The sequence below is a fragment of the Camellia sinensis genome, chromosome 6 (assembly GCF_055761805.1).
Source record: "Camellia sinensis isolate YWXY chromosome 6, ASM5576180v1, whole genome shotgun sequence".
Classification (NCBI taxonomy): Eukaryota; Viridiplantae; Streptophyta; class Magnoliopsida; order Ericales; family Theaceae; genus Camellia; species Camellia sinensis.
Genome location: NC_138966.1, coordinates 67,568,184 through 67,712,362, shown reverse-complemented (window position 1 = coordinate 67,712,362; position 144,179 = coordinate 67,568,184).

Here is a 144,179-nt window from a genome sequence, read left to right as displayed (position 1 = left end):
AGCTAAACTAAGATCGTTAAGCTTATATTATATTGAAAATTCTCCTTGTTAGAGTGTAAAGATGGTTAGTTTATTCACCCCCAAAAAAAAAAAGATGGTTAGTTTGAGCTAAACTTGGCCACTTAAGCTAATGAAACCATTAGTGACCTATGCTAATTAGTTCCTAGAATAAAATAGAGAAGGATGTAGAAGGACGAAGAAAGTAAGGGAGAAACTTTCTTCTTCAGAGCTAAAAAAGACAGTTATAGAAATAAAAGAGAATTATGAATAAAATCGAAGGGAATTCAAATTCATGCTTGCGGACTTAAGAATTCAACACTTTTTTGGGCGAATAAGAATTCAACAGTTAGGTGATTAAGAAACCTTGAATCTGGTTCATAAGTTAAACTCAAATTGTTAAGCTACAACTACACAGAAAATTCTCTTTCCTAGAGGCTGTTCAAGGTTAGTTTGAGTTAAACTTCCCACTTAAACTAATGAATCAGTTGGTGACCACCTAAGTTAATTAGTTCCTTGTACAAAATAGAGAAGGATGGAGAATGACGGAGAAGGTTAGAGAGAAACATTCTTCATGAGAGCTAGAAGAGAAAGTTAGATAAAAGAAAGAGAAATTGGAAGAAAATCAAAAGGAATTCAAATAATTCACCCTTTTGCACTTGAGAATTGAACACTTAGGTGACTTAGAAAACCTTAAATGAGGTGCTTAAGTTAAAACTAATATCTTTAAGCCCCAATTAATCCAGAAATTCTCGTTCTTAGAGGCTAAAGAAGGTTAGTTTGAGTTAAACAATGCCACTTAAGCTTACTACAGAAGCAATTAGTTGTCTAAGTTAATTAGTGCCTAAGACAAAATGGAGGAGGGAGAAGGATGGAAAAAGTTAGATAGAAACTTTCTTCTTGAGAGCTAGAAGAGAAAGCTACAAAAAAGTATAAAATAAATAAATAAAGAGTAGAAAATCAAATGGAATTCAAATTCATCCTTATGGAGTTGAGAGTTCAACACTTAGGTGAGTGAGAAACCTTGAATGAGGTGCTTAAGTTAAACTAACATCGTTAAGCTACAATTACTCAGAAAATTCTCTTTCCTAGAAGCTATTATTTGAGTTAAACTTCCCAACTAAGCTAATGAATCAGTTGGTGAGCTAATCTAGTTAGTTCCTAGAACAAAATAGAGAAGTACGGGCATGGACGAAGAAGGTCAGATAGAAACATTCTTCATGAGAGCTAGAAGAGAAAGTTAGAGAAAAGAAAGAGAAATAGGAAGAAAATCAAAGGGAATTCAAGTTCATCCGTTTGGACTTGAGAATTGAACACTTTGGTGATTTAGAAAACCTTAAATGGTGTGGTTATATTAAACAGAGAAAGATGTAGAAGGACAGAGAAAGCTAGAGAGAAACGTTCTTCTTGAGATCTTGAAGAGAAAGTTAGAGAAAAGAAGGAGAAATAGGAAGGAAATCAAAGGGAATTCAAATTCATCCTTTTGTGCCTGAGATTTGAACACTTAAGTAATTTAGAAAACCTTAAATGAGGTGCTTATGTTAAACTAATATCGTTAAGCTACAGTTACTGAGAAAATTATTTTTCCTAAACGCTGAGCAAGGGTAGTTTGAGTTAAACTTCCCACTTAAGCTAATGAATCATTTAGTGGCCTAAGCTAATTACTTCATAGAACCAAATAGAGAAGGATGGACAAGGACAGAGAAGGTTATCGTGAAACATTCTTCATGAGAGCTAGAAAAGAAAGTTCGAGAAAAGAAAGAGAAATGGGATGAAAATCAAAGGGAATTCAAATTCGTCATTTTTGACTTGAGAATTGAACACTTTGGTGATTTAGAACACATCAAACAATGTGCTTAAGTTAAACTAATGTCATTGAGCTCCAGTTAATCCGAAAATTCTCGTTCTACGAGGAAAAGCAAGGTTGTTTTGAGTTAAACTTGGCCACCTAAGCTAATTAGTTCCTAGAACAAAATAGGGAAGGATTGAGAAGTATGGAGAAAGTTAGAGAGAAACATTCTTCTCGAGAGCAAGAAGAGAAACTTGGGGAAAGGAAAGAGATATAGGAAAAAAATCAAAGGGAATTGAAGTTCATACTTTTGGAATTTAGAATTGAACACTTGGGTGTTTAAGAAGACCTTAAATAAGGTGCTTAGGTTAAACTATTATCATTAAGCTACAATTGCTCATAAAATTCTCGTTCCTAGTGGCTATGCAAGGCTAGCTTAAGTTAAACTTTGCCACTTAAGCTAATGAAACAATTAGTGGCCTAGGCTAATTACTTCCTACAACAAAATAGAGAACGATGAAGAAGGACGAAGAAAGTTAGAGAGAAACATTCTTCTTGAGAGCAACAAGAGAAAGTTAGAGAAACAAAAGAGAAATATGAAGAAAATTAAAGGGAAATCAAATTCATTCGTCCAACTTGAGAATTGAACACTTGGTGGTTTCGAAAAACTTAAATAAGGTGTTTAAGCTAAACTAAGATCGTTAAGCTTATATTATATTGAAAATTCTCCTTGTTAGAGTGTAAAGATGGTTAGTTTATTCACCCCCAAAAAAAAAAAGATGGTTAGTTTGAGCTAAACTTGGCCACTTAAGCTAATGAAACCATTAGTGACCTATGCTAATTAGTTCCTAGAATAAAATAGAGAAGGATGTAGAAGGACGAAGAAAGTAAGGGAGAAACTTTCTTCTTCAGAGCTAAAAAAGACAGTTATAGAAATAAAAGAGAATTATGAATAAAATCGAAGGGAATTCAAATTCATGCTTGCGGACTTAAGAATTCAACACTTTTTTGGGCGAATAAGAATTCAACAGTTAGGTGATTAAGAAACCTTGAATCTGGTTCATAAGTTAAACTCAAATTGTTAAGCTACAACTACACAGAAAATTCTCTTTCCTAGAGGCTGTTCAAGGTTAGTTTGAGTTAAACTTCCCACTTAAGCTAATGAATCAGTTGGTGACCACCTAAGTTAATTAGTTCCTTGTACAAAATAGAGAAGGATGGAGAATGACGGAGAAGGTTCTAAACATTCTTCATGAGAGCTAGAAGAGAAAGTTAGATAAAAGAAAGAGAAATTGGAAGAAAATCAAAAGGAATTCAAATAATTCACCCTTTTGCACTTGAGAATTGAACACTTAGGTGACTTAGAAAACCTTAAATGAGGTGCTTAAGTTAAAACTAATATCTTTAAGCCCCAATTAATCCAGAAATTCTCGTTCTTAGAGGCTAAAGAAGGTTAGTTTGAGTTAAACAATGCCACTTAAGCTTACTACAGAAGCAATTAGTTGTCTAAGTTAATTAGTGCCTAAGACAAAATGGAGGAGGGAGAAGGATGGAAAAAGTTAGATAGAAACTTTCTTCTTGAGAGCTAGAAGAGAAAGCTACAAAAAAGTATAAAATAAATAAATAAAGAGTAGAAAATCAAATGGAATTCAAATTCATCCTTATGGAGTTGAGAGTTCAACACTTAGGTGAGTGAGAAACCTTGAATGAGGTGCTTAAGTTAAACTAACATCGTTAAGCTACAATTACTCAGAAAATTCTCTTTCCTAGAAGCTATTATTTGAGTTAAACTTCCCAACTAAGCTAATGAATCAGTTGGTGAGCTAATCTAGTTAGTTCCTAGAACAAAATAGAGAAGTACGGGCATGGACGAAGAAGGTCAGATAGAAACATTCTTCATGAGAGCTAGAAGAGAAAGTTAGAGAAAAGAAAGAGAAATAGGAAGAAAATCAAAGGGAATTCAAGTTCATCCGTTTGGACTTGAGAATTGAACACTTTGGTGATTTAGAAAACCTTAAATGGTGTGGTTATATTAAACAGAGAAAGATGTAGAAGGACAGAGAAAGCTAGAGAGAAACGTTCTTCTTGAGATCTTGAAGAGAAAGTTAGAGAAAAGAAGGAGAAATAGGAAGGAAATCAAAGGGAATTCAAATTCATCCTTTTGTGCCTGAGATTTGAACACTTAAGTAATTTAGAAAACCTTAAATGAGGTGCTTATGTTAAACTAATATCGTTAAGCTACAGTTACTGAGAAAATTATTTTTCCTAAACGCTGAGCAAGGGTAGTTTGAGTTAAACTTCCCACTTAAGCTAATGAATCATTTAGTGGCCTAAGCTAATTACTTCATAGAACCAAATAGAGAAGGATGGACAAGGACAGAGAAGGTTATCGTGAAACATTCTTCATGAGAGCTAGAAAAGAAAGTTCGAGAAAAGAAAGAGAAATGGGATGAAAATCAAAGGGAATTCAAATTCGTCATTTTTGACTTGAGAATTGAACACTTTGGTGATTTAGAACACATCAAACAATGTGCTTAAGTTAAACTAATGTCATTGAGCTCCAGTTAATCCGAAAATTCTCGTTCTACGAGGAAAAGCAAGGTTGTTTTGAGTTAAACTTGGCCACCTAAGCTAATTAGTTCCTAGAACAAAATAGGGAAGGATTGAGAAGTATGGAGAAAGTTAGAGAGAAACATTCTTCTCGAGAGCAAGAAGAGAAACTTGGGGAAAGGAAAGAGATATAGGAAAAAAATCAAAGGGAATTGAAGTTCATACTTTTGGAATTTAGAATTGAACACTTGGGTGTTTAAGAAGACCTTAAATAAGGTGCTTAGGTTAAACTATTATCATTAAGCTACAATTGCTCATAAAATTCTCGTTCCTAGTGGCTATGCAAGGCTAGCTTAAGTTAAACTTTGCCACTTAAGCTAATGAAACAATTAGTGGCCTAGGCTAATTACTTCCTACAACAAAATAGAGAACGATGAAGAAGGACGAAGAAAGTTAGAGAGAAACATTCTTCTTGAGAGCAACAAGAGAAAGTTAGAGAAACAAAAGAGAAATATGAAGAAAATTAAAGGGAAATCAAATTCATTCGTCCAACTTGAGAATTGAACACTTGGTGGTTTCGAAAAACTTAAATAAGGTGTTTAAGCTAAACTAAGATCGTTAAGCTTATATTATATTGAAAATTCTCCTTGTTAGAGTGTAAAGATGGTTAGTTTATTCACCCCCAAAAAAAAAAAGATGGTTAGTTTGAGCTAAACTTGGCCACTTAAGCTAATGAAACCATTAGTGACCTATGCTAATTAGTTCCTAGAATAAAATAGAGAAGGATGTAGAAGGACGAAGAAAGTAAGGGAGAAACTTTCTTCTTCAGAGCTAAAAAAGACAGTTATAGAAATAAAAGAGAATTATGAATAAAATCGAAGGGAATTCAAATTCATGCTTGCGGACTTAAGAATTCAACACTTTTTTGGGCGAATAAGAATTCAACAGTTAGGTGATTAAGAAACCTTGAATCTGGTTCATAAGTTAAACTCAAATTGTTAAGCTACAACTACACAGAAAATTCTCTTTCCTAGAGGCTGTTCAAGGTTAGTTTGAGTTAAACTTCCCACTTAAGCTAATGAATCAGTTGGTGACCACCTAAGTTAATTAGTTCCTTGTACAAAATAGAGAAGGATGGAGAATGACGGAGAAGGTTAGAGAGAAACATTCTTCATGAGAGCTAGAAGAGAAAGTTAGATAAAAGAAAGAGAAATTGGAAGAAAATCAAAAGGAATTCAAATAATTCACCCTTTTGCACTTGAGAATTGAACACTTAGGTGACTTAGAAAACCTTAAATGAGGTGCTTAAGTTAAAACTAATATCTTTAAGCCCCAATTAATCCAGAAATTCTCGTTCTTAGAGGCTAAAGAAGGTTAGTTTGAGTTAAACAATGCCACTTAAGCTTACTACAGAAGCAATTAGTTGTCTAAGTTAATTAGTGCCTAAGACAAAATGGAGGAGGGAGAAGGATGGAAAAAGTTAGATAGAAACTTTCTTCTTGAGAGCTAGAAGAGAAAGCTACAAAAAAGTATAAAATAAATAAATAAAGAGTAGAAAATCAAATGGAATTCAAATTCATCCTTATGGAGTTGAGAGTTCAACACTTAGGTGAGTGAGAAACCTTGAATGAGGTGCTTAAGTTAAACTAACATCGTTAAGCTACAATTACTCAGAAAATTCTCTTTCCTAGAAGCTATTATTTGAGTTAAACTTCCCAACTAAGCTAATGAATCAGTTGGTGAGCTAATCTAGTTAGTTCCTAGAACAAAATAGAGAAGTACGGGCATGGACGAAGAAGGTCAGATAGAAACATTCTTCATGAGAGCTAGAAGAGAAAGTTAGAGAAAAGAAAGAGAAATAGGAAGAAAATCAAAGGGAATTCAAGTTCATCCGTTTGGACTTGAGAATTGAACACTTTGGTGATTTAGAAAACCTTAAATGGTGTGGTTATATTAAACAGAGAAAGATGTAGAAGGACAGAGAAAGCTAGAGAGAAACGTTCTTCTTGAGATCTTGAAGAGAAAGTTAGAGAAAAGAAGGAGAAATAGGAAGGAAATCAAAGGGAATTCAAATTCATCCTTTTGTGCCTGAGATTTGAACACTTAAGTAATTTAGAAAACCTTAAATGAGGTGCTTATGTTAAACTAATATCGTTAAGCTACAGTTACTGAGAAAATTATTTTTCCTAAACGCTGAGCAAGGGTAGTTTGAGTTAAACTTCCCACTTAAGCTAATGAATCATTTAGTGGCCTAAGCTAATTACTTCATAGAACCAAATAGAGAAGGATGGACAAGGACAGAGAAGGTTATCGTGAAACATTCTTCATGAGAGCTAGAAAAGAAAGTTCGAGAAAAGAAAGAGAAATGGGATGAAAATCAAAGGGAATTCAAATTCGTCATTTTTGACTTGAGAATTGAACACTTTGGTGATTTAGAACACATCAAACAATGTGCTTAAGTTAAACTAATGTCATTGAGCTCCAGTTAATCCGAAAATTCTCGTTCTACGAGGAAAAGCAAGGTTGTTTTGAGTTAAACTTGGCCACCTAAGCTAATTAGTTCCTAGAACAAAATAGGGAAGGATTGAGAAGTATGGAGAAAGTTAGAGAGAAACATTCTTCTCGAGAGCAAGAAGAGAAACTTGGGGAAAGGAAAGAGATATAGGAAAAAAATCAAAGGGAATTGAAGTTCATACTTTTGGAATTTAGAATTGAACACTTGGGTGTTTAAGAAGACCTTAAATAAGGTGCTTAGGTTAAACTATTATCATTAAGCTACAATTGCTCATAAAATTCTCGTTCCTAGTGGCTATGCAAGGCTAGCTTAAGTTAAACTTTGCCACTTAAGCTAATGAAACAATTAGTGGCCTAGGCTAATTAGTTCCTAGAACAAAATAGAGAACGATGAAGAAGGACGAAGAAAGTTAGAGAGAAACATTCTTCTTGAGAGCAACAAGAGAAAGTTAGAGAAACAAAAGAGAAATATGAAGAAAATTAAAGGGAAATCAAATTCATTCGTCCAACTTGAGAATTGAACACTTGGTGGTTTCGAAAAACTTAAATAAGGTGTTTAAGCTAAACTAAGATCGTTAAGCTTATATTATATTGAAAATTCTCCTTGTTAGAGTGTAAAGATGGTTAGTTTATTCACCCCCAAAAAAAAAAAGATGGTTAGTTTGAGCTAAACTTGGCCACTTAAGCTAATGAAACCATTAGTGACCTATGCTAATTAGTTCCTAGAATAAAATCGAGAAGGATGTAGAAGGACGAAGAAAGTAAGGGAGAAACTTTCTTCTTCAGAGCTAAAAAAGACAGTTATAGAAATAAAAGAGAATTATGAATAAAATCGAAGGGAATTCAAATTCATGCTTGCGGACTTAAGAATTCAACACTTTTTTGGGCGAATAAGAATTCAACAGTTAGGTGATTAAGAAACCTTGAATCTGGTTCATAAGTTAAACTCAAATTGTTAAGCTACAACTACACAGAAAATTCTCTTTCCTAGAGGCTGTTCAAGGTTAGTTTGAGTTAAACTTCCCACTTAAGCTAATGAATCAGTTGGTGACCACCTAAGTTAATTAGTTCCTTGTACAAAATAGAGAAGGATGGAGAATGACGGAGAAGGTTAGAGAGAAACATTCTTCATGAGAGCTAGAAGAGAAAGTTAGATAAAAGAAAGAGAAATTGGAAGAAAATCAAAAGGAATTCAAATAATTCACCCTTTTGCACTTGAGAATTGAACACTTAGGTGACTTAGAAAACCTTAAATGAGGTGCTTAAGTTAAAACTAATATCTTTAAGCCCCAATTAATCCAGAAATTCTCGTTCTTAGAGGCTAAAGAAGGTTAGTTTGAGTTAAACAATGCCACTTAAGCTTACTACAGAAGCAATTAGTTGTCTAAGTTAATTAGTGCCTAAGACAAAATGGAGGAGGGAGAAGGATGGAAAAAGTTAGATAGAAACTTTCTTCTTGAGAGCTAGAAGAGAAAGCTACAAAAAAGTATAAAATAAATAAATAAAGAGTAGAAAATCAAATGGAATTCAAATTCATCCTTATGGAGTTGAGAGTTCAACACTTAGGTGAGTGAGAAACCTTGAATGAGGTGCTTAAGTTAAACTAACATCGTTAAGCTACAATTACTCAGAAAATTCTCTTTCCTAGAAGCTATTATTTGAGTTAAACTTCCCAACTAAGCTAATGAATCAGTTGGTGAGCTAATCTAGTTAGTTCCTAGAACAAAATAGAGAAGTACGGGCATGGACGAAGAAGGTCAGATAGAAACATTCTTCATGAGAGCTAGAAGAGAAAGTTAGAGAAAAGAAAGAGAAATAGGAAGAAAATCAAAGGGAATTCAAGTTCATCCGTTTGGACTTGAGAATTGAACACTTTGGTGATTTAGAAAACCTTAAATGGTGTGGTTATATTAAACAGAGAAAGATGTAGAAGGACAGAGAAAGCTAGAGAGAAACGTTCTTCTTGAGATCTTGAAGAGAAAGTTAGAGAAAAGAAGGAGAAATAGGAAGGAAATCAAAGGGAATTCAAATTCATCCTTTTGTGCCTGAGATTTGAACACTTAAGTAATTTAGAAAACCTTAAATGAGGTGCTTATGTTAAACTAATATCGTTAAGCTACAGTTACTGAGAAAATTATTTTTCCTAAACGCTGAGCAAGGGTAGTTTGAGTTAAACTTCCCACTTAAGCTAATGAATCATTTAGTGGCCTAAGCTAATTACTTCATAGAACCAAATAGAGAAGGATGGACAAGGACAGAGAAGGTTATCGTGAAACATTCTTCATGAGAGCTAGAAAAGAAAGTTCGAGAAAAGAAAGAGAAATGGGATGAAAATCAAAGGGAATTCAAATTCGTCATTTTTGACTTGAGAATTGAACACTTTGGTGATTTAGAACACATCAAACAATGTGCTTAAGTTAAACTAATGTCATTGAGCTCCAGTTAATCCGAAAATTCTCGTTCTACGAGGAAAAGCAAGGTTGTTTTGAGTTAAACTTGGCCACCTAAGCTAATGAAACAATTAGTGGCCTAAGCTAATTAGTTCCTAGAACAAAATAGGGAAGGATTGAGAAGTATGGAGAAAGTTAGAGAGAAACATTCTTCTCGAGAGCAAGAAGAGAAACTTGGGGAAAGGAAAGAGATATAGGAAAAAAATCAAAGGGAATTGAAGTTCATACTTTTGGAATTTAGAATTGAACACTTGGGTGTTTAAGAAGACCTTAAATAAGGTGCTTAGGTTAAACTATTATCATTAAGCTACAATTGCTCATAAAATTCTCGTTCCTAGTGGCTATGCAAGGCTAGCTTAAGTTAAACTTTGCCACTTAAGCTAATGAAACAATTAGTGGCCTAGGCTAATTAGTTCCTAGAACAAAATAGAGAACGATGAAGAAGGACGAAGAAAGTTAGAGAGAAACATTCTTCTTGAGAGCAACAAGAGAAAGTTAGAGAAACAAAAGAGAAATATGAAGAAAATTAAAGGGAAATCAAATTCATTCGTCCAACTTGAGAATTGAACACTTGGTGGTTTCGAAAAACTTAAATAAGGTGTTTAAGCTAAACTAAGATCGTTAAGCTTATATTATATTGAAAATTCTCCTTGTTAGAGTGTAAAGATGGTTAGTTTATTCACCCCAAAAAAAAAAAAAGATGGTTAGTTTGAGCTAAACTTGGCCACTTAAGCTAATGAAACCATTAGTGACCTATGCTAATTAGTTCCTAGAATAAAATAGAGAAGGATGTAGAAGGACGAAGAAAGTAAGGGAGAAACTTTCTTCTTCAGAGCTAAAAAAGACAGTTATAGAAATAAAAGAGAATTATGAATAAAATCGAAGGGAATTCAAATTCATGCTTGCGGACTTAAGAATTCAACACTTTTTGGGGCGAATAAGAATTCAACAGTTAGGTGATTAAGAAACCTTGAATCTGGTTCATAAGTTAAACTCAAATTGTTAAGCTACAACTACACAGAAAATTCTCTTTCCTAGAGGCTGTTCAAGGTTAGTTTGAGTTAAACTTCCCACTTAAGCTAATGAATCAGTTGGTGACCACCTAAGTTAATTAGTTCCTTGTACAAAATAGAGAAGGATGGAGAATGACGGAGAAGGTTAGAGAGAAACATTCTTCATGAGAGCTAGAAGAGAAAGTTAGATAAAAGAAAGAGAAATTGGAAGAAAATCAAAAGGAATTCAAATAATTCACCCTTTTGCACTTGAGAATTGAACACTTAGGTGACTTAGAAAACCTTAAATGAGGTGCTTAAGTTAAAACTAATATCTTTAAGCCCCAATTAATCCAGAAATTCTCGTTCTTAGAGGCTAAAGAAGGTTAGTTTGAGTTAAACAATGCCACTTAAGATTACTACAGAAGCAATTAGTTGTCTAAGTTAATTAGTGCCTAAGACAAAATGGAGGAGGGAGAAGGATGGAAAAAGTTAGATAGAAACTTTCTTCTTGAGAGCTAGAAGAGAAAGCTACAAAAAAGTATAAAATAAATAAATAAAGAGTAGAAAATCAAATGGAATTCAAATTCATCCTTATGGAGTTGAGAGTTCAACACTTAGGTGAGTGAGAAACCTTGAATGAGGTGCTTAAGTTAAACTAACATCGTTAAGCTACAATTACTCAGAAAATTCTCTTTCCTAGAAGCTATTATTTGAGTTAAACTTCCCAACTAAGCTAATGAATCAGTTGGTGAGCTAATCTAGTTAGTTCCTAGAACAAAATAGAGAAGTACGGGCATGGACGAAGAAGGTCAGATAGAAACATTCTTCATGAGAGCTAGAAGAGAAAGTTAGAGAAAAGAAAGAGAAATAGGAAGAAAATCAAAGGGAATTCAAGTTCATCCGTTTGGACTTGAGAATTGAACACTTTGGTGATTTAGAAAACCTTAAATGGTGTGGTTATATTAAACAGAGAAAGATGTAGAAGGACAGAGAAAGCTAGAGAGAAACGTTCTTCTTGAGATCTTGAAGAGAAAGTTAGAGAAAAGAAGGAGAAATAGGAAGGAAATCAAAGGGAATTCAAATTCATCCTTTTGTGCCTGAGATTTGAACACTTAAGTAATTTAGAAAACCTTAAATGAGGTGCTTATGTTAAACTAATATCGTTAAGCTACAGTTACTGAGAAAATTATTTTTCCTAAACGCTGAGCAAGGGTAGTTTGAGTTAAACTTCCCACTTAAGCTAATGAATCATTTAGTGGCCTAAGCTAATTACTTCATAGAACCAAATAGAGAAGGATGGACAAGGACAGAGAAGGTTATCGTGAAACATTCTTCATGAGAGCTAGAAAAGAAAGTTCGAGAAAAGAAAGAGAAATGGGATGAAAATCAAAGGGAATTCAAATTCGTCATTTTTGACTTGAGAATTGAACACTTTGGTGATTTAGAACACATCAAACAATGTGCTTAAGTTAAACTAATGTCATTGAGCTCCAGTTAATCCGAAAATTCTCGTTCTACGAGGAAAAGCAAGGTTGTTTTGAGTTAAACTTGGCCACCTAAGCTAATGAAACAATTAGCGGCCTAAGCTAATTAGTTCCTAGAACAAAATAGGGAAGGATTGAGAAGTATGGAGAAAGTTAGAGAGAAACATTCTTCTCAAGAGCAAGAAGAGAAACTTGGGGAAAGGAAAGAGATATAGGAAAAAAATCAAAGGGAATTGAAGTTCATACTTTTGGAATTTAGAATTGAACACTTGGGTGTTTAAGAAGACCTTAAATAAGGTGCTTAGGTTAAACTATTATCATTTTTTTTTTTTTTGGGTGAATAAGAAATAATATAAAACAGAAGATTTACAAAAATACAAGGGGCATACCCCAGGCCCTAACCAACAGAAGACAACACAAGCCACAGCCCACAAGCACCGAGGCCCAAAGAAACACTAACAAAAAAACAAAATCAAACCTAAGAGCTACATCCGAAAATAGAGCCAAAAGAAAAAACGTTGCCAGGCAGATTTGTACAAAGGCCATGTCCTATGATGGATAGGGACCTTGTACAAGGACAAACCAGCAACCAAAAAGCACCATTACAATAGTTCAAAAACTCCCTACACAATCCGTAGGGATGGGCACCAATACACCCACACGCCTCCCTACACAGCCCGTAGGGATAGGCACCTGTAACCAATATATGTAATACAAAATTGTAACTCAAACAAGCCGAAGAGATATACCAAGAGGGGCTCCTCCTACCGAGTTGCTCAAGAAACCTGTTACACAAGATACCCAAGTACACATAAAACCTTCTACTCAGCCCGTAGAAATAGGCAAGCTGCAAATTACAACTGTGACCAAATAAAAATAAAAGTAAAGACCACTGATTTGCTCTCCTTTGTAGCATAGCAAGGCGCTTGAAGCAGCCATCGCTATGGAACTTACACACCCTGCCAACTGCCATCCAAATCTGAATAACAATCAGCCACCACTCCTTCACAGCAGGAAGGAGATAAAAGAAATGAAGATAGCTAATAAACCCATTGAAATGCCTAGGCAAGGCGCTGCTAGCAGCCATCACCGAAGGGTAAATCCACATAGCATATAGGCCCAAAGATGTGCGCTGATTGCAACCATCTTCGCACCACCAGACAAACCCCAACACAGTTAGCTGCCAGAGCACAATAACCAGCGGCAGACAACTTGCATCCAACGTCCAAATCCAATGACCATCCGAGATAAGCTGCCAGAAGCAATCCCACCTAACAAGCTGCTGCTTAACCTGTGCAGCATATAAGTCATACAGGAGAAGAAACAACAACCATACAATATAGGACCTCCCCTCACTCGACCCACAATAAAATAGAACTCTCCACTCAATGTAAGGGCTCCCATCACTCGACCCACATATTCTGTGCTCTCTCATTCCAGCCAGCTGGACAACGAACTTGAGATACCATAAACCTGCACAAAGGATTATATAATATATAGTACATGTTAGCAAAAGAAATATATACTTCCTCCCAACACTCAACCCACATTTACAAGATGAATTGTGCTGGCTCACATCACTCAACCCTCCCTTCATAAGCTCCAGAATTTGTGAATGTTTGGGATCCATAACAGCTGATAGAATCTAATAATAACACCATCTGCAAGACAACACAAATTATTAGTCAAAAACTCTCCATATCTGCTCACCATCACTCAACCCTCAATGTAGTGAAGCTCACACCACTCGAATTACTTTCAGCTGCAGCAGTTTGGGACTGTAACAGGATTGTAGAAGGAATATTCCATTGTTCCATATACCAGTTGTCACCTGCAAAAGCTTTCACATTTTCCATAGAAAGGAGTCTACCCCTAACCATTTGGATGATAGAGTTAGTAACAACCTCTTCAGGTTTGAAGACCTTACTAAAGATTCTACTATTTCTCTCCATCCAAATATGGTAGACAGTGCAGAGAAAGGAGAGTTTCATAATCATAGATTTCAGAGATTTACCAGTGATGGATTTAGTAACAAACTCAACAAGTTCCAACCAGGGCAAAGGAGGCCAGTGGGAATTACACTTATCTTGGATAACAGCCCAAATCCTAGAGGAGTAGTGACACCTAAAGAACAGGTGGGAATGGTTTTCCTCAGGGGCACAGCATAAAGGGCAGCAAGGGCTGGTAAGAAGACCAAAGATTTGGAGTCTATCCCCAGTGTTAAGTCTCTCATGGATGGCTAGCCATACAATGAAACTAACCCTAGGAATGACAGGAGGACCCCAAACAAGATTAGACCAAGTAACCTTAGGGCCCTTGTCCCTCCAACAATCCCAAGCAGAGTGAATAGAAAAGGAACCATCAGAAGTCAAACTCCACACAGGAACATCGGGGGAACCAATGGAAGGATTAAGAGAAGAAGGGGTGGCTGTGATCCATTCCTGTATCTCCCATGAGTTAGGAAAAGGCCAGTTCCAAGAATCATTTGAGATGATTGAACTAACCTTAGAATTGTCAGGAAGGTTGGTATCATACATAATTCTAGGCCCATACCGAAGCAAGAGCGAACCAAAGGGATGCCAATTATCATGCCAGAGGAACACATTTTCACCATTGCCAAGTTTGAATTTAATAATAGGGAAAATTAAATCCCTAAGCGATAAAAGTTTCCTCCAAACCCAAGAAGGATCACTGGGCATCTTAATACCCCAGAAACTCTTACCCTTAAGCAAGTAGGACTTAACCCATTGACACCACATTGAACACTCCCCACCCGAAAAAAGATACCAAACATGTTTGGCTATAGCCGCTCTATTCCAAACCTCCATATCCTTAAAACCAAGCCCACCCTCATTTTTTTTTTTGCAAACATGCTTCCAAGCAATTTTAGCACTATGCTTTTTCAGATCCGTCCCAGACCAAAGGAAAGATCTGAGCAGATTTTCAATGTCGCGGATAACCCTCTTAGGAAGAATAAAAATAGAAGACCAATAAACTTGCATCGAGAAGAGAATAGACTGAATGAGTTGGGCTCTACCAGCATAAGATAGCAATTTATTGGTCCAACTTTTAATCCTTTTAGTCATCCTATCAACCAAAATTTGGCAGTCAGACGCTTTGAGCTTAGTGGTGATCAAAGGCACACCCAAATATTTCACAGGGAGGGAGCCCTCAGTGAATTTGGCAATTTGTAAGATGTCAGCTCTAAGCTCATTACTACAACCAGAGAAGTAAATGTTACTCTTATTAGGATTAGGAGTGAGACCGGACAAGTTCCTAAATTCCTCCAAACCTTGCATGATGAGATTGACAGTCCCCGGATCCCCTCTACAGAAGATCATAAGGTCATCAGCAAAACACAAATTTACAATTTTAGTCTTCTCACATCTCCAATGGAACTTAAATAGGGGGTTTCTGGATTTTTCAGCAAAGATTCTAGCCAAAACCTCCATAGCCAACACAAAAAGATAAGGGGACATAGGGTCACCTTGCCTAAGGCCCCTAGCCCCTTTAAAGTACCCATGAAGACTACCATTGATGCAAATAGAGAATGAAGGGCTAGTCATACAAGCATTGATCCAATTTATCATGCAAGGAGGAAAGTCCATAGCTGTGAGGATGTCAATAATAAACTCCCATCTCACAGTATCATAGGCTTTCATGATGTCCACTTTCATAGCGCACTTCGGAGTTTTGGAACTCCGGTGGTAACCTCTCATAATCTCTTGGGACAGAAAGATGTTGTCCGAGATTCTTCTACCCTGGACAAAAGCAGATTGCACAGGATCAATGAGGTCAGGAAGCACCAATTTGACTCTATTGGCTATTATCTTGGCAATGCATTTATAGATGGTGTTGCAGCAAGAAATAGGCCTATAGTCACCAACATTCATAGGATTAGGAATTTTGGGAATAAGGGCAATGATGGTGCTATTGATCTCCGAGAGGAGTTTACCAGAGTCAAAAAATGACTTAATGGCAAGGGTAACCTCCTTCCCAACAATATCCCACGAGCTTTTGAAGAAACCAGCTGAATACCCATCAGGGCCAGGAGCTTTATTGGCTTTGAGAGACCAAAAAACCTCCTTGATTTCAGCCTCCGAAATAGGTTTAGCCAAAAGAGCCGATTGAGAAATAGAAACCTTATTTTTCACCAACGATTTAATGCGCTCAAGACCATTGTAATCCCCCGAGATAGGGGTACCAAACAACTTGGTATAGAACTGGACAAAAGTATCATGAATATCCGTTATCTTAGAGGACTTAGTACCATCTTCCATAACCACACTCATGATTTTACCTCTATTAATGTTACTCTTAACAGACCTAAAAAAGAAGCTGCTATTCCTATCCCCAAGACCAAGCCATTGGACTCTGGATTTTTGACGAGCAAGACACTCTTCCAAATTGCTAAGGTCAATGTATCTTTTCAGCTCCTCTCTCTCCTTAGATTGAAGCTCACAGTTCAAAGGATCCTTATCAAGGTTAATTTGAGCAAGATCCAAACTAGCCTTAGAGATGAGGACACGAGTGGACAGATCACTGAAATCTTTTTTATTAAGAAGCTTAAGGCTGGCTTTGAGTTGTCTTAACTTCTGACAAACTCTGAACATAGGGACACCACGAATATATTGAGACCAAGTAACTGAAACAGTGCTAAGAAAATCTGGGTGATGGGACCAGAGGTCAAAATATTTGAAAGGTTTCTTAAAGGAGCTACTGTCATCACTGATGTTGACCACAACAGATGAGTGATCAGAAATACCAGCCGGGAGAAAAGTAGCTGTAGACTCAGGAAACTTATCCAGCCAGGCCTCATTAACCAGAACTCTGTCAATCTTGGTGGCTATAAAAGCTCCCTCACTTCTTTTATTAGCCCATGTGAATTGGCATCCACCATAAGATAGATCAGCCAATTCAGATGCGTTAATATAAGTGTTAAACTCCTCATTTTCAGAAGTCCAGGAAGGAGAATCCTTTGAACTGTGAGCTTCAATTGCTCATAAAATTCTCGTTCCTAGTGGCTATGCAAGGCTAGCTTAAGTTAAACTTTGCCACTTAAGCTAATGAAACAATTAGTGGCCTAGGCTAATTAGTTCCTAGAACAAAATAGAGAACGATGAAGAAGGACGAAGAAAGTTAGAGAGAAACATTCTTCTTGAGAGCAACAAGAGAAAGTTAGAGAAACAAAAGAGAAATATGAAGAAAATTAAAGGGAAATCAAATTCATTCGTCCAACTTGAGAATTGAACACTTGGTGGTTTCGAAAAACTTAAATAAGGTGTTTAAGCTAAACTAAGATCGTTAAGCTTATATTATATTGAAAATTCTCCTTGTTAGAGTGTAAAGATGGTTAGTTTATTCACCCCCAAAAAAAAAAAGATGGTTAGTTTGAGCTAAACTTGGCCACTTAAGCTAATGAAACCATTAGTGACCTATGCTAATTAGTTCCTAGAATAAAATAGAGAAGGATGTAGAAGGACGAAGAAAGTAAGGGAGAAACTTTCTTCTTCAGAGCTAAAAAAGACAGTTATAGAAATAAAAGAGAATTATGAATAAAATCGAAGGGAATTCAAATTCATGCTTGCGGACTTAAGAATTCAACACTTTTTTGGGCGAATAAGAATTCAACAGTTAGGTGATTAAGAAACCTTGAATCTGGTTCATAAGTTAAACTCAAATTGTTAAGCTACAACTACACAGAAAATTCTCTTTCCTAGAGGCTGTTCAAGGTTAGTTTGAGTTAAACTTCCCACTTAAGCTAATGAATCAGTTGGTGACCACCTAAGTTAATTAGTTCCTTGTACAAAATAGAGAAGGATGGAGAATGACGGAGAAGGTTAGAGAGAAACATTCTTCATGAGAGCTAGAAGAGAAAGTTAGATAAAAGAAAGAGAAATTGGAAGAAAATCAAAAGGAATTCAAATAATTCACCCTTTTGCACTTGAGAATTGAACACTTAGGTGACTTAGAAAACCTTAAATGAGGTGCTTAAGTTAAAACTAATATCTTTAAGCCCCAATTAATCCAGAAATTCTCGTTCTTAGAGGCTAAAGAAGGTTAGTTTGAGTTAAACAATGCCACTTAAGCTTACTACAGAAGCAATTAGTTGTCTAAGTTAATTAGTGCCTAAGACAAAATGGAGGAGGGAGAAGGATGGAAAAAGTTAGATAGAAACTTTCTTCTTGAGAGCTAGAAGAGAAAGCTACAAAAAAGTATAAAATAAATAAATAAAGAGTAGAAAATCAAATGGAATTCAAATTCATCCTTATGGAGTTGAGAGTTCAACACTTAGGTGAGTGAGAAACCTTGAATGAGGTGCTTAAGTTAAACTAACATCGTTAAGCTACAATTACTCAGAAAATTCTCTTTCCTAGAAGCTATTATTTGAGTTAAACTTCCCAACTAAGCTAATGAATCAGTTGGTGAGCTAATCTAGTTAGTTCCTAGAACAAAATAGAGAAGTACGGGCATGGACGAAGAAGGTCAGATAGAAACATTCTTCATGAGAGCTAGAAGAGAAAGTTAGAGAAAAGAAAGAGAAATAGGAAGAAAATCAAAGGGAATTCAAGTTCATCCGTTTGGACTTGAGAATTGAACACTTTGGTGATTTAGAAAACCTTAAATGGTGTGGTTATATTAAACAAAGAAAGATGTAGAAGGACAGAGAAAGCTAGAGAGAAACGTTCTTCTTGAGATCTTGAAGAGAAAGTTAGAGAAAAGAAGGAGAAATAGGAAGGAAATCAAAGGGAATTCAAATTCATCCTTTTGTGCCTGAGATTTGAACACTTAAGTGATTTAGAAAACCTTAAATGAGGTGCTTATGTTAAACTAATATCGTTAAGCTACAGTTACTGAGAAAATTATTTTTCCTAAACGCTGAGCAAGGGTAGTTTGAGTTAAACTTCCCACTTAAGCTAATGAATCATTTAGTGGCCTAAGCTAATTACTTCATAGAACCAAATAGAGAAGGATGGACAAGGACAGAGAAGGTTATCGTGAAACATTCTTCATGAGAGAGCTAGAAAAGAAAGTTCGAGAAAAGAAAGAGAAATGGGATGAAAATCAAAGGGAATTCAAATTCGTCATTTTTGACTTGAGAATTGAACACTTTGGTGATTTAGAACACATCAAACAATGTGCTTAAGTTAAACTAATGTCATTGAGCTCCAGTTAATCCGAAAATTCTCGTTCTACGAGGAAAAGCAAGGTTGTTTTGAGTTAAACTTGGCCACCTAAGCTAATGAAACAATTAGTGGCCTAAGCTAATTAGTTCCTAGAACAAAATAGGGAAGGATTGAGAAGTATGGAGAAAGTTAGAGAGAAACATTCTTCTCGAGAGCAAGAAGAGAAACTTGGGGAAAGGAAAGAGATATAGGAAAAAAATCAAAGGGAATTGAAGTTCATACTTTTGGAATTTAGAATTGAACACTTGGGTGTTTAAGAAGACCTTAAATAAGGTGCTTAGGTTAAACTATTATCATTAAGCTACAATTGCTCATAAAATTCTCGTTCCTAGTGGCTATGCAAGGCTAGCTTAAGTTAAACTTTGCCACTTAAGCTAATGAAACAATTAGTGGCCTAGGCTAATTAGTTCCTAGAACAAAATAGAGAACGATGAAGAAGGACGAAGAAAGTTAGAGAGAAACATTCTTCTTGAGAGCAACAAGAGAAAGTTAGAGAAACAAAAGAGAAATATGAAGAAAATTAAAGGGAAATCAAATTCATTCGTCCAACTTGAGAATTGAACACTTGGTGGTTTCGAAAAACTTAAATAAGGTGTTTAAGCTAAACTAAGATCGTTAAGCTTATATTATATTGAAAATTCTCCTTGTTAGAGTGTAAAGATGGTTAGTTTATTCACCCCAAAAAAAAAAAAGATGGTTAGTTTGAGCTAAACTTGGCCACTTAAGCTAATGAAACCATTAGTGACCTATGCTAATTAGTTCCTAGAATAAAATAGAGAAGGATGTAGAAGGACGAAGAAAGTAAGGGAGAAACTTTCTTCTTCAGAGCTAAAAAAGATAGTTATAGAAATAAAAGAGAATTATGAATAAAATCGAAGGGAATTCAAATTCATGCTTGCGGACTTAAGAATTCAACACTTTTTGGGGCGAATAAGAATTCAACAGTTAGGTGATTAAGAAACCTTGAATCTGGTTCATAAGTTAAACTCAAATTGTTAAGCTACAACTACACAGAAAATTCTCTTTCCTAGAGGCTGTTCAAGGTTAGTTTGAGTTAAACTTCCCACTTAAGCTAATGAATCAGTTGGTGACCACCTAAGTTAATTAGTTCCTTGTACAAAATAGAGAAGGATGGAGAATGACGGAGAAGGTTAGAGAGAAACATTCTTCATGAGAGCTAGAAGAGAAAGTTAGATAAAAGAAAGAGAAATTGGAAGAAAATCAAAAGGAATTCAAATAATTCACCCTTTTGCACTTGAGAATTGAACACTTAGGTGACTTAGAAAACCTTAAATGAGGTGCTTAAGTTAAAACTAATATCTTTAAGCCCCAATTAATCCAGAAATTCTCGTTCTTAGAGGCTAAAGAAGGTTAGTTTGAGTTAAACAATGCCACTTAAGCTTACTACAGAAGCAATTAGTTGTCTAAGTTAATTAGTGCCTAAGACAAAATGGAGGAGGGAGAAGGATGGAAAAAGTTAGATAGAAACTTTCTTCTTGAGAGCTAGAAGAGAAAGCTACAAAAAAGTATAAAATAAATAAATAAAGAGTAGAAAATCAAATGGAATTCAAATTCATCCTTATGGAGTTGAGAGTTCAACACTTAGGTGAGTGAGAAACCTTGAATGAGGTGCTTAAGTTAAACTAACATCGTTAAGCTACAATTACTCAGAAAATTCTCTTTCCTAGAAGCTATTATTTGAGTTAAACTTCCCAACTAAGCTAATGAATCAGTTGGTGAGCTAATCTAGTTAGTTCCTAGAACAAAATAGAGAAGTACGGGCATGGACGAAGAAGGTCAGATAGAAACATTCTTCATGAGAGCTAGAAGAGAAAGTTAGAGAAAAGAAAGAGAAATAGGAAGAAAATCAAAGGGAATTCAAGTTCATCCGTTTGGACTTGAGAATTGAACACTTTGGTGATTTAGAAAACCTTAAATGGTGTGGTTATATTAAACAGAGAAAGATGTAGAAGGACAGAGAAAGCTAGAGAGAAACGTTCTTCTTGAGATCTTGAAGAGAAAGTTAGAGAAAAGAAGGAGAAATAGGAAGGAAATCAAAGGGAATTCAAATTCATCCTTTTGTGCCTGAGATTTGAACACTTAAGTAATTTAGAAAACCTTAAATGAGGTGCTTATGTTAAACTAATATCGTTAAGCTACAGTTACTGAGAAAATTATTTTTCCTAAACGCTGAGCAAGGGTAGTTTGAGTTAAACTTCCCACTTAAGCTAATGAATCATTTAGTGGCCTAAGCTAATTACTTCATAGAACCAAATAGAGAAGGATGGACAAGGACAGAGAAGGTTATCGTGAAACATTCTTCATGAGAGAGCTAGAAAAGAAAGTTCGAGAAAAGAAAGAGAAATGGGATGAAAATCAAAGGGAATTCAAATTCGTCATTTTTGACTTGAGAATTGAACACTTTGGTGATTTAGAACACATCAAACAATGTGCTTAAGTTAAACTAATGTCATTGAGCTCCAGTTAATCCGAAAATTCTCGTTCTACGAGGAAAAGCAAGGTTGTTTTGAGTTAAACTTGGCCACCTAAGCTAATGAAACAATTAGTGGCCTAAGCTAATTAGTTCCTAGAACAAAATAGGGAAGGATTGAGAAGTATGGAGAAAGTTAGAGAGAAACATTCTTCTCGAGAGCAAGAAGAGAAACTTGGGGAAAGGAAAGAGATATAGGAAAAAAATCAAAGGGAATTGAAGTTCATACTTTTGGAATTTAGAATTGAACACTTGGGTGTTTAAGAAGACCTTAAATAAGGTGCTTAGGTTAAAATATTATCATTAAGCTACAATTGCTCATAAAATTCTCGTTCCTAGTGGCTATGCAAGGCTAGCTTAAGTTAAACTTTGCCACTTAAGCTAATGAAACAATTAGTGGCCTAGGCTAATTAGTTCCTAGAACAAAATAGAGAACGATGAAGAAGGACGAAGAAAGTTAGAGAGAAACATTCTTCTTGAGAGCAACAAGAGAAAGTTAGAGAAACAAAAGAGAAATATGAAGAAAATTAAAGGGAAATCAAATTCATTCGTCCAACTTGAGAATTGAACACTTGGTGGTTTCGAAAAACTTAAATAAGGTGTTTAAGCTAAACTAAGATCGTTAAGCTTATATTATATTGAAAATTCTCCTTGTTAGAGTGTAAAGATGGTTAGTTTATTCACCCCAAAAAAAAAAAAGATGGTTAGTTTGAGCTAAACTTGGCCACTTAAGCTAATGAAACCATTAGTGACCTATGCTAATTAGTTCCTAGAATAAAATAGAGAAGGATGTAGAAGGACGAAGAAAGTAAGGGAGAAACTTTCTTCTTCAGAGCTAAAAAAGACAGTTATAGAAATAAAAGAGAATTATGAATAAAATCGAAGGGAATTCAAATTCATGCTTGCGGACTTAAGAATTCAACACTTTTTTGGGCGAATAAGAATTCAACAGTTAGGTGATTAAGAAACCTTGAATCTGGTTCATAAGTTAAACTCAAATTGTTAAGCTACAACTACACAGAAAATTCTCTTTCCTAGAGGCTGTTCAAGGTTAGTTTGAGTTAAACTTCCCACTTAAGCTAATGAATCAGTTGGTGACCACCTAAGTTAATTAGTTCCTTGTACAAAATAGAGAAGGATGGAGAATGACGGAGAAGGTTAGAGAGAAACATTCTTCATGAGAGCTAGAAGAGAAAGTTAGATAAAAGAAAGAGAAATTGGAAGAAAATCAAAAGGAATTCAAATAATTCACCCTTTTGCACTTGAGAATTGAACACTTAGGTGACTTAGAAAACCTTAAATGAGGTGCTTAAGTTAAAACTAATATCTTTAAGCCCCAATTAATCCAGAAATTCTCGTTCTTAGAGGCTAAAGAAGGTTAGTTTGAGTTAAACAATGCCACTTAAGCTTACTACAGAAGCAATTAGTTGTCTAAGTTAATTAGTGCCTAAGACAAAATGGAGGAGGGAGAAGGATGGAAAAAGTTAGATAGAAACTTTCTTCTTGAGAGCTAGAAGAGAAAGCTACAAAAAAGTATAAAATAAATAAATAAAGAGTAGAAAATCAAATGGAATTCAAATTCATCCTTATGGAGTTGAGAGTTCAACACTTAGGTGAGTGAGAAACCTTGAATGAGGTGCTTAAGTTAAACTAACATCGTTAAGCTACAATTACTCAGAAAATTCTCTTTCCTAGAAGCTATTATTTGAGTTAAACTTCCCAACTAAGCTAATGAATCAGTTGGTGAGCTAATCTAGTTAGTTCCTAGAACAAAATAGAGAAGTACGGGCATGGACGAAGAAGGTCAGATAGAAACATTCTTCATGAGAGCTAGAAGAGAAAGTTAGAGAAAAGAAAGAGAAATAGGAAGAAAATCAAAGGGAATTCAAGTTCATCCGTTTGGACTTGAGAATTGAACACTTTGGTGATTTAGAAAACCTTAAATGGTGTGGTTATATTAAACAGAGAAAGATGTAGAAGGACAGAGAAAGCTAGAGAGAAACGTTCTTCTTGAGATCTTGAAGAGAAAGTTAGAGAAAAGAAGGAGAAATAGGAAGGAAATCAAAGGGAATTCAAATTCATCCTTTTGTGCCTGAGATTTGAACACTTAAGTAATTTAGAAAACCTTAAATGAGGTGCTTATGTTAAACTAATATCGTTAAGCTACAGTTACTGAGAAAATTATTTTTCCTAAACGCTGAGCAAGGGTAGTTTGAGTTAAACTTCCCACTTAAGCTAATGAATCATTTAGTGGCCTAAGCTAATTACTTCATAGAACCAAATAGAGAAGGATGGACAAGGACAGAGAAGGTTATCGTGAAACATTCTTCATGAGAGAGCTAGAAAAGAAAGTTCGAGAAAAGAAAGAGAAATGGGATGAAAATCAAAGGGAATTCAAATTCGTCATTTTTGACTTGAGAATTGAACACTTTGGTGATTTAGAACACATCAAACAATGTGCTTAAGTTAAACTAATGTCATTGAGCTCCAGTTAATCCGAAAATTCTCGTTCTACGAGGAAAAGCAAGGTTGTTTTGAGTTAAACTTGGCCACCTAAGCTAATGAAACAATTAGTGGCCTAAGCTAATTAGTTCCTAGAACAAAATAGGGAAGGATTGAGAAGTATGGAGAAAGTTAGAGAGAAACATTCTTCTCGAGAGCAAGAAGAGAAACTTGGGGAAAGGAAAGAGATATAGGAAAAAAATCAAAGGGAATTGAAGTTCATACTTTTGGAATTTAGAATTGAACACTTGGGTGTTTAAGAAGACCTTAAATAAGGTGCTTAGGTTAAACTATTATCATTAAGCTACAATTGCTCATAAAATTCTCGTTCCTAGTGGCTATGCAAGGCTAGCTTAAGTTAAACTTTGCCACTTAAGCTAATGAAACAATTAGTGGCCTAGGCTAATTAGTTCCTAGAACAAAATAGAGAACGATGAAGAAGGACGAAGAAAGTTAGAGAGAAACATTCTTCTTGAGAGCAACAAGAGAAAGTTAGAGAAACAAAAGAGAAATATGAAGAAAATTAAAGGGAAATCAAATTCATTCGTCCAACTTGAGAATTGAACACTTGGTGGTTTCGAAAAACTTAAATAAGGTGTTTAAGCTAAACTAAGATCGTTAAGCTTTATATTATATTGAAAATTCTCCTTGTTAGAGTGTAAAGATGGTTAGTTTATTCACCCCAAAAAAAAAAAAGATGGTTAGTTTGAGCTAAACTTGGCCACTTAAGCTAATGAAACCATTAGTGACCTATGCTAATTAGTTCCTAGAATAAAATAGAGAAGGATGTAGAAGGACGAAGAAAGTAAGGGAGAAACTTTCTTCTTCAGAGCTAAAAAAGACAGTTATAGAAATAAAAGAGAATTATGAATAAAATCGAAGGGAATTCAAATTCATGCTTGCGGACTTAAGAATTCAACACTTTTTGGGGCGAATAAGAATTCAACAGTTAGGTGATTAAGAAACCTTGAATCTGGTTCATAAGTTAAACTCAAATTGTTAAGCTACAACTACACAGAAAATTCTCTTTCCTAGAGGCTGTTCAAGGTTAGTTTGAGTTAAACTTCCCACTTAAGCTAATGAATCAGTTGGTGACCACCTAAGTTAATTAGTTCCTTGTACAAAATAGAGAAGGATGGAGAATGACGGAGAAGGTTAGAGAGAAACATTCTTCATGAGAGCTAGAAGAGAAAGTTAGATAAAAGAAAGAGAAATTGGAAGAAAATCAAAAGGAATTCAAATAATTCACCCTTTTGCACTTGAGAATTGAACACTTAGGTGACTTAGAAAACCTTAAATGAGGTGCTTAAGTTAAAACTAATATCTTTAAGCCCCAATTAATCCAGAAATTCTCGTTCTTAGAGGCTAAAGAAGGTTAGTTTGAGTTAAACAATGCCACTTAAGCTTACTACAGAAGCAATTAGTTGTCTAAGTTAATTAGTGCCTAAGACAAAATGGAGGAGGGAGAAGGATGGAAAAAGTTAGATAGAAACTTTCTTCTTGAGAGCTAGAAGAGAAAGCTACAAAAAAGTATAAAATAAATAAATAAAGAGTAGAAAATCAAATGGAATTCAAATTCATCCTTATGGAGTTGAGAGTTCAACACTTAGGTGAGTGAGAAACCTTGAATGAGGTGCTTAAGTTAAACTAACATCGTTAAGCTACAATTACTCAGAAAATTCTCTTTCCTAGAAGCTATTATTTGAGTTAAACTTCCCAACTAAGCTAATGAATCAGTTGGTGAGCTAATCTAGTTAGTTCCTAGAACAAAATAGAGAAGTACGGGCATGGACGAAGAAGGTCAGATAGAAACATTCTTCATGAGAGCTAGAAGAGAAAGTTAGAGAAAAGAAAGAGAAATAGGAAGAAAATCAAAGGGAATTCAAGTTCATCCGTTTGGACTTGAGAATTGAACACTTTGGTGATTTAGAAAACCTTAAATGGTGTGGTTATATTAAACAGAGAAAGATGTAGAAGGACAGAGAAAGCTAGAGAGAAACGTTCTTCTTGAGATCTTGAAGAGAAAGTTAGAGAAAAGAAGGAGAAATAGGAAGGAAATCAAAGGGAATTCAAATTCATCCTTTTGTGCCTGAGATTTGAACACTTAAGTAATTTAGAAAACCTTAAATGAGGTGCTTATGTTAAACTAATATCGTTAAGCTACAGTTACTGAGAAAATTATTTTTCCTAAACGCTGAGCAAGGGTAGTTTGAGTTAAACTTCCCACTTAAGCTAATGAATCATTTAGTGGCCTAAGCTAATTACTTCATAGAACCAAATAGAGAAGGATGGACAAGGACAGAGAAGGTTATCGTGAAACATTCTTCATGAGAGAGCTAGAAAAGAAAGTTCGAGAAAAGAAAGAGAAATGGGATGAAAATCAAAGGGAATTCAAATTCGTCATTTTTGACTTGAGAATTGAACACTTTGGTGATTTAGAACACATCAAACAATGTGCTTAAGTTAAACTAATGTCATTGAGCTCCAGTTAATCCGAAAATTCTCGTTCTACGAGGAAAAGCAAGGTTGTTTTGAGTTAAACTTGGCCACCTAAGCTAATGAAACAATTAGTGGCCTAAGCTAATTAGTTCCTAGAACAAAATAGGGAAGGATTGAGAAGTATGGAGAAAGTTAGAGAGAAACATTCTTCTCGAGAGCAAGAAGAGAAACTTGGGGAAAGGAAAGAGATATAGGAAAAAAATCAAAGGGAATTGAAGTTCATACTTTTGGAATTTAGAATTGAACACTTGGGTGTTTAAGAAGACCTTAAATAAGGTGCTTAGGTTAAACTATTATCATTAAGCTACAATTGCTCATAAAATTCTCGTTCCTAGTGGCTATGCAAGGCTAGCTTAAGTTAAACTTTGCCACTTAAGCTAATGAAACAATTAGTGGCCTAGGCTAATTAGTTCCTAGAACAAAATAGAGAACGATGAAGAAGGACGAAGAAAGTTAGAGAGAAACATTCTTCTTGAGAGCAACAAGAGAAAGTTAGAGAAACAAAAGAGAAATATGAAGAAAATTAAAGGGAAATCAAATTCATTCGTCCAACTTGAGAATTGAACACTTGGTGGTTTCGAAAAACTTAAATAAGGTGTTTAAGCTAAACTAAGATCGTTAAGCTTTATATTATATTGAAAATTCTCCTTGTTAGAGTGTAAAGATGGTTAGTTTATTCACCCCAAAAAAAAAAAAGATGGTTAGTTTGAGCTAAACTTGGCCACTTAAGCTAATGAAACCATTAGTGACCTATGCTAATTAGTTCCTAGAATAAAATAGAGAAGGATGTAGAAGGACGAAGAAAGTAAGGGAGAAACTTTCTTCTTCAGAGCTAAAAAAGACAGTTATAGAAATAAAAGAGAATTATGAATAAAATCGAAGGGAATTCAAATTCATGCTTGCGGACTTAAGAATTCAACACTTTTTGGGGCGAATAAGAATTCAACAGTTAGGTGATTAAGAAACCTTGAATCTGGTTCATAAGTTAAACTCAAATTGTTAAGCTACAACTACACAGAAAATTCTCTTTCCTAGAGGCTGTTCAAGGTTAGTTTGAGTTAAACTTCCCACTTAAGCTAATGAATCAGTTGGTGACCACCTAAGTTAATTAGTTCCTTGTACAAAATAGAGAAGGATGGAGAATGACGGAGAAGGTTAGAGAGAAACATTCTTCATGAGAGCTAGAAGAGAAAGTTAGATAAAAGAAAGAGAAATTGGAAGAAAATCAAAAGGAATTCAAATAATTCACCCTTTTGCACTTGAGAATTGAACACTTAGGTGACTTAGAAAACCTTAAATGAGGTGCTTAAGTTAAAACTAATATCTTTAAGCCCCAATTAATCCAGAAATTCTCGTTCTTAGAGGCTAAAGAAGGTTAGTTTGAGTTAAACAATGCCACTTAAGCTTACTACAGAAGCAATTAGTTGTCTAAGTTAATTAGTGCCTAAGACAAAATGGAGGAGGGAGAAGGATGGAAAAAGTTAGATAGAAACTTTCTTCTTGAGAGCTAGAAGAGAAAGCTACAAAAAAGTATAAAATAAATAAATAAAGAGTAGAAAATCAAATGGAATTCAAATTCATCCTTATGGAGTTGAGAGTTCAACACTTAGGTGAGTGAGAAACCTTGAATGAGGTGCTTAAGTTAAACTAACATCGTTAAGCTACAATTACTCAGAAAATTCTCTTTCCTAGAAGCTATTATTTGAGTTAAACTTCCCAACTAAGCTAATGAATCAGTTGGTGAGCTAATCTAGTTAGTTCCTAGAACAAAATAGAGAAGTACGGGCATGGACGAAGAAGGTCAGATAGAAACATTCTTCATGAGAGCTAGAAGAGAAAGTTAGAGAAAAGAAAGAGAAATAGGAAGAAAATCAAAGGGAATTCAAGTTCATCCGTTTGGACTTGAGAATTGAACACTTTGGTGATTTAGAAAACCTTAAATGGTGTGGTTATATTAAACAGAGAAAGATGTAGAAGGACAGAGAAAGCTAGAGAGAAACGTTCTTCTTGAGATCTTGAAGAGAAAGTTAGAGAAAAGAAGGAGAAATAGGAAGGAAATCAAAGGGAATTCAAATTCATCCTTTTGTGCCTGAGATTTGAACACTTAAGTAATTTAGAAAACCTTAAATGAGGTGCTTATGTTAAACTAATATCGTTAAGCTACAGTTACTGAGAAAATTATTTTTCCTAAACGCTGAGCAAGGGTAGTTTGAGTTAAACTTCCCACTTAAGCTAATGAATCATTTAGTGGCCTAAGCTAATTACTTCATAGAACCAAATAGAGAAGGATGGACAAGGACAGAGAAGGTTATCGTGAAACATTCTTCATGAGAGAGCTAGAAAAGAAAGTTCGAGAAAAGAAAGAGAAATGGGATGAAAATCAAAGGGAATTCAAATTCGTCATTTTTGACTTGAGAATTGAACACTTTGGTGATTTAGAACACATCAAACAATGTGCTTAAGTTAAACTAATGTCATTGAGCTCCAGTTAATCCGAAAATTCTCGTTCTACGAGGAAAAGCAAGGTTGTTTTGAGTTAAACTTGGCCACCTAAGCTAATGAAACAATTAGTGGCCTAAGCTAATTAGTTCCTAGAACAAAATAGGGAAGGATTGAGAAGTATGGAGAAAGTTAGAGAGAAACATTCTTCTCGAGAGCAAGAAGAGAAACTTGGGGAAAGGAAAGAGATATAGGAAAAAAATCAAAGGGAATTGAAGTTCATACTTTTGGAATTTAGAATTGAACACTTGGGTGTTTAAGAAGACCTTAAATAAGGTGCTTAGGTTAAACTATTATCATTAAGCTACAATTGCTCATAAAATTCTCGTTCCTAGTGGCTATGCAAGGCTAGCTTAAGTTAAACTTTGCCACTTAAGCTAATGAAACAATTAGTGGCCTAGGCTAATTAGTTCCTAGAACAAAATAGAGAACGATGAAGAAGGACGAAGAAAGTTAGAGAGAAACATTCTTCTTGAGAGCAACAAGAGAAAGTTAGAGAAACAAAAGAGAAATATGAAGAAAATTAAAGGGAAATCAAATTCATTCGTCCAACTTGAGAATTGAACACTTGGTGGTTTCGAAAAACTTAAATAAGGTGTTTAAGCTAAACTAAGATCGTTAAGCTTATATTATATTGAAAATTCTCCTTGTTAGAGTGTAAAGATGGTTAGTTTATTCACCCCAAAAAAAAAAAAGATGGTTAGTTTGAGCTAAACTTGGCCACTTAAGCTAATGAAACCATTAGTGACCTATGCTAATTAGTTCCTAGAATAAAATAGAGAAGGATGTAGAAGGACGAAGAAAGTAAGGGAGAAACTGTAATACCCCTGTTCCGTAATATGTTAATTGGTCCTTAACATAATGTGATTACGTATTTTGATATGATTTGGTGTTCTACTATGTGAAAATATGTGGTTTGAAATTTTATCTGTTCGAATAATCAGCTTGGGAAATTCAATCGAGGGCCTTATCGGCCACAGAACCCGAAATTTATTACGCCATTGTGTTTGGCATAATTTTTAGAGCCTACGGTGAAATTTAATTGAAAATTTATTCGGGCCAGATTAAATTGAATTATTTAATGACATTGTGCTCCAATTGTTTAATATCTTAATTGTGGCTAGTGGGGCTTCTTGCATTTGAGCACTACACATCTCATTCTCTCATATACCTTCATTTTGGCTGATATTCACTCTAAGGAGAGGAGAGGGCCGACCATTAGAGAGAGAGAAGAGAGAAAAATCTGTGTTTGATCTTGAGGGCTTGGAATCTTGGAGTCCAACTCAAATTGGACCATAGATTGAAGAATTGGACTTCTAGGTAAGCCATTGACTCTTGAAATTATGAATTGAACTTGTAATCTTGTGAGTTCAAGAGTTGTTTGTAATCAAGAGCATGTAATAAGTTGATTTTTGTTGAGTTTGAAGTCTTAGAACTCATGCATGTAAGAGATTACCTTGAATTTGCATGTTTGAGCTTGAAACACATGATCCATGTAGAGTTTTGGTTAAAGCTCATGTTGTAATCGCCATTTGTACCATCTGAGTTGGGAATGATGAGCATCTCCCACATGCATGTACAAATCATGGAAGTATAAGTCTTGAATGTTTGAGTTTGAGCATGTAGATGATGGGTTTGAGATGTTTTGGGACATGCATGTAGATAAATCATGAAATTGAGCTTCCTAATGTTGTAATCTTGTATTAGTAGCATGTTAGCATGTGTAAATGTGTAATTTGAGCCATTGCATGCAAGAAATGTAGATGGAAAACCGTATTGGAGCTCAAGAACACGATCTGGGAAACCCAGATTTTTGAGGTCCGCTCGAGCGGGGTAATGGCCGCTCGAGCGGGAAAATCGTGCTCCCAGCATTTTTGCAGAGTTGGATGTCCGCTCGAGCGGGACACCTCACGCTCGAGCGTGGAGTCTTGTAGACAGGCCTTCAGCTCGAGCGCATCTTTCGTGTAACCAGTACTTTAGCAGGCCTTAAGGGTCCGCTCGAGCGGAGAAGTTTACGCTCGAGCGGGGACCCTGTTTCCTGGAATTTTGTTCATGCATTCTGTGATTCGTTTTCCGTTCTCTTTCACTTGTAAGCACTCTTAGGCATATGTTAAGCATTGTAAATGAGTTAATGAGATACGAACAAAGCCTAAAGAGGAATATGTGAATTAAAGAACGGATTGAACTGTTAGTGACCCTTTTGTATTCATGAAATGTGTAGGGTCAAGCTCCAGGGCGCATCCACAAGCCGATCACTGTGAGTAATATCAATATTTGAAAACTTGTCAATGTCCAATTGTTATTCCCCTATAAATATTATAAGTTGTTAATCGGGATTGTGGACAAAAGTCTGACAAGAATAAATGAATGAGTGGGCCAAAGGCCGTTTTGACATGAAAGAGTGGGCCGAAGGCCGTTTTGATAAGAATGAATGGGCCAAAGGCCGTTTTGACATGAAGGAATGGGCCAAAGGCCGTTTTGACATGAATGAATGGGCCGAAGGCCGTTTTGATAAGAATGAATGGGCCGAAGGCCGTTTTGATAAGAATGAATGGGCCGAAGGCTGTTTGATAAGAGTGAATGGGCCGAAGGCCGTTTTGATAAGAATGAATGGGCCGAAGGCCGTTTTGATAAGAATGAATGGGCCGAAGGCCGTTTCGACATGAATGGAAATCTGAATGGGCCAAAGGCCAGAATGTTTGGAACTACAGTTACTTGACTTGCATTTCGTATAGTTATATATATATATATTTTGTTGTTAAACAGAAGTATGAATTGGGCCCAAGGCCGTTTGGAGCATGTTGTTCTACATATTGTTATGTAACTGTTATATTTGATATTATTCACTGGGCTATCGCTCACGCTCATTCATGTATTTGTAGGTGAGCCAAGGGAAGTCCAAACCCAGCCCCAGTGAAGTCTGCTAGAAACAACAGGAGTTTTGGGAGAGTCAGCCTTGTGCCTCGCGCATGAGACCATCCTTGCCCTTTTACTATGTACCTATGTTTTGTCTTGTTGGCAAGGACCTAGTGCATGTCTGTACGTACATAGTCTGTTATAGGTTGACTCGCTTTGGACGATCCTGTCTGTAATGAATTTTCGTGAGACCGTACTTTTGATGTGAGTTATTAACGTATCTGAGTATGGTTTGTTTGATGTGCATGTAAGCACGGCTCTATGGACAAAGTTTTTAATTTTGCTTCCGTTTGGCCCCCATTAACTCTGTTAAAATACATTTGGTTTGGTTTGAGGCCGTAGGTAATCTCATGGTTACTGGCCGGTTGCGTCCCTAACCCATGGGGGCGGGTTCGGGTCGTGACAGAGTGGTATCAGAGCACGAGTTAATAACTCACACACTTGTCCAAAAAGAGCAATAAGCGTCTAGATAAGATCTAGGATGCATTCATGTGATAAGTGCGAGTTTGGAAGCATTGATTATATGCTTAAATGTTTTGTTATGAATAATTATATGTGTAAGTTGTGAACTACTTGCATTACAAATTATCTGGAAATGTGTGCTCCTTAGTGTATGTGTACTTGTGTACCTGTGGTATGGAATATAATGCAAGTTTAATCAGATGGTGAGAACCAGAGGTGATGAGTTAGAGGAATCCTCTGCTGCCAGACTGGACAGAATGGAAAGACTGATTCAGGAAATGGCAGAAGCTTTGAGACAGCAACAGGAGTGGCAACAACAGTGGCAGCAACCACATCCGCCACCCCCACCTCCGGCACCACCTGTGCCAGATAATCAAAATGATGATCGGATAATCGCTCTCACCAAGGAGTTCAAAAAAATGAAACCACCACAGTTTCATGGTGGATTGGATCCTTTGAAAGCGGAAGCTTGGGTTCTTGGGATCGAAAAACTGTTTGAAGTATTTCCGTGCTCGGATACACAGAAAGTGCTTCTAGCCACTTTTATGCTAGAAGACGAAGCGAGAAGATGGTGGATGTTAATGCGAGAAAACCACCGGGGTGTTGACTGGGTGAGATTTTTGGAAATCTTCTATGACAAGTACTTCCCACAGTGTGTCCGGGATAGGAAAGTGGCAGAATTCATGGAACTCAAGCAAGACAGCATGACTGTAGCTGAGTATGAGGCCAAATTTACTGAATTGGCCAGGTTTGCACCACACGTAATTGACACTGATTATAAGAAGGCAAGGCATTTTGAAGGTGGGCTCCGAAGTGACATCCTAGAGCGAGTGAATGTCCTGAAGTTGGAGACCTACATCGGGGTGCTTGACCGGGCCATCATATCAGAGGCTAACATAGCTAGGCAAGCTAAGCCAACAATCGAATGGAAAAGCAACAAAAGACAAGGCTTCTTTTCGAAGAAGAAATTCTTGAAAAAGCAAAACACGGGCTCCTCAACTACTTCCAGTTCTTCCCGAGACACAGCTCCCATGTGCAACACTTGTGGCAAAAAGCACCGTGGAGTCTGTTACCGTACATCAGGAGCCTGTTTTAAGTGTGGGAAACAAGGGCATATAGCCCGAGATTGTAATCAGAATAGTGGGAAGATAGCTGCTAGCTCCACTGCATCGATCCCGAAGCCGGGAAACACTTTGAGATCTGCTACTACTGGGGATGCAGTGAGACAAGGGAGAGTCTTTGCACTCGTTCCGGGTGATACACGGAATGCCAATGCCGTTGTCTCAGGTACTATCTCGATATGTAATCAGGATGCTTTTGTGTTAATTGATTCTGGATCAACGCATTCATTTGTGACATATGCATTTGCATCTAGGCTGGAAAGACCCCTAGAATTGTTGCCATATTTGTTATGTGTGTCTGCTCCATCGGGGGAATCTGTGTTATGTGACTATATATATCGGTTTTGTGACATGCATATTGAGGATGCTACCCTATATGTAGATTTGTTGCCCTTAAACTTTAGACACTTCGATGTAATTTTGGGCATGGATTGGTTGACCAAATATTGTGCTACTATAGATTGTGTGACAAAGAGAGTTGTGTTTAAACCACCAGAACAGGAAGAAATTGTGTTTGTGGGAAATGGGGTAGTACCTCCACCATATTTGATATCTGCAATGAAAGCATGTAAATTGATCAGGAAGGGATGCCAGGGTTATTTGTGTTATGTATTGACTGAACAATCCGTGAATGTTGAATTGAATGGTATTCCCATTGTTAGAGAATTCCCAGATGTGTTTCCAAATGAATTACCAGGGGAATTGGTAGACAGGGAGATAGAGTTTACTATTGAAACCGTGCCAGGCACCCAGCCTATTTCTAAAACTCCCTACAGGATGGCTACAGCCGAAATGAAAGAATTAAAAGAACAGTTGCAAGACCTTCTTGATAAAGGGTTTATTCGGCCCAGTACTTCGCCTTGGGGCGCACCAGTGTTATTTGTAAAGAAAAAGGATGGTACCTTACGCCTGTGCATTGATTACCGGGAATTGAACAAGGTAACGATAAAGAACAAATATCCCTTACCCCGTATTGATGACTTATTTGATCAGTTGCAGGGATCACGGGTGTTTTCTAAGATTGATTTGAGATCTGGGTATCATCAGCTGAAGGTTAAAGCAGAGGATGTTGAGAAAACCGCGTTCAGAACGAGGTATGGTCATTTTGAATTTCTTGTTATGCCATTTGGAGTGACTAATGCTCCGGCAGCATTTATGGACCTAATGAATAGAATTTTTAAAACCTACCTTGATGAGTTTGTTGTAGTCTTCATCGATGATATTTTGATTTACTCTAAAGATAAGCTTGAACATGAACATCATTTGAGGATTGTTTTACAAATACTTCGGGAAAGAAAACTATTTGCTAAGTTAAAGAAATGTGAGTTTTGGTTGGATGAGGTTATCTTCTTAGGGCACGTGGTCAACAAGGAAGGAATTTCAGTGGACTCGCAGAAAATAGAAGCAATTGTGAATTGGCCTACACCAACTAATGTGACAGAAGTTCGCAGTTTCATGGGCTTAGCTGGGTACTACAGAAGGTTTGTAAAGGACTTTTCGAAATTAGCTGTGCCTCTTACCCAATTGACACGTAAAGGACAACCATTTGAGTGGAATAGTGAAAGAGAATCAGCCTTTCATGAATTGAAGACAAGATTGACCACTGCACCAATTTTGACACTACCTTCAGGTACGGAAAATTTTGTGATTTTCAGTGACGCATCTTATAAGGGTTTGGGTTGTGTGTTAATGCAGAACGGAAAGGTTATTGCTTACGCCTCCCGACAGTTGAGGCCACATGAGAAGAATTATCCAACACATGACCTAGAATTGGCCGCAGTTGTTTTTGCTTTGAAAATCTGGCGGCACTATTTGTATGGGGCAAAGTGTGAAGTCTACACAGATCATAAAAGCCTAAAATACTTCTTCACGCAGAAAGAGTTGAATATGCGTCAGAGAAGATGGCTGGAATTGATAAAAGATTACGACCTAGAAATTCAGTATCACCCCGGAAAAGCTAATACAGTGGCTGATACCTTGAGCAGGAAATCAACAGGGAGTATGGCTTGTTTGCTTACTGAACAAAGGGAGATCTTGCAAGACTTTGAAAAGTCTGAAATTGAAGTGGTAGTGTGTGAACAGGGCGGATTGATAGCCGCTATTACAGCCGAGCCGGCAATTGTTGATGAAATCAAGCAAAAACAGAAAGAGGATGAGTTCCTCAGAAAGGTAATTGATGAATTTGAGGTAAGCCCAAAAGCGGAGTTCGGCGTCGAGAATGGAATGTTGAAATTTCGAAACCGAATATGTGTCCCAGATATCACGGAACTAAAGAAGAGGGTCTTAGATGAAGCCCACAGATCCGTATTTACTATGCATCCGGGTAACAATAAAATGTATCAGGATTTGAAACAAACCTATTGGTGGCCTAAAATGAAGAAAGAGATTGCAGAATATGTGTCCAAGTGCCTTCAGTGTCAGCAGGTTAAGGCTGAACATCAGAAACCAGGCGGTCTACTTCAACCTCTCCCTATTCCTGAGTGGAAGTGGGAACATGTGACTATGGATTTCGTTGTTGGCCTACCTCGGACTTCCCGAGGTATGGATTCTGTTTGGGTTGTAGTTGATAGACTGACTAAATCTGCACATTTTCTGCCTGTCAAAACTACGTTTACCGCTTATAGGTTGGCTACTATTTATGTTGATGAAATTGTCCGTTTACACGGAGTTCCAGTGTCCATTGTGTCGGATAGAGATCCAAAGTTTGTATCTAGATTGTGGAAGAGTTTGCAGGAAGCTATGGGAACAGAACTAAGGTTCAGCACTGCATTCCACCCACAGACAGATGGGCAGTCAGAACGAACAATACAGACTTTGGAAGATATGCTTCGCATGTGTGCTTTGGATTTTCAGGGGAGTTGGGAAGATTACTTGCCACTTGCAGAATTTGCCTATAATAATAGCTTCCACTCCAGCATCGGTATGGCACCATACGAGGCTTTGTATGGTAGGAGGTGTAGATCACCTATTTGTTGGACAGAGGTCGGAGACAGAGCTTTGCTTGGGCCCGAAATTGTACAAGACACCTCTGAAAAGATCAAAACTATTCGGCAAAGGCTCAAAACAGCTCAAGACCGACAGAAGAGTTATGCAGATGTCCGGAGAAGACCTCTTGAGTATGAGGTCGGCGACCATGTGTTCATCCGTGTTTCTCCAATGAAAGGCCAAGTCAGGTTTGGGAAAAAGGGCAAGTTGACGCCCCGTTATATTGGGCCGTTTCAAATTTTGGAGAAACTTGGTCCAGTTGCTTATAGAGTTGCTTTGCCACCGGGATTTGAGCAAATCCACAATGTGTTTCATGTGTCAATGTTGAGGGGTTACCTCCGAGACCCGTTGCATGTGATTGATTATCACCGGATTGCTATCGATGAAAATATGGAATATGCTGAATGGCCGGAAAGAATTGTTGACCGACAAGTAAAAGAATTGAGAAACAGATCCATTCCAATGGTGAAAGTGGAATGGAAGGAACACTATGGGACAGATGCTACATGGGAAAAAGAGGAGGAAATGCGTCTACGCTATCCACATTTGTTTCCTGACGAAGGTAAATTAAGTTTGGAGGACCAAACTTCCTAAAGGGGGGAAGACTGTAATACCCCTGTTCCGTAATATGTTAATTGGTCCTTAACATAATGTGATTACGTATTTTGATATGATTTGGTGTTCTACTATGTGAAAATATGTGGTTTGAAATTTTATCTGTTCGAATAATCAGCTTGGGAAATTCAATCGAGGGCCTTATCGGCCACAGAACCCGAAATTTATTACGCCATTGTGTTTGGCATAATTTTTAGAGCCTACGGTGAAATTTAATTGAAAATTTATTCGGGCCAGATTAAATTGAATTATTTAATGACATTGTGCTCCAATTGTTTAATATCTTAATTGTGGCTAGTGGGGCTTCTTGCATTTGAGCACTACACATCTCATTCTCTCATATACCTTCATTTTGGCTGATATTCACTCTAAGGAGAGGAGAGGGCCGACCATTAGAGAGAGAGAAGAGAGAAAAATCTGTGTTTGATCTTGAGGGCTTGGAATCTTGGAGTCCAACTCAAATTGGACCATAGATTGAAGAATTGGACTTCTAGGTAAGCCATTGACTCTTGAAATTATGAATTGAACTTGTAATCTTGTGAGTTCAAGAGTTGTTTGTAATCAAGAGCATGTAATAAGTTGATTTTTGTTGAGTTTGAAGTCTTAGAACTCATGCATGTAAGAGATTACCTTGAATTTGCATGTTTGAGCTTGAAACACATGATCCATGTAGAGTTTTGGTTAAAGCTCATGTTGTAATCGCCATTTGTACCATCTGAGTTGGGAATGATGAGCATCTCCCACATGCATGTACAAATCATGGAAGTATAAGTCTTGAATGTTTGAGTTTGAGCATGTAGATGATGGGTTTGAGATGTTTTGGGACATGCATGTAGATAAATCATGAAATTGAGCTTCCTAATGTTGTAATCTTGTATTAGTAGCATGTTAGCATGTGTAAATGTGTAATTTGAGCCATTGCATGCAAGAAATGTAGATGGAAAACCGTATTGGAGCTCAAGAACACGATCTGGGAAACCCAGATTTTTGAGGTCCGCTCGAGCGGGGTAATGGCCGCTCGAGCGGGAAAATCGTGCTCCCAGCATTTTTGCAGAGTTGGATGTCCGCTCGAGCGGGACACCTCACGCTCGAGCGTGGAGTCTTGTAGACAGGCCTTCAGCTCGAGCGCATCTTTCGTGTAACCAGTACTTTAGCAGGCCTTAAGGGTCCGCTCGAGCGGAGAAGTTTACGCTCGAGCGGGGACCCTGTTTCCTGGAATTTTGTTCATGCATTCTGTGATTCGTTTTCCGTTCTCTTTCACTTGTAAGCACTCTTAGGCATATGTTAAGCATTGTAAATGAGTTAATGAGATACGAACAAAGCCTAAAGAGGAATATGTGAATTAAAGAACGGATTGAACTGTTAGTGACCCTTTTGTATTCATGAAATGTGTAGGGTCAAGCTCCAGGGCGCATCCACAAGCCGATCACTGTGAGTAATATCAATATTTGAAAACTTGTCAATGTCCAATTGTTATTCCCCTATAAATATTATAAGTTGTTAATCGGGATTGTGGACAAAAGTCTGACAAGAATAAATGAATGAGTGGGCCAAAGGCCGTTTTGACATGAAAGAGTGGGCCGAAGGCCGTTTTGATAAGAATGAATGGGCCAAAGGCCGTTTTGACATGAAGGAATGGGCCAAAGGCCGTTTTGACATGAATGAATGGGCCGAAGGCCGTTTTGATAAGAATGAATGGGCCGAAGGCCGTTTTGATAAGAATGAATGGGCCGAAGGCTGTTTGATAAGAATGAATGGGCCGAAGGCCGTTTTGATAAGAATGAATGGGCCGAAGGCCGTTTTGATAAGAATGAATGGGCCGAAGGCCGTTTCGACATGAATGGAAATCTGAATGGGCCAAAGGCCAGAATGTTTGGAACTACAGTTACTTGACTTGCATTTCGTATAGTTATATATATATATATATTTTGTTGTTAAACAGAAGTATGAATTGGGCCCAAGGCCGTTTGGAGCATGTTGTTCTACATATTGTTATGTAACTGTTATATTTGATATTATTCACTGGGCTATCGCTCACGCTCATTCATGTATTTGTAGGTGAGCCAAGGGAAGTCCAAACCCAGCCCCAGTGAAGTCTGCTAGAAACAACAGGAGTTTTGGGAGAGTCAGCCTTGTGCCTCGCGCATGAGACCATCCTTGCCCTTTTACTATGTACCTATGTTTTGTCTTGTTGGCAAGGACCTAGTGCATGTCTGTACGTACATAGTCTGTTATAGGTTGACTCGCTTTGGACGATCCTGTCTGTAATGAATTTTCGTGAGACCGTACTTTTGATGTGAGTTATTAACGTATCTGAGTATGGTTTGTTTGATGTGCATGTAAGCACGGCTCTATGGACAAAGTTTTTAATTTTGCTTCCGTTTGGCCCCCATTAACTCTGTTAAAATACATTTGGTTTGGTTTGAGGCCGTAGGTAATCTCATGGTTACTGGCCGGTTGCGTCCCTAACCCATGGGGGCGGGTTCGGGTCGTGACAGAAACTTTCTTCTTCAGAGCTAAAAAAGACAGTTATAGAAATAAAAGAGAATTATGAATAAAATCGAAGGGAATTCAAATTCATGCTTGCGGACTTAAGAATTCAACACTTTTTGGGGCGAATAAGAATTCAACAGTTAGGTGATTAAGAAACCTTGAATCTGGTTCATAAGTTAAACTCAAATTGTTAAGCTACAACTACACAGAAAATTCTCTTTCCTAGAGGCTGTTCAAGGTTAGTTTGAGTTAAACTTCCCACTTAAGCTAATGAATCAGTTGGTGACCACCTAAGTTAATTAGTTCCTTGTACAAAATAGAGAAGGATGGAGAATGACGGAGAAGGTTAGAGAGAAACATTCTTCATGAGAGCTAGAAGAGAAAGTTAGATAAAAGAAAGAGAAATTGGAAGAAAATCAAAAGGAATTCAAATAATTCACCCTTTTGCACTTGAGAATTGAACACTTAGGTGACTTAGAAAACCTTAAATGAGGTGCTTAAGTTAAAACTAATATCTTTAAGCCCCAATTAATCCAGAAATTCTCGTTCTTAGAGGCTAAAGAAGGTTAGTTTGAGTTAAACAATGCCACTTAAGCTTACTACAGAAGCAATTAGTTGTCTAAGTTAATTAGTGCCTAAGACAAAATGGAGGAGGGAGAAGGATGGAAAAAGTTAGATAGAAACTTTCTTCTTGAGAGCTAGAAGAGAAAGCTACAAAAAAGTATAAAATAAATAAATAAAGAGTAGAAAATCAAATGGAATTCAAATTCATCCTTATGGAGTTGAGAGTTCAACACTTAGGTGAGTGAGAAACCTTGAATGAGGTGCTTAAGTTAAACTAACATCGTTAAGCTACAATTACTCAGAAAATTCTCTTTCCTAGAAGCTATTATTTGAGTTAAACTTCCCAACTAAGCTAATGAATCAGTTGGTGAGCTAATCTAGTTAGTTCCTAGAACAAAATAGAGAAGTACGGGCATGGACGAAGAAGGTCAGATAGAAACATTCTTCATGAGAGCTAGAAGAGAAAGTTAGAGAAAAGAAAGAGAAATAGGAAGAAAATCAAAGGGAATTCAAGTTCATCCGTTTGGACTTGAGAATTGAACACTTTGGTGATTTAGAAAACCTTAAATGGTGTGGTTATATTAAACAGAGAAAGATGTAGAAGGACAGAGAAAGCTAGAGAGAAACGTTCTTCTTGAGATCTTGAAGAGAAAGTTAGAGAAAAGAAGGAGAAATAGGAAGGAAATCAAAGGGAATTCAAATTCATCCTTTTGTGCCTGAGATTTGAACACTTAAGTAATTTAGAAAACCTTAAATGAGGTGCTTATGTTAAACTAATATCGTTAAGCTACAGTTACTGAGAAAATTATTTTTCCTAAACGCTGAGCAAGGGTAGTTTGAGTTAAACTTCCCACTTAAGCTAATGAATCATTTAGTGGCCTAAGCTAATTACTTCATAGAACCAAATAGAGAAGGATGGACAAGGACAGAGAAGGTTATCGTGAAACATTCTTCATGAGAGAGCTAGAAAAGAAAGTTCGAGAAAAGAAAGAGAAATGGGATGAAAATCAAAGGGAATTCAAATTCGTCATTTTTGACTTGAGAATTGAACACTTTGGTGATTTAGAACACATCAAACAATGTGCTTAAGTTAAACTAATGTCATTGAGCTCCAGTTAATCCGAAAATTCTCGTTCTACGAGGAAAAGCAAGGTTGTTTTGAGTTAAACTTGGCCACCTAAGCTAATGAAACAATTAGTGGCCTAAGCTAATTAGTTCCTAGAACAAAATAGGGAAGGATTGAGAAGTATGGAGAAAGTTAGAGAGAAACATTCTTCTCGAGAGCAAGAAGAGAAACTTGGGGAAAGGAAAGAGATATAGGAAAAAAATCAAAGGGAATTGAAGTTCATACTTTTGGAATTTAGAATTGAACACTTGGGTGTTTAAGAAGACCTTAAATAAGGTGCTTAGGTTAAACTATTATCATTAAGCTACAATTGCTCATAAAATTCTCGTTCCTAGTGGCTATGCAAGGCTAGCTTAAGTTAAACTTTGCCACTTAAGCTAATGAAACAATTAGTGGCCTAGGCTAATTAGTTCCTAGAACAAAATAGAGAACGATGAAGAAGGACGAAGAAAGTTAGAGAGAAACATTCTTCTTGAGAGCAACAAGAGAAAGTTAGAGAAACAAAAGAGAAATATGAAGAAAATTAAAGGGAAATCAAATTCATTCGTCCAACTTGAGAATTGAACACTTGGTGGTTTCGAAAAACTTAAATAAGGTGTTTAAGCTAAACTAAGATCGTTAAGCTTATATTATATTGAAAATTCTCCTTGTTAGAGTGTAAAGATGGTTAGTTTATTCACCCCAAAAAAAAAAAAGATGGTTAGTTTGAGCTAAACTTGGCCACTTAAGCTAATGAAACCATTAGTGACAGTTAGTTCCTAGAATAAAATAGAGAAGGATGTAGAAGGACGAAGAAAGTAAGGGAGAAACTTCTTCAGAGCTAAAAAAGACAGTTATAGAAATAAAAGAGAATTATGAATAAAATCGAAGGGAATTCAAATTCATGCTTGCGGACTTAAGAATTCAACACTTTTTTGGGCGAATAAGAATTCAACAGTTAGGTGATTAAGAAACCTTGAATCTGGTTCATAAGTTAAACTCAAATTGTTAAGCTACAACTACACAGAAAATTCTCTTTCCTAGAGGCTGTTCAAGGTTAGTTTGAGTTAAACTTCCCACTTAAGCTAATGAATCAGTTGGTGACCACCTAAGTTAATTAGTTCCTTGTACAAAATAGAGAAGGATGGAGAATGACGGAGAAGGTTAGAGAGAAACATTCTTCATGAGAGCTAGAAGAGAAAGTTAGATAAAAGAAAGAGAAATTGGAAGAAAATCAAAAGGAATTCAAATAATTCACCCTTTTGCACTTGAGAATTGAACACTTAGGTGACTTAGAAAACCTTAAATGAGGTGCTTAAGTTAAAACTAATATCTTTAAGCCCCAATTAATCCAGAAATTCTCGTTCTTAGAGGCTAAAAAAGGTTAGTTTGAGTTAAACAATGCCACTTAAGCTTACTACAGAAGCAATTAGTTGTCTAAGTTAATTAGTGCCTAAGACAAAATGGAGGAGGGAGAAGGATGGAAAAAGTTAGATAGAAACTTTCTTCTTGAGAGCTAGAAGAGAAAGCTACAAAAAAGTATAAAATAAATAAATAAAGAGTAGAAAATCAAATGGAATTCAAATTCATCCTTATGGAGTTGAGAGTTCAACACTTAGGTGAGTGAGAAACCTTGAATGAGGTGCTTAAGTTAAACTAACATCGTTAAGCTACAATTACTCAGAAAATTCTCTTTCCTAGAAGCTATTATTTGAGTTAAACTTCCCAACTAAGCTAATGAATCAGTTGGTGAGCTAATCTAGTTAGTTCCTAGAACAAAATAGAGAAGTACGGGCATGGACGAAGAAGGTCAGATAGAAACATTCTTCATGAGAGCTAGAAGAGAAAGTTAGAGAAAAGAAAGAGAAATAGGAAGAAAATCAAAGGGAATTCAAGTTCATCCGTTTGGACTTGAGAATTGAACACTTTGGTGATTTAGAAAACCTTAAATGGTGTGGTTATATTAAACAGAGAAAGATGTAGAAGGACAGAGAAAGCTAGAGAGAAACGTTCTTCTTGAGATCTTGAAGAGAAAGTTAGAGAAAAGAAGGAGAAATAGGAAGGAAATCAAAGGGAATTCAAATTCATCCTTTTGTGCCTGAGATTTGAACACTTAAGTGATTTAGAAAACCTTAAATGAGGTGCTTATGTTAAACTAATATCGTTAAGCTACAGTTACTGAGAAAATTATTTTTCCTAAACGCTGAGCAAGGGTAGTTTGAGTTAAACTTCCCACTTAAGCTAATGAATCATTTAGTGGCCTAAGCTAATTACTTCATAGAACCAAATAGAGAAGGATGGACAAGGACAGAGAAGGTTATCGTGAAACATTCTTCATGAGAGAGCTAGAAAAGAAAGTTCGAGAAAAGAAAGAGAAATGGGATGAAAATCAAAGGGAATTCAAATTCGTCATTTTTGACTTGAGAATTGAACACTTTGGTGATTTAGAACACATCAAACAATGTGCTTAAGTTAAACTAATGTCATTGAGCTCCAGTTAATCCGAAAATTCTCGTTCTACGAGGAAAAGCAAGGTTGTTTTGAGTTAAACTTGGCCACCTAAGCTAATGAAACAATTAGTGGCCTAAGCTAATTAGTTCCTAGAACAAAATAGGGAAGGATTGAGAAGTATGGAGAAAGTTAGAGAGAAACATTCTTCTCGAGAGCAAGAAGAGAAACTTGGGGAAAGGAAAGAGATATAGGAAAAAAATCAAAGGGAATTGAAGTTCATACTTTTGGAATTTAGAATTGAACACTTGGGTGTTTAAGAAGACCTTAAATAAGGTGCTTAGGTTAAACTATTATCATTAAGCTACAATTGCTCATAAAATTCTCGTTCCTAGTGGCTATGCAAGGCTAGCTTAAGTTAAACTTTGCCACTTAAGCTAATGAAACAATTAGTGGCCTAGGCTAATTAGTTCCTAGAACAAAATAGAGAACGATGAAGAAGGACGAAGAAAGTAAGAGAGAAACATTCTTCTTGAGAGCAACAAGAGAAAGTTAGAGAAACAAAAGAGAAATATGAAGAAAATTAAAGGGAAATCAAATTCATTCGTCCAACTTGAGAATTGAACACTTGGTGGTTTCGAAAAACTTAAATAAGGTGTTTAAGCTAAACTAAGATCGTTAAGCTTATATTATATTGAAAATTCTCCTTGTTAGAGTGTAAAGATGGTTAGTTTATTCACCCCAAAAAAAAAAAAGATGGTTAGTTTGAGCTAAACTTGGCCACTTAAGCTAATGAAACCATTAGTGACCTATGCTAATTAGTTCCTAGAATAAAATAGAGAAGGATGTAGAAGGACGAAGAAAGTAAGGGAGAAACTTTCTTCTTCAGAGCTAAAAAAGACAGTTATAGAAATAAAAGAGAATTATGAATAAAATCGAAGGGAATTCAAATTCATGCTTGCGGACTTAAGAATTCAACACTTTTTGGGGCGAATAAGAATTCAACAGTTAGGTGATTAAGAAACCTTGAATCTGGTTCATAAGTTAAACTCAAATTGTTAAGCTACAACTACACAGAAAATTCTCTTTCCTAGAGGCTGTTCAAGGTTAGTTTGAGTTAAACTTCCCACTTAAGCTAATGAATCAGTTGGTGACCACCTAAGTTAATTAGTTCCTTGTACAAAATAGAGAAGGATGGAGAATGACGGAGAAGGTTAGAGAGAAACATTCTTCATGAGAGCTAGAAGAGAAAGTTAGATAAAAGAAAGAGAAATTGGAAGAAAATCAAAAGGAATTCAAATAATTCACCCTTTTGCACTTGAGAATTGAACACTTAGGTGACTTAGAAAACCTTAAATGAGGTGCTTAAGTTAAAACTAATATCTTTAAGCCCCAATTAATCCAGAAATTCTCGTTCTTAGAGGCTAAAGAAGGTTAGTTTGAGTTAAACAATGCCACTTAAGCTTACTACAGAAGCAATTAGTTGTCTAAGTTAATTAGTGCCTAAGACAAAATGGAGGAGGGAGAAGGATGGAAAAAGTTAGATAGAAACTTTCTTCTTGAGAGCTAGAAGAGAAAGCTACAAAAAAGTATAAAATAAATAAATAAAGAGTAGAAAATCAAATGGAATTCAAATTCATCCTTATGGAGTTGAGAGTTCAACACTTAGGTGAGTGAGAAACCTTGAATGAGGTGCTTAAGTTAAACTAACATCGTTAAGCTACAATTACTCAGAAAATTCTCTTTCCTAGAAGCTATTATTTGAGTTAAACTTCCCAACTAAGCTAATGAATCAGTTGGTGAGCTAATCTAGTTAGTTCCTAGAACAAAATAGAGAAGTACGGGCATGGACGAAGAAGGTCAGATAGAAACATTCTTCATGAGAGCTAGAAGAGAAAGTTAGAGAAAAGAAAGAGAAATAGGAAGAAAATCAAAGGGAATTCAAGTTCATCCGTTTGGACTTGAGAATTGAACACTTTGGTGATTTAGAAAACCTTAAATGGTGTGGTTATATTAAACAGAGAAAGATGTAGAAGGACAGAGAAAGCTAGAGAGAAACGTTCTTCTTGAGATCTTGAAGAGAAAGTTAGAGAAAAGAAGGAGAAATAGGAAGGAAATCAAAGGGAATTCAAATTCATCCTTTTGTGCCTGAGATTTGAACACTTAAGTGATTTAGAAAACCTTAAATGAGGTGCTTATGTTAAACTAATATCGTTAAGCTACAGTTACTGAGAAAATTATTTTTCCTAAACGCTGAGCAAGGGTAGTTTGAGTTAAACTTCCCACTTAAGCTAATGAATCATTTAGTGGCCTAAGCTAATTACTTCATAGAACCAAATAGAGAAGGATGGACAAGGACAGAGAAGGTTATCGTGAAACATTCTTCATGAGAGAGCTAGAAAAGAAAGTTCGAGAAAAGAAAGAGAAATGGGATGAAAATCAAAGGGAATTCAAATTCGTCATTTTTGACTTGAGAATTGAACACTTTGGTGATTTAGAACACATCAAACAATGTGCTTAAGTTAAACTAATGTCATTGAGCTCCAGTTAATCCGAAAATTCTCGTTCTACGAGGAAAAGCAAGGTTGTTTTGAGTTAAACTTGGCCACCTAAGCTAATGAAACAATTAGTGGCCTAAGCTAATTAGTTCCTAGAACAAAATAGGGAAGGATTGAGAAGTATGGAGAAAGTTAGAGAGAAACATTCTTCTCGAGAGCAAGAAGAGAAACTTGGGGAAAGGAAAGAGATATAGGAAAAAAATCAAAGGGAATTGAAGTTCATACTTTTGGAATTTAGAATTGAACACTTGGGTGTTTAAGAAGACCTTAAATAAGGTGCTTAGGTTAAACTATTATCATTAAGCTACAATTGCTCATAAAATTCTCGTTCCTAGTGGCTATGCAAGGCTAGCTTAAGTTAAACTTTGCCACTTAAGCTAATGAAACAATTAGTGGCCTAGGCTAATTAGTTCCTAGAACAAAATAGAGAACGATGAAGAAGGACGAAGAAAGTAAGAGAGAAACATTCTTCTTGAGAGCAACAAGAGAAAGTTAGAGAAACAAAAGAGAAATATGAAGAAAATTAAAGGGAAATCAAATTCATTCGTCCAACTTGAGAATTGAACACTTGGTGGTTTCGAAAAACTTAAATAAGGTGTTTAAGCTAAACTAAGATCGTTAAGCTTATATTATATTGAAAATTCTCCTTGTTAGAGTGTAAAGATGGTTAGTTTATTCACCCCAAAAAAAAAAAAGATGGTTAGTTTGAGCTAAACTTGGCCACTTAAGCTAATGAAACCATTAGTGACCTATGCTAATTAGTTCCTAGAATAAAATAGAGAAGGATGTAGAAGGACGAAGAAAGTAAGGGAGAAACTTTCTTCTTCAGAGCTAAAAAAGACAGTTATAGAAATAAAAGAGAATTATGAATAAAATCGAAGGGAATTCAAATTCATGCTTGCGGACTTAAGAATTCAACACTTTTTGGGGCGAATAAGAATTCAACAGTTAGGTGATTAAGAAACCTTGAATCTGGTTCATAAGTTAAACTCAAATTGTTAAGCTACAACTACACAGAAAATTCTCTTTCCTAGAGGCTGTTCAAGGTTAGTTTGAGTTAAACTTCCCACTTAAGCTAATGAATCAGTTGGTGACCACCTAAGTTAATTAGTTCCTTGTACAAAATAGAGAAGGATGGAGAATGACGGAGAAGGTTAGAGAGAAACATTCTTCATGAGAGCTAGAAGAGAAAGTTAGATAAAAGAAAGAGAAATTGGAAGAAAATCAAAAGGAATTCAAATAATTCACCCTTTTGCACTTGAGAATTGAACACTTAGGTGACTTAGAAAACCTTAAATGAGGTGCTTAAGTTAAAACTAATATCTTTAAGCCCCAATTAATCCAGAAATTCTCGTTCTTAGAGGCTAAAGAAGGTTAGTTTGAGTTAAACAATGCCACTTAAGCTTACTACAGAAGCAATTAGTTGTCTAAGTTAATTAGTGCCTAAGACAAAATGGAGGAGGGAGAAGGATGGAAAAAGTTAGATAGAAACTTTCTTCTTGAGAGCTAGAAGAGAAAGCTACAAAAAAGTATAAAATAAATAAATAAAGAGTAGAAAATCAAATGGAATTCAAATTCATCCTTATGGAGTTGAGAGTTCAACACTTAAGTGAGTGAGAAACCTTGAATGAGGTGCTTAAGTTAAACTAACATCGTTAAGCTACAATTACTCAGAAAATTCTCTTTCCTAGAAGCTATTATTTGAGTTAAACTTCCCAACTAAGCTAATGAATCAGTTGGTGAGCTAATCTAGTTAGTTCCTAGAACAAAATAGAGAAGTACGGGCATGGACGAAGAAGGTCAGATAGAAACATTCTTCATGAGAGCTAGAAGAGAAAGTTAGAGAAAAGAAAGAGAAATAGGAAGAAAATCAAAGGGAATTCAAGTTCATCCGTTTGGACTTGAGAATTGAACACTTTGGTGATTTAGAAAACCTTAAATGGTGTGGTTATATTAAACAGAGAAAGATGTAGAAGGACAGAGAAAGCTAGAGAGAAACGTTCTTCTTGAGATCTTGAAGAGAAAGTTAGAGAAAAGAAGGAGAAATAGGAAGGAAATCAAAGGGAATTCAAATTCATCCTTTTGTGCCTGAGATTTGAACACTTAAGTGATTTAGAAAACCTTAAATGAGGTGCTTATGTTAAACTAATATCGTTAAGCTACAGTTACTGAGAAAATTATTTTTCCTAAACGCTGAGCAAGGGTAGTTTGAGTTAAACTTCCCACTTAAGCTAATGAATCATTTAGTGGCCTAAGCTAATTACTTCATAGAACCAAATAGAGAAGGATGGACAAGGACAGAGAAGGTTATCGTGAAACATTCTTCATGAGAGAGCTAGAAAAGAAAGTTCGAGAAAAGAAAGAGAAATGGGATGAAAATCAAAGGGAATTCAAATTCGTCATTTTTGACTTGAGAATTGAACACTTTGGTGATTTAGAACACATCAAACAATGTGCTTAAGTTAAACTAATGTCATTGAGCTCCAGTTAATCCGAAAATTCTCGTTCTACGAGGAAAAGCAAGGTTGTTTTGAGTTAAACTTGGCCACCTAAGCTAATGAAACAATTAGTGGCCTAAGCTAATTAGTTCCTAGAACAAAATAGGGAAGGATTGAGAAGTATGGAGAAAGTTAGAGAGAAACATTCTTCTCGAGAGCAAGAAGAGAAACTTGGGGAAAGGAAAGAGATATAGGAAAAAAATCAAAGGGAATTGAAGTTCATACTTTTGGAATTTAGAATTGAACACTTGGGTGTTTAAGAAGACCTTAAATAAGGTGCTTAGGTTAAACTATTATCATTAAGCTACAATTGCTCATAAAATTCTCGTTCCTAGTGGCTATGCAAGGCTAGCTTAAGTTAAACTTTGCCACTTAAGCTAATGAAACAATTAGTGGCCTAGGCTAATTAGTTCCTAGAACAAAATAGAGAACGATGAAGAAGGACGAAGAAAGTTAGAGAGAAACATTCTTCTTGAGAGCAACAAGAGAAAGTTAGAGAAACAAAAGAGAAATATGAAGAAAATTAAAGGGAAATCAAATTCATTCGTCCCACTTGAGAATTGAACACTTGGTGGTTTCGAAAAACTTAAATAAGGTGTTTAAGCTAAACTAAGATCGTTAAGCTTATATTATATTGAAAATTCTCCTTGTTAGAGTGTAAAGATGGTTAGTTTATTCACCCCAAAAAAAAAAAAGATGGTTAGTTTGAGCTAAACTTGGCCACTTAAGCTAATGAAACCATTAGTGACCTATGCTAATTAGTTCCTAGAATAAAATAGAGAAGGATGTAGAAGGACGAAGAAAGTAAGGGAGAAACTTTCTTCTTCAGAGCTAAAAAAGACAGTTATAGAAATAAAAGAGAATTATGAATAAAATCGAAGGGAATTCAAATTCATGCTTGCGGACTTAAGAATTCAACACTTTTTTGGGCGAATAAGAATTCAACAGTTAGGTGATTAAGAAACCTTGAATCTGGTTCATAAGTTAAACTCAAATTGTTAAGCTACAACTACACAGAAAATTCTCTTTCCTAGAGGCTGTTCAAGGTTAGTTTGAGTTAAACTTCCACTTAAGCTAGTGAATCAGTTGGTGACCACCTAAGTTAATTAGTTCCTTGTACAAAATAGAGAAGGATGGAGAATGACGGAGAAGGTTAGAGAGAAACATTCTTCATGAGAGCTAGAAGAGAAAGTTAGATAAAAGAAAGAGAAATTGGAAGAAAATCAAAAGGAATTCAAATAATTCACCCTTTTGCACTTGAGAATTGAACACTTAGGTGACTTAGAAAACCTTAAATGAGGTGCTTAAGTTAAAACTAATATCTTTAAGCCCCAATTAATCCAGAAATTCTCGTTCTTAGAGGCTAAAGAAGGTTAGTTTGAGTTAAACAATGCCACTTAAGCTTACTACAGAAGCAATTAGTTGTCTAAGTTAATTAGTGCCTAAGACAAAATGGAGGAGGGAGAAGGATGGAAAAAGTTAGATAGAAACTTTCTTCTTGAGAGCTAGAAGAGAAAGCTACAAAAAAGTATAAAATAAATAAATAAAGAGTAGAAAATCAAATGGAATTCAAATTCATCCTTATGGAGTTGAGAGTTCAACACTTAGGTGAGTGAGAAACCTTGAATGAGGTGCTTAAGTTAAACTAACATCGTTAAGCTACAATTACTCAGAAAATTCTCTTTCCTAGAAGCTATTATTCGAGTTAAACTTCCCAACTAAGATAATGAATCAGTTGGTGAGCTAATCTAGTTAGTTCCTAGAACAAAATAGAGAAGTACGGGCATGGACGAAGAAGGTCAGATAGAAACATTCTTCATGAGAGCTAGAAGAGAAAGTTAGAGAAAAGAAAGAGAAATAGGAAGAAAATCAAAGGGAATTCAAGTTCATCCGTTTGGACTTGAGAATTGAACACTTTGGTGATTTAGAAAACCTTAAATGGTGTGGTTATATTAAACAGAGAAAGATGTAGAAGGACAGAGAAAGCTAGAGAGAAACGTTCTTCTTGAGATCTTGAAGAGAAAGTTAGAGAAAAGAAGGAGAAATAGGAAGGAAATCAAAGGGAATTCAAATTCATCCTTTTGTGCCTGAGATTTGAACACTTAAGTAATTTAGAAAACCTTAAATGAGGTGCTTATGTTAAACTAATATCGTTAAGCTACAGTTACTGAGAAAATTATTTTTCCTAAACGCTGAGTAAGGGTAGTTTGAGTTAAACTTCCCACTTAAGCTAATGAATCATTTAGTGGCCTAAGCTAATTACTTCATAGAACCAAATAGAGAAGGATGGACAAGGACAGAGAAGGTTATCGTGAAACATTCTTCATGAGAGAGCTAGAAAAGAAAGTTCGAGAAAAGAAAGAGAAATGGGATGAAAATCAAAGGGAATTCAAATTCGTCATTTTTGACTTGAGAATTGAACACTTTGGTGATTTAGAACACATCAAACAATGTGCTTAAGTTAAACTAATGTCATTGAGCTCCAGTTAATCCGAAAATTCTCGTTCTACGAGGAAAAGCAAGGTTGTTTTGAGTTAAACTTGGCCACCTAAGCTAATGAAACAATTAGTGGCCTAAGCTAATTAGTTCCTAGAACAAAATAGGGAAGGATTGAGAAGTATGGAGAAAGTTAGAGAGAAACATTCTTCTCGAGAGCAAGAAGAGAAACTTGGGGAAAGGAAAGAGATATAGGAAAAAAATCAAAGGGAATTGAAGTTCATACTTTTGGAATTTAGAATTGAACACTTGGGTGTTTAAGAAGACCTTAAATAAGGTGCTTAGGTTAAACTATTATCATTAAGCTACAATTGCTCATAAAATTCTCGTTCCTAGTGGCTATGCAAGGCTAGCTTAAGTTAAACTTTGCCACTTAAGCTAATGAAACAATTAGTGGCCTAGGCTAATTAGTTCCTAGAACAAAATAGAGAACGATGAAGAAGGACGAAGAAAGTTAGAGAGAAACATTCTTCTTGAGAGCAACAAGAGAAAGTTAGAGAAACAAAAGAGAAATATGAAGAAAATTAAAGGGAAATCAAATTCATTCGTCCAACTTGAGAATTGAACACTTGGTGGTTTCGAAAAACTTAAATAAGGTGTTTAAGCTAAACTAAGATCGTTAAGCTTATATTATATTGAAAATTCTCCTTGTTAGAGTGTAAAGATGGTTAGTTTATTCACCCCAAAAAAAAAAAAAGATGGTTAGTTTGAGCTAAACTTGGCCACTTAAGCTAATGAAACCATTAGTGACAGTTAGTTCCTAGAATAAAATAGAGAAGGATGTAGAAGGACGAAGAAAGTAAGGGAGAAACTTTCTTCTTCAGAGCTAAAAAAGACAGTTATAGAAATAAAAGAGAATTATGAATAAAATCGAAGGGAATTCAAATTCATGCTTGCGGACTTAAGAATTCAACACTTTTTTGGGCGAATAAGAATTCAACAGTTAGGTGATTAAGAAACCTTGAATCTGGTTCATAAGTTAAACTCAAATTGTTAAGCTACAACTACACAGAAAATTCTCTTTCCTAGAGGCTGTTCAAGGTTAGTTTGAGTTAAACTTCCCACTTAAGCTAGTGAATCAGTTGGTGACCACCTAAGTTAATTAGTTCCTTGTACAAAATAGAGAAGGATGGAGAATGACGGAGAAGGTTAGAGAGAAACATTCTTCATGAGAGCTAGAAGAGAAAGTTAGATAAAAGAAAGAGAAATTGGAAGAAAATCAAAAGGAATTCAAATAATTCACCCTTTTGCACTTGAGAATTGAACACTTAGGTGACTTAGAAAACCTTAAATGAGGTGCTTAAGTTAAAACTAATATCTTTAAGCCCCAATTAATCCAGAAATTCTCGTTCTTAGAGGCTAAAGAAGGTTAGTTTGAGTTAAACAATGCCACTTAAGCTTACTACAGAAGCAATTAGTTGTCTAAGTTAATTAGTGCCTAAGACAAAATGGAGGAGGGAGAAGGATGGAAAAAGTTAGATAGAAACTTTCTTCTTGAGAGCTAGAAGAGAAAGCTACAAAAAAGTATAAAATAAATAAATAAAGAGTAGAAAATCAAATGGAATTCAAATTCATCCTTATGGAGTTGAGAGTTCAACACTTAGGTGAGTGAGAAACCTTGAATGAGGTGCTTAAGTTAAACTAACATCGTTAAGCTACAATTACTCAGAAAATTCTCTTTCCTAGAAGCTATTATTTGAGTTAAACTTCCCAACTAAGATAATGAATCAGTTGGTGAGCTAATCTAGTTAGTTCCTAGAACAAAATAGAGAAGTACGGGCATGGACGAAGAAGGTCAGATAGAAACATTCTTCATGAGAGCTAGAAGAGAAAGTTAGAGAAAAGAAAGAGAAATAGGAAGAAAATCAAAGGGAATTCAAGTTCATCCGTTTGGACTTGAGAATTGAACACTTTGGTGATTTAGAAAACCTTAAATGGTGTGGTTATATTAAACAGAGAAAGATGTAGAAGGACAGAGAAAGCTAGAGAGAAACGTTCTTCTTGAGATCTTGAAGAGAAAGTTAGAGAAAAGAAGGAGAAATAGGAAGGAAATCAAAGGGAATTCAAATTCATCCTTTTGTGCCTGAGATTTGAACACTTAAGTGATTTAGAAAACCTTAAATGAGGTGCTTATGTTAAACTAATATCGTTAAGCTACAGTTACTGAGAAAATTATTTTTCCTAAACGCTGAGCAAGGGTAGTTTGAGTTAAACTTCCCACTTAAGCTAATGAATCATTTAGTGGCCTAAGCTAATTACTTCATAGAACCAAATAGAGAAGGATGGACAAGGACAGAGAAGGTTATCGTGAAACATTCTTCATGAGAGAGCTAGAAAAGAAAGTTCGAGAAAAGAAAGAGAAATGGGATGAAAATCAAAGGGAATTCAAATTCGTCATTTTTGACTTGAGAATTGAACACTTTGGTGATTTAGAACACATCAAACAATGTGCTTAAGTTAAACTAATGTCATTGAGCTCCAGTTAATCCGAAAATTCTCGTTCTACGAGGAAAAGCAAGGTTGTTTTGAGTTAAACTTGGCCACCTAAGCTAATGAAACAATTAGTGGCCTAAGCTAATTAGTTCCTAGAACAAAATAGGGAAGGATTGAGAAGTATGGAGAAAGTTAGAGAGAAACATTCTTCTCGAGAGCAAGAAGAGAAACTTGGGGAAAGGAAAGAGATATAGGAAAAAAATCAAAGGGAATTGAAGTTCATACTTTTGGAATTTAGAATTGAACACTTGGGTGTTTAAGAAGACCTTAAATAAGGTGCTTAGGTTAAACTATTATCATTAAGCTACAATTGCTCATAAAATTCTCGTTCCTAGTGGCTATGCAAGGCTAGCTTAAGTTAAACTTTGCCACTTAAGCTAATGAAACAATTAGTGGCCTAGGCTAATTAGTTCCTAGAACAAAATAGAGAACGATGAAGAAGGACGAAGAAAGTTAGAGAGAAACATTCTTCTTGAGAGCAACAAGAGAAAGTTAGAGAAACAAAAGAGAAATATGAAGAAAATTAAAGGGAAATCAAATTCATTCGTCCAACTTGAGAATTGAACACTTGGTGGTTTCGAAAAACTTAAATAAGGTGTTTAAGCTAAACTAAGATCGTTAAGCTTATATTATATTGAAAATTCTCCTTGTTAGAGTGTAAAGATGGTTAGTTTATTCACCCCAAAAAAAAAAAAAGATGGTTAGTTTGAGCTAAACTTGGCCACTTAAGCTAATGAAACCATTAGTGACAGTTAGTTCCTAGAATAAAATAGAGAAGGATGTAGAAGGACGAAGAAAGTAAGGGAGAAACTTTCTTCTTCAGAGCTAAAAAAGACAGTTATAGAAATAAAAGAGAATTATGAATAAAATCGAAGGGAATTCAAATTCATGCTTGCGGACTTAAGAATTCAACACTTTTTTGGGCGAATAAGAATTCAACAGTTAGGTGATTAAGAAACCTTGAATCTGGTTCATAAGTTAAACTCAAATTGTTAAGCTACAACTACACAGAAAATTCTCTTTCCTAGAGGCTGTTCAAGGTTAGTTTGAGTTAAACTTCCCACTTAAGCTAGTGAATCAGTTGGTGACCACCTAAGTTAATTAGTTCCTTGTACAAAATAGAGAAGGATGGAGAATGACGGAGAAGGTTAGAGAGAAACATTCTTCATGAGAGCTAGAAGAGAAAGTTAGATAAAAGAAAGAGAAATTGGAAGAAAATCAAAAGGAATTCAAATAATTCACCCTTTTGCACTTGAGAATTGAACACTTAGGTGACTTAGAAAACCTTAAATGAGGTGCTTAAGTTAAAACTAATATCTTTAAGCCCCAATTAATCCAGAAATTCTCGTTCTTAGAGGCTAAAGAAGGTTAGTTTGAGTTAAACAATGCCACTTAAGCTTACTACAGAAGCAATTAGTTGTCTAAGTTAATTAGTGCCTAAGACAAAATGGAGGAGGGAGAAGGATGGAAAAAGTTAGATAGAAACTTTCTTCTTGAGAGCTAGAAGAGAAAGCTACAAAAAAGTATAAAATAAATAAATAAAGAGTAGAAAATCAAATGGAATTCAAATTCATCCTTATGGAGTTGAGAGTTCAACACTTAGGTGAGTGAGAAACCTTGAATGAGGTGCTTAAGTTAAACTAACATCGTTAAGCTACAATTACTCAGAAAATTCTCTTTCCTAGAAGCTATTATTTGAGTTAAACTTCCCAACTAAGATAATGAATCAGTTGGTGAGCTAATCTAGTTAGTTCCTAGAACAAAATAGAGAAGTACGGGCATGGACGAAGAAGGTCAGATAGAAACATTCTTCATGAGAGCTAGAAGAGAAAGTTAGAGAAAAGAAAGAGAAATAGGAAGAAAATCAAAGGGAATTCAAGTTCATCCGTTTGGACTTGAGAATTGAACACTTTGGTGATTTAGAAAACCTTAAATGGTGTGGTTATATTAAACAGAGAAAGATGTAGAAGGACAGAGAAAGCTAGAGAGAAACGTTCTTCTTGAGATCTTGAAGAGAAAGTTAGAGAAAAGAAGGAGAAATAGGAAGGAAATCAAAGGGAATTCAAATTCATCCTTTTGTGCCTGAGATTTGAACACTTAAGTAATTTAGAAAACCTTAAATGAGGTGCTTATGTTAAACTAATATCGTTAAGCTACAGTTACTGAGAAAATTATTTTTCCTAAACGCTGAGCAAGGGTAGTTTGAGTTAAACTTCCCACTTAAGCTAATGAATCATTTAGTGGCCTAAGCTAATTACTTCATAGAACCAAATAGAGAAGGATGGACAAGGACAGAGAAGGTTATCGTGAAACATTCTTCATGAGAGAGCTAGAAAAGAAAGTTCGAGAAAAGAAAGAGAAATGGGATGAAAATCAAAGGGAATTCAAATTCGTCATTTTTGACTTGAGAATTGAACACTTTGGTGATTTAGAACACATCAAACAATGTGCTTAAGTTAAACTAATGTCATTGAGCTCCAGTTAATCCGAAAATTCTCGTTCTACGAGGAAAAGCAAGGTTGTTTTGAGTTAAACTTGGCCACCTAAGCTAATGAAACAATTAGTGGCCTAAGCTAATTAGTTCCTAGAACAAAATAGGGAAGGATTGAGAAGTATGGAGAAAGTTAGAGAGAAACATTCTTCTCGAGAGCAAGAAGAGAAACTTGGGGAAAGGAAAGAGATATAGGAAAAAAATCAAAGGGAATTGAAGTTCATACTTTTGGAATTTAGAATTGAACACTTGGGTGTTTAAGAAGACCTTAAATAAGGTGCTTAGGTTAAACTATTATCATTAAGCTACAATTGCTCATAAAATTCTCGTTCCTAGTGGCTATGCAAGGCTAGCTTAAGTTAAACTTTGCCACTTAAGCTAATGAAACAATTAGTGGCCTAGGCTAATTAGTTCCTAGAACAAAATAGAGAACGATGAAGAAGGACGAAGAAAGTTAGAGAGAAACATTCTTCTTGAGAGCAACAAGAGAAAGTTAGAGAAACAAAAGAGAAATATGAAGAAAATTAAAGGGAAATCAAATTCATTCGTCCAACTTGAGAATTGAACACTTGGTGGTTTCGAAAAACTTAAATAAGGTGTTTAAGCTAAACTAAGATCGTTAAGCTTATATTATATTGAAAATTCTCCTTGTTAGAGTGTAAAGATGGTTAGTTTATTCACCCCCAAAAAAAAAAAGATGGTTAGTTTGAGCTAAACTTGGCCACTTAAGCTAATGAAACCATTAGTGACAGTTAGTTCCTAGAATAAAATAGAGAAGGATGTAGAAGGACGAAGAAAGTAAGGGAGAAACTTTCTTCTTCAGAGCTAAAAAAGACAGTTATAGAAATAAAAGAGAATTATGAATAAAATCGAAGGGAATTCAAATTCATGCTTGCGGACTTAAGAATTCAACACTTTTTTGGGCGAATAAGAATTCAACAGTTAGGTGATTAAGAAACCTTGAATCTGGTTCATAAGTTAAACTCAAATTGTTAAGCTACAACTACACAGAAAATTCTCTTTCCTAGAGGCTGTTCAAGGTTAGTTTGAGTTAAACTTCCCACTTAAGCTAGTGAATCAGTTGGTGACCACCTAAGTTAATTAGTTCCTTGTACAAAATAGAGAAGGATGGAGAATGACGGAGAAGGTTAGAGAGAAACATTCTTCATGAGAGCTAGAAGAGAAAGTTAGATAAAAGAAAGAGAAATTGGAAGAAAATCAAAAGGAATTCAAATAATTCACCCTTTTGCACTTGAGAATTGAACACTTAGGTGACTTAGAAAACCTTAAATGAGGTGCTTAAGTTAAAACTAATATCTTTAAGCCCCAATTAATCCAGAAATTCTCGTTCTTAGAGGCTAAAGAAGGTTAGTTTGAGTTAAACAATGCCACTTAAGCTTACTACAGAAGCAATTAGTTGTCTAAGTTAATTAGTGCCTAAGACAAAATGGAGGAGGGAGAAGGATGGAAAAAGTTAGATAGAAACTTTCTTCTTGAGAGCTAGAAGAGAAAGCTACAAAAAAGTATAAAATAAATAAATAAAGAGTAGAAAATCAAATGGAATTCAAATTCATCCTTATGGAGTTGAGAGTTCAACACTTAGGTGAGTGAGAAACCTTGAATGAGGTGCTTAAGTTAAACTAACATCGTTAAGCTACAATTACTCAGAAAATTCTCTTTCCTAGAAGCTATTATTTGAGTTAAACTTCCCAACTAAGATAATGAATCAGTTGGTGAGCTAATCTAGTTAGTTCCTAGAACAAAATAGAGAAGTACGGGCATGGACGAAGAAGGTCAGATAGAAACATTCTTCATGAGAGCTAGAAGAGAAAGTTAGAGAAAAGAAAGAGAAATAGGAAGAAAATCAAAGGGAATTCAAGTTCATCCGTTTGGACTTGAGAATTGAACACTTTGGTGATTTAGAAAACCTTAAATGGTGTGGTTATATTAAACAGAGAAAGATGTAGAAGGACAGAGAAAGCTAGAGAGAAACGTTCTTCTCGAGATCTTGAAGAGAAAGTTAGAGAAAAGAAGGAGAAATAGGAAGGAAATCAAAGGGAATTCAAATTCATCCTTTTGTGCCTGAGATTTGAACACTTAAGTAATTTAGAAAACCTTAAATGAGGTGCTTATGTTAAACTAATATCGTTAAGCTACAGTTACTGAGAAAATTATTTTTCCTAAACGCTGAGCAAGGGTAGTTTGAGTTAAACTTCCCACTTAAGCTAATGAATCATTTAGTGGCCTAAGCTAATTACTTCATAGAACCAAATAGAGAAGGATGGACAAGGACAGAGAAGGTTATCGTGAAACATTCTTCATGAGAGCTAGAAAAGAAAGTTCGAGAAAAGAAAGAGAAATGGGATGAAAATCAAAGGGAATTCAAATTCGTCATTTTTGACTTGAGAATTGAACACTTTGGTGATTTAGAACACATCAAACAATGTGCTTAAGTTAAACTAATGTCATTGAGCTCCAGTTAATCCGAAAATTCTCGTTCTACGAGGAAAAGCAAGGTTGTTTTGAGTTAAACTTGGCCACCTAAGCTAATGAAACAATTAGTGGCCTAAGCTAATTAGTTCCTAGAACAAAATAGGGAAGGATTGAGAAGTATGGAGAAAGTTAGAGAGAAACATTCTTCTCGAGAGCAAGAAGAGAAACTTGGGGAAAGGAAAGAGATATAGGAAAAAAATCAAAGGGAATTGAAGTTCATACTTTTGGAATTTAGAATTGAACACTTGGGTGTTTAAGAAGACCTTAAATAAGGTGCTTAGGTTAAACTATTATCATTAAGCTACAATTGCTCATAAAATTCTCGTTCCTAGTGGCTATGCAAGGCTAGCTTAAGTTAAACTTTGCCACTTAAGCTAATGAAACAATTAGTGGCCTAGGCTAATTAGTTCCTAGAACAAAATAGAGAACGATGAAGAAGGACGAAGAAAGTTAGAGAGAAACATTCTTCTTGAGAGCAACAAGAGAAAGTTAGAGAAACAAAAGAGAAATATGAAGAAAATTAAAGGGAAATCAAATTCATTCGTCCAACTTGAGAATTGAACACTTGGTGGTTTCGAAAAACTTAAATAAGGTGTTTAAGCTAAACTAAGATCGTTAAGCTTATATTATATTGAAAATTCTCCTTGTTAGAGTGTAAAGATGGTTAGTTTATTCACCCCAAAAAAAAAAAAGATGGTTAGTTTGAGCTAAACTTGGCCACTTAAGCTAATGAAACCATTAGTGACCTATGCTAATTAGTTCCTAGAATAAAATAGAGAAGGATGTAGAAGGACGAAGAAAGTAAGGGAGAAACTTTCTTCTTCAGAGCTAAAAAAGACAGTTATAGAAATAAAAGAGAATTATGAATAAAATCGAAGGGAATTCAAATTCATGCTTGCGGACTTAAGAATTCAACACTTTTTTGGGCGAATAAGAATTCAACAGTTAGGTGATTAAGAAACCTTGAATCTGGTTCATAAGTTAAACTCAAATTGTTAAGCTACAACTACACAGAAAATTCTCTTTCCTAGAGGCTGTTCAAGGTTAGTTTGAGTTAAACTTCCCACTTAAGCTAATGAATCAGTTGGTGACCACCTAAGTTAATTAGTTCCTTGTACAAAATAGAGAAGGATGGAGAATGACGGAGAAGGTTAGAGAGAAACATTCTTCATGAGAGCTAGAAGAGAAAGTTAGATAAAAGAAAGAGAAATTGGAAGAAAATCAAAAGGAATTCAAATAATTCACCCTTTTGCACTTGAGAATTGAACACTTAGGTGACTTAGAAAACCTTAAATGAGGTGCTTAAGTTAAAACTAATATCTTTAAGCCCCAATTAATCCAGAAATTCTCGTTCTTAGAGGCTAAAGAAGGTTAGTTTGAGTTAAACAATGCCACTTAAGCTTACTACAGAAGCAATTAGTTGTCTAAGTTAATTAGTGCCTAAGACAAAATGGAGGAGGGAGAAGGATGGAAAAAGTTAGATAGAAACTTTCTTCTTGAGAGCTAGAAGAGAAAGCTACAAAAAAGTATAAAATAAATAAATAAAGAGTAGAAAATCAAATGGAATTCAAATTCATCCTTATGGAGTTGAGAGTTCAACACTTAGGTGAGTGAGAAACCTTGAATGAGGTGCTTAAGTTAAACTAACATCGTTAAGCTACAATTACTCAGAAAATTCTCTTTCCTAGAAGCTATTATTTGAGTTAAACTTCCCAACTAAGCTAATGAATCAGTTGGTGAGCTAATCTAGTTAGTTCCTAGAACAAAATAGAGAAGTACGGGCATGGACGAAGAAGGTCAGATAGAAACATTCTTCATGAGAGCTAGAAGAGAAAGTTAGAGAAAAGAAAGAGAAATAGGAAGAAAATCAAAGGGAATTCAAGTTCATCCGTTTGGACTTGAGAATTGAACACTTTGGTGATTTAGAAAACCTAAAATGGTGTGGTTATATTAAACAGAGAAAGATGTAGAAGGACAGAGAAAGCTAGAGAGAAACGTTCTTCTTGAGATCTTGAAGAGAAAGTTAGAGAAAAGAAGGAGAAATAGGAAGGAAATCAAAGGGAATTCAAATTCATCCTTTTGTGCCTGAGATTTGAACACTTAAGTAATTTAGAAAACCTTAAATGAGGTGCTTATGTTAAACTAATATCGTTAAGCTACAGTTACTGAGAAAATTATTTTTCCTAAACGCTGAGCAAGGGTAGTTTGAGTTAAACTTCCCACTTAAGCTAATGAATCATTTAGTGGCCTAAGCTAATTACTTCATAGAACCAAATAGAGAAGGATGGACAAGGACAGAGAAGGTTATCGTGAAACATTCTTCATGAGAGCTAGAAAAGAAAGTTCGAGAAAAGAAAGAGAAATGGGATGAAAATCAAAGGGAATTCAAATTCGTCATTTTTGACTTGAGAATTGAACACTTTGGTGATTTAGAACACATCAAACAATGTGCTTAAGTTAAACTAATGTCATTGAGCTCCAGTTAATCCGAAAATTCTCGTTCTACGAGGAAAAGCAAGGTTGTTTTGAGTTAAACTTGGCCACCTAAGCTAATGAAACAATTAGTGGCCTAAGCTAATTAGTTCCTAGAACAAAATAGGGAAGGATTGAGAAGTATGGAGAAAGTTAGAGAGAAACATTCTTCTCGAGAGCAAGAAGAGAAACTTGGGGAAAGGAAAGAGATATAGGAAAAAAATCAAAGGGAATTGAAGTTCATACTTTTGGAATTTAGAATTGAACACTTGGGTGTTTAAGAAGACCTTAAATAAGGTGCTTAGGTTAAACTATTATCATTAAGCTACAATTGCTCATAAAATTCTCGTTCCTAGTGGCTATGCAAGGCTAGCTTAAGTTAAACTTTGCCACTTAAGCTAATGAAACAATTAGTGGCCTAGGCTAATTAGTTCCTAGAACAAAATAGAGAACGATGAAGAAGGACGAAGAAAGTTAGAGAGAAACATTCTTCTTGAGAGCAACAAGAGAAAGTTAGAGAAACAAAAGAGAAATATGAAGAAAATTAAAGGGAAATCAAATTCATTCGTCCAACTTGAGAATTGAACACTTGGTGGTTTCGAAAAACTTAAATAAGGTGTTTAAGCTAAACTAAGATCGTTAAGCTTATATTATATTGAAAATTCTCCTTGTTAGAGTGTAAAGATGGTTAGTTTATTCACCCCAAAAAAAAAAAAGATGGTTAGTTTGAGCTAAACTTGGCCACTTAAGCTAATGAAACCATTAGTGACCTATGCTAATTAGTTCCTAGAATAAAATAGAGAAGGATGTAGAAGGACGAAGAAAGTAAGGGAGAAACTTTCTTCTTCAGAGCTAAAAAAGACAGTTATAGAAATAAAAGAGAATTATGAATAAAATCGAAGGGAATTCAAATTCATGCTTGCGGACTTAAGAATTCAACACTTTTTTGGGCGAATAAGAATTCAACAGTTAGGTGATTAAGAAACCTTGAATCTGGTTCATAAGTTAAACTCAAATTGTTAAGCTACAACTACACAGAAAATTCTCTTTCCTAGAGGCTGTTCAAGGTTAGTTTGAGTTAAACTTCCCACTTAAGCTAATGAATCAGTTGGTGACCACCTAAGTTAATTAGTTCCTTGTACAAAATAGAGAAGGATGGAGAATGACGGAGAAGGTTAGAGAGAAACATTCTTCATGAGAGCTAGAAGAGAAAGTTAGATAAAAGAAAGAGAAATTGGAAGAAAATCAAAAGGAATTCAAATAATTCACCCTTTTGCACTTGAGAATTGAACACTTAGGTGACTTAGAAAACCTTAAATGAGGTGCTTAAGTTAAAACTAATATCTTTAAGCCCCAATTAATCCAGAAATTCTCGTTCTTAGAGGCTAAAGAAGGTTAGTTTGAGTTAAACAATGCCACTTAAGCTTACTACAGAAGCAATTAGTTGTCTAAGTTAATTAGTGCCTAAGACAAAATGGAGGAGGGAGAAGGATGGAAAAAGTTAGATAGAAACTTTCTTCTTGAGAGCTAGAAGAGAAAGCTACAAAAAAGTATAAAATAAATAAATAAAGAGTAGAAAATCAAATGGAATTCAAATTCATCCTTATGGAGTTGAGAGTTCAACACTTAGGTGAGTGAGAAACCTTGAATGAGGTGCTTAAGTTAAACTAACATCGTTAAGCTACAATTACTCAGAAAATTCTCTTTCCTAGAAGCTATTATTTGAGTTAAACTTCCCAACTAAGCTAATGAATCAGTTGGTGAGCTAATCTAGTTAGTTCCTAGAACAAAATAGAGAAGTACGGGCATGGACGAAGAAGGTCAGATAGAAACATTCTTCATGAGAGCTAGAAGAGAAAGTTAGAGAAAAGAAAGAGAAATAGGAAGAAAATCAAAGGGAATTCAAGTTCATCCGTTTGGACTTGAGAATTGAACACTTTGGTGATTTAGAAAACCTTAAATGGTGTGGTTATATTAAACAGAGAAAGATGTAGAAGGACAGAGAAAGCTAGAGAGAAACGTTCTTCTTGAGATCTTGAAGAGAAAGTTAGAGAAAAGAAGGAGAAATAGGAAGGAAATCAAAGGGAATTCAAATTCATCCTTTTGTGCCTGAGATTTGAACACTTAAGTAATTTAGAAAACCTTAAATGAGGTGCTTATGTTAAACTAATATCGTTAAGCTACAGTTACTGAGAAAATTATTTTTCCTAAACGCTGAGCAAGGGTAGTTTGAGTTAAACTTCCCACTTAAGCTAATGAATCATTTAGTGGCCTAAGCTAATTACTTCATAGAACCAAATAGAGAAGGATGGACAAGGACAGAGAAGGTTATCGTGAAACATTCTTCATGAGAGCTAGAAAAGAAAGTTCGAGAAAAGAAAGAGAAATGGGATGAAAATCAAAGGGAATTCAAATTCGTCATTTTTGACTTGAGAATTGAACACTTTGGTGATTTAGAACACATCAAACAATGTGCTTAAGTTAAACTAATGTCATTGAGCTCCAGTTAATCCGAAAATTCTCGTTCTACGAGGAAAAGCAAGGTTGTTTTGAGTTAAACTTGGCCACCTAAGCTAATGAAACAATTAGTGGCCTAAGCTAATTAGTTCCTAGAACAAAATAGGGAAGGATTGAGAAGTATGGAGAAAGTTAGAGAGAAACATTCTTCTCGAGAGCAAGAAGAGAAACTTGGGGAAAGGAAAGAGATATAGGAAAAAAATCAAAGGGAATTGAAGTTCATACTTTTGGAATTTAGAATTGAACACTTGGGTGTTTAAGAAGACCTTAAATAAGGTGCTTAGGTTAAACTATTATCATTAAGCTACAATTGCTCATAAAATTCTCGTTCCTAGTGGCTATGCAAGGCTAGCTTAAGTTAAACTTTGCCACTTAAGCTAATGAAACAATTAGTGGCCTAGGCTAATTAGTTCCTAGAACAAAATAGAGAACGATGAAGAAGGACGAAGAAAGTTAGAGAGAAACATTCTTCTTGAGAGCAACAAGAGAAAGTTAGAGAAACAAAAGAGAAATATGAAGAAAATTAAAGGGAAATCAAATTCATTCGTCCAACTTGAGAATTGAACACTTGGTGGTTTCGAAAAACTTAAATAAGGTGTTTAAGCTAAACTAAGATCGTTAAGCTTATATTATATTGAAAATTCTCCTTGTTAGAGTGTAAAGATGGTTAGTTTATTCACCCCAAAAAAAAAAAAGATGGTTAGTTTGAGCTAAACTTGGCCACTTAAGCTAATGAAACCATTAGTGACCTATGCTAATTAGTTCCTAGAATAAAATAGAGAAGGATGTAGAAGGACGAAGAAAGTAAGGGAGAAACTTTCTTCTTCAGAGCTAAAAAAGACAGTTATAGAAATAAAAGAGAATTATGAATAAAATCGAAGGGAATTCAAATTCATGCTTGCGGACTTAAGAATTCAACACTTTTTTGGGCGAATAAGAATTCAACAGTTAGGTGATTAAGAAACCTTGAATCTGGTTCATAAGTTAAACTCAAATTGTTAAGCTACAACTACACAGAAAATTCTCTTTCCTAGAGGCTGTTCAAGGTTAGTTTGAGTTAAACTTCCCACTTAAGCTAATGAATCAGTTGGTGACCACCTAAGTTAATTAGTTCCTTGTACAAAATAGAGAAGGATGGAGAATGACGGAGAAGGTTAGAGAGAAACATTCTTCATGAGAGCTAGAAGAGAAAGTTAGATAAAAGAAAGAGAAATTGGAAGAAAATCAAAAGGAATTCAAATAATTCACCCTTTTGCACTTGAGAATTGAACACTTAGGTGACTTAGAAAACCTTAAATGAGGTGCTTAAGTTAAAACTAATATCTTTAAGCCCCAATTAATCCAGAAATTCTCGTTCTTAGAGGCTAAAGAAGGTTAGTTTGAGTTAAACAATGCCACTTAAGCTTACTACAGAAGCAATTAGTTGTCTAAGTTAATTAGTGCCTAAGACAAAATGGAGGAGGGAGAAGGATGGAAAAAGTTAGATAGAAACTTTCTTCTTGAGAGCTAGAAGAGAAAGCTACAAAAAAGTATAAAATAAATAAATAAAGAGTAGAAAATCAAATGGAATTCAAATTCATCCTTATGGAGTTGAGAGTTCAACACTTAGGTGAGTGAGAAACCTTGAATGAGGTGCTTAAGTTAAACTAACATCGTTAAGCTACAATTACTCAGAAAATTCTCTTTCCTAGAAGCTATTATTTGAGTTAAACTTCCCAACTAAGCTAATGAATCAGTTGGTGAGCTAATCTAGTTAGTTCCTAGAACAAAATAGAGAAGTACGGGCATGGACGAAGAAGGTCAGATAGAAACATTCTTCATGAGAGCTAGAAGAGAAAGTTAGAGAAAAGAAAGAGAAATAGGAAGAAAATCAAAGGGAATTCAAGTTCATCCGTTTGGACTTGAGAATTGAACACTTTGGTGATTTAGAAAACCTTAAATGGTGTGGTTATATTAAACAGAGAAAGATGTAGAAGGACAGAGAAAGCTAGAGAGAAACGTTCTTCTTGAGATCTTGAAGAGAAAGTTAGAGAAAAGAAGGAGAAATAGGAAGGAAATCAAAGGGAATTCAAATTCATCCTTTTGTGCCTGAGATTTGAACACTTAAGTAATTTAGAAAACCTTAAATGAGGTGCTTATGTTAAACTAATATCGTTAAGCTACAGTTACTGAGAAAATTATTTTTCCTAAACGCTGAGCAAGGGTAGTTTGAGTTAAACTTCCCACTTAAGCTAATGAATCATTTAGTGGCCTAAGCTAATTACTTCATAGAACCAAATAGAGAAGGATGGACAAGGACAGAGAAGGTTATCGTGAAACATTCTTCATGAGAGCTAGAAAAGAAAGTTCGAGAAAAGAAAGAGAAATGGGATGAAAATCAAAGGGAATTCAAATTCGTCATTTTTGACTTGAGAATTGAACACTTTGGTGATTTAGAACACATCAAACAATGTGCTTAAGTTAAACTAATGTCATTGAGCTCCAGTTAATCCGAAAATTCTCGTTCTACGAGGAAAAGCAAGGTTGTTTTGAGTTAAACTTGGCCACCTAAGCTAATGAAACAATTAGTGGCCTAAGCTAATTAGTTCCTAGAACAAAATAGGGAAGGATTGAGAAGTATGGAGAAAGTTAGAGAGAAACATTCTTCTCGAGAGCAAGAAGAGAAACTTGGGGAAAGGAAAGAGATATAGGAAAAAAATCAAAGGGAATTGAAGTTCATACTTTTGGAATTTAGAATTGAACACTTGGGTGTTTAAGAAGACCTTAAATAAGGTGCTTAGGTTAAACTATTATCATTAAGCTACAATTGCTCATAAAATTCTCGTTCCTAGTGGCTATGCAAGGCTAGCTTAAGTTAAACTTTGCCACTTAAGCTAATGAAACAATTAGTGGCCTAGGCTAATTAGTTCCTAGAACAAAATAGAGAACGATGAAGAAGGACGAAGAAAGTTAGAGAGAAACATTCTTCTTGAGAGCAACAAGAGAAAGTTAGAGAAACAAAAGAGAAATATGAAGAAAATTAAAGGGAAATCAAATTCATTCGTCCAACTTGAGAATTGAACACTTGGTGGTTTCGAAAAACTTAAATAAGGTGTTTAAGCTAAACTAAGATCGTTAAGCTTATATTATATTGAAAATTCTCCTTGTTAGAGTGTAAAGATGGTTAGTTTATTCACCCCAAAAAAAAAAAAGATGGTTAGTTTGAGCTAAACTTGGCCACTTAAGCTAATGAAACCATTAGTGACCTATGCTAATTAGTTCCTAGAATAAAATAGAGAAGGATGTAGAAGGACGAAGAAAGTAAGGGAGAAACTTTCTTCTTCAGAGCTAAAAAAGACAGTTATAGAAATAAAAGAGAATTATGAATAAAATCGAAGGGAATTCAAATTCATGCTTGCAGACTTAAGAATTCAACACTTTTTTGGGCGAATAAGAATTCAACAGTTAGGTGATTAAGAAACCTTGAATCTGGTTCATAAGTTAAACTCAAATTGTTAAGCTACAACTACACAGAAAATTCTCTTTCCTAGAGGCTGTTCAAGGTTAGTTTGAGTTAAACTTCCCACTTAAGCTAATGAATCAGTTGGTGACCACCTAAGTTAATTAGTTCCTTGTACAAAATAGAGAAGGATGGAGAATGACGGAGAAGGTTAGAGAGAAACATTCTTCATGAGAGCTAGAAGAGAAAGTTAGATAAAAGAAAGAGAAATTGGAAGAAAATCAAAAGGAATTCAAATAATTCACCCTTTTGCACTTGAGAATTGAACACTTAGGTGACTTAGAAAACCTTAAATGAGGTGCTTAAGTTAAAACTAATATCTTTAAGCCCCAATTAATCCAGAAATTCTCGTTCTTAGAGGCTAAAGAAGGTTAGTTTGAGTTAAACAATGCCACTTAAGCTTACTACAGAAGCAATTAGTTGTCTAAGTTAATTAGTGCCTAAGACAAAATGGAGGAGGGAGAAGGATGGAAAAAGTTAGATAGAAACTTTCTTCTTGAGAGCTAGAAGAGAAAGCTACAAAAAAGTATAAAATAAATAAATAAAGAGTAGAAAATCAAATGGAATTCAAATTCATCCTTATGGAGTTGAGAGTTCAACACTTAGGTGAGTGAGAAACCTTGAATGAGGTGCTTAAGTTAAACTAACATCGTTAAGCTACAATTACTCAGAAAATTCTCTTTCCTAGAAGCTATTATTTGAGTTAAACTTCCCAACTAAGCTAATGAATCAGTTGGTGAGCTAATCTAGTTAGTTCCTAGAACAAAATAGAGAAGTACGGGCATGGACGAAGAAGGTCAGATAGAAACATTCTTCATGAGAGCTAGAAGAGAAAGTTAGAGAAAAGAAAGAGAAATAGGAAGAAAATCAAAGGGAATTCAAGTTCATCCGTTTGGACTTGAGAATTGAACACTTTGGTGATTTAGAAAACCTTAAATGGTGTGGTTATATTAAACAGAGAAAGATGTAGAAGGACAGAGAAAGCTAGAGAGAAACGTTCTTCTTGAGATCTTGAAGAGAAAGTTAGAGAAAAGAAGGAGAAATAGGAAGGAAATCAAAGGGAATTCAAATTCATCCTTTTGTGCCTGAGATTTGAACACTTAAGTAATTTAGAAAACCTTAAATGAGGTGCTTATGTTAAACTAATATCGTTAAGCTACAGTTACTGAGAAAATTATTTTTCCTAAACGCTGAGCAAGGGTAGTTTGAGTTAAACTTCCCACTTAAGCTAATGAATCATTTAGTGGCCTAAGCTAATTACTTCATAGAACCAAATAGAGAAGGATGGACAAGGACAGAGAAGGTTATCGTGAAACATTCTTCATGAGAGAGCTAGAAAAGAAAGTTCGAGAAAAGAAAGAGAAATGGGATGAAAATCAAAGGGAATTCAAATTCGTCATTTTTGACTTGAGAATTGAACACTTTGGTGATTTAGAACACATCAAACAATGTGCTTAAGTTAAACTAATGTCATTGAGCTCCAGTTAATCCGAAAATTCTCGTTCTACGAGGAAAAGCAAGGTTGTTTTGAGTTAAACTTGGCCACCTAAGCTAATGAAACAATTAGTGGCCTAAGCTAATTAGTTCCTAGAACAAAATAGGGAAGGATTGAGAAGTATGGAGAAAGTTAGAGAGAAACATTCTTCTCGAGAGCAAGAAGAGAAACTTGGGGAACGGAAAGAGATATAGGAAAAAAATCAAAGGGAATTGAAGTTCATACTTTTGGAATTTAGAATTGAACACTTGGGTGTTTAAGAAGACCTTAAATAAGGTGATTAGGTTAAACTATTATCATTAAGCTACAATTGCTCATAAAATTCTCGTTCCTAGTGGCTATGCAAGGCTAGCTTAAGTTAAACTTTGCCACTTAAGCTAATGAAACAATTAGTGGCCTAGGCTAATTAGTTCCTAGAACAAAATAGAGAACGATGAAGAAGGACGAAGAAAGTTAGAGAGAAACATTCTTCTTGAGAGCAACAAGAGAAAGTTAGAGAAACAAAAGAGAAATATGAAGAAAATTAAAGGGAAATCAAATTCATTCGTCCAACTTGAGAATTGAACACTTGGTGGTTTCGAAAAACTTAAATAAGGTGTTTAAGCTAAACTAAGATCGTTAAGCTTATATTATATTGAAAATTCTCCTTGTTAGAGTGTAAAGATGGTTAGTTTATTCACCCCAAAAAAAAAAAAGATGGTTAGTTTGAGCTAAACTTGGCCACTTAAGCTAATGAAACCATTAGTGACCTATGCTAATTAGTTCCTAGAATAAAATAGAGAAGGATGTAGAAGGACGAAGAAAGTAAGGGAGAAACTTTCTTCTTCAGAGCTAAAAAAGACAGTTATAGAAATAAAAGAGAATTATGAATAAAATCGAAGGGAATTCAAATTCATGCTTACGGACTTAAGAATTCAACACTTTTTTGGGCGAATAAGAATTCAACAGTTAGGTGATTAAGAAACCTTGAATCTGGTTCATAAGTTAAACTCAAATTGTTAAGCTACAACTACACAGAAAATTCTCTTTCCTAGAGGCTGTTCAAGGTTAGTTTGAGTTAAACTTCCCACTTAAGCTAATGAATCAGTTGGTGACCACCTAAGTTAATTAGTTCCTTGTACAAAATAGAGAAGGATGGAGAATGACGGAGAAGGTTAGAGAGAAACATTCTTCATGAGAGCTAGAAGAGAAAGTTAGATAAAAGAAAGAGAAATTGGAAGAAAATCAAAAGGAATTCAAATAATTCACCCTTTTGCACTTGAGAATTGAACACTTAGGTGACTTAGAAAACCTTAAATGAGGTGCTTAAGTTAAAACTAATATCTTTAAGCCCCAATTAATCCAGAAATTCTCGTTCTTAGAGGCTAAAGAAGGTTAGTTTGAGTTAAACAATGCCACTTAAGCTTACTATAGAAGCAATTAGTTGTCTAAGTTAATTAGTGCCTAAGACAAAATGGAGGAGGGAGAAGGATGGAAAAAGTTAGATAGAAACTTTCTTCTTGAGAGCTAGAAGAGAAAGCTACAAAAAAGTATAAAATAAATAAATAAAGAGTAGAAAATCAAATGGAATTCAAATTCATCCTTATGGAGTTGAGAGTTCAACACTTAGGTGAGTGAGAAACCTTGAATGAGGTGCTTAAGTTAAACTAACATCGTTAAGCTACAATTACTCAGAAAATTCTCTTTCCTAGAAGCTATTATTTGAGTTAAACTTCCCAACTAAGCTAATGAATCAGTTGGTGAGCTAATCTAGTTAGTTCCTAGAACAAAATAGAGAAGTACGGGCATGGACGAAGAAGGTCAGATAGAAACATTCTTCATGAGAGCTAGAAGAGAAAGTTAGAGAAAAGAAAGAGAAATAGGAAGAAAATCAAAGGGAATTCAAGTTCATCCGTTTGGACTTGAGAATTGAACACTTTGGTGATTTAGAAAACCTTAAATGGTGTGGTTATATTAAACAGAGAAAGATGTAGAAGGACAGAGAAAGCTAGAGAGAAACGTTCTTCTTGAGATCTTGAAGAGAAAGTTAGAGAAAAGAAGGAGAAATAGGAAGGAAATCAAAGGGAATTCAAATTCATCCTTTTGTGCCTGAGATTTGAACACTTAAGTAATTTAGAAAACCTTAAATGAGGTGCTTATGTTAAACTAATATCGTTAAGCTACAGTTACTGAGAAAATTATTTTTCCTAAACGCTGAGCAAGGGTAGTTTGAGTTAAACTTCCCACTTAAGCTAATGAATCATTTAGTGGCCTAAGCTAATTACTTCATAGAACCAAATAGAGAAGGATGGACAAGGACAGAGAAGGTTATCGTGAAACATTCTTCATGAGAGAGCTAGAAAAGAAAGTTCGAGAAAAGAAAGAGAAATGGGATGAAAATCAAAGGGAATTCAAATTCGTCATTTTTGACTTGAGAATTGAACACTTTGGTGATTTAGAACACATCAAACAATGTGCTTAAGTTAAACTAATGTCATTGAGCTCCAGTTAATCCGAAAATTCTCGTTCTACGAGGAAAAGCAAGGTTGTTTTGAGTTAAACTTGGCCACCTAAGCTAATGAAACAATTAGTGGCCTAAGCTAATTAGTTCCTAGAACAAAATAGGGAAGGATTGAGAAGTATGGAGAAAGTTAGAGAGAAACATTCTTCTCGAGAGCAAGAAGAGAAACTTGGGGAAAGGAAAGAGATATAGGAAAAAAATCAAAGGGAATTGAAGTTCATACTTTTGGAATTTAGAATTGAACACTTGGGTGTTTAAGAAGACCTTAAATAAGGTGCTTAGGTTAAACTATTATCATTAAGCTACAATTGCTCATAAAATTCTCGTTCCTAGTGGCTATGCAAGGCTAGCTTAAGTTAAACTTTGCCACTTAAGCTAATGAAACAATTAGTGGCCTAGGCTAATTAGTTCCTAGAACAAAATAGAGAACGATGAAGAAGGACGAAGAAAGTTAGAGAGAAACATTCTTCTTGAGAGCAACAAGAGAAAGTTAGAGAAACAAAAGAGAAATATGAAGAAAATTAAAGGGAAATCAAATTCATTCGTCCAACTTGAGAATTGAACACTTGGTGGTTTCGAAAAACTTAAATAAGGTGTTTAAGCTAAACTAAGATCGTTAAGCTTATATTATATTGAAAATTCTCCTTGTTAGAGTGTAAAGATGGTTAGTTTATTCACCCCCAAAAAAAAAAAGATGGTTAGTTTGAGCTAAACTTGGCCACTTAAGCTAATGAAACCATTAGTGACCTATGCTAATTAGTTCCTAGAATAAAATAGAGAAGGATGTAGAAGGACGAAGAAAGTAAGGGAGAAACTTTCTTCTTCAGAGCTAAAAAAGACAGTTATAGAAATAAAAGAGAATTATGAATAAAATCGAAGGGAATTCAAATTCATGCTTGCGGACTTAAGAATTCAACACTTTTTTGGGCGAATAAGAATTCAACAGTTAGGTGATTAAGAAACCTTGAATCTGGTTCATAAGTTAAACTCAAATTGTTAAGCTACAACTACACAGAAAATTCTCTTTCCTAGAGGCTGTTCAAGGTTAGTTTGAGTTAAACTTCCCACTTAAGCTAATGAATCAGTTGGTGACCACCTAAGTTAATTAGTTCCTTGTACAAAATAGAGAAGGATGGAGAATGACGGAGAAGGTTAGAGAGAAACATTCTTCATGAGAGCTAGAAGAGAAAGTTAGATAAAAGAAAGAGAAATTGGAAGAAAATCAAAAGGAATTCAAATAATTCACCCTTTTGCACTTGAGAATTGAACACTTAGGTGACTTAGAAAACCTTAAATGAGGTGCTTAAGTTAAAACTAATATCTTTAAGCCCCAATTAATCCAGAAATTCTCGTTCTTAGAGGCTAAAGAAGGTTAGTTTGAGTTAAACAATGCCACTTAAGCTTACTACAGAAGCAATTAGTTGTCTAAGTTAATTAGTGCCTAAGACAAAATGGAGGAGGGAGAAGGATGGAAAAAGTTAGATAGAAACTTTCTTCTTGAGAGCTAGAAGAGAAAGCTACAAAAAAGTATAAAATAAATAAATAAAGAGTAGAAAATCAAATGGAATTCAAATTCATCCTTATGGAGTTGAGAGTTCAACACTTAGGTGAGTGAGAAACCTTGAATGAGGTGCTTAAGTTAAACTAACATCGTTAAGCTACAATTACTCAGAAAATTCTCTTTCCTAGAAGCTATTATTTGAGTTAAACTTCCCAACTAAGCTAATGAATCAGTTGGTGAGCTAATCTAGTTAGTTCCTAGAACAAAATAGAGAAGTACGGGCATGGACGAAGAAGGTCAGATAGAAACATTCTTCATGAGAGCTAGAAGAGAAAGTTAGAGAAAAGAAAGAGAAATAGGAAGAAAATCAAAGGGAATTCAAGTTCATCCGTTTGGACTTGAGAATTGAACACTTTGGTGATTTAGAAAACCTAAAATGGTGTGGTTATATTAAACAGAGAAAGATGTAGAAGGACAGAGAAAGCTAGAGAGAAACGTTCTTCTTGAGATCTTGAAGAGAAAGTTAGAGAAAAGAAGGAGAAATAGGAAGGAAATCAAAGGGAATTCAAATTCATCCTTTTGTGCCTGAGATTTGAACACTTAAGTAATTTAGAAAACCTTAAATGAGGTGCTTATGTTAAACTAATATCGTTAAGCTACAGTTACTGAGAAAATTATTTTTCCTAAACGCTGAGCAAGGGTAGTTTGAGTTAAACTTCCCACTTAAGCTAATGAATCATTTAGTGGCCTAAGCTAATTACTTCATAGAACCAAATAGAGAAGGATGGACAAGGACAGAGAAGGTTATCGTGAAACATTCTTCATGAGAGCTAGAAAAGAAAGTTCGAGAAAAGAAAGAGAAATGGGATGAAAATCAAAGGGAATTCAAATTCGTCATTTTTGACTTGAGAATTGAACACTTTGGTGATTTAGAACACATCAAACAATGTGCTTAAGTTAAACTAATGTCATTGAGCTCCAGTTAATCCGAAAATTCTCGTTCTACGAGGAAAAGCAAGGTTGTTTTGAGTTAAACTTGGCCACCTAAGCTAATGAAACAATTAGTGGCCTAAGCTAATTAGTTCCTAGAACAAAATAGGGAAGGATTGAGAAGTATGGAGAAAGTTAGAGAGAAACATTCTTCTCGAGAGCAAGAAGAGAAACTTGGGGAAAGGAAAGAGATATAGGAAAAAAATCAAAGGGAATTGAAGTTCATACTTTTGGAATTTAGAATTGAACACTTGGGTGTTTAAGAAGACCTTAAATAAGGTGCTTAGGTTAAACTATTATCATTAAGCTACAATTGCTCATAAAATTCTCGTTCCTAGTGGCTATGCAAGGCTAGCTTAAGTTAAACTTTGCCACTTAAGCTAATGAAACAATTAGTGGCCTAGGCTAATTAGTTCCTAGAACAAAATAGAGAACGATGAAGAAGGACGAAGAAAGTTAGAGAGAAACATTCTTCTTGAGAGCAACAAGAGAAAGTTAGAGAAACAAAAGAGAAATATGAAGAAAATTAAAGGGAAATCAAATTCATTCGTCCAACTTGAGAATTGAACACTTGGTGGTTTCGAAAAACTTAAATAAGGTGTTTAAGCTAAACTAAGATCGTTAAGCTTATATTATATTGAAAATTCTCCTTGTTAGAGTGTAAAGATGGTTAGTTTATTCACCCCAAAAAAAAAAAAGATGGTTAGTTTGAGCTAAACTTGGCCACTTAAGCTAATGAAACCATTAGTGACCTATGCTAATTAGTTCCTAGAATAAAATAGAGAAGGATGTAGAAGGACGAAGAAAGTAAGGGAGAAACTTTCTTCTTCAGAGCTAAAAAAGACAGTTATAGAAATAAAAGAGAATTATGAATAAAATCGAAGGGAATTCAAATTCATGCTTGCGGACTTAAGAATTCAACACTTTTTGGGGCGAATAAGAATTCAACAGTTAGGTGATTAAGAAACCTTGAATCTGGTTCATAAGTTAAACTCAAATTGTTAAGCTACAACTACACAGAAAATTCTCTTTCCTAGAGGCTGTTCAAGGTTAGTTTGAGTTAAACTTCCCACTTAAGCTAATGAATCAGTTGGTGACCACCTAAGTTAATTAGTTCCTTGTACAAAATAGAGAAGGATGGAGAATGACGGAGAAGGTTAGAGAGAAACATTCTTCATGAGAGCTAGAAGAGAAAGTTAGATAAAAGAAAGAGAAATTGGAAGAAAATCAAAAGGAATTCAAATAATTCACCCTTTTGCACTTGAGAATTGAACACTTAGGTGACTTAGAAAACCTTAAATGAGGTGCTTAAGTTAAAACTAATATCTTTAAGCCCCAATTAATCCAGAAATTCTCGTTCTTAGAGGCTAAAGAAGGTTAGTTTGAGTTAAACAATGCCACTTAAGCTTACTACAGAAGCAATTAGTTGTCTAAGTTAATTAGTGCCTAAGACAAAATGGAGGAGGGAGAAGGATGGAAAAAGTTAGATAGAAACTTTCTTCTTGAGAGCTAGAAGAGAAAGCTACAAAAAAGTATAAAATAAATAAATAAAGAGTAGAAAATCAAATGGAATTCAAATTCATCCTTATGGAGTTGAGAGTTCAACACTTAGGTGAGTGAGAAACCTTGAATGAGGTGCTTAAGTTAAACTAACATCGTTAAGCTACAATTACTCAGAAAATTCTCTTTCCTAGAAGCTATTATTTGAGTTAAACTTCCCAACTAAGCTAATGAATCAGTTGGTGAGCTAATCTAGTTAGTTCCTAGAACAAAATAGAGAAGTACGGGCATGGACGAAGAAGGTCAGATAGAAACATTCTTCATGAGAGCTAGAAGAGAAAGTTAGAGAAAAGAAAGAGAAATAGGAAGAAAATCAAAGGGAATTCAAGTTCATCCGTTTGGACTTGAGAATTGAACACTTTGGTGATTTAGAAAACCTTAAATGGTGTGGTTATATTAAACAGAGAAAGATGTAGAAGGACAGAGAAAGCTAGAGAGAAACGTTCTTCTTGAGATCTTGAAGAGAAAGTTAGAGAAAAGAAGGAGAAATAGGAAGGAAATCAAAGGGAATTCAAATTCATCCTTTTGTGCCTGAGATTTGAACACTTAAGTAATTTAGAAAACCTTAAATGAGGTGCTTATGTTAAACTAATATCGTTAAGCTACAGTTACTCAGAAAATTATTTTTCCTAAACGCTGAGCAAGGGTAGTTTGAGTTAAACTTCCCACTTAAGCTAATGAATCATTTAGTGGCCTAAGCTAATTACTTCATAGAACCAAATAGAGAAGGATGGACAAGGACAGAGAAGGTTATCGTGAAACATTCTTCATGAGAGCTAGAAAAGAAAGTTCGAGAAAAGAAAGAGAAATGGGATGAAAATCAAAGGGAATTCAAATTCGTCATTTTTGACTTGAGAATTGAACACTTTGGTGATTTAGAACACATCAAACAATGTGCTTAAGTTAAACTAATGTCATTGAGCTCCAGTTAATCCGAAAATTCTCGTTCTACGAGGAAAAGCAAGGTTATTTTGAGTTAAACTTGGTCACCTAAGCTAATGAAACAATTAGTGGCCTAAGCTAATTAGTTCCTAGACCAAAATAGGGAAGGATTGAGAAGTATGGAGAAAGTTAGAGAGAAACATTCTTCTCGAGAGCAAGAAGAGAAACTTGGGGAAAGGAAAGAGATATAGGAAAAAAATCAAAGGGAATTGAAGTTCATACTTTTGGAATTTAGAATTGAACACTTGGGTGTTTAAGAAGACCTTAAATAAGGTGCTTAGGTTAAACTATTATCATTAAGCTACAATTGCTCATAAAATTCTCGTTCCTAGTGGCTATGCAAGGCTAGCTTAAGTTAAACTTTGCCACTTAAGCTAATGAAACAATTAGTGGCCTAGGCTAATTAGTTCCTAGAACAAAATAGAGAACGATGAAGAAGGACGAAGAAAGTTAGAGAGAAACATTCTTCTTGAGAGCAACAAGAGAAAGTTAGAGAAACAAAAGAGAAATATGAAGAAAATTAAAGGGAAATCAAATTCATTCGTCCAACTTGAGAATTGAACACTTGGTGGTTTCGAAAAACTTAAATAAGGTGTTTAAGCTAAACTAAGATCGTTAAGCTTATATTATATTGAAAATTGTCCTTGTTAGAGTGTAAAGATGGTTAGTTTATTCACCCCAAAAAAAAAAAGATGGTTAGTTTGAGCTAAACTTGGCCACTTAAGCTAATGAAACCATTAGTGACCTATGCTAATTAGTTCCTAGAATAAAATAGAGAAGGATGTAGAAGGACGAAGAAAGTAAGGGAGAAACTTTCTTCTTCAGAGCTAAAAAAGACAGTTATAGAAATAAAAGAGAATTATGAATAAAATCGAAGGGAATTCAAATTCATGCTTGCGGACTTAAGAATTCAACACTTTTTTGGGCGAATAAGAATTCAACAGTTAGGTGATTAAGAAACCTTGAATCTGGTTCATAAGTTAAACTCAAATTGTTAAGCTACAACTACACAGAAAATTCTCTTTCCTAGAGGCTGTTCAAGGTTAGTTTGAGTTAAACTTCCCACTTAAGCTAATGAATCAGTTGGTGACCACCTAAGTTAATTAGTTCCTTGTACAAAATAGAGAAGGATGGAGAATGACGGAGAAGGTTAGAGAGAAACATTCTTCATGAGAGCTAGAAGAGAAAGTTAGATGAAAGAAAGAGAAATTGGAAGAAAATCAAAAGGAATTCAAATAATTCACCCTTTTGCACTTGAGAATTGAACACTTAGGTGACTTAGAAAACCTTAAATGAGGTGCTTAAGTTAAAACTAATATCTTTAAGCCCCAATTAATCCAGAAATTCTCGTTCTTAGAGGCTAAAGAAGGTTAGTTTGAGTTAAACAATGCCACTTAAGCTTACTACAGAAGCAATTAGTTGTCTAAGTTAATTAGTGCCTAAGACAAAATGGAGGAGGGAGAAGGATGGAAAAAGTTAGATAGAAACTTTCTTCTTGTGAGCTAGAAGAGAAAGCTACAAAAAAGTATAAAATAAATAAATAAAGAGTAGAAAATCAAATGGAATTCAAATTCATCCTTATGGAGTTGAGAGTTCAACACTTAGGTGAGTGAGAAACCTTGAATGAGGTGCTTAAGTTAAACTAACATCGTTAAGCTACAATTACTCAGAAAATTCTCTTTCCTAGAAGCTATTATTTGAGTTAAACTTCCCAACTAAGCTAATGAATCAGTTGGTGAGCTAATCTAGTTAGTTCCTAGAACAAAATAGAGAAGTACGGGCATGGACGAAGAAGGTCAGATAGAAACATTCTTCATGAGAGCTAGAAGAGAAAGTTAGAGAAAAGAAAGAGAAATAGGAAGAAAATCAAAGGGAATTCAAGTTCATCTGTTTGGACTTGAGAATTGAACACTTTGGTTATTTAGAAAACCTTAAATGGTGTGGTTATATTAAACAGAGAAAGATGTAGAAGGACAGAGAAAGCTAGAGAGAAACGTTCTTCTTGAGATCTTGAAGAGAAAGTTAGAGAAAAGAAGGAGAAATAGGAAGGAAATCAAAGGGAATTCAAATTCATCCTTTTGTGCCTGAGATTTGAACACTTAAGTAATTTAGAAAACCTTAAATGAGGTGCTTATGTTAAACTAATATCGTTAAGCTACAGTTACTGAGAAAATTACTTTTCCTAAACGCTGAGCAAGGGTAGTTTGAGTTAAACTTCCCACTTAAGCTAATGAATCATTTAGTGGCCTAAGCTAATTACTTCATAGAACCAAATAGAGAAGGATGGACAAGGACAAAGAAGGTTATCGTGAAACATTCTTCATGAGAGCTAGAAAAGAAAGTTCGAGAAAAGAAGGAGAAATGGGATGAAAATCAAAGGGAATTCAAATTCGTCATTTTTGACTTGAGAATTGAACACTTTGGTGATTTAGAACACATCAAACAATGTGCTTAAGTTAAACTAATGTCATTGAGCTCCAGTTAATCCGAAAATTCTCGTTCTACGAGGAAAAGCAAGGTTGTTTTGAGTTAAACTTGGCCACCTAAGCTAATGAAACAATTAGTGGCCTAAGCTAATTAGTTCCTAGACCAAAATAGGGAAGGATTGAGAAGTATGGAGAAAGTTAGAGAGAAACATTCTTCTCGAGAGCAAGAAGAGAAACTTGGGGAAAGGAAAGAGATATAGGAAAAAAATCAAAGGGAATTGAAGTTCATACTTTTGGAATTTAGAATTGAACACTTGGGTGTTTAAGAAGACCTTAAATAAGGTGCTTAGGTTAAACTATTATCATTAAGCTACAATTGCTCAAAAAATTCTCGTTCCTAGTGGCTATGCAAGGCTAGCTTAAGTTAAACTTTGCCACTTAAGCTAATGAAACAATTAGTGGCCTAGGCTAATTAGTTCCTAGAACAAAATAGAGAACGATGAAGAAGGACGAAGAAAGTTAGAGAGAAACATTCTTCTTGAGAGCAACAAGAGAAAGTTAGAGAAACAAAAGAGAAATATGAAGAAAATTAAAGGGAAATCAAATTCATTCGTCCAACTTGAGAATTGAACACTTGGTGGTTTCGAAAAACTTAAATAAGGTGTTTAAGCTAAACTAAGATCGTTAAGCTTATATTATATTGAAAATTCTCCTTGTTAGAGTGTAAAGATGGTTAGTTTATTCACCCAAAAAAAAAAAAGATGGTTAGTTTGAGCTAAACTTGGCCACTTAAGCTAATGAAACCATTAGTGACCTATGCTAATTAGTTCCTAGAATAAAATAGAGAAGGATGTAGAAGGACGAAGAAAGTAAGGGAGAAACTTTCTTCTTCAGAGCTAAAAAAGACAGTTATAGAAATAAAAGAGAATTATGAATAAAATCGAAGGGAATTCAAATTCATGCTTGCGGACTTAAGAATTCAACACTTTTTTGGGCGAATAAGAATTCAACAGTTAGGTGATTAAGAAACCTTGAATCTGGTTCATAAGTTAAACTCAAATTGTTAAGCTACAACTACACAGAAAATTCTCTTTCCTAGAGGCTGTTCAAGGTTAGTTTGAGTTAAACTTCCCACTTAAGCTAATGAATCAGTTGGTGACCACCTAAGTTAATTAGTTCCTTGTACAAAATAGAGAAGGATGGAGAATGACGGAGAAGGTTAGAGAGAAACATTCTTCATGAGAGCTAGAAGAGAAAGTTAGATGAAAGAAAGAGAAATTGGAAGAAAATCAAAAGGAATTCAAATAATTCACCCTTTTGCACTTGAGAATTGAACACTTAGGTGACTTAGAAAACCTTAAATGAGGTGCTTAAGTTAAAACTAATATCTTTAAGCCCCAATTAATCCAGAAATTCTCGTTCTTAGAGGCTAAAGAAGGTTAGTTTGAGTTAAACAATGCCACTTAAGCTTACTACAGAAGCAATTAGTTGTCTAAGTTAATTAGTGCCTAAGACAAAATGGAGGAGGGAGAAGGATGGAAAAAGTTAGATAGAAACTTTCTTCTTGTGAGCTAGAAGAGAAAGCTACAAAAAAGTATAAAATAAATAAATAAAGAGTAGAAAATCAAATGGAATTCAAATTCATCCTTATGGAGTTGAGAGTTCAACACTTAGGTGAGTGAGAAACCTTGAATGAGGTGCTTAAGTTAAACTAACATCGTTAAGCTACAATTACTCAGAAAATTCTCTTTCCTAGAAGCTATTATTTGAGTTAAACTTCCCAACTAAGCTAATGAATCAGTTGGTGAGCTAATCTAGTTAGTTCCTAGAACAAAATAGAGAAGTACGGGCATGGACGAAGAAGGTCAGATAGAGACATTCTTCATGAGAGCTAGAAGAGAAAGTTAGAGAAAAGAAAGAGAAATAGGAAGAAAATCAAAGGGAATTCAAGTTCATCCGTTTGGACTTGAGAATTGAACACTTTGGTTATTTAGAAAACCATAAATGGTGTGGTTATATTAAACAGAGAAAGATGTAGAAGGATAGAGAAAGCTAGAGAGAAGGGTTCTTCTTGAGATCTTGAAGAGAAAGTTAGAGAAAAGAAGGAGAAATAGGAAGGAAATCAAAGGGAATTCAAATTCATCCTTTTGTGCCTGAGATTTGAACACTTAAGTAATTTAGAAAACCTTAAATGAGGTGCTTATGTTAAACTAATATCGTTAAGCTACAGTTACTGAGAAAATTACTTTTCCTAAACGCTGAGCAAGGGTAGTTTGAGTTAAACTTCCCACTTAAGCTAATGAATCATTTAGTGGCCTAAGCTAATTACTTCATAGAACCAAATAGAGAAGGATGGACAAGGACAGAGAAGGTTATCGTGAAACATTCTTCATGAGAGCTAGAAAAGAAAGTTCGAGAAAAGAAAGAGAAATGGGATGAAAATCAAAGGGAATTCAAATTCATAATTTTTTACTTGAGAATTGAACACTTTGGTGATTTAGAACACATCAAACAATGTGCTTAAGTTAAACTAATGTCATTAAGCTCCAGTTAATCCGAAAATTCTCGTTCTAAGAGGGAAAGCAAGGTTGTTTTGAGTTAAACTTGGCCACCTAAGCTAATGAAACAATTAGTGGCCTAAGCTAATTAGTTCCTAGAACAGGAGAGGGGAAGAAAGTAGAGCCTCTCTCTCTAGAATCTAGAGAGAGAAAGCTCCCCCCGGAGGTGATTCTGGTGCAGTTCTGGCCAGCTTGGTTAGCTCCTCCACCCACTTATATGAGTGTGAGTGAGCATGTCTTCTGCATGATTTTTGTGAGGTTACAGTTTATTTAGATTATGGTGTTTAGTGGAGGTGGGCTCTCCATGTTTTCACCATCCATGGAGATGGATTTCATCCATCGGATATGGGGTAGTGACTTTTGGTGTTTGAGTGTGGATCCAGCTAGATTCCAATAACCGACGCTGGGGTCTGACTCTTGTCCGGCGTTCCACTACGGCGAGAGTTTACTCTGCTTTGGTAATGGTTTTGCGTGCGTGTTCGTTTGTCGGAGGGTTGAGTGTGCCTCTCCCTCTAGTTCTGGTTGTTTGCCGGCGGAAATGATGCTTGTTTGGTGTTCTGTCCACTGTTTGGCGTTCCGGTCATGGGTTCACCATTATTGGGTTGTCCAGCTTTGGCAATGGAACACAAGCAAAACTTGGTACTGGTCTTCCGGTGCCATTGTTACAGTGAGCAGATACTGGCGGGCTTATCGCTGTTCCGAGGTGCATAGCTGCTGGTTGGATATATTTTCTTTTCTGCGTCCGTATTGCATCATGGATGATTCTGCAGAACGAAATGGTTATACTCCGGCGGTGATGGGTCAAGTTACCGGCGGTGGTTGTTGCCTTTGGTGTCGGTTACACCTTCTCCAGATGTTACTAGGTTCGTAATGGGTTTGGTGCTCCGGGGAGGGCTAATCCGCCACTGGTATGGTCTGGTGTTGTTGGGCGTGTACTTCACGGATTGGTATATGCGTGAGCTCAAAAAGGTGAGCTTCCCGCCTAGTCTACTGAGGTTTGAGGTTTGAACAGGTTTGTGTGCTGCTGTCGGTTGTACATGGGGATAGTATTGCACGTGGGTTTGCTTGGCCCATGGTTTTTGGCAGCTGTAAAGCAAGTTTTTGGGTGTACGTGTAGAGCATGGTGGGGCTCTTTTGATGCTGACAAACAAGAGATATTATGGCTGGTTTGTCTTTTATATATATATATAAATTTATATTTATATATTATATATGCATAGTCAAATACGTGGGCCCTTTTTTGTGGGTTTGCTGGTATTTGGTTTTGATAGGTCCCACGTGAGAGCATTAGCATTGCTATGGTGTTACCATGTTACAATAGTGCTTCGTGGATATTGTATTTATTTTTCCAACGTGGTGGTGGCTGTTTTTTGAGTTGGTATTGGGCTGTGGGTCCCGCTGAGCCTATGTTTATATTATTTTGGGGTGGCAGTTTGTTAATTTGTGTTAATTTGTTAAGTGGTGGGCCTTCTTATTGGGTTAGTGGTTGTCCCACGGATTTGTTGCTGATTTGGGCTCATTGATTTTTTGGGGCATATTGCATATATTTATATGATTGGTGAGCCCATGAATTCCTGTTTAGCCTCAAGGTAGCGGACCATTTACAGTTAATTTTCTCATGTTGATTGCTCATGTGATCCTCATGTGACTCGATATGAGGGTGGTTTTGAGCCATCTCCGCCAAGAGTGATTGGGGAGTCACTGCTTTGGGGAATAGTGGTTCGATAACTAACCGAGTTAGAGACTGGGAGATGAGCGGGAGGATAGCTACCGGTTTTCCGGTCGCTTCTTGTCTTCATGTGACCCGTCCTAATTGATCGTATTACCACGCCTGACATGGAGTGAAGGGCACACTGCCATGGGGCTTGAGGTTTGTGATCTACCAAGGAAGGGACTGGGGGATGTGATGTTTGATCTCATGATTTTATTGGCTGTGTTTTGGTTTGTTGCTGAGGGGCTATTGTCTTCACTTCAACTCCCTAGACCGTGACTTATGGTTTTTGATCGTGCTAGCTTCATGTGACTTTGCTGGGATTTCTCATGGGGTAGACTTTTTTCCTCTGTCACGGCTTTGGTTAAGTGGCTTGGATGTCACGGCGGTGAGGAGTGGGATGCTTATTGGACTCCTTGTTTTATCTGCAGTAGAGACTGGGGGCATGTGGGGTTGACTATCATCTTTGTTTCGGCTTGAGGGTTGTTGTTTTGTTAGTGTGCATGTTTTGTCTATTAGGTTGTGGTGTTTTTATGTATGTCTTTGCCCATATATCCATCTCAAGTTCCCATCTATTATCTCTGATGGTAGGGGTTACTTGAGGACAAAATGGATATATGAGCAGAGTTGGGTTATTGTGTTTTCAGTTTCTTAAGGGGTGCAGTGGTAGGTTATGTTGTTTATATTTGTTTTTTTTATTATTATTGTTGTTGGGCATGCCTGGGGTATGCCCCTTGTAAACATGTAAATTTCATTGTCTTTATTTTATTACTTACTTACCCAAAAAAAAAAAAAGGTTCCTAGAACAAAATAGGGAAGGATTGAGAAGTATGAAGAAAGTTAGAGAGAAACATTCTTCTCGAGAGCAAGAAGAGAAACTTGGGGAAAGGAAAGAGATATAGGAAAAAAATCAAAGGGAATTGAAGTTCATCCTTCTGGAATTTAGAATTGAACACTTGGGTGTTTAAGAAGACCTTAAATAAGGTGCTTAGGTTACACTAATATCATTAAGCTACGATTGCTCATGAAATTCTCGTTCCTAGTGGCTATGCAAGGCTAGCTTGAGTTAAATTTGCCACTTAAGCTAATGAAACAATTAGTGGCCTAGTTTAATTAGTTCCTAGAACAAAATAGAGAACGATGAAGAAGGACGAAGAAAGTTAGAGAGAAACATTCTTCCTGAGAGCAACAAGAGAAAGTTAGAGAAACAAAAGAGAAATAGGAAGAAAATTAAAGGGAAATCAACTTCATTCGTCAAACTTGAGAATTGAACACTTGGTGGTTTCGAAAAACTTAAATAAGGTGTTTAAGCTAAACTAAGATCGTTAAGCTCATATTACATTGAAAATTCTCCTTCTTAGAGTGTAAAGATGGTTAGTTTATTCACCCCAAAAAAAAAAAAAAGATGGTTAGTTTGAGCTAAACTTGGCCACTTAAGCTAATGAAACCGTTAGTGACCTATGCTAATTAGTTCGTAGAATAAAATACAGAAGGATGTAGAAGGACGAAGAAAGTAAGGGAGAAACTTTCTTCTTCAGAGCTAAAAAAGACAGTTATAGAAATAAAAGAGAATTATGAATAAAATCGAAGGGAATTCAAATTCATGCTTGCGGACTTAAGAATTCAACACTTTTTTGGGCGAATAAGAATTCAACAGTTAGGTGATTAAGAAACCTTGAATCTGGTTCATAAGTTAAACTCAAATTGTTAAGCTACAACTACACAGAAAATTCTCTTTCCTAGCGGCTGTTCAAGGTTAGTTTGAGTTAAACTTCCCACTTAAGCTAATGAATCAGTTGGTGACCACCTAAGTTAATTAGTTCCTTATACAAAATAGAGAAGGATGGAGAATGACGGAGAAGGTTAGAGAGAAACATTCTTCATGAGAGCTAGAAGAGAAAGTTAGATAAAAGAAAGAGAAATTGGAAGAAAATCAAAAGGAATTCAAATTCACCCTTTTGCACTTGAGAATTGAACACTTAGGTGACTTAGAAAACCTTAAATGAGGTGCTTAAGTTAAAGCTAATATCTTTAAGCCCCAATTAATCCAGAAATTCTCGTTCTTAGAGACTAAAGATGGTTAGTTTGAGTTAAACAATGCCACTTAAGCTTACTACAGAAGCAATTAGTTGTCTAAGTTAATTAGTACCTAAAACAAAATGGAGGATGGAGAAGGATGGAAAAAGTTAGATAGAAACTTTCTTCTTGAGAGCTAGAAGAGAAAGCTACAAAAAAGTATAAAATAAATAAATAAAGAGAAGAAAATCAAATGGAATTCAAATTCATCCTTATGGAGTTGAGAGTTCTTTTTTGGGTAAGTAATGGAGTTGAGAGTTCAACACTTAGGTGAGTGAGAAACCTTGAATGAGGTGCTTAAGTTAAACTAACATCGTTAAAAGCTACAATTACTCAGAAAATTCTCTTTCCTAGAAGCTATTCAAGGTTAGTTTGAGTTAAACTTCCCAACTAAGCTAATGAATCAGTTGGTGAGCTAATCTAGTTAGTTCCTAGAACAAAATAGAGAAGTACGGGCATGGACGAAGAAGGTCAGATAGAAACATTCTTCATGAGAGCTAGAAGAGAAAGTTAGAGAAAAGAAAGAGAAATAGGAAGAAAATCAAAGGGAATTCAAGTTCATCCTTTTGGACTTGAGAATTGAACACTTTGGTGATTTAGAAAACCTTAAATGGTGTGGTTATATTAAACAGAGAAAGATGTAGAAGGACAGAGAAAGCTAGAGAGAAACGTTCTTCTTGAGATCTTGAAGAGAAAGTTAGAGAAAAGAAGGAGAAATAGGAAGGAAATCAAAGGGAATTCAAATTCATCCTTTTGTGCCTGAGATTTGAACACTTAAGTAATTTAGAAAACCTTAAATGAGGTGCTTATGTTAAACTAATATCGTTGAGCTACAGTTACTGAGAAAATTATTTTTCCTAAACGCTGAGCAAGGGTAGTTTGAGTTAAACTTCCCACTTAAGCTAATGAATCATTTAGTGGCCTAAGCTAATTACTTCATAGAACCAAATAGAGAAGGATGGACAAGGACAGAGAAGGTTATCGTGAAACATTCTTCATGAGAGCTAGAAAAGAAAGTTCGAGAAAAGAAAGAGAAATGGGATGAAAATCAAAGGGAATTCAAATGCATCATTTTTGACTTGAGAATTGAACACTTTGGTGATTTAGAACACATCAAACAATGTGCTTAAGTTAAACTAATGTCATTAAGCTCCAGTTAATCCGAAAATTCTCGTTCTAAGAGGAAAAGCAAGGTTGTTTTGAGTTAAACTTGGCCACCTAAGCTAATGAAACAATTAGTGGCCTAAGCTAATTAGTTCCTAGAACAAAATAGGGAAGGATTGAGAAGTATGAAGAAAGTTAGAGAGAAACATTCTTCTCGAGAGCAAGAAGAGAAACTTGGGGAAAGGAAAGAGATATAGGAAAAAAATCAAAGGGAATTGAAGTTCATCCTTCTGGAATTTAGAATTGAACACTTGGGTGTTTAAGAAGACCTTAAATAAGGTGCTTAGGTTAAACTAATACCATTAAGCTACGATTGCTCATGAAATTCTCGTTCCTAGTGGCTATGAAAGGCGAGCTTGAGTTAAACTTTGCCACTTAAGCTAATGAAACAATTAGTGGCCTAGGTTAATTAGTTCCTAGAACAAAATAGAGAACGATGAAGATGGACGAAGAAAGTTAGAGAGAAACATTCTTCTTGAGAGCAACAAGAGAAAGTTAGAGAAACAAAAGAGAAATAGGAAGAAAATTAAAGGGAAATCAACTTCATTCGTCCAACTTGAGAATTGAACACTTGGTGGTTTCGAAAAACTTAAATAAGGTGTTTCAGCTAAACTAAGATCGTTAAGCTTATATTACATTGAAAATACTCCTTCTTAGAGTGTAAAGATGGTTAGTTTATTCACCCCCCAAAAAAAAAAAGTTGGTTAGTTTGAGCTAAACTTGGCCACTTAAGCTAATGAAACCGTTAGTGACCTATGCTAATTAGTTCGTAGAATAAAATACAGAAGGATGTAGAAGGACGAAGAAAGTAAGGGAGAAACTTTCTTCTTCAGAGCTAAAAAAGACAGTTATAGAAATAAAAGAGAATTATGAATAAAATCGAAGGGAATTCAAATTCATGCTTGCGGAGAATTCAACACTTTTTTGGGCGAATAAGAATTCAACAGTTAGGTGATTAAGAAACCTTGAATCTGGTTCATAAGTTAAACTCAAATTGTTAAGCTACAACTACACAGAAAATTCTCTTTCCTAGAGGCTGTTCAAGGTTAGTTTGAGTTAAACTTCCCACTTAAGCTAATGAATCAGTTGGTGACCACCTAAGTTAATTAGTTCCTTGTACAAAATAGAGAAGGATGGAGAATGACGGAGAAGGTTAGAGAGAAACATTCTTCATGAGAGCTAGAAGAGAAAGTTAGATAAAAGAAAGAGAAATTGGAAGAAAATCAAAAGGAATTCAAATTCACCCTTTTGCACTTGAGAATTGAACACTTAGGTGACTTAGAAAACCTTAAATGAGGTGCTTAAGTTAAAACTAATATCTTTAAGCCCCAATTAATCCAGAAATTCTCGTTCTTAGAGACTAAAGAAGGTTAGTTTGAGTTAAACAATGCCACTTAAGCTTACTACAGAAGCAATTAGTTGTCTAAGTTAATTAGTGCCTAAAACAAAATGGAGGATGGAGAAGGATGGAAAAAGTTAGATAGAAACTTTCTTCTTGAGAGCTAGAAGAGAAAGCTACAAAAAAGTATAAAATAAATAAATAAAGAGAAGAAAATCAAATGGAATTCAAATTCATCCTTATGGAGTTGAGAGTTCTTTTTTGGGTAAGTAATGGAGTTGAGAGTTCAACACTTAGGTGAGTGAGAAACCTTGAATGAGGTGCTTAAGTTAAACTAACATCGTTAAAAGCTACAATTACTCAGAAAATTCTCTTTCCTAGAAGCTATTCAAGGTTAGTTTGAGTTAAACTTCCCAACTAAGCTAATGAATCAGTTGGTGAGCTAATCTAGTTAGTTCCTAGAACAAAATAGAGAAGTACGGGCATGGACGAAGAAGGTCAGATAGAAACATTCTTCATGAGAGCTAGAAGAGAAAGTTAGAGAAAAGAAAGAGAAATAGGAAGAAAATCAAAGGGAATTCAAGTTCATCCTTTTGGACTTGAGAATTGAACACTTTGGTGATTTAGAAAACCTTAAATGGTGTGGTTATATTAAACAGAGAAAGATGTAGAAGGACAGAGAAAGCTAGAGAGAAACGTTCTTCTTGAGATCTTGAAGAGAAAGTTAGAGAAAAGAAGGAGAAATAGGAAGGAAATCAAAGGGAATTCAAATTCATCCTTTTGTGCCTGAGATTTGAACACTTAAGTAATTTAGAAAACCTTAAATGAGGTGCTTATGTTAAACTAATATCGTTGAGCTACAGTTACTGAGAAAATTATTTTTCCTAAACGCTGAGCAAGGGTAGTTTGAGTTAAACTTCCCACTTAAGCTAATGAATCATTTAGTGGCCTAAGCTAATTACTTCATAGAACCAAATAGAGAAGGATGGACAAGGACAGAGAAGGTTATCGTGAAACATTCTTCATGAGAGCTAGAAAAGAAAGTTCGAGAAAAGAAAGAGAAATGGGATGAAAATCAAAGGGAATTCAAATGCATCATTTTTGACTTGAGAATTGAACACTTTGGTGATTTAGAACACATCAAACAATGTGCTTAAGTTAAACTAATGTCATTAAGCTCCAGTTAATCCGAAAATTCTCGTTCTAAGAGGAAAAGCAAGGTTGTTTTGAGTTAAACTTGGCCACCTAAGCTAATGAAACAATTAGTGGCCTAAGCTAATTAGTTCCTAGAACAAAATAGGGAAGGATTGAGAAGTATGAAGAAAGTTAGAGAGAAACATTCTTCTCGAGAGCAAGAAGAGAAACTTGGGGAAAGGAAAGAGATATAGGAAAAAAATCAAAGGGAATTGAAGTTCATCCTTCTGGAATTTAGAATTGAACACTTGGGTGTTTAAGAAGACCTTAAATAAGGTGCTTAGGTTAAACTAATACCATTAAGCTACGATTGCTCATGAAATTCTCGTTCCTAGTGGCTATGAAAGGCGAGCTTGAGTTAAACTTTGCCACTTAAGCTAATGAAACAATTAGTGGCCTAGGTTAATTAGTTCCTAGAACAAAATAGAGAACGATGAAGATGGACGAAGAAAGTTAGAGAGAAACATTCTTCTTGAGAGCAACAAGAGAAAGTTAGAGAAACAAAAGAGAAATAGGAAGAAAATTAAAGGGAAATCAACTTCATTCGTCCAACTTGAGAATTGAACACTTGGTGGTTTCGAAAAACTTAAATAAGGTGTTTCAGCTAAACTAAGATCGTTAAGCTTATATTACATTGAAAATACTCCTTCTTAGAGTGTAAAGATGGTTAGTTTATTCACCCCCCAAAAAAAAAAAGTTGGTTAGTTTGAGCTAAACTTGGCCACTTAAGCTAATGAAACCGTTAGTGACCTATGCTAATTAGTTCGTAGAATAAAATACAGAAGGATGTAGAAGGACGAAGAAAGTAAGGGAGAAACTTTCTTCTTCAGAGCTAAAAAAGACAGTTATAGAAATAAAAGAGAATTATGAATAAAATCGAAGGGAATTCAAATTCATGCTTGCGGAGAATTCAACACTTTTTTGGGCGAATAAGAATTCAACAGTTAGGTGATTAAGAAACCTTGAATCTGGTTCATAAGTTAAACTCAAATTGTTAAGCTACAACTACACAGAAAATTCTCTTTCCTAGAGGCTGTTCAAGGTTAGTTTGAGTTAAACTTCCCACTTAAGCTAATGAATCAGTTGGTGACCACCTAAGTTAATTAGTTCCTTGTACAAAATAGAGAAGGATGGAGAATGACGGAGAAGGTTAGAGAGAAACATTCTTCATGAGAGCTAGAAGAGAAAGTTAGATAAAAGAAAGAGAAATTGGAAGAAAATCAAAAGGAATTCAAATTCACCCTTTTGCACTTGAGAATTGAACACTTAGGTGACTTAGAAAACCTTAAATGAGGTGCTTAAGTTAAAACTAATATCTTTAAGCCCCAATTAATCCAGAAATTCTCGTTCTTAGAGACTAAAGAAGGTTAGTTTGAGTTAAACAATGCCACTTAAGCTTACTACAGAAGCAATTAGTTGTCTAAGTTAATTAGTGCCTAAAACAAAATGGAGGATGGAGAAGGATGGAAAAAGTTAGATAGAAACTTTCTTCTTGAGAGCTAGAAGAGAAAGCTACAAAAAAGTATAAAATAAATAAATAAAGAGAAGAAAATCAAATGGAATTCAAATTCATCCTTATGGAGTTGAGAGTTCTTTTTTGGGTAAGTAATGGAGTTGAGAGTTCAACACTTAGGTGAGTGAGAAACCTTGAATGAGGTGCTTAAGTTAAACTAACATCGTTAAAAGCTACAATTACTCAGAAAATTCTCTTTCCTAGAAGCTATTCAAGGTTAGTTTGAGTTAAACTTCCCAACTAAGCTAATGAATCAGTTGGTGAGCTAATCTAGTTAGTTCCTAGAACAAAATAGAGAAGTACGGGCATGGACGAAGAAGGTCAGATAGAAACATTCTTCATGAGAGCTAGAAGAGAAAGTTAGAGAAAAGAAAGAGAAATAGGAAGAAAATCAAAGGGAATTCAAGTTCATCCTTTTGGACTTGAGAATTGAACACTTTGGTGATTTAGAAAACCTTAAATGGTGTGGTTATATTAAACAAAGAAAGATGTAGAAGGACAGAGAAAGCTAGAGAGAAACGTTCTTCTTGAGATCTTGAAGAGAAAGTTAGAGAAAAGAAGGAGAAATAGGAAGGAAATCAAAGGGAATTCAAATTCATCCTTTTGTGCCTGAGATTTGAACACTTAAGTAATTTAGAAAACCTTAAATGAGGTGCTTATGTTAAACTAATATCGTTGAGCTACAGTTACTGAGAAAATTATTTTTCCTAAACGCTGAGCAAGGGTAGTTTGAGTTAAACTTCCCACTTAAGCTAATGAATCATTTAGTGGCCTAAGCTAATTACTTCATAGAACCAAATAGAGAAGGATGGACAAGGACAGAGAAGGTTATCGTGAAACATTCTTCATGAGAGCTAGAAAAGAAAGTTCGAGAAAAGAAAGAGAAATGGGATGAAAATCAAAGGGAATTCAAATGCATCATTTTTGACTTGAGAATTGAACACTTTGGTGATTTAGAACACATCAAACAATGTGCTTAAGTTAAACTAATGTCATTAAGCTCCAGTTAATCCGAAAATTCTCGTTCTAAGAGGAAAAGCAAGGTTGTTTTGAGTTAAACTTGGCCACCTAAGCTAATGAAACAATTAGTGGCCTAAGCTAATTAGTTCCTAGAACAAAATAGGGAAGGATTGAGAAGTATGAAGAAAGTTAGAGAGAAACATTCTTCTCGAGAGCAAGAAGAGAAACTTGGGGAAAGGAAAGAGATATAGGAAAAAAATCAAAGGGAATTGAAGTTCATCCTTCTGGAATTTAGAATTGAACACTTGGGTGTTTAAGAAGACCTTAAATAAGGTGCTTAGGTTAAACTAATACCATTAAGCTACGATTGCTCATGAAATTCTCGTTCCTAGTGGCTATGAAAGGCGAGCTTGAGTTAAACTTTGCCACTTAAGCTAATGAAACAATTAGTGGCCTAGGTTAATTAGTTCCTAGAACAAAATAGAGAACGATGAAGATGGACGAAGAAAGTTAGAGAGAAACATTCTTCTTGAGAGCAACAAGAGAAAGTTAGAGAAACAAAAGAGAAATAGGAAGAAAATTAAAGGGAAATCAACTTCATTCGTCCAACTTGAGAATTGAACACTTGGTGGTTTCGAAAAACTTAAATAAGGTGTTTCAGCTAAACTAAGATCGTTAAGCTTATATTACATTGAAAATACTCCTTCTTAGAGTGTAAAGATGGTTAGTTTATTCACCCCCCAAAAAAAAAAAGTTGGTTAGTTTGAGCTAAACTTGGCCACTTAAGCTAATGAAACCGTTAGTGACCTATGCTAATTAGTTCGTAGAATAAAATACAGAAGGATGTAGAAGGACGAAGAAAGTAAGGGAGAAACTTTCTTCTTCAGAGCTAAAAAAGACAGTTATAGAAATAAAAGAGAATTATGAATAAAATCGAAGGGAATTCAAATTCATGCTTGCGGAGAATTCAACACTTTTTTGGGCGAATAAGAATTCAACAGTTAGGTGATTAAGAAACCTTGAATCTGGTTCATAAGTTAAACTCAAATTGTTAAGCTACAACTACACAGAAAATTCTCTTTCCTAGAGGCTGTTCAAGGTTAGTTTGAGTTAAACTTCCCACTTAAGCTAATGAATCAGTTGGTGACCACCTAAGTTAATTAGTTCCTTGTACAAAATAGAGAAGGATGGAGAATGACGGAGAAGGTTAGAGAGAAACATTCTTCATGAGAGCTAGAAGAGAAAGTTAGATAAAAGAAAGAGAAATTGGAAGAAAATCAAAAGGAATTCAAATTCACCCTTTTGCACTTGAGAATTGAACACTTAGGTGACTTAGAAAACCTTAAATGAGGTGCTTAAGTTAAAACTAATATCTTTAAGCCCCAATTAATCCAGAAATTCTCGTTCTTAGAGACTAAAGAAGGTTAGTTTGAGTTAAACAATGCCACTTAAGCTTACTACAGAAGCAATTAGTTGTCTAAGTTAATTAGTGCCTAAAACAAAATGGAGGATGGAGAAGGATGGAAAAAGTTAGATAGAAACTTTCTTCTTGAGAGCTAGAAGAGAAAGCTACAAAAAAGTATAAAATAAATAAATAAAGAGAAGAAAATCAAATGGAATTCAAATTCATCCTTATGGAGTTGAGAGTTCTTTTTTGGGTAAGTAATGGAGTTGAGAGTTCAACACTTAGGTGAGTGAGAAACCTTGAATGAGGTGCTTAAGTTAAACTAACATCGTTAAAAGCTACAATTACTCAGAAAATTCTCTTTCCTAGAAGCTATTCAAGGTTAGTTTGAGTTAAACTTCCCAACTAAGCTAATGAATCAGTTGGTGAGCTAATCTAGTTAGTTCCTAGAACAAAATAGAGAAGTACGGGCATGGACGAAGAAGGTCAGATAGAAACATTCTTCATGAGAGCTAGAAGAGAAAGTTAGAGAAAAGAAAGAGAAATAGGAAGAAAATCAAAGGGAATTCAAGTTCATCCTTTTGGACTTGAGAATTGAACACTTTGGTGATTTAGAAAACCTTAAATGGTGTGGTTATATTAAACAAAGAAAGATGTAGAAGGACAGAGAAAGCTAGAGAGAAACGTTCTTCTTGAGATCTTGAAGAGAAAGTTAGAGAAAAGAAGGAGAAATAGGAAGGAAATCAAAGGGAATTCAAATTCATCCTTTTGTGCCTGAGATTTGAACACTTAAGTAATTTAGAAAACCTTAAATGAGGTGCTTATGTTAAACTAATATCGTTGAGCTACAGTTACTGAGAAAATTATTTTTCCTAAACGCTGAGCAAGGGTAGTTTGAGTTAAACTTCCCACTTAAGCTAATGAATCATTTAGTGGCCTAAGCTAATTACTTCATAGAACCAAATAGAGAAGGATGGACAAGGACAGAGAAGGTTATCGTGAAACATTCTTCATGAGAGCTAGAAAAGAAAGTTCGAGAAAAGAAAGAGAAATGGGATGAAAATCAAAGGGAATTCAAATGCATCATTTTTGACTTGAGAATTGAACACTTTGGTGATTTAGAACACATCAAACAATGTGCTTAAGTTAAACTAATGTCATTAAGCTCCAGTTAATCCGAAAATTCTCGTTCTAAGAGGAAAAGCAAGGTTGTTTTGAGTTAAACTTGGCCACCTAAGCTAATGAAACAATTAGTGGCCTAAGCTAATTAGTTCCTAGAACAAAATAGGGAAGGATTGAGAAGTATGAAGAAAGTTAGAGAGAAACATTCTTCTCGAGAGCAAGAAGAGAAACTTGGGGAAAGGAAAGAGATATAGGAAAAAAATCAAAGGGAATTGAAGTTCATCCTTCTGGAATTTAGAATTGAACACTTGGGTGTTTAAGAAGACCTTAAATAAGGTGCTTAGGTTAAACTAATACCATTAAGCTACGATTGCTCATGAAATTCTCGTTCCTAGTGGCTATGAAAGGCGAGCTTGAGTTAAACTTTGCCACTTAAGCTAATGAAACAATTAGTGGCCTAGGTTAATTAGTTCCTAGAACAAAATAGAGAACGATGAAGATGGACGAAGAAAGTTAGAGAGAAACATTCTTCTTGAGAGCAACAAGAGAAAGTTAGAGAAACAAAAGAGAAATAGGAAGAAAATTAAAGGGAAATCAACTTCATTCGTCCAACTTGAGAATTGAACACTTGGTGGTTTCGAAAAACTTAAATAAGGTGTTTCAGCTAAACTAAGATCGTTAAGCTTATATTACATTGAAAATACTCCTTCTTAGAGTGTAAAGATGGTTAGTTTATTCACCCCCCCAAAAAAAAAAGTTGGTTAGTTTGAGCTAAACTTGGCCACTTAAGCTAATGAAACCGTTAGTGACCTATGCTAATTAGTTCGTAGAATAAAATACAGAAGGATGTAGAAGGACGAAGAAAGTAAGGGAGAAACTTTCTTCTTCAGAGCTAAAAAAGACAGTTATAGAAATAAAAGAGAATTATGAATAAAATCGAAGGGAATTCAAATTCATGCTTGCGGAGAATTCAACACTTTTTTGGGCGAATAAGAATTCAACAGTTAGGTGATTAAGAAACCTTGAATCTGGTTCATAAGTTAAACTCAAATTGTTAAGCTACAACTACACAGAAAATTCTCTTTCCTAGAGGCTGTTCAAGGTTAGTTTGAGTTAAACTTCCCACTTAAGCTAATGAATCAGTTGGTGACCACCTAAGTTAATTAGTTCCTTGTACAAAATAGAGAAGGATGGAGAATGACGGAGAAGGTTAGAGAGAAACATTCTTCATGAGAGCTAGAAGAGAAAGTTAGATAAAAGAAAGAGAAATTGGAAGAAAATCAAAAGGAATTCAAATTCACCCTTTTGCACTTGAGAATTGAACACTTAGGTGACTTAGAAAACCTTAAATGAGGTGCTTAAGTTAAAACTAATATCTTTAAGCCCCAATTAATCCAGAAATTCTCGTTCTTAGAGACTAAAGAAGGTTAGTTTGAGTTAAACAATGCCACTTAAGCTTACTACAGAAGCAATTAGTTGTCTAAGTTAATTAGTGCCTAAAACAAAATGGAGGATGGAGAAGGATGGAAAAAGTTAGATAGAAACTTTCTTCTTGAGAGCTAGAAGAGAAAGCTACAAAAAAGTATAAAATAAATAAATAAAGAGAAGAAAATCAAATGGAATTCAAATTCATCCTTATGGAGTTGAGAGTTCTTTTTTGGGTAAGTAATGGAGTTGAGAGTTCAACACTTAGGTGAGTGAGAAACCTTGAATGAGGTGCTTAAGTTAAACTAACATCGTTAAAAGCTACAATTACTCAGAAAATTCTCTTTCCTAGAAGCTATTCAAGGTTAGTTTGAGTTAAACTTCCCAACTAAGCTAATGAATCAGTTGGTGAGCTAATCTAGTTAGTTCCTAGAACAAAATAGAGAAGTACGGGCATGGACGAAGAAGGTCAGATAGAAACATTCTTCATGAGAGCTAGAAGAGAAAGTTAGAGAAAAGAAAGAGAAATAGGAAGAAAATCAAAGGGAATTCAAGTTCATCCTTTTGGACTTGAGAATTGAACACTTTGGTGATTTAGAAAACCTTAAATGGTGTGGTTATATTAAACAGAGAAAGATGTAGAAGGACAGAGAAAGCTAGAGAGAAACGTTCTTCTTGAGATCTTGAAGAGAAAGTTAGAGAAAAGAAGGAGAAATAGGAAGGAAATCAAAGGGAATTCAAATTCATCCTTTTGTGCCTGAGATTTGAACACTTAAGTAATTTAGAAAACCTTAAATGAGGTGCTTATGTTAAACTAATATCGTTGAGCTACAGTTACTGAGAAAATTATTTTTCCTAAACGCTGAGCAAGGGTAGTTTGAGTTAAACTTCCCACTTAAGCTAATGAATCATTTAGTGGCCTAAGCTAATTACTTCATAGAACCAAATAGAGAAGGATGGACAAGGACAGAGAAGGTTATCGTGAAACATTCTTCATGAGAGCTAGAAAAGAAAGTTCGAGAAAAGAAAGAGAAATGGGATGAAAATCAAAGGGAATTCAAATGCATCATTTTTGACTTGAGAATTGAACACTTTGGTGATTTAGAACACATCAAACAATGTGCTTAAGTTAAACTAATGTCATTAAGCTCCAGTTAATCCGAAAATTCTCGTTCTAAGAGGAAAAGCAAGGTTGTTTTGAGTTAAACTTGGCCACCTAAGCTAATGAAACAATTAGTGGCCTAAGCTAATTAGTTCCTAGAACAAAATAGGGAAGGATTGAGAAGTATGAAGAAAGTTAGAGAGAAACATTCTTCTCGAGAGCAAGAAGAGAAACTTGGGGAAAGGAAAGAGATATAGGAAAAAAATCAAAGGGAATTGAAGTTCATCCTTCTGGAATTTAGAATTGAACACTTGGGTGTTTAAGAAGACCTTAAATAAGGTGCTTAGGTTAAACTAATACCATTAAGCTACGATTGCTCATGAAATTCTCGTTCCTAGTGGCTATGAAAGGCGAGCTTGAGTTAAACTTTGCCACTTAAGCTAATGAAACAATTAGTGGCCTAGGTTAATTAGTTCCTAGAACAAAATAGAGAACGATGAAGATGGACGAAGAAAGTTAGAGAGAAACATTCTTCTTGAGAGCAACAAGAGAAAGTTAGAGAAACAAAAGAGAAATAGGAAGAAAATTAAAGGGAAATCAACTTCATTCGTCCAACTTGAGAATTGAACACTTGGTGGTTTCGAAAAACTTAAATAAGGTGTTTCAGCTAAACTAAGATCGTTAAGCTTATATTACATTGAAAATACTCCTTCTTAGAGTGTAAAGATGGTTAGTTTATTCACCCCCCCAAAAAAAAAAGTTGGTTAGTTTGAGCTAAACTTGGCCACTTAAGCTAATGAAACCGTTAGTGACCTATGCTAATTAGTTCGTAGAATAAAATACAGAAGGATGTAGAAGGACGAAGAAAGTAAGGGAGAAACTTTCTTCTTCAGAGCTAAAAAAGACAGTTATAGAAATAAAAGAGAATTATGAATAAAATCGAAGGGAATTCAAATTCATGCTTGCGGAGAATTCAACACTTTTTTGGGCGAATAAGAATTCAACAGTTAGGTGATTAAGAAACCTTGAATCTGGTTCATAAGTTAAACTCAAATTGTTAAGCTACAACTACACAGAAAATTCTCTTTCCTAGAGGCTGTTCAAGGTTAGTTTGAGTTAAACTTCCCACTTAAGCTAATGAATCAGTTGGTGACCACCTAAGTTAATTAGTTCCTTGTACAAAATAGAGAAGGATGGAGAATGACGGAGAAGGTTAGAGAGAAACATTCTTCATGAGAGCTAGAAGAGAAAGTTAGATAAAAGAAAGAGAAATTGGAAGAAAATCAAAAGGAATTCAAATTCACCCTTTTGCACTTGAGAATTGAACACTTAGGTGACTTAGAAAACCTTAAATGAGGTGCTTAAGTTAAAACTAATATCTTTAAGCCCCAATTAATCCAGAAATTCTCGTTCTTAGAGACTAAAGAAGGTTAGTTTGAGTTAAACAATGCCACTTAAGCTTACTACAGAAGCAATTAGTTGTCTAAGTTAATTAGTGCCTAAAACAAAATGGAGGATGGAGAAGGATGGAAAAAGTTAGATAGAAACTTTCTTCTTGAGAGCTAGAAGAGAAAGCTACAAAAAAGTATAAAATAAATAAATAAAGAGAAGAAAATCAAATGGAATTCAAATTCATCCTTATGGAGTTGAGAGTTCTTTTTTGGGTAAGTAATGGAGTTGAGAGTTCAACACTTAGGTGAGTGAGAAACCTTGAATGAGGTGCTTAAGTTAAACTAACATCGTTAAAAGCTACAATTACTCAGAAAATTCTCTTTCCTAGAAGCTATTCAAGGTTAGTTTGAGTTAAACTTCCCAACTAAGCTAATGAATCAGTTGGTGAGCTAATCTAGTTAGTTCCTAGAACAAAATAGAGAAGTACGGGCATGGACGAAGAAGGTCAGATAGAAACATTCTTCATGAGAGCTAGAAGAGAAAGTTAGAGAAAAGAAAGAGAAATAGGAAGAAAATCAAAGGGAATTCAAGTTCATCCTTTTGGACTTGAGAATTGAACACTTTGGTGATTTAGAAAACCTTAAATGGTGTGGTTATATTAAACAAAGAAAGATGTAGAAGGACAGAGAAAGCTAGAGAGAAACGTTCTTCTTGAGATCTTGAAGAGAAAGTTAGAGAAAAGAAGGAGAAATAGGAAGGAAATCAAAGGGAATTCAAATTCATCCTTTTGTGCCTGAGATTTGAACACTTAAGTAATTTAGAAAATCTTAAATGAGGTGCTTATGTTAAACTAATATCGTTGAGCTACAGTTACTGAGAAAATTATTTTTCCTAAACGCTGAGCAAGGGTAGTTTGAGTTAAACTTCCCACTTAAGCTAATGAATCATTTAGTGGCCTAAGCTAATTACTTCATAGAACCAAATAGAGAAGGATGGACAAGGACAGAGAAGGTTATCGTGAAACATTCTTCATGAGAGCTAGAAAAGAAAGTTCGAGAAAAGAAAGAGAAATGGGATGAAAATCAAAGGGAATTCAATTTTTTTTTTTTGGGTGAATAAGACATAAATAAAACAGCAAAATATACAAAGATACAAGGGGCATGCCCCAGGACCTACAGAGCTGTACAAAGAGGGCAAAAGCCACGAAGAACAAGACAAGAGGAACCATACACACAATGTTCAAAACCTATCTCGAAGAGAAATAGCAGATGAACACAAGCGAAGGAACTAAAGAAAGACAAATCAAACTAAGGTGGAACAGCCATACATCAACAAAATAGAGGCTGCCAAAATTCAAAACAGCCAACAAAGACAGTAAACCAGCAGAACAGACCGAAAGGATATCAGCCAAAGGCCTAGGATGAGCAGAGAAATTATCTGCTGTATGAACCCAACATCTAAAAATATGGTAAACCCAACTATATTCTCTAGTACATCCCACTAGAGTAGGCCAAACTGAGTATGTTTTAAATATCTACAAACAGTAAATTAAAGACAGCTTTTGATCATTCAGCAATTTTGGAAGGCGCATATAGCAGCCATACCCATTGATTTGGAGTTTCCCACGACAGCTTTTAGATGACTGACAAATCCCGAAATTGCACAGATTGAGTATTCGAGTTAACCATAGTAGAACGACCCATAGATTTGGAGGTTCCCACGACAGCTTTTAGATAACAGGCCCCGAGATTTTCCACTGCATTTTGCGTATGCAGGTTAAACATAGTAGAATGACCTGCCAATGAGTAACAGAAGATAGAAACCATGAGTTCAAATTCATTATTTTTGACTTGAGAATTGAACACTTTGGTGATTTAGAACACATCAAACAATGTGCTTAAGTTAAACTAATGTCATTGAGCTCCAGTTAATCCGAAAATTCTCGTTCTACGAGGAAAAGCAAGGTTGTTTTGAGTTAAACTTGGCCACCTAAGCTAATGAAACAATTAGTGGCCTAAGCTAATTAGTTCCTAGAACAAAATAGGGAAGGATTGAGAAGTATGGAGAAAGTTAGAGAGAAACATTCTTCTCGAGAGCAAGAAGAGAAACTTGGGGAAAGGAAAGAGATATAGGAAAAAAATCAAAGGGAATTGAAGTTCATCCTTTTGGAATTTAGAATTGAACACTTGGGTGTTTAAGAAGACCTTAAATAAGGTGCTTAGGTTAAACTATTATCATTAAGCTACAATTGCTCATAAAATTCTCGTTCCTAGTGGCTATGCAAGGCTAGCTTGAGTTAAACTTTGCCACTTAAGCTAATGAAACAATTAGTAGCCTAGGCTAATTAGTTCCTAGAACAAAATAGAGCACGATGAAGAAGGACGAAGAAAGTTAGAGAGAAACATTCTTTTTGAGAGCAACAAGAGAAAGTTAGAGAAACAAAAGAGAAATATGAAGAAAATTAAAGGGAAATCAAATTCATTCGTTTGGACTTGAGAATTGAACACTTGGTGGTTTCGAAAAACTTAAATAACGTGTTTAAGCTAAACTAAGATCATTAAGCTTATATTACATTGAAAATTCTCCTTGTTAGAGTGTAAAGATGGTTAGTTTATTCACCCAAAAAAAAAAAGATGGTTAGTTTGAGCTAAACTTGGCCACTTAAGCTAATGAAACCATTAGTGACCTATGCTAATTAGTTCCTAGAATAAAATAGAGAAGGATGTAGAAGGACGAAGAAAGTAAGGAGAAACTTTCTTCTTCAGAGCTAAAAAAGACAGTTATAGAAATAAAAGAGAATTATGAATAAAATCGAAGGGAATTCAAATTCATGCTTGCGGACTTAAGAATTTAACACTTTTTTGGGCGAATAAGAATTCAACAGTTAGGTGATTAAGAAACCTTGAATCTGGTTCATAAGTTAAACTCAAATTGTTAAGCTACAACTACACAGAAAATTCTCTTTCCTAGAGGCTGTTCAAGGTTAGTTTGAGTTAAACTTCCCACTTAAGCTAATGAATCAGTTGGTGACCACCTAAGTTAATTAGTTCCTTGTACAAAATAGAGAAGGATGGAGAATGACGGAGAAGGTTAGAGAGAAACATTCTTCATGAGAGCTAGAAGAGAAAGTTAGATAAAAGAAAGAGAAATTGGAAGAAAATCAAAAGGAATTCAAATTCACCCTTTTGCACTTGAGAATTGAACACTTAGGTGACTTAGAAAACCTTAAATGAGGTGCTTAAGTTAAAAATAATATCTTTAAGCCCCAATTAATCCAGAAATTCTCATTCTTAGAGGCTAAAGAAGGTTAGTTTGAGTTAAACAATGCCACTTAAGCTTTGTAACGCCCTCAAAATAAACCCATAATAGCCATAACGTCAACATGCATTTATAAAAGAAAACGAATCATTTGAGTTAGTCATCAGAGTATTCTTATTGACAGACATTACTTGTAACGTCCTGCAACATCAAAATAAATGCCCTAAGGGCTTACATCTTTCCAAGCTAACACTTGGACACAAAAAAGATGAGTACTAACTCATTTACAAGTTAAGCCCTAGGCTTGAATGTTTACATGAAATCCCAAAAATAACAAAATAAAACATATAACTAAAGACAAGTCTTCAAAATCCCAAACATCAAATCCTTCCAGGCTATGTCCGTGGAGGTAGCTTATCACCTGAACCTGAAAATGATGTTCCCATAAAGGGTGAGCCACAGCCCAGTAGAAAAATACTAAACCAAATATAAGCATTGAATAAAGCTATAGCATTCAATAGATGGTTAATCAAGATAATCAATTTTATTATTAAACAGTCTCATGACACTAATGTCTAAGACACATTTCACTTTCCATTATTATCAACATGGCTCAGAACCTGGCCAAACGTACAACAGTGAATTATATATCATAGTCGCATTACTTCCAATATCAACAAAACAAATGAGACTCATGCTCATATCAAAACACTTCATACTTCCTATTTGATACACATTTTAGTGCTGTATCAATAATCATGTAAAAACACTTCAATATAATAAGCACTCATAAAAATGGTGCTAATGGAGTCCATCCCCTATCTCCTCCCAAACAAAAATCCGGTTTAGAGGTCCATCCCCTATCTTCCCCTAAACCGTGGAGTACATCCCCTATCTCCTCCCAAACAAAAATCCGGTTTAGAGGTCCATCCCCTATCTTCCCCTAAACCGTGGAGTACATCCCCTATCTCCTCCCACACAATATGCAAATGCAATGCTCAACCAATACACGTATTTTCAGTATTAAATCAATAGTCAAAATTAATGACTTAACCAATGTGATTAGTTTCAGTTATTCCTAATCCACATGCAATGTCTACAACAATCACGACTATCCTCCACCGATAGCCCAAAACAGTTATTTCTAGACTGGAAATAAATATGTCAACAATTTAATAGGTGAGTGATTTAAATCATCCAACTACACCATTTAATCTATGAATTCATCAATTTCATGAATTTAACCAAATTCCCCAATTCCCTTAAATTAATTTTACAAATTAATTAATTAATACAACTAGGGTTTTTCCCAAAATTATCTAAGTGACCTCAACATCTTAAAATACCAAAACTTAGAACAAAGCTTATAGAATAGAGTAGGAAATCCCTACCTTGAAGATCACAACTAAAATAGAGAAGATGGAGATGATGACCCAAAATCCAAAGTGCTCCAAATCCTCTCTTTTTCAGATTAAAAGAAAGATCTCGTGAAGCTCTACCCTTCTTCCAAAGGAACTAGGGTAGAAGACCACCGAAAATAGATCAAATCTTGGAGAGAAGGTAAGAGTAGAGAGAGAGACTCTCAAGGGGCGGTTTTTAAAAGTTAAGAGATGAAAAGGTAGGTCAAAAAGTGATCAGAAAAGTGAAATCACGGACTGATGTAGTCGACTCTACACTCGAGCGTAGAAAGCCCCGCTCGAGCGTAAGACACAGAATCATGCTCGAGCGTGAAGAAAGCCGCTCGAGCGTCGATTGCACCCTCACAGAAGTTTTGCAGGCGCTGCACCCGCTCGAGCGTCAAACTCCCCGCTCGAGCGGAGGAGCAAAAACAAGGGATCACGCTCGAGCGTTAAAACTCCCGCTCGAGCGGAGAAGCAACAACGAAGGGCCCGCTCGAGCGTTAAAACCTCCGCTCGAGCGTGAAGGCCAAAATCTGGGCATCACCTATTGGCATCAACAATCAACCAACCTGTAACAGACCCACCCAACACAACCTATAATTCAAATACTAAGAGATTAAAGGACAACAACAACCAATAAGTAATGACAGGATCCACGGAACCTAAGTCCGGATACAATAATCTAAAGAGAAAAGACCGGGGTCGCTATAAGCTTACTACAGAAGCAATTAGTTGTCTAAGTTAATTAGTGCCTAAAACAAAATGGAGGATGGAGAAGGATGGAAAAAGTTAGATAGAAACTTTCTTCTTGAGAACTAGAAGAGAAAGCTACAAAAAAGTATAAAATAAATAAATAAAGAGTAGAAAATCAAATGGAATTCAAATTCATCCTTATGGAGTTTAGAGTTCAACACTTAGGTGAGTGAGAAACCTTGAATGAGGTGCTTAAGTTAAACTAACATCGTTAAAAGCTACAATTACTCAGAAAATTCTCTTTCCTAGAAGCTATTCAAAGTTAGTTTGAGTTAAACTTCCCAACTAAGCTAATGAATCAGTTGGTGAGCTAATCTAGTTAGTTCCTAGAACAAAATAGAGAAGTACGGGCATGGACGAAGAAGGTCAGATAGAAACATTCTTCATGAGAGCTAGAAGAGAAAGTTAGAGAAAAGAAAGAGAAATAGGAAGAAAATCAAAGGGAATTCAAGTTCATCCTTTTGGACTTGAGAATTGAACACTTTGGTGATTTAGCAAACCTTAAATGGTGTGGTTATATTAAACAGAGAAACATGTAGAAGGACAGAGAAAGCTAGAGAGAAACGTTCTTCTTGAGATCTTGAAGAGAAAGTTAGAGAAAAGAAGGAGAAATAGGAAGGAAATCAAAGGGAATTCAAATTCATCCTTTTGTGCCTGAGATTTGAACACTTAAGTAATTTAGAAAACCTTAAATGAGGTGCTTATGTTAAACTAATATCGTTGAGCTACAGTTACTGAGAAAATTATTTTTCCTAAACGCTGAGCAAGGGTAGTTTGAGTTAAACTTCCCACTTAAGCTAATGAATCATTTAGTGGCCTAAGCTAATTACTTCATAGAACCAAATAGAGAAGGATGGACAAGGACAGGGAAGGTTATCGTGAAACATTCTTCATGAGAGCTAGAAAAGAAAGTTCGAGAAAAGAAAGAGAAATGGGATGAAAATCAAAGGGAATTCAAATTCATCCTTTTTTACTTGAGAATTGAACACTTTGGTGATTTAGAACACATCAAACAATGTGCTTAAGTTAAACTAATGTCATTAAGCTCCAGTTAATCCGAAAATTCTCGTTCTAAGAGGAAAAGCAAGGTTGTTTTGAGTTAAACTTGGCCACCTAAGCTAATGAAACAATTAGTGGCCTAAGCTAATTAGTTCCTAGAACAAAATAGGGAAGGATTGAGAAGTATGAAGAAAGTTAGAGAGAAACATTCTTCTCGAGAGCAAGAAGAGAAACTTGGGGAAAGGAAAGAGATATAGGAAAAAAATCAAAGGGAATTGAAGTTCATCCTTCTGGAATTTAGAATTGAACACTTGGGTGTTTAAGAAGACCTTAAATAAGGTGCTTAGGTTAAACTAATATCATTAAGCTACGATTGCTCATGAAATTCTCGTTCCTAGTGGCTATGCAAGGCTAGCTTGAGTTAAACTTTGCCACTTAAGCTAATGAAACAATTAGTGGCCTAGGCTAATTAGTTCCTAGAACAAAATAGAGAACGATGAAGAAGGACGAAGAAAGTTAGAGAGAAACATTCTTCTTGAGAGCAACAAGAGAAAGTTAGAGAAACAAAAGAGAAATAGGAAGAAAATTAAAGGGAAATCAACTTCATTCGTCCAACTTGAGAATTGAACACTTGGTGGTTTCGAAAAACTTAAATAAGGTGTTTAAGCTAAACTAAGATCGTTAAGCTTATATTACATTGAAAATTCTCCTTGTTAGAGTGTAAAGATGGTTAGTTTATTCACCCCAAAAAAAAATAGATGGTTAGTTTGAGCTAAACTTGGCCACTTAAGCTAATGAAACCGTTAGTGACCTATGCTAATTAGTTCGTTGAATAAAATTGAGAAGGATGTAGAAGGACGTAGAAAGTAAGGGAGAAACTTTCTTCTTCAGAGCTAAAAAAGACAGTTATAGAAATAAAAGAGAATTATGAATAAAATCGAAGGGAATTCAAATTCATGCTTGCGGACTTAAGAATTCAACACTTTTTTGGGCGAATAAGAATTCAACAGTTAGGTGATTAAGAAACCTTGAATCTGGTTCATAAGTTAAACTCAAATTGTTAAGCTACAACTACACAGAAAATTCTCTTTCCTAGAGGCTGTTCAAGGTTAGTTTGAGTTAAACTTCCCACTTAAGCTAATGAATCAGTTGGTGACCACCTAAGTTAATTAGTTCCTTGTACAAAATAGAGAAGGATGGAGAATGACGGAGAAGGTTAGAGAGAAACATTCTTCATGAGAGCTAGAATAGAAAGTTAGATAAAAGAAAGAGAAATTGGAAGAAAATCAAAAGGAATTCAAATTCACCCTTTTGCACTTGAGAATTGAACACATAGGTGACTTAGAAAACCTTAATTGAGGTGCTTAGGTTAAAACTAATATCTTTAAGCCCCAATTAATCCAGAAATTCTCGTTCTTAGAGGCTAAAGAAGGTTAGTTTGAGTTAAACCATGCCACTTAAGCTTACTACAGAAGCAATTAGTTGTCTAAGTTAATTAGTGCCTAAAACAAAATGGAGGATGGAGAAGGATGGAAAAAGTTAGATAGAAACTTTCTTCTTGAGAGCTAGAAGAGAAAGCTACAAAAAAGTATAAAATAAATAAATAATGAGTAGAAAATCAAATGGAATTCAAATTCATCCTTATGGAGTTGAGAGTTCAACACTTAGGTGAGTGAGAAACCTTGAATGAGGTGCTTAAGTTAAACTAACATCGTTAAAAGCTACAATTACTCAGAAAATTCTCTTTCCTAGAAGCTATTCAAGGTTAGTTTGAGTTAAACTTCCCAACTAAGCTAATGAATCAGTTGGTGAGCTAATCTAGTTAGTTCCTAGAACAAAATAGAGAAGTACGGGCATGGACGAAGAAGGTCAGATAGAAACATTCTTCATGAGAGCTAGAAGAGAAAGTTAGAGAAAAGAAAGAGAAATAGGAAGAAAATCAAAGGGAATTCAAGTTCATCCTTTTGGACTTGAGAATTGAACACTTTGGTGATTTAGAAAACCTTAAATGGTGTGGTTATATTAAACTGAGAAAGATGTAGAAGGACAGAGAAAACTAGAGAGAAACGTTCTTCTTGAGATCTTGAAGAGAAAGTTAGAGAAAAGAAGGAGAAATAGGAAGGAAATCAAAGGGAATTCAAATTCATCCTTTTGTGCCTGAGATTTGAACACTAAAGTAATTTAGAAAACCTTAAATGAGGTGCTGATGTTAAACTAATATCGTTGAGCTACAGTTACTGAGAAAATTATTTTTCCTAAACGCTGAGCAAGGGTAGTTTGAGTTAAACTTCCCACTTAAGCTAATGAATCATTTAGTGGCCTAAGCTAATTACTTCATAGAACCAAATAGAGAAGGATGGACAAGGACAGGAAAGGTTATCGTGAAACATTCTTCATGAGAGCTAGAAAAGAAAGTTCGAGAAAAGAAAGAGAAATGGGATGAAAATCAAAGGGAATTCAAATTCATCATTTTTGACTTGAGAATTGAACACTTTGGTGATTTAGAACACATCAAACAATGTGCTTGAGTTAAACTAATGTCATTAAGCTCCAGTTAATCCGAAAATTCTCGTTCTAAGAGGAAAAGCAAGGTTGTTTTGAGTTAAACTTGGCCACCTAAGCTAATGAAACAATTAGTGGCCTAAGCTAATTAGTTCCTAGAACAAAATAGGGAAGGATTGAGAAGTATGAAGAAAGTTAGAGAGAAACATTCTTCTCGAGAGCAAGAAGAGAAACTTGGGGAAAGGAAAGAGATATAGGAAAAAAATCAAAGGGAATTGAAGTTTATCCTTCTGGAATTTAGAATTGAACACTTGGGTGTTTAAGAAGACCTTAAATAAGGTGCTTAGGTTAAACTAATGTCATTAAGCTACGATTGCTCATGAAATTCTCGTTCCTAGTGGCTATGCAAGGCTAGCTTGAGTTAAACTTTGCCACTTAAGCTAATGAAACAATTAGTGGCCTAGGCTAATTAGTTCCTAGAACAAAATAGAGAACGATGAAGATGGACGAAGAAAGTTGGAGAGAAACATTCTTCTTGAGAGCAACAAGAGAAAGTTAGAGAAACAAAAGAGAAATAGGAAGAAAATTAAAGGGAAATCAACTTCATTCGTCCAACTTGAGAATTGAACACTTGGTGGTTTCGAAAAACTTAAATAAGGTGTTTAAGCTAAACTAAGATCGTTAAGCTTATATTACATTGAAAATTCTCCTTGTTAGAGTGTAAAGATGGTTAGTTTATTCACCCCCCAAAAAAAATAGATGGTTAGTTTGAGCTAAACTTGGCCACTTAAGCTAATGAAACCGTTAGTGACCTATGCTAATTAGTTCGTAGAATAAAATTGAGAAGGATGTAGAAGGACGTAGAAAGTAAGGGAGAAACTTTCTTCTTCAGAGCTAAAAAAGACAGTTATAGAAATAAAAGAGAATTATGAATAAAATCGAAGGGAATTCAAATTCATGCTTGCGGACTTAAGAATTCAACACTTTTTTGGGCGAATAAGAATTCAACAGTTAGGTGATTAAGAAACCTTGAATCTGGTTCATAAGTTAAACTCAAATTGTTAAGCTACAACTACACAGAAAATTTTCTTTCCTAGAGGCTGTTCAAGGTTAGTTTGAGTTAAACTTCCCACTTAAGCTAATGAATCAATTGGTGACCACCTAAGTTAATTAGTTCCTTGTACAAAATAGAGAAGGATGGAGAATGACGGAGAAGGTTAGAGAGAAACATTCTTCATGAGAGCTAGAAGAGAAAGTTAGATAAAAGAAAGAGAAATTGGAAGAAAATCAAAAGGAATTCAAATTCACCCTTTTGCACTTGAGAATTGAACACTTAGGTGACTTAGAAAACCTTAATTGAGGTGCTTAGGTTAAAACTAATATCTTTAAGCCCCAATTAATCCAGAAATTCTCGTTCTTAGAGGCTAAAGAAGGTTAGTTTGAGTTAAACAATGCCACTTAAGCTTACTACAGAAGCAATTAGTTGTCTAAGTTAATTAGTGCCTAAAACAAAATGGAGGATGGAGAAGGATGGAAAAAGTTAGATAGAAACTTTCTTCTTGAGAGCTAGAAGAGAAAGCTACAAAAAAGTATAAAATAAATAAATAAAGAGTAGAAAATCAAATGGAATTCAAATTCATCCTTATGGAGTTGAGAGTTCAACACTTAGGTGAGTGAGAAACCTTGAATGAGGTGCTTAAGTTAAACTAACATCGTTAAAAGCTACAATTACTCAGAAAATTCTCTTTCCTAGAAGCTATTCAAGGTTAGTTTGAGTTAAACTTCCCAACTAAGCTAATGAATCAGTTGGTGAGCTAATCTAGTTAGTTCCTAGAACAAAATAGAGAAGTACGGGCATGGACGAAGAAGGTCAGATAGAAACATTCTTCATGAGAGCTAGAAGAGAAAGTTAGAGAAAAGAAAGAGAAATAGGAAGAAAATCAAAGGGAATTCAAGTTCATCCTTTTGGACTTGAGAATTGAACACTTTGGTGATTTAGAAAACCTTAAATGGTGTGGTTATATTAAACAGAGAAAGATGTAGAAGGACAGAGAAAGCTAGAGAGAAACGTTCTTCTTGAGATCTTGAAGAGAAAGTTAGAGAAAAGAAGGAGAAATAGGAAGGAAATCAAAGGGAATTCAAATTCATCCTTTTGTGCCTGAGATTTGAACACTAAAGTAATTTAGAAAACCTTAAATGAGGTGCTGATGTTAAACTAATATCGTTGAGCTACAGTTACTGAGAAAATTATTTTTCCTAAACGCTGAGCAAGGGTAGTTTGAGTTAAACTTCCCACTTAAGCTAATGAATCATTTAGTGGCCTAAGCTAATTACTTCATAGAACCAAATAGAGAAGGATGGACAAGGACAGGAAAGGTTATCGTGAAACATTCTTCATGAGAGCTAGAAAAGAAAGTTCGAGAAATGAAAGAGAAATGGGATGAAAATCAAAGGGAATTCAAATTCATCATTTTTGACTTGAGAATTGAACACTTTGGTGATTTAGAACACATCAAACAATGTGCTTGAGTTAAACTAATGTCATTAAGCTCCAGTTAATCCGAAAATTCTCGTTCTAAGAGGAAAAGCAAGGTTGTTTTGAGTTAAACTTGGCCACCTAAGCTAATGAAACAATTAGTGGCCTAAGCTAATTAGTTCCTAGAACAAAATAGGGAAGGATTGAGAAGTATGAAGAAAGTTAGAGAGAAACATTCTTCTCGAGAGCAAGAAGAGAAACTTGGGGAAAGGAAAGAGATATAGGAAAAAAATCAAAGGGAATTGAAGTTCATCCTTCTGGAATTTAGAATTGAACACTTGGGTGTTTAAGAAGACCTTAAATAAGGTGCTTAGGTTAAACTAATATCATTAAGCTACGATTGCTCATGAAATTCTCGTTCCTAGTGGCTATGCAAGGCTAGCTTGAGTTAAACTTTGCCACTTAAGCTAATGAAACAATTAGTGGCCTAGGCTAATTAGTTCCTAGAACAAAATAGAGAACGATGAAGAAGGACGAAGAAAGTTAGAGAGAAACATTCTTCTTGAGAGCAACAAGAGAAAGTTAGAGAAACAAAAGAGAAATAGGAAGAAAATTAAAGGGAAATCAACTTCATTCGTCCAACTTGAGAATTGAACACTTGGTGGTTTCGAAAAACTTAAATAAGGTGTTTAAGCTAAACTAAGATCGTTAAGCTTATATTACATTGAAAATTCTCCTTGTTAGAGTGTAAAGATGGTTAGTTTATTCACCCAAAAAAAAAAAAATAGATGGTTAGTTTGAGCTAAACTTGGCCACTTAAGCTAATGAAACCGTTAGTGACCTATGCTAATTAGTTCGTAGAATAAAATAGAGAAGGATGTAGAAGGATGTAGAAAGTAAGGGAGAAACTTTCTTCTTCAGAGCTAAAAAAGACAGTTATAGAAATAAAAGAGAATTATGAATAAAATCGAAGGGAATTCAAATTCATGCTTGCGGACTTAAGAATTCAACACTTTTTTGGGCGAATAAGAATTCAACAGTTAGGTGATTAAGAAACCTTGAATCTGGTTCATAAGTTAAACTCAAATTGTTAAGCTACAACTACATAGAAAATTCTCTTTCCTAGAGGCTGTTCAAGGTTAGTTTGAGTTAAACTTCCCACTTAAGCTAATGAATCAGTTGGTGACCACCTAAGTTAATTAGTTCCTTGTACAAAATAGAGAAGGATGGAGAATGACGGAGAAGGTTAGAGAGAAACATTCTTCATGAGAGCTAGAAGAGAAAGTTAGATAAAAGAAAGAGAAATTGGAAGAAAATCAAAAGGAATTCAAATTCACCCTTTTGCACTTGAGAATTGAACACTTAGGTGACTTAGAAAACCTTAATTGAGGTGCTTAGGTTAAAACTAATATCTTTAAGCCCCAATTAATCCAGAAATTCTCGTTCTTAGAGGCTAAAGAAGGTTAGTTTGAGTTAAACAATGCCACTTAAGCTTACTACAGAAGCAATTAGTTGTCTAAGTTAATTAGTGCCTAAAACAAAATGGAGGATGGAGAAGGATGGAAAAAGTTAGATAGAAACTTTCTTCTTGAGAGCTAGAAGAGAGTAACTACAAAAAAGTATAAAATAAATAAATAAAGAGTAGAAAATCAAATAGAATTCAAATTAATCCTTATGGAGTTGAGAGTTCAACACTTAGGTGAGTGAGAAACCTTGAATGAGGTGCTTAAGTTAAACTAACATCGTTAAAAGCTACAATTACTCAGAAAATTCTCTTTCCTAGAAGCTATTCAAGGTTAGTTTGAGTTAAACTTCCCAACTAAGCTAATGAATCAGTTGGTGAGCTAATCTAGTTAGTTCCTAGAACAAAATAGAGAAGTACGGGCATGGACGAAGAAGGTCAGATAGAAACATTCTTCATGAGAGCTAGAAGAGAAAGTTAGAGAAAAGAAAGAGAAATAGGAAGAAAATCAAAGGGAATTCAAGTTCATCCTTTTGGACTTGAGAATTGAACACTTTGGTGATTTAGAAAACCTTAAATGGTGTGGTTATATTAAACAGAGAAAGATGTAGAAGGACAGAGAAAGCTAGAGAGAAACGTTCTTGAGATCTTGAAGAGAAAGTTAGAGAAAAGAAGGAGAAATAGGAAGGAAATCAAAGGGAATTCAAATTCATCCTTTTGTGCCTGAGATTTGAACACTTAAGTAATTTAGAAAACCTTAAATGAGGTGCTTATGTTAAACTAATATCGTTGAGCTACAGTTACTGAGAAAATTATTTTTCCTAAACGCTGAGCAAGGGTAGTTTGAGTTAAACTTCCCACTTAAGCTAATGAATCATTTAGTGGCCTAAGCTAATTACTTCATAGAACCAAATAGAGAAGGATGGACAAGGACAGAGAAGGTTATCGTGAAACATTCTTCATGAGAGCTAGAAAAGAAAGTTCGAGAAAAGAAAGAGAAATGGGATGAAAATCAAAGGGAATTCAAATTCATCATTTTTGACTTGAGAATTGAACACTTTGGTGATTTAGAACACATTAAACAATGTGCTTAAGTTAAACTAATGTCACTAAGCTCCAGTTAATCCGAAAATTCTCGTTCTAAGAGGAAAAGCAAGGTTGTTTTGAGTTAAACTTGGCCACCTAAGCTAATGAAACAATCAGTGGCCTAAGCTAATTAGTTCCTAGAACAAAATAGGGAAGGATGGAGAAGTATGGAGAAAGTTAGAGAGAAACATTCTTCTCGAGAGCAAGAAGAGAAACTTGCGGAAAGGAAAGAGATATAGGAAAAAAATCAACGGGAATTGAAGTTCATCCTTTTGGAATTTAGAATTGAACACTTGGGTGTTTAAGAAGACCTTAAATAAGGTGCTTAGGTTAAACTAATATCATTATGCTACGATTGCTCATAAAATTCTCGTTCCTAGTGGCTATGCAAGGCTAGCTTGAGTTAAACTTTGCCACTTAAGCTAATGAAACAATTAGTGGCCTAGGCTAATTAGTTCCTAGAACAAAATAGAGAACGATGAAGAAGGACGAAGAAAGTTAGAGAGAAACATTCTTCTTGAGAGCAACAAGAGAAAGTTAGAGAAACAAAAGAGAAATAGGAAGAAAATTAAAGGGAAATCAAATTCATTCGTTTGGACTTGAGAATTGAACACTTGGTGGTTTCGAAAACCTTAAGGATGGGCCCATCCCTTGTGCTGGAGGACTCTAAACTTTCGCAGTACTAAGTATAAAAGGATACGGTCCTTGTTAAATCGGGCTACGGGCCTAAGTAACACAAGTCCCTTGTGCTGGAGGACTCTAAACTTTCGTAGTACTAAGTATAAAAGGATACGGTCCTTGTTAAATCGGGCTACGGGCCTAAGTAACACAAGTCCCTTGTGCTGGAGGACTCTAAACTTTCGCAGTACTAAGTGTAAAAGGGATACGGTCCTTTCTTGAAAAGATTACTATGTTAAATCGGGCTACGGGCCTAAGTAACACCAGTCCCTTGTGCTGGAGGACTATAAACTTTCGCAGTACCTTTGACTAAACGATTACGGATCGTACAGCCCTTGATACTTGATTGATGAATACGGTTCATCCCTTGCTTCGCCGATGTTGTAATACTTGATTGATGAATACGGTTCATCCCTTGCTTCGCCGATGTTGTAATATTTGAATGATGAATACGGTTCATCCCTTGTTTTGCCAATGTCAGTAAGCATCTTTGGATACTTTAATATTTGATTGATGAATACGGTTCATCCCTCGTCTTGATAAAGTTTGATGTGTTTCGTTTTGAAGGACCTCGGCTATATTCATGCAAAACCTTTATTATTAGTACCATTCACTGAGTATTCAGACTCACCCTCTCTATATATATGTAGGTGATGAGCAGGACGTCGGCGACGCATAGACTATTTTGAAAGCTTGTTTTGGACTCACGATTATGTCGGCTTTGTTTTGTATTTATGTCGGCAATTCTTGAAAATCATGCTTCTTGGCTTGTATTAGCTGTATTTTGTATATGTCGGCTCGAGAAGCCTTTTGATCAAGATGTAATACGTATTTTACTTTGTTGTATTCAAGTTGTAAAGTTAATTGGAAATGTTTGGCATTGCATTTGATCTACGCACAGCTCTTATGGACTGCTCGTATTTTAGATTATCGCTTCCGCACTTGTTAGCCCCGATTATTATACTCTGATTGTGTTAAGTTTTTGAAAGTTGGCCTTCGGTAATTACGGATTACTGGCCATCACGGCACCAAACTACTAGGGGCGGTTTGGGGTCGTGACAAAACAAGTATACAAAACACGCATCTTGATCAAAAGGCTTCTCAAGCCGATGTAACGCCCTCAAAATTAACCCATTATATATATATCATTGACATGCATTATTTAAAGAAAACACTTTATTAATTCACACTTCCCAAACTTAGCATAAAGTTTATGGGCTCTAAGTAACTCAAGCACCACTCTCAAGTGTTCCTTGTGCTTCTCCTCAGAAGGTGAATAGATAAGGATGTCGTCCACGAAGACGACCACAAAACGATCTAAGAATTCCCGGAATATCCGGTTCATCAAATCCATAAAAACTGCCGGTGCATTGGTGAGCCCAAATGGCATCACCAAAAACTCATAATGGCCATACCGCGTACGGAATGCCGTTTTCGGAATATCCTCCTCCCTGACTCTTAACTGATGATAACCCGATCTCAAGTCTATCTTCGAGAAACAACGGGAACCCTTTAACTGATCGAACAGATCATCTATACGAGGCATAGGGTACTTATTCTTAACCGTAGCCCGATTCAATTTCCGGTAATCTATACAAAGTCTCAAAGCACCATCTTTCTTTTTAACAAAGAGGGCCGGTGCTCCCCACAGCGAAACACTAGGACGTATAAAGCCCTTATCTAGCAACTCCTGGAGTTGTATCTTCAACTCAACTAACTCGGCTGGGGCAAAACGATAAGGTGCCATAGAAATCGGCGCCGTGCCGGGCACTAGGTCAATAGAGAACTCAATCTCCCGATGCGGTGGCAAACCAGCAAGATCCTCGGGAAAAACGTCCGAGTACTCACAAACCACCCTTGGCAACACAATCTGAGACTCATCATTCTCACTAATCGAAAGGTTAGCAAGTAGACCACTAAGCTCACTCCGTCCTCGCGGAACATACCCCGGTGGCAACACATCACCAACCCGGTCCCCCAGAAAATGAAAATACTCTCCGCTCACAGTACAACAAGTGACCCTCTGGCGATAGCAATCAATAACTGCCCGGTATGACGATAACCAGTCCATACCCAAAATAACATCGAAACCCCTCATAGGCATAACTACAAAGGAAAATGGGATTCTATGATAATCAACCTCTATATCACAACCCCTAACACCTTGTTTCAAAATCAATTCACCCCCAAGAGGTGACACTACACAAATAGGAGATGCTAACTGTGCTAACTCCAATTCCAAAACAGATGCAAATGCAGCAGACACAATGTAATGAGATGCACCCGTATCAATCAAAACATTAGCAACCGAGTTGCAAAACAAGAAGGTACCTCTCACAACTGATGGTGCTGGCACAAGATCCTGCGCAGTAACAGCATACACGCGCCCAGACGACCTCTGATCAACCTGCTCACCCCTAGGAGCATAAGATTGCTGTACCGACTGGGACGATGAAGCCCCCTGATTGGCCCTCGAGGCCTGACCCGACTGAGCTGGCTGCTGACCCTGAATCAGCCTCAAACCAGATGCACCAGGTGTGCCACCCAACTGCGGACAATACCTCTTCATATGCCCTGGCTAACCACATTGATAACACGAGAGTGGCTGGCCTCTACCCTGACTCTGGCTCTGAGATCGAGCCGAAGATGATGCTGCTCTCTGCACTCCTCCCCTCTGAGGACAAACTGGAGACTTGTGGCCCAGCTGGCCACACTTGAAACAGGTAATGTCTCCCTGACTGCCTTTCCCCGAACTAGCACTCGGCACAGGAAAAGTCGATCTAGAAAAGCTACCCTGAGACTGCTGAGGATTAAAACCCTTCTGTCTCCTACCATCACTCTGACCATCCTGACTCCTTTTGGAGCCCTTCTGTCCTTCCTCCTCCTCCTGCATCATAATTTCTATGTGGGCTGCAGCATCAACCATACGCCCATAATCCCGAATCATAGTTCCCCCAACTCTCAACTTGAGGCCACGCCTCAACTTCTTCTCAAACTCAATACAACGGCGTTCCTCAGACGCCACCAACTCAGGTGCAAACCTGGACAAACTAGTAAATGCAGCCTCAAACTCGGCCACTGAAGAACTCAATTGCTTAAGCTGACAAAACTGGTCTCTCAGCTTCTCTCTGAATGCTGGAGATAAGAACTTCTCCTGAAAAGCATTCACAAAAGTCTCCCATGTACCTCCTATACGGCCCTTAGTAAACTTCCACCACTGACCCGCATCCCCCTTCAACTGGAAAGATGCCAAGGTCACTTTCAACCCCTCGTCTTCGATGCCAAGCATCTCAAACGTCTTCGTTGTCTGTTCGAGCCATTCATCTGCCTTAAGCGGCTCTTTAGGATCACCCACAAATTCATCCGGATTAGACCGGAAGAACTCCCTCTTCAGAAAGGAAGGTCCTGCATCAGCAGCAACATCCCTAGCTTGATTCTCAGCTCTGAGAATGCCTACTGACTCCCTGAATGCCCCTGCTATCTCTCGGGCTAGAGCGCCCATAGCCTGCTGGCCCACTGGCTCGGCCACATTGGCCTGGCCAATACCCTCCTGAACTGCCGGAATCTCCTCTGGCACAGGCACCTCCTGCCTACCCGGCCTACCACGCCTACCGCGTCCTCGTCCTCGTCCTAACATCCTAATAAAGGAAACAAAGACATTAGCACATTAATAAATGTGCCGAAGCTAAACACTCGCGTCCTAATGCATTGGACAACAATAATTCATTCCACGTAAGCACATAATCACATAAGCACCTACAAATTTCATTCCCGGATAATGATAGTCCCAATGGGTTACTATAGTTCCGGTTGGAAACAGCAGTGATCAAGTGCCTTTCCAACAAGACTACTAGAAACTCATGGGTCCAATCAACATCCTAGGAACTACATTCCATACCCACATAATCACATAAACATGTTATCACATAAGCATATAACATTACACTAAGTCTCTATCAAACGAGACGAACCCAATGTGATACTAATCACTTCCCACGTACCCAAAGTATTCAAACCCGGTACGCTCTTGTCACGACCCGAACCCGCCCCCGTGGGTTAAGGACGTAACCGGCCAATAATCATGAGATTACCTACGGCCTCAAACTATTCTAAACGTATTCTAACAGAGTTAATGGGGGCCAAACGGAAGCAAAATTAAAAACTTTGTCCATAGAGCCGTGCTTATATGCACATCAAACAAACCATACTCAGATACGTTAATAACTCACATCAAAAGTACAGTTTCACAAAATTCATTACAGACAGGATCGTCCAAAACGAGTCAACCTATAACAGACTATGTACAGACATGCACTAGGTCCTTGCCAACAAGACAAAACATAGGTACATAGTAAAAGGGCAAGGATGGTCTCATGCGCGAGGCACAAGGCTGACTCTCCCAAAACTCCTGTTGTTCCTAGCAGACTTCACTGGGGCTGGGTTTGGACTTCCCTTGGCTCACCTACAAATACATGAATGAGCGTGAGCGATAGCCCAGTGAATAATATCAAATATAACAGTTACATAACAATATGTAGAACAACATGCTCCAAACGGCCTTGGGCCCAATTCATACTTCTGTTTAACAGCAAAATATATATAACTATACGAAATGCAAGTCAAGTAACTGTAGTTCCAAACATTCTGGCCTTTGGCCCATCCGGGTTTCCATTCATGGCAAAACGGCCTTCGGCCCATTCATTCATGTCAAACGGCCTTTGGCCCATTCATTCATGTCAAACGGCCTTTGGCCCATTCATTCATGTCAAACGGCCTTTGGCCCATTCATTCATGTCAAACGGCCTTTGGCCCATTCATTCATGTCAAACGGCCTTTGGCCCGTTCATTCATGTCAAACGGCCTTTGGCCCATTCATTCATGTCAAACGGCCTTTGGCCCGTTCATTCATGTCAAACGGCCTTTGGCCCATTCATTCATGTCAAACGGCCTTTGGCCCGTTCATTCATGTCAAACGGCCTTTGGCCCATTCATTCATGTCAAACGGCCTTTGGCCCGTTCATTCATGTCAAACGGCCTTTGGCCCGTTCATTCATGTCAAACGGCCTTTGGCCCATTCATTCATGTCAAACGGCCTTTGGCCCATTCATTCATGTCAAACGGCCTTTGGCCCATTCATTCATGTCAAACGGCCTTTGGCCCATTCATTCATGTCAAACTTTTGTCCACAATCCCAATTAACAACTCATAATATTTATAGGGGAATAACAATTGGACATTGACAAGTTTTCAAATATTGATATTACTCACAGTGATCGGCTTGTGGATGCGCCCTGGAGCTTGACCCTACACATTTCATGAATACAAAAGGGTCACTAACAGTTCAATTCGTTCTTTAATTCACATATTCCTCTTTAGGCTTTGTTCTTATCTCATTAACTCATTTACAATGCTTAACACATGCCTAAGAGTGCTTACAAGTGAAAGAGAACGGAAAACGAATCACAGAATGTATGAACAAAATTCCAGAAAACAGGGTCCCCGCTCGAGCGTAAGTTTCTCCGCTCGAGCGGACCCTTAAGGCCTGCAAGGTACTGGTTGCACAAAAGATGCGCTCGAGCTGAAGGTCCGTCTACAAAGATCCACGCTCGAGCGTGAAATGTCCCGCTCGAGCGGGCATCCAACTCTGCAAAAATGCTGGGAGCACGATTTTCCCGCTCGAGCGGCCATTACCCCGCTCGAGCGGACCTCAAAAATCTGGGTTTCCCAGATCGTGTTCTTGAGCTCCAAATCAGTTTTCCATCTACATTTCTTGCATGCAATGGTTCAAATTACACATTTACACATGCTAACATGCTACTAATGCAGATTACAACATTAGGAAGCTCAATTACATGAATTATCTACATGCATGTCCCAAATTGTCTCAAACCCATCATCAACATGCTCAAATTCAAACATTCAAGACTTATACTCCCATGATTTGTACATGCATGTGGGAGATGCTCATCATTCTCAACTTAGATGGTACAAATGGTGACTACAACATGAGCTTTACCCAAAACTCCACATGAATCATGTGTTTCAAGCTCAAACATGCAAATTCAAAGTAATTTCTTACATGCATGAGTTCTAAGACTTCAATCTCAACAAAATCGACTCATTACATGTTCTTGATCACAAACAACCCTTGAACTTACAAATTACAAGTAAGAGTTCAAGAAATCACTTACCTAAGAGCTTCAACACTCAAGCTCTAGCCAAATCTTGAGCTAGATCTTCAAATTCCCAAGTCTTGAGCCCAAATTACACAAATCTCTCCCTTTTTCTCTCCATGGCCGGCCTCTCTCTCCCTCTCAATTGTCTAACTCAGATTTTGAGTTTTAAGAGAGCTAAAGGGGAGTGCAATGCAAATATACAACAAGCCCCACTAACAAATATTTTAATATAAAATAATGGGGTGCTTAATTTATCAATTTAATCAGTTTAAATTGACCAGAATCAAATTTCAATTAAATTTCACCGTAGGCCCTAAAAATTATGCCAACCACAATGGCGTAGTCAATTTCGGGTTCCGTGGCCGATAAGGCCCTCAATTAAATTTCCAAAACAGACTACTCAAACAGATATTCCTACGATGAACAGATAAAATTTCAAACCACATATTTTCACATAGTGGAACACAAAATCATATCAAAATACATAATCACATCATGTTAAGGACCAATTAACATACTACGGAACAGGGGTGTCACAGTCTTCCCCCCTTTAGGAAGTTTGGTCCTCCAAACTTAACTTACCTTCGTCGGGAAACAAATGTGGATAGCGTAGACGCATTTCCTCCTCTTTTTCCCATGTAGCATCTGTCCCATAGTGTTCCTTCCATTCCACTTTCACCATTGGAATGGATTTGTTTCTCAATTCTTTCACTTGTCGGTCAACAATTCTTTCCGGCCATTCAGCATATTCCATATTTTCATCAATAGCAATCCGGTGATAATCAATCACATGCAACGGGTCTCGGAGGTAACCCCTCAACATTGACACATGAAACACATTGTGGATTTGTTCAAATCCCGGTGGCAAAGCAACTCTATAAGCAACTGGACCAAGTTTCTCCAAGATTTGAAACGGCCCAATATAACGGGGCGTCAACTTGCCCTTTTTCCCAAACCTGACTTGGCCTTTCATTGGAGAAACACGGATGAACACATGGTCGCCGACCTCATACTCAAGAGGTCTTCTCCGGACATCTGCATAACTCTTCTGTCGGTCTTGAGCTGTTTTGAGCCTTTGCCGAATAGTCTTGATCTTTTCAGAGGTGTCTTGTACAATTTCAGGCCCGAGCAAAGCTCTGTCCCCGACCTCTGTCCAACAAATAGGTGATCTACACCTCCTACCATACAAAGCCTCGTATGGTGCCATACCGATGCTGGAGTGGAAGCTATTATTATAGGCAAATTCTGCAAGTGGCAGGTAATCTTCCCAACTCCCCTGAAAATCCAAAGCACACATGCGAAGCATATCTTCCAAAGTCTGTATTGTTCGTTCTGACTGCCCATCTGTCTGTGGGTGGAATGCAGTACTGAACCTTAGTTCTGTTCCCATAGCTTCCTGCAAACTCTTCCACAATCTAGATACAAACTTCGGATCTCTATCCGACACAATGGTTACTGGAACTCCATGTAAGCGGACAATTTCATCAACATAAATAGTAGCCAACCTGTAAGCAGTAAATGTAGTTTTGACAGGCAGAAAATGTGCAGATTTAGTCAGTCTATCAACTACAACCCAAACAGAATCCATACCGCGGGAAGTCCGAGGTAGGCCAACAACGAAATCCATAGTCACATGTTCCCACTTCCACTCAGGAATGGGGAGAGGTTGAAGTAGACCGCCTGGTTTCTGATGTTCAGCCTTAACTTGCTGACACTGAAGGCACTTGGACACATGTTCTGCAATCTCTTTCTTCATTTTAGGCCACCAATAGGTTTGTTTCAAATCCCGATACATTTTATTGTTACCCGGATGCATAGCAAATACGGATCTGTGGGCTTCGTCTAAGACCCTCTTCTTTAGCTCCAGAATAACTGGAACACATATTCGGTTTCGAAATTTCAACATTCCATTCTCGATACTGAACTCTGCTTTTGGGCTGACTTCAAATTCATCAATTACCTTTCTGAGGAACTCATCCTCTTTCTGTTTTTGCTTGATTTCATCAACAATTGCCGGCTCGGCTGTAATAGCGGCTATCAATCCGCCCTGTTCACACACTACCACTTCAATTTCAGACTTTTCAAAGTCTTGCAAAATCTCCCTTTGTTCAGTAAGCAAGCAAGCCATACTCCCTGTTGATTTTCAGCTCAAGGCATCAGCCACTGTATTAGCTTTTCCGGGGTGATACTGAATTTCTAGGTCGTAATCTTTTATCAGTTCCAGCCATCTTCTCTGACGCATATTCAACTCTTTCTGCGTGAAGAAGTATTTTAGGCTTTTATGATCTGTGTAGACTTCACACTTTGCCCCATACAAATAATGCCGCCAGATTTTCAAAGCAAAAACAACTGCGGCCAATTCTAGGTCATGTGTTGGATAATTCTTCTCATGTGGCCTCAACTGTCGGGAGGCGTAAGCAATAACCTTTCCGTTCTGCATTAACACACAACCCAAACCCTTATAAGATGCGTCACTGAAAATCACAAAATTTTCCGTACCTGAAGGTAGTGTCAAAATTGGTGCAGTGGTCAATCTTGTCTTCAATTCATGAAAGGCTGATTCTCTTTCACTATTCCACTCAAATGGTTGTCCTTTACGTGTCAATTGGGTAAGAGGCACAGCTAATTTCGAAAAGTCCTTTACAAACCTTCTGTAGTACCCAGCTAAGCCCATGAAACTGCGAACTTCTGTCACATTAGTTGGTGTAGGCCAATTCACAATTGCTTCTATTTTCTGCGGGTCCACTGAAATTCCTTCCTTGTTGACCACGTGCCCTAAGAAAATAACCTCATCCAACCAAAACTCACATTTCTTTAACTTAGCAAATAGTTTTCTTTCCCGAAGTATTTGTAAAACAGTCCTCAAATGATGTTCGTGTTCAAGTCTATCTTTAGAGTATATTAAAATATCATCGATGAAGACAACAACAAACTCATCAAGGTAGGTTTTAAAAATTCTATTCATTAAGTCCATAAATGCTGCCGGAGCATTAGTCACTCCAAATGGCATAACAAGAAACTCAAAATGACCATACCTCGTTCTGAATGCGGTTTTCTCAACATCTTCTGCCTTAACCTTCAGCTGATGATACCCGGATCTCAAATCAATCTTAGAAAACACCTGTGATCCCTGCAACTGGTCAAATAAGTCATCAATACGGGGTAAGGGATATTTATTCTTTATCGTTACCTTGTTCAATTCCCGGTAATCAATACATAGGCGTAAGGTACCATCCTTTTTCTTTACAAATAACACTGGTGCGCCCCAAGGCGAAGTACTGGGCCGGATAAACCCTTTATCAAGAAGGTCTTGCAACTGTTCTTTTAATTCTTTCATTTCGGCTGTAGCCATCCTGTAGGGAGTTTTAGAAATAGGTTGGGTGCCTGGCACAGTTTCAATAGTAAACTCTATCTCCCTGTCTACCAATTCCCCTGGTAATTCATTTGGAAACACATCTGGGAATTCTCTAACGATGGGGATATCATTCAATTCAACATTCACGGATTGTTCAGTCAATACATAACACAAATAACCCTGGCATCCCTTCCTGATCAATTTACATGCTTTCATTGCAGATATCAAATATGGTGGAGGTACTACCCCATTTCCCACAAACACAATTTCTTCCTGTTCTGGTGGTTTAAATACAACCCTCTTTGTCACACAATCTATAGTGGCACAGTATTTGGTCAACCAATCCATGCCCAAAATTACATCAAAGTGTCTAAAGTTTAAGGGCAACAAATCTACATACAGGGTAGCATCCTCAATATGCATGTCACAAAACCGATATATATAGTCACATAACACAGATTCCCCCGATGGAGCAGACACACATAACAAATATGGCAACAATTCTAGGGGTCTTTTCAGTCTAGATGCAAATGCATATGTCACAAATGAATGCGTTGATCCAGAATCAATTAACACAAAAGCATCCTGATTACATATCGAGATAGTACCTGAGACAACGGCATTGGCATTCCGTGTATCACCCGGAACGAGTGCAAAGACTCTCCCATGTCTCACTGTATCCCCAGTAGTAGCAGATCTCAAAGTGTTTCCCGGCTTCGGGATCGATGCAGTGGAGCTAGCAGCTATCTTCCCACTATTCTGATTACAATCTCGGGCTATATGCCCTTGTTTCCCACACTTAAAACAGGCTCCCGATGCACGGTAACAAACTCCACGGTGCCTTTTGCTACAAGTGTTGCACATGGGAGTCGTGTCTCGGGAAGAACTTGAGGTAGTTGAGGAGCCCGTGTTTTGCTTTTTCAGAAATTTCTTCTTCGAAAAGAAGCCTTGTCTTTTGTTGCCTCTCCATTCGGTTGTTGGCTTAGCTTGTCTAGCTATATTAGCCTCTGATATGATGGCCCGGTCAAGCACTCCAATGTAGGTCTCCAATTTCAGGACATTCACCCGCTCTAGGATGTCACTTCGGAGCCCACCTTCAAAATGCCTTGCCTTCTTATAATCAGTGTCAATTACGTGTGGTGCAAACCTGGCCAACTCAGTAAATTTGGCCTCATACTCAGCTACAGTCATACTGTCTTGTTTGAGTTCCATGAACTCTGCCACTTTCCTGTCCCGGACACACTGCGGGAAGTACTTGTCATAGAAGATTTCCAAAAATTTCGCCCAATCAATATCTCTGTGGTTTTCCCTCATCAACATCCACCATCTTCTCGCTTCATCTTCTAGCATAAAGGTGGCTAGAAGCACTTTCTGTGTATCCGAGCACGGAAACACCTCAAACAGTTTTTCAATCCCAAGTACCCAAGCTTCGGCTTTTAAGGGATCTAGTCCACCATGGAACTGTGGTGGTTTCATTTTCTTGAATTCCTTGGTGAGGGCGATTATCCGATCATCATTTTGATTATCTGGCACAGGTGGTGCCGGAGGTGGAGGTGGCGGATGTGGTTGCTGCCACTATTGTTGCCACTCCTGTTGCTGTCTCAAAGCTTCTGCCATTTCCTGAATCAGTCTTTCCATTCTGTCCAGTCTGGCAGCAGAGGATTCCTCTAACTCATCACCTCTGGTTCTCACCATCTAATTAAACTTGCATTATATTCCATACCAAAGGTACACAAGTACACATACACTAAGGAGCACATATTTCCAGATAATTCGTAATGCAAGTAGTTCACAACTTACACATATAATTATTCATAACAAAACATTTAAGCACATAATCAATGCTTCCAAACTCGTATTTATCACATGAATGCATCCTAGATCTTATCTAGACGCTTATTGCTCTTTTTGGACAAGTGTGTGAGTTATTAACTCGTGCTCTGATACCACTCTGTCACGACCCGAACCCGCCCCCGTGGGTTAAGGACGTAACCGGCCAGTAATCATGAGATTACCTACGGCCTCAAACTGTTCTAAACGTATTCTAACAGAGTTAATGGGGGCTAAACGGAAGCAAAATTAAAAACTTTGTCCATAGAGCCGTGCTTATATGCACATCAAACAAACCATACTCAGATACGTTAATAACTCACATCAAAAGTACAGTTTCACAAAATTCATTACAGACAGGATCGTCCAAAACGAGTCAACCTATAACAGACTATGTACAGACATGCACTAGGTCCTTGCCAACAAGACAAAACATAGGTACATAGTAAAAGGGCAAGGATGGTCTCATGCGCGAGGCACAAGGCTGACTCTCCCAAAACTCCTGTTGTTCCTAGCAGACTTCACTGGGGCTGGGTTTGGACTTCCCTTGGCTCACCTACAAATACATGAATGAGCGTGAGCGATAGCCCAGTGAATAATATCAAATATAACAGTTACATAACAATATGTAGAACAACATGCTCCAAACGGCCTTGGGCCCAATTCATACTTCTGTTTAACAGCAAAATATATATAACTATACGAAATGCAAGTCAAGTAACTGTAGTTCCAAACATTCTGGCCTTTGGCCCATCCGGGTTTCCATTCATGGCAAAACGGCCTTCGGCCCATTCATTCATGTCAAACGGCCTTTGGCCCATTCATTCATGTCAAACGGCCTTTGGCCCATTCATTCATGTCAAACGGCCTTTGGCCCATTCATTCATGTCAAACGGCCTTTGGCCCATTCATTCATGTCAAACTTTTGTCCACAATCCCAATTAACAACTCATAATATTTATAGGGGAATAACAATTGGACATTGACAAGTTTTCAAATATTGATATTACTCACAGTGATCGGCTTGTGGATGCGCCCTGGAGCTTGACCCTACACATTTCATGAATACAAAAGGGTCACTAACAGTTCAATTCGTTCTTTAATTCACATATTCCTCTTTAGGCTTTGTTCTTATCTCATTAACTCATTTACAATGCTTAACACATGCCTAAGAGTGCTTACAAGTGAAAGAGAACGGAAAACGAATCACAGAATGTATGAACAAAATTCCAGAAAACAGGGTCCCCGCTCGAGCGTAAGTTTCTCCGCTCGAGCGGACCCTTAAGGCCTGCAAGGTACTGGTTGCACAAAAGATGCGCTCGAGCTGAAGGTCCGTCTACAAAGATCCACGCTCGAGCGTGAAATGTCCCGCTCGAGCGGGCATCCAACTCTGCAAAAATGCTGGGAGCACGATTTTCCCGCTCGAGCGGCCATTACCCCGCTCGAGCGGACCTCAAAAATCTGGGTTTCCCAGATCGTGTTCTTGAGCTCCAAATCAGTTTTCCATCTACATTTCTTGCATGCAATGGTTCAAATTACACATTTACACATGCTAACATGCTACTAATGCAGATTACAACATTAGGAAGCTCAATTACATGAATTATCTACATGCATGTCCCAAATTGTCTCAAACCCATCATCAACATGCTCAAATTCAAACATTCAAGACTTATACTCCCATGATTTGTACATGCATGTGGGAGATGCTCATCATTCTCAACTTAGATGGTACAAATGGTGACTACAACATGAGCTTTACCCAAAACTCCACATGAATCATGTGTTTCAAGCTCAAACATGCAAATTCAAAGTAATTTCTTACATGCATGAGTTCTAAGACTTCAATCTCAACAAAATCGACTCATTACATGTTCTTGATCACAAACAACCCTTGAACTTACAAATTACAAGTAAGAGTTCAAGAAATCACTTACCTAAGAGCTTCAACACTCAAGCTCTAGCCAAATCTTGAGCTAGATCTTCAAATTCCCAAGTCTTGAGCCCAAATTACACAAATCTCTCCCTTTTTCTCTCCATGGCCGGCCTCTCTCTCCCTCTCAATTGTCTAACTCAGATTTTGAGTTTTAAGAGAGCTAAAGGGGAGTGCAATGCAAATATACAACAAGCCCCACTAACAAATATTTTAATATAAAATAATGGGGTGCTTAATTTATCAATTTAATCAGTTTAAATTGACCAGAATCAAATTTCAATTAAATTTCACCGTAGGCCCTAAAAATTATGCCAACCACAATGGCGTAGTCAATTTCGGGTTCCGTGGCCGATAAGGCCCTCAATTAAATTTCCAAAACAGACTACTCAAACAGATATTCCTACGATGAACAGATAAAATTTCAAACCACATATTTTCACATAGTGGAACACAAAATCATATCAAAATACATAATCACATCATGTTAAGGACCAATTAACATACTACGGAACAGGGGTGTCACAGCTCTGATACCAAGTTGTAACGCCCTCAAAATTAACCCATTATATATATATCATTGACATGCATTATTTAAAGAAAACACTTTATTAATTCATAATAATATTCATCAGAGTCTTACTAAACAAAAGCATTACATGTAACATCAAATTAAATGCCCTGCAGGCTTACATCTTTCCAAGCCAACACTTGGACACAAAAGTATGAGTTCTAACTCAAATACAAATAAAGCCCTAGGCTTGAGTGTCTACATGTACTAACAAATAAAAGCAAACAGCTGAAAATAGTCTTCAGAATCCAAGTCCTTCCAAGCTAAGTCCTTGGAGGTAGCTTATCACCTGAACCTGAAAATGATGTTCCCATAAAGTGTGAGCCACAGCCCAGTAGAAACATACTAAACCACATATAAGCAATGAATAAAGCAATAGCATTCAACAGATGGTTAACCAAGATAATCAATTACATCATTATACAGTTTCATGACATTAAAGTCTGAGACACGTTTTACTTTCCAATATTATCAATATGGCTCAGAACCTGGCCAAACTTACAACGGCGAAATATATATATATATATATATATATATATCATATTCACATTCTTCCAATGTTAACAAACAGATGAGACTCAGGCTCAAATCAAAACACTTCATACTTCCAATTTGATACACATTTTAGTGTTGTATCAATAAAAACACTTCAATATAAATAAGCACACATAAAAGTGATGCTAATGGAGTCCATCCCCTATCTCCTCCCAAACAAAAATCCGGTTTAGAGGTCCATCCCCTATCTTCCCCTAAACCGTGGAGTACATCCCCTATCTCCTCCCACACAAAACAAAGTGTGTAAACACATAACATATACATCACACAATCAATACACATAATGTCTGTATTAATTCAACAGTCAAAATTAATGACTCAACTAATGTGATTAGTTTCAGTTATACCTAATCCACATGCATTGTCTACAACAATCATGACTATCCTCCACCGATAGCCCAACACAGTTATTTCTAGACTTGGAAATAAATATATCAACAATTCAATAGGCGAGTGATTTAAATTATCCAACTACACCATTTAATCAACAAATTCCCCAATTTCATGAATTTAACCAAATTCCTCAATTCCCTTAAATCAATTGTACAAATTAATTAATTATTACAACTAGGGTTTTTCCCAAAATTATCAAAGTATCCCCAACATATCAAAATACCAAAACTTAGAACAAAACTTATAGAATGGAGTAGGAAATCCCTACCTCGAAGAAATAGCCCCAAAAGAGAAGATGGAGATGAAGACCCAAACTTCAAAGTGCTCCAAACTACCAACAATTCAGATTAAAACGAAGCCCTTGACTCACACACTCATTTTAATGAAGGATCTAGGGTAGAAACACACCCTAAGTGGATCAAATCTAAGAGAGAAGGTGAGTAGGGTGAGAGAGAAGTCGGACCTTAGGGTTTGGAATCTAAAAAGAGGATAAAAACTGATCAAAACCCGATGTTGTCTAATTAAGCTGGTCAGGCTCGCTCGAGCGAAGAATTGGTCGCTCGAGCGACCAGACACAAGAAATACTCGCTCGAGCAAAGAAAAGCTCGCTCGAGCCAAGAATGCAAAGCTACAGGTCCATACCAGACGCAAACTCTCGCTCGAGCGATCAAACCCTGGCTCGAGCGAAGAACCAAAAACAACATCTCGCTCGAGCGACCAACTCCTAGCTCGAGCGAAGATCCAAAATTCTGGACAGCAACACTTGGTTTCTAAACCCAACCAACCTGAAACAAACCTGCCCAACACATCCTATAACTCCAAATGAGAAAATAAGGGACAACAACAACAATTATATAATGACAGAATCTACGGAGCCTAAGTCCGAATATAATAATCAAATGGGAAAAGACCGGGGTCGCTATAGCCGACGTATGCAACATACAAGTATTACAAATCGAGAAGCATAATTTTCAAGACTGCCGACGTAATTACAGGTTAGGCCGACATAATCAAAACCCAAAATAAGCTCCAGATTCACATCTAGGCGTCGCCGCCTTCTTGCTCATCACCTACATATATATAGAGAGGGTGAGCTTGGACACTCAGTGAATGGTATAAATAATAAAGGGGTTTGCATGAATAATAGCCGAAGTCCTTTCAAAACATTACAAGACAAAACTCTATATATATAACAAGGAATAGGCCTCGCCCATCTAACAGATCTTCAAAGTTTCAAGGGACACTTACTAGCATCACATATTGCAAATAATAACATTTCGGCAAACATAGCCACGCAGTAACCGTCCATGGCAAAACAAGACAAAGCAAGATAGGCATCTCAAACAAGGGTGCTACGAAAGTTTAGAGTCCTCTAGCACAAAGGACTTTCAAGACAAGATGTGCTGCGAAAGTTTAGAGTCCTCCAGCACGAGGGACCTATGTTACAAAGGCCCGTAGCCCTTTAACACTAGAGTATAAATCAAGGGTGTTGCGAAAGTTTCAAGTCCTCCAGCACAAGGGACTTTCAAAACAAGATGTGCTGCGAAAGTTTAGAGTCCTCCAGCACAAGGGACTTTCAAAACAAGATGTGCTGCGAAAGTTTAGAGTCCTCCAGCACAAGGGACTTCCCAAGAGGGCCATCAAGACAAGGTCATACTTGGTATACAAAACAAGGACAATTATTCATGCTTAACAAACACTTTTGAAACAAAGCAAAGCAAAGCATTTATCAAGTATTACTGTTTGGTGCTGGTTTTGATTTAGCTTTGCGGCTTGCACCTAGATATGTATTGCACAGGTTCTGTTTTGTTCACTAAACCTGTTTCTCGGTTTTGGTGCCGATGTTTAGTGATGCTATGGGTTTGTTTTGGTCTCGGTTTTTAGCTGTCCTTCGCAGTGTTCATTATCCCTATCTCTCTTGATATGGTTGCTGAACATTGTGTTTTTTGGATTTTGGTTTCTCTTTTGCGTTAGCTTTTTGGTTTTCTGGGTTACTGATCTTCCTGTATAGTTGTTGTAGGGCCTGGGGTATTCCCCTTGTAATCTTGTATATCCTTTGTCTTTAATTTATGTCTTATTCACCCAAAAAAAAAAGCATTTATCAAAACATTTAACATAGCTTTATTAAAAATACCACTCACCTTGTTCTTCAAACGTCGGGGTCAGGGTAAGTCCAAGTCCTGACAAACACATGGCAAAGTCTATTGAATGCACTACTCAAAACAAATCTAGCACACATGCAGATGACCTCGGCATTCTTCAAAACTAAGTCAAATCGAATCAAAACACAGTTTCTTATTCTGGAATACACGCTGGGCAATTACCAGGTCTAGGCCGAGGCCCCACACCTCCTTGCCGAGGTGTAGCCTCGATGGCCACATTCAAAAGTGAGGTCAGGAAAAATCTGGGTTTTCCCTCTTGATAAACATGAAGAACATGAACATGAGGAAGATGAATGCAAAGATCAAAACTTGCTATACAAAAGCTGAGATTTCATGCTATAACTATAAAAACGTGGACCTGGGTACCCACACTCAAGGATCTTATCAAAACAAACACAAATGCATAAGCTTTAAAGCAAACTTTTGGATCAAACAAGGCTTTTCTTCCAAAAACACATGAAAACCGTTTTCCCTTTCTAAAACCGATTTTAAATCAATGCATGACGTGCCGAACAGGTTCGATCGTGCAATGCAGCTAGATGATCAATAAGAACAACCAGAGTAGGTTAAGATTCTGACCTTAAAACTCGAATCTAACGGTTCAAACTCCAACGATCGAGCTTGGAAGTCGCCTTCTCTAGCTCAACTTCTCCTCCTTCTAACTAGAGCTTTTCTCTCTAAAAAGGCAAGATTGATACAAAATGATATGCCTCACACGACAAACACCGACTTTAATCCCTCTGTCTGGACACGTGGCATCGGCTGATTCGCTCAACTCAAAAAGGTGATTGACTTGACAAGACAAGACCAAGACAAAGCGTACTCAGCAAGCTAGGCGGCACAAACACTCCGGCAAGTAACGACATCGGCTAACAACAAGACTCCGGAAATCAAAGGGCAAGGACATCGGCTTGGAAGGACAACACTTGACTAAACTGTGCCACACCTTGGCCTAGATGTGCCACACCTCGGTCTAGGTCATACCATTCCAGGAACAAAATCACTCACGCGAGGATCAAGGATCTAAAACGCCTAGATATTAACATCTCGGCCAAGATGATGCACATCTGGGCCTAGGCGACGCGCACCTCGGCCTAGATGGTGACATCTCGGCCAATATGTCAGGGTGAAGATGGAGGTCAACCAAAGGGGTTCCAAGATAGTTCTAAGTGATAAAGGCTTCAAAGGTGTCTAGGCTCAAGATAACCTCGGCAACACACCAGACAAGAACAAAGTGTGCAAGCAATCATTCAAGCAAAACAAGACAAGATTTGCAAATGCACAAATTAACACAAGATCATCCACAAATGTATACAAGTATGACTAAGTCTAAAAATGAGGGTTGTTACATACATGTGGGGCAAACCTGGCCAATTCAGTGAATTTGGCCTCATACTCAGCTACAGTCATGCTATCTTGCTTGAGTTCCATGAATTCCGCTACTTTCATGTCCCGGACGCATTGTGGAAAGTACTTGTCATAAAATATTTCTAGAAACTTTACCCAGTCGACATCCTTATGATTTTCTCGCATCAACATCCACCATCTACTTGCTTCGTCTTCTAGCATAAAAGTGGCTAGAAGCACTTTCTGAGTCTCTGAACAGGGGAACACTTCAAATAATTTCTCAATGCCAAGGACCCACGCTTCGGCTTTCAACGGATCTAATCCCTTGTGGAACTGTGGTGGTTTCATTTTCTTGAATTCCTTGGTGAGAGCTATTATCTGGTCATCATTTTGATTATCTGGCACGGGTGGTGCCGAAAGTGGAGGTGGAGGTGGCGGGTGTGGTTGCTGCCACTGTTGTTGCCACTCCTGTTGCTGTCTCAAAGCCTCTGCCATTTCCTGAATCAGTCTTTCCATTCTGTCCAGTCTGGCAGTAGAAGATTCCTCTATCTCATCACCTATGGTTCTCACCATCTGATTAAACTTGCATTATATTTCACACAAAAGGTACACAAGTATACATACACTAAGAAGCACATATTTCCAGGTGATTTGCAATGCAAGTAGTTCACAACTTACGACATACAATTGTTCATATCAAAACATTTAGGCATATAATCAATGCTTCCAAATTCATATTTATCACATGAATGCATCCTAGATCTTATCTAGACGCTTATTGCTCTTTTTGGACAAGTGTGTGAGTTATTAACTCGTGCTCTGATACCACTCTGTCATGACCCGAACCCGCCCCTATGAGTTAAGGACATAACTGGCCAGTAATCCTAAGATTACCTACGGCGTCAAACCTTAACAGACATAACTCATCAGAGTAAAGGGGCCAAACGGAAGCAAAATTTTAAAACTTTGTCCATAGAGCCGTGCTTATATGCACTAAAAACAAACCATGCACATATACGTTAATAACCCACAACAAGTACAGTATCACAGAATCCTTTACAGACAGGATCATCCAAACTGAGTCAACCCATATCAAAACTATATACAGATGTACACAAATGTCCTTGCCAACAAGACAAAATATAAATACATAACAAAATGGCAAGGATGGGTCTCGTACGTGAGACACAAGGCTGACTTTCCAAAACTCATGTTGTTCCTGGCAGACTTCACTGGGGTTGGGTTTGGATTTCCCTCGGCTCACCTAAAAACACATGAATGAGCGTGAGCGATAGCCCAGTGAATAATATCGAATACATAAGTTACATAAGCAATATGAAGAACAACATGCTCCGAACGACCTTGGGCCCAATGCATATTTCTGCTTAACATATATACACTTATACAAAATTCAAATCAAATGACTTTAGTTCCAAACATACTGGCCTTTGGCCCAATCAGATTTCCATTCATGTCAAAACGGCCTTCGGCCCATTCATTTATGTCAGAACGGCCTTCAGCGCATTCATTTTTGCCAAAACGGCCTTCAGCCCATTCATTTACGTCAAAACAGCCTTCAGCCCATACATTCATGTCAAAACGACCTTAGGTCCATTCATTTATGTCAAAACGGCCTTCGGCCCACTCATTCATGTCAAAACGACCTTCGGTCCATTCATTTCTATCAAAACGACCTTCGGTCCATTCATTTCTATCATGTCAAACTTTTGTCCACAATCCCAATTAGCAACTCATAAAGCTTATAAGGGAAATAAACAATTGGACATTGACAAGCTTTCAAATATCGATATTACTCACAGTGATCGGCTTGTGGATTTGCCCTGGAGCTTGACCCTACACATTTCATGAACACAAAAGGGGTCACTAACAGTTCAATCCGTTCTTTGATTCACATATTCCTCTTTAGGCTTTATTCTTATCTCATTAACTCATTTACAATGCTTAACATATGCCTAAGAGTGCTTACAAGTGAAAGAGAACGGAAAATGAAACACAGAACGAGCATACAAAATTTCAGAGAACAGGGTCCCCGCTCGAGCGTCAACTTCCCCGCTCGAGCGGACCCTTAAGGCCTGCAAAAGTACTGGTTGCATGAAAAATACGCTCGAGCGTGGAATAGAGCGCTCGAGCGGAAGGCCTGTCTACAAAAGCTCCCCGCTTGAGCGTGAGATAGCCCGCCGAGCGGACATCCAACTCTGCAAAAAGTGCTGGGAGCACGATTTTCCCGCTCGAGTGGCTCTTCCCCCGCTCGAGCGGACATCAAAAATTTGGGTTTTCCAGATTGAGTTCTTGAGCTCCAATTCGAATTTCAACCAATAAAACATGCATGTTATAGCTCAAATCTCAAATATAGTTATGCTAACATGCCATAAACACCAAAACACATTACAATGGAGCCCAATTAACAATTAATTCACATGCATGCCCCAATCTCCCATCAACTCATTCTAATACAAACAAAATCATACATTCAAAGCTCATGTCTTAATTATTCAAACATGCATGCTAACCTTGATTTCATTTCCATCCCAAACAATGCAAATGGTGTTCATTCTCATGGAATACAACAAAAGCATGCTTGCATGTAAGATTTAACACCTTTATTTCCATGTTCAACTCAATACATGCTAGATTATACATTTCCACAACAATCATATGCATGCATGCCTTCATTGACCTTCAATTGAACACAAGCAACTCAATTCCCTTACATTCAAACTAATTCATGCTCTTGACCATCTATTAAACTTGAATTCACAAGATGATGACTATAAATGCATGAATCACTCACCAAGGAGCTCTAATCTTCCCAATTTGGCAATACTTGAGCTTAATCTCCAAAAGGTCCAAGTCTTGCACCACAAATGCAATATTCTCTCCTCTCTCTCTCTCTAACAGCCGGCTCTCTCTCCCTTTATCAAGTTTTGATCAGCCAAAATGAGGTCATAGGAGAGAATGGGATGTGTAGTGCTCAAATACAACAAACCCCACTAGCCACAATTAAAAATATTAACAATTTGAGCACAATGCCATTAAATAAATCAATTTAATCTGACCCGAATCAATTTTCAATTAAATTTCACCGTAGGCTCTAAAAATTACGCTAATCACAATGGCGTAATCAATTTCGGGTTCCGTGGTCGATAAGGCCCTCAATTTAATTTCCAAAGCAGATTATTCAAACAGGTATTCCTACGATGAACAGATAGAATTCCAAAATCACATAAATTCACATAATGGCACACAAAATCATATCAAAACATATAATCACATACGTATTAGGGACCAATTAACATAATACAGAGCAGGGGTATCACAGATTTACTAGGAATTTGCTGGGTAATTTATTGTGAATTTACTCGGAATGTACTAAGTAATTTACTGAAAATTTTCTAGGAATTACCTAAGCAATTTACTAGAAATTTACCAAGTAATTTACAAGGAATTTATTGAGAATTTACTGGGTAATTTACTAGGAATTTACCTTGTAATTTACTGGGAATTTTCTGATAATTTACTGAGAATTTACAGGGTAATTTATTGAGAATTTACTGAGAATTTAATGAGTAATTTACTGGGAATTTACTCAGTAATTTACTGGGAATTTACAGAGTAATTTACTGAAAATATACTGAGTAATTTTTTAAGAATTTTTTGGCAATTTACTGAGAATCTTATGGGGAATTTACTGGAAATTTAATGGGAATTTACAGTGTAATTTAGTGGGAATTTACTATGAATTTACGGAGTAATTTACTGGAAATTTACTGAATAATTTTTCCGGAATTTACTGCGTAATTTACTGGGAATTTTCTTAGTACTTTACTGATAATTTATTGAGTAATTTACTGAGAATTTACTAAGTAATTTATTGAGAATTTTCTAGAAATTTGCAAAGTAATTTACTGGGCATTTACTGAGACTTTACTTAGAATTTTCTGGGAATTTACTAAGTAATTTACTTGGAATTTACTAAAAATTTACTTAGAATTTATTGGAAATTTTTTGAGTAATTTTCTGGAAATTTACTTAAAATTTGCTACATAATTTACTGAGTAATTTATTGGGAATTTACCAAGTAATTTACTGAAAATTGACTCTGGATTTTCTAAGTAATTTGCTTTTAATTTACTGAGTATTTTATTGAGAATTTACTGGAAATTTACTGAGTAATTTACAGGGAATTTAATGGGAATGTACTTAGTAATTTACGGAATAATTTACTAAGAACTTATAGAGTAATTTACTAGAAATTTATGGAGTAATTTACTGAGTAATTTACTAGAAATTTACTGCGTAATTTACTGGGTATTTACTGAGTAATTTGCTGAAAATTTACAGGGAATTTACTGAGAATTTTCTAGGAATTTGTGGAGTAATTTACTTGGAATTTACTAGAAATTTAGTAAGTAATTTACTGAGAATTTTCTAGGAATTTACTAAGTAATTTACTAAGTAATTTACTTGGAATTTATTGGAATTTATTGAGAATTTACTATGAATTTACTGAGTAATTTACTGAGAATTTACTGGGAATTCAAGGATTAAGTTTTTGGGAATTTTCCTAGTAATTTACTGGGTGATTTACTGAGAATTTAATGGGAATTTCTTGAGTAATTTAATGGGAATTTACTGAGTAATTTACTGAGAATTTGCTGGGAATTTACGGAGTAACTTACGGAGTAATTTATTGAAAATTTACTGGGAATTTACTGATTAATTTTTTGGGAGTTTTCTTGGAATTCACTAGGAATTTATAGAGTAATTTACTTGGAATTTACTGGGAATTTTTTGCCTAATTTACTGAGAATTTACTGAGTAATCTACTGAGAATTTATTGAGTAATTTGCTGGGAATTTTGTGGCAATTTAATGCTTAATTTACTTGGAATTTCCTGAATAATTTACTGGGAATTTACTAAGTAATTTACTGAAAATTTACTAGGAAGTTACTGAGTAATTTTCTGGGAATTTACTGACTAATTCATAGAGAATTTTCTAAAAATTTACTGAGTAATTTACTAGGAATTTACTAAGAATTTGCAGGAATTTACTAAGTAATTTACTGATGAATTTACTGGGAAATTACTTCGAATTTACTGAGAATTTACTGCGAATTTACTGAGTAATTTATTGAGATTTTACTGGGTAATTTAATGAGAATTTACTTGGAATTTACCAAGTAATTTACTGTGAATTAAAAAGGAATTTACTGAGTAATTTACTGGGAATTTACATGGAATTTATTGAGTAATTTACCGAGTAATTTAATGGGAATTTGCTGAGTAATTTTCTGGGAATTTTCTGGAAATTTACTGAGGAATTTACTCGGAATTTAGTAAGTAATTTACTGGAAATTTACTGAGTAATTTACGGAGAAATTTACTGAGTAATTTATTAAGAATTTACTGAGTAATTTACTGGGAATTTACGAAGTAATTTACAGGGAATTTAATGAGAATTTTCTAAGGAATTTACAGGGAATTTACTACGTAATTTACTGTGAATTTACTAACTAATTTACTGGGTAATTTACAAAGTATTTAGTAGGAATTTACTGAGTAATACGTTGGGAATTTAATGATTACTTTACAAAGTAATTTACTTGGAATTTATTGAGTAATTTATAGGGAATTTGTTAAGAATTTATTGAGAATTTACTAGGAATTTGCTAAGTAATTTACTGGGAATTTACTGAGTAATTTAGTTGAAATTTACTGCGTAATTTACAAGGAATTTACTGAGTAATTTGCTGCAAATTTACTGCGAATTTACTAAGTAATTTACTGGGAATTTATAGGGAATATACAGAAAATTTACTGGGAATTTATGGGGAATTTACGGAGTAATTTACTGTGAATTGACTGGGAATTTGCTGAGTAATTTACTGGGAATTTACTGAAAATTTATAGAGTAATTTTCGTGGAATTTTCTGGGGATTTACTAAGAATTTACTTAGAATTTACTAGGAATTTACTGAGTAATTTATTGGGAATTTACTGCGAATTTACGAAGTAATTTACTAAGATTTTTCTAGGAATTTTCTCAAAATTTACTGGGAATTTACTAAGTAATTAATTGATAATTTACTGAGTAATTTACTCAAAATTTACTGAGTAATTTACTGTGAATTTACTAGGAATTTACTATGTAATTTACTGGGAATTTACTTGTAATTTACTGAAAATTTACTTAGTAATTTACTGAGAATTTACTGAAAATTTACTAAGTAATTTACTGGGAATTTACAGAGAATTTAATGAGTAATTTACTAAGAATTTATTGAGTATTTTATTTGGAATTTACTGAGTAATTTACTGAGAATTTACAGAGTAATTTACTAGGTATATACTGAGAATTTACTGAGTAATTTTTTGGAAATTTATAGGGAATTTACTGCGTAATTTACTGGGAATTTGCTGAGTACTTTACTGATAATTTATTTAGTAATTTACTGAGTAATTTATTGAGAATTTTCTAGAATTTTGGTAAGTAATTTACTGGAATTTACTGAGAATTTACTTAGAATTTTCTAGGAATATACTAAGTAATTTACTTGGAATTTACTAAGTAATTTACTCAGAATTTACTGAGAATTTACTAGGAATTTATGGAGTAATTTACTGGGAATTTACTGAGTAATTTACTGAAAATTTACTGATAATTTACTACGTAATTTACGGGGAATTTACCGAGTAATTTATTGGAAATTGACTCCGAATTTTCTAAGTAATTCACTTTGAATTTACTGAGTATTTTATTGAGAATTTACAGCGAATTTACTGAGTAATTTACAGGGAATTTAATGGGAATGTACTTAGTAATTTACTGAGAATTTACTGGGAATTTACTAAGTAATTTACTTGGAACTTACTAGAAATTTAGTAAGTACTTTATAGAAAATTTACTAGGAATTTACTGAGTAATTTACTTACAATTTACTGGGAATTTACTGAGTAATTTACGGTGTAATTTACTTGGAATTTACTGAGAATTTACTGTGAATTTACTAGGAATTTACTAAGTAATTTACTAAGAATTTACTGGAAATTTAAGGAGTAATTTTCTGGGAATTTACCTTGTAATTTACTGGGTGATTTACTGAAAATTTAATGGGAATTTAGTGAGAATTTCTTGAGTAATAGTTTACTGGGAATTTACGGAGTAATTTACAGAAAATTTACTAGGAATTTACTGATCTATTTTTTTGGGATTTTCTTGGAATTCATTGGGAATTTATTGGGAATTGATAGAGTAATTTGTTGGAAATTTATGGGGAATTTTTTAACTAATTTACTGGGAATTTACTGAGTAATCTACTGAGAATTTACTGTGTAATTTGTTGGGAATTTTGTGGCAATTTAATGCGTAATTTATTTAGAATTTGTTGAGTAATTTACTGAGAATTTACTGGGAAGTTTTCTGAGTAATTTTCTAGAAATTTACTGCAGAGAATTTACTGGGAATTTACTAAGTAATTTACTGTGAATATACTAAGAATTTACTAAGTAATTTATTGAGATTTTACTTGGTAATTTAATGAGAATTTACTGGGAATTTACCAAGTAATTTACTGGGAATTAAAATGGAATTTACTGAGTTATTTGCTGGGAATTTACTGAGTAATTTACTGAGAATTTACGGAGTAATTTACTGAGAATTTGCTGAGTAATTTTTGAGAAATTTACTGGGAATTTACTGAGGAATTTACTCGGAATTTAGTAAGTAATTTACTAGAAATTTACTGAGTAATTTACTACATAATTTACTGTGAATTTACTGAGTAATTTACAAAGAATTTAGTAGGAATTTACTGAGTAATTTACTGGTAATTTACCGAGTAATACACTGGGAATTTAATGATTAATTTACAGAGTAATTTACTGGGAATTTGCTGAGACTTTAGTAGGAATTTACTGAGTAATTTACTTGGAATTTACTGGAAATTTATGGCGCAATTTACAAGAAATTTACTGAGTAATTTCCTGAGAATTTACTGAGAATTTATCGAGTAATTTGCTTAGAGTTTTCTGGGAATTTATTAAGTAATTTTCTGGGAATTTAATGAGTAATTTACTGGGAATTTACAAGAATATACTGAGAATTTACTGGGAATTTATAGGGAATTTACGAAGTAATTTTCTGTGAATTGACTGGGAATTTGGTGAGCGATTTACTGAGAATTTACTAAGAATTTACTGAAAATTTACAGAGTAATTTTCGCGAAATTTTCTGGGGATTTACTGGAAATTTACTACGAATTTACGGAGTAATTTATTAAGAATTTTCTGGGAATTTACTAAGAATTTACGGGGAATTTACTGAGTAATTAACTGAGAATTTACTGAGTAATTTACTCAGAATTTACTGATTAATTTAATGGAAATTTAGTGAGTAATTTACTGGGAATTTAGTGAGTAATTTATTAGGAATTTTTTAAGTATTTTACTGGGAATTTATTAGGAATTTACTGAGTAATTTCCTGAGAATTTACTAAGTATTTTATTTTGAATTTACTTAGTAATTTTCTAGTAATTTACAAGGAATTTACTGCATAATTTATTGGGAATTTGCTGAGTACTTTACTGATAATTTATTAAGTAGTTTACTGAGAATTTACTAAGTAATTTATTGAGAATTTTCTGAAAATTTGCAAAGTAATTTATTGAGAATTTACTGAGAATTTACTTAGAATTTTCTGGGAATTTACTATGTAATTTACTTGGAATTTACTAAGTAATTTCTCAGAATTTACTGAGAATGTACTGGGAATTTACTTAGTAATTTTCTGGGGACTTTCTTAGGATTTTATGAAAATTTACTGAGTAATTTACTGAAAATTTACTGAGAATTTACTACGTAATTTATTTAGTAATTTACTTGGAATTGACTCTGAATTTTCTAAGTAATTTACTTTGAATTTACTAAGTATTTTATTGAGAATTTATTAGGAATTTACTGAGTAATTTATAGGAAATTTAATGGGAATGTACATAGTAATTTACTGAGTAATTTACTAAGAACTTACAGAGTAATTTACTGGGAATTTACAAGAAATTTGCTAAGTAATTTACTGGGAATTTACTAAGTAATTTGCTGAAAATTTATTGGGAATTTACCGAAAATTTTCTAGAAATTTGCGGAGTAATTTTCTTGGAATTTGCTCACAATTTACTAAAAATTTAGTAAGTAATTTATTTGAAATTTACTGGAAATTTAGTAAGTAATTTACAGAGAATTTACTGGGAATTTGCTGAGTAATTTACTGGGAATATACTGAGAATATATTGGTAATTAAAGAAGTAATTTTCTGGGAATTTTCCTAGTAATTTCCGGGGTGATTTACTAAGAATTTATTGGGAATTTCTTGAGTGATTTACTGAGAATTTACTAAGGAATTTACTGGGAATTTACGGAGTATTTTACTGAAAATTTACTAGGAATTTACTGATTAATTTTTTGAGAATTTTCTTGGAATTCACTTGGAATTTATTGGAAATTTATAGAGTAATTTACTAGTAATCTACTGAGAATTTACTGAGTAATTTGTTGAAAATTTTGTGGCAATTTAATGCATAATTTATTTGGAATTTGTTTAGTAATTTACTGGAAATTTACTGAGTAATTTACTTAGAATTTACTAGGAAGTTACTGAGTAATTTTCTGCAAATTTACTGAGTAATTCACAGAGAATTTTCTGAGAATTTACTAAGTAATTTACTTAGAATTTATTGGGAATTTACTGAGTAATTTACGGGGAATTTACTACGAATTTACTGAAAATTTACTCGAAATTTACTGAGTAATTTACTGGATAATTTAATGAGAATTTACTGGGAATTTACTGAATAATTTACTGGAAATTAAAAAGGAATTTACTGAGCAATTTACTAGAAATTTACACGGAATTTACTGAGTAATTTTATGAGAATTTACAAAGTAATTTATTGAGTAATTTATTGGGAATTTGCTGAGTAATTTTCTTGGAATTTTCTGAAAATTTACTGGGAATTTACTGAGCAATTTACTTGGAATTTAATAAGTAATTTACTGGGAATTTATTGAAAATTTTCTAAGTAATTTTTGGAGAATTTACTGAGTAATTTATGGGGAATTTATTGAGAATTTACTAGGAATTTACTGAGTAATTTTCTTGGAATTTACTACATAATTTACTGTGAATTTACTGACTAATTTACAAAGAATTTAGTAGGAATTTACTGAGCAATCTACTGAGTAATACACTGGGAATTTAATGATTAATTTACAGAGTAATTTACTTGGAATTTACTGAGTAATTTACAGAGAATTTGCTGAGAATTTGTCGAGAATTTACTTGGAATTTACCTAGTAATTTACTTGGAATTTACTGAGTAATTTGCTGAGACTTTACTGAGAATTTACTGAGTAATTTGCTTAGAGTTTTCTTAGAATTTACTAAGTAATTTAATGGAAATTTACTTAGTAATTTACTAGGAATTTACTGAGTAATTTACTAGGAATTTACAAGGAATATACTAAGAATTTATTGGGAATTTATAGGGAATTTGCGGAGTAATTTACTGTGAATTGACTAGAAATTTGGTGAGTAATTTACTAGGAATTTAGTAAGAATTTACTGAGTAATTTTCTCGGAATTTTCTAGGGATTTACTAAGAATTTACATAGAATTCACTTGGAATTTACTGGGAATTTATTGCGAATTTGCGGAGTAATTTACTAAGATTTTTCTAGGAATATACAGAGTAATGAACTTGGAATTCAGTGAGTAATTTACTGAGAATTTACTAAGTAATTTATTGGGAATTTACTATGTAATTTACTAGGAATTTTCTGAGAATTTACTGGGAATTTACTAAGAATTTATTAGAAATTTACTGAGTAATTTGCTGAAAATTTACTGAGTAATTTATTAGGAATTTATGGAGTAGTTTACTGAGAATTTAATGAGTAATTTACTGAGAATTTACTAAGTGTTTTATTTGGAATTTACTGAGTAATTTACTGCGAATTTACAGAGTAACTTACTGAATAATTTTCTTGGAATTTACAGGGAATTTACTGCATAATTTATTGGGAATTTGCTGAGTACTTTGCTGATAATTTATTAAGTAATTTTCTGAGAATTTACTGAGTAATTTATTAAGAATTTACTGAGAATTTACTTAGAATTTTTTGGGAATTTACTAAGTAATTTACTTGGAATTTGCTAGAAATTTACTAAGTAATTTCTCGAATTTACTGGGAATTTACTGAGTAATTTTCTGGGAATTTTCTGAGAATTTTTTGGGTAATTTACTGGAAATTTACTGAGAATTTACTACGTAATTTACTTAGTAATTTACTATGAATTTACCGAGTAATTTACTGGGAATTGACTAAGAATTTTCTAAGTAATTTACTTTAAATTTACTGAGTATTTTATTGAGAATTTACTGGGAATTTACTGTGTAATTTACAAGGAATTTATGTGAATGTAGATAGTAATTTACTGGGAATTTACTGAGTAATTTACTAAGAACTTACAGAGTAATTTACTGAGAATTTACTATTTACTGGGAATTTACTGCGTAATTTACTAGGAATTTGCTGAGTAATTTATTGGGAATTTACTAAGTAATTTGCTAAAAATTTACTAGGAATTTACCGATAATTTTCTGGAAATTTGCGGAGTAATTTACTTGGAATTTACTGGGAATTTACTGGAAATGTAGTAAGTAATTTACTGAGAATTTTCTGGTAATTTACTGAGTAATTTGCTTGGAATTTATTGGAAATTTACTGAGAATTTACGGTGAATTTACTAAGTAATTTACTGGGAATTTGCTGGGAATTTATTGAGTAATTTACTGAGAATTTATTGGGAATTTAAGGAGTAATTTTCTGGGAATTTTCCTAGTAATTTCCTGGGTGATTTACTGGGAATTTAGTGGGAATTTCTTGAGTAATTTACTGAGAATTTTGTAACAACCCTCATTTCAACTTAGTCATACTGCATACAATTATGAATGATCTTGTTTTGGTATGTGCATTTGCAAATCTTGTCTTGTTTTGCTCGAATGTTGCTTGCATGCTTTGTTCTTACCTGGTGTGTTGCCGATGTCATCTTAAGCCTAGACACCTTCGAAACCTTTTCCACTTAGAACTGTCGTGGAATCCCTTCGGTTGACCTCTATCTCCACCCTGGCATATTGGCCGAGATGTCACCATCTAGGCCGAGGCGCGCGTCGCCTAGGCCGAGATGTGCATCATCTAGGCCGAGATGTTAATATCTAGGCGTTCTAGATCCTTGACCCTTGCACTAGCGATTTTGTTCCTGGAATGGTATGACCTAGACCGAGGTGTGGCACATCTAGGCCAAAGTGTGGCACAGCTTAGTCAAGTGTTGTCCTTCCAAGCCGATGTCCTTGCCACTTGCTTGCCGGAGTCTTGTTGTTTGCCGATGTTGTTACTTGCCGGAGTGCTCTTGTTGTTTAGCTTGTTGAATACACTTTTTCTTGGTCTTGTCTAATCAGTCAGTCACCTTTTTTAGTAGAGCCAACCAGCCGGTGCCACGTGTCCCAGCAGTGGGACTAAGTCAGTGACTGTCGGGAGAAACATATCATTTTGTATCAAATCTTGCCTTTTAGAGAGAGAAACTCTAGGGAGAAGAAGGAGAAGTTTGAGCATGAGAGAGTGAACTTCCAAGCTTGATCGTTGGAGCTTGAACCGTTAGATTCGAGTTTTGAGGTTAGAATCTTAACCTATTCTTGTTGTTCTTATTGATTATCTAGCTGCATTGCACAATCAAACCTGTCCAGCACGTCATGCATTGATTTAAAGTTGGTTTTAGAAAGAGAAAATGGTTTTCATGTGTTCTTGAAGAAAAGCCTCGTTTGATCCGAAAGTTTTGCATTAAGGCTCATGTTTTTGTGTTTGTTTTGATAAGATCCTTGAGTATGGGTACCCAGGTCCATGTTTTTGAATTCATAGCAAGAAATCTCAGCTTTCGTAATAGCAAGTTTTGATCTTTGCATTCATCCTTCTCATGTTCATGTTCTTCATGTTCTTCATGCTCATGTTCTTCATGTTTATCAAGAGGGAAACCCAGATTTCCCGACTTCGCTTTTAAATGTGGCCGTCGGGGCCACACCTCGACAAGGAGGTGTGGAACCTCGGCCTAGACCTGGTAGTTGCCCAGCATGTTTTTCGAAAATAAGAAACGGTGTTTTGATTTGATTTGACCTAGTTTTTAAGGAATGCCGAGGTCATTTGCATGCATGCTAGACTTGTTCTGGGTAGTGCATGCAATAGACTTTGCCATGTGTTTGTAGGACTGGGACTTGCCTTGACCCCGACGTTTGACGAACTAGGTGAGTGGTATTTTTAATAAAGCTATGTTATCAATGTTTTGATGAACTTTGCTTTGCTTTGTTTTGAAAAGTATTTGTCAAGCGTGAATGATTGTCCTTAGTTTTGTATCTTGTATTATACTTGCTTTGATGACCTCCTCGGAAAGTCCCTTGTGCTGAAGGACTCTAAACTTTCGCAGCACATCTTGTTTTGAAAGTCCCTTGTGCTGGAGGACTCTAAACTTTCGCAGCACATATTGTCTTGAAAGTCCCTTGTGCTGGAGGACTTTAAACTTTCGCAGCACATCTTGTTTTGAAAGTCCCTTGTGCTGGA